Source organism: Oncorhynchus tshawytscha, linkage group LG12, assembly GCF_018296145.1.
Source record: "Oncorhynchus tshawytscha isolate Ot180627B linkage group LG12, Otsh_v2.0, whole genome shotgun sequence".
In the NCBI taxonomy this organism is placed as follows: Eukaryota; Metazoa; Chordata; class Actinopteri; order Salmoniformes; family Salmonidae; genus Oncorhynchus; species Oncorhynchus tshawytscha.
Window position 1 is genome coordinate 18656028 of NC_056440.1, and position 144179 is coordinate 18800206.

The 144179-nt window shown below is 41.6% G+C and overlaps 6 protein-coding genes, 1 long non-coding RNA gene and 1 pseudogene across 17 annotated transcripts; 6 read left to right on the forward strand and 2 right to left on the reverse strand.

Moving 5' to 3' along the window:
• The first annotated feature begins 11811 nt into the window (after positions 1-11811).
• Positions 11812-25292, forward strand: LOC112265331 (rab-like protein 6). Of its 2 annotated transcripts, XM_024442507.2 has the most exons (17): positions 11812-12090; positions 12662-13155; positions 14764-14898; positions 15439-15486; positions 15717-15746; positions 16548-16600; positions 16758-16846; positions 17274-17414; positions 17642-17747; positions 17968-18071; positions 18295-18698; positions 19505-19652; positions 20713-20922; positions 21668-21983; positions 22250-22454; positions 22742-22800; positions 22940-25292. In XM_024442507.2, the coding sequence occupies exons 2-17, from the start codon at positions 13026-13028 to the stop codon at positions 23138-23140; spliced, it is 2379 nt and encodes a 792-aa protein (XP_024298275.1). In that variant the 5' UTR covers positions 11812-12090; positions 12662-13025; the 3' UTR covers positions 23141-25292. The 2 variants fall into 2 exon arrangements, with proteins under 2 accessions (XP_024298275.1, XP_024298277.1); XM_024442509.2 differs by lacking the exon at positions 15717-15746.
• Positions 25293-33471: 8179 nt separating this feature from the next.
• On the forward strand, positions 33472-34900 carry LOC112265952. Its single transcript, XR_002955861.1, has 2 exons — positions 33472-33885; positions 34176-34900. It is a non-coding gene; the product is annotated as an uncharacterized LOC112265952 (long non-coding RNA).
• A 2758-nt stretch (positions 34901-37658) lies between these two features.
• LOC112265334 (U3 small nucleolar ribonucleoprotein protein IMP4-like) lies at positions 37659-40988 on the forward strand. Its single transcript, XM_024442515.2, has 9 exons — positions 37659-37764; positions 38180-38288; positions 38447-38530; positions 38681-38790; positions 39050-39182; positions 39492-39646; positions 39745-39839; positions 39956-40029; positions 40250-40988. Exons 1-9 carry the CDS (start codon positions 37762-37764, stop codon positions 40360-40362), a joined length of 876 nt encoding a protein of 291 aa, XP_024298283.1. The 5' UTR covers positions 37659-37761; the 3' UTR covers positions 40363-40988.
• A 339-nt stretch (positions 40989-41327) lies between these two features.
• LOC112265332 (serine/threonine-protein kinase A-Raf-like) lies at positions 41328-58354 on the forward strand. Of its 5 annotated transcripts, none has more exons than XM_024442510.2 (16): positions 41329-41430; positions 42395-42599; positions 42975-43078; positions 43359-43461; positions 43678-43832; positions 46068-46172; positions 47006-47150; positions 47339-47369; positions 47476-47603; positions 47836-48038; positions 48290-48466; positions 50035-50081; positions 51927-52045; positions 54082-54213; positions 54456-54590; positions 54736-58354. In XM_024442510.2, the coding sequence occupies exons 2-16, from the start codon at positions 42489-42491 to the stop codon at positions 54874-54876; spliced, it is 1836 nt and encodes a 611-aa protein (XP_024298278.1). In that variant the 5' UTR covers positions 41329-41430; positions 42395-42488; the 3' UTR covers positions 54877-58354. The 5 variants fall into 5 exon arrangements, with proteins under 5 accessions (XP_024298282.1, XP_024298278.1, XP_024298280.1 ...); XM_024442512.2 differs by having other exon boundaries at positions 41394-41458; XM_024442511.2 differs by lacking the exon at positions 41329-41430 and adding an exon at positions 41441-41491.
• A 3746-nt stretch (positions 58355-62100) lies between these two features.
• LOC112265335 (leukocyte surface antigen CD53-like) lies at positions 62101-71087 on the reverse strand. Of its 5 annotated transcripts, none has more exons than XR_002955756.2 (8): positions 70960-71086; positions 69040-69123; positions 66135-66323; positions 65522-65596; positions 65171-65284; positions 64801-64940; positions 62865-62948; positions 62101-62528 (listed from the first exon to the last, which is right to left on the reverse strand). XR_002955756.2 is itself a non-coding variant. In XM_024442516.2 (8 exons), exons 2-8 carry the CDS (start codon positions 69100-69102, stop codon positions 62460-62462), a joined length of 687 nt encoding a protein of 228 aa, XP_024298284.1. In that variant the 5' UTR covers positions 69103-69123; positions 70960-71086; the 3' UTR covers positions 62101-62459. The 5 variants fall into 5 exon arrangements, 4 of the variants coding, with proteins under 4 accessions (XP_024298284.1, XP_024298287.1, XP_024298286.1 ...); XM_024442516.2 differs by having other exon boundaries at positions 64848-64940; XM_024442519.2 differs by lacking the exon at positions 70960-71086 and adding an exon at positions 69848-69892 and having other exon boundaries at positions 64848-64940.
• A 16578-nt stretch (positions 71088-87665) lies between these two features.
• LOC112265336 (VIP36-like protein) lies at positions 87666-92664 on the reverse strand. 2 transcript variants are annotated; one of them, XM_024442521.2, is made up of 9 exons: positions 92442-92664; positions 90909-91027; positions 90427-90544; positions 90117-90199; positions 89896-89919; positions 89303-89464; positions 89093-89207; positions 88321-88440; positions 87666-88149 (listed from the first exon to the last, which is right to left on the reverse strand). In XM_024442521.2, the coding sequence occupies exons 1-9, from the start codon at positions 92644-92646 to the stop codon at positions 88007-88009; spliced, it is 1089 nt and encodes a 362-aa protein (XP_024298289.1). In that variant the 5' UTR covers positions 92647-92664; the 3' UTR covers positions 87666-88006. The 2 variants fall into 2 exon arrangements, with proteins under 2 accessions (XP_024298289.1, XP_024298290.1); XM_024442522.2 differs by lacking the exon at positions 89896-89919.
• Positions 92665-110774: 18110 nt separating this feature from the next.
• On the forward strand, positions 110775-117195 carry LOC112266091 (annotated as a pseudogene).
• A 548-nt stretch (positions 117196-117743) lies between these two features.
• Positions 117744-121179, forward strand: LOC112265337 (TM2 domain-containing protein 2-like). Its single transcript, XM_024442523.2, has 4 exons — positions 117744-118328; positions 118552-118639; positions 118827-118942; positions 119527-121179. Exons 1-4 carry the CDS (start codon positions 118063-118065, stop codon positions 119738-119740), a joined length of 684 nt encoding a protein of 227 aa, XP_024298291.1. The 5' UTR covers positions 117744-118062; the 3' UTR covers positions 119741-121179.
• The last annotated feature ends 23000 nt before the right edge of the window (positions 121180-144179 follow it).

Below are 144179 nucleotides of genomic sequence, written 5' to 3' on the forward strand. Positions count from 1 at the left end.
ATGGTTCCAGGATGAATCAATGGTGTCGACACCAGTGCTCTACTGGACTCTGGCAGCAGGTGACCCTGGCCCAACCGCAGTGGCTCACACAAGATAGATAAGACAAACCTGGGGACGAGGAGATCAAATCAAATCAATCAAATCAAATTTTATTTGTCACATACACATGGTTAGCAGATGATAATGCGAGTGTAGCGAAATTCTTGTGCTTCTAGTTCCGACAATGCAGTAATAACCAACAAGTAATCTAACTAACAATTCCAAAACTACTGTCTTATACACACAAGTGTAAGGGGATAAAGAATATGTACATAAAGATATATGAATGAGAGATGGTACAGAGCGGCATAGGCAAGATACAGTAGATGGTATCGAGTACAGTATATACATATGAGATGAGTATGTAAACAAAGTGGCATAGTTAAAGTGGCTAGTGATACATGTATTACATAAAGATGCAGTAGATGATATAGAGTACAGTATATACGTATACATATGAGATGAATAATGTAGGGTATGTAAACATTATATTAGGTAGCATTGTTTAAAGTGGCTAGTGATATATTTTACATTATTTCCCATCAATTCCCATTATTAAAGTGGCTGGAGTTGAGTCAGTGTGTTGGCAGCAGCCACTCAATGTTAGTGGTGGCTGTTTAACAGTCTGATGGCCTTGAGATAGAAGCTGTTTTACAGTCTCTCGGTCCCAGCTTTGATGCACCTGTACTGACCTCGCCTTCTGGATGATAGCGGGGTGAACAGGCAGTGGCTCGGGTGGTTGTTGTCCTTGATGATCTTTATGGCCTTCCTGTAACATCGGGTGGTGTAGGTGTCCTGGAGGGCAGGTAGTTTGCCCCCGGTGATGCGTTTTGCAGACCTCACTACCCTCTGGAGAGCCTTATGGTTGTGGGCGGAGCAGTTGCCGTACCAGGTGGTGATACAGCCCGCCAGGATGCTCTCGATTGTGCATTTGTAGAGGTTTGTGAGTGCTTTTGGTGACAAGCCAAATTTCTTCAGCCTCCTGAGGTTGAAGAGGTGCTGCTGCGCCTTCTTCACGATGCTGTCTGTGTGCGTGGACCAATTCAGTTTGTCTGTGATGAGTATGCCGAGGAACTTAAAACTTGCTACCCTCTCCACTACTGTTCCATTGATGTGGATAGGGGGGTGTTCCCTCTGCTGTTTCCTGAAGTCCACAATCATCTCCTTAGTTTTGTTGACGTTGAGTGTGAGGTTATTTTCCTGACACCACACTGCGAGGGCCCTCACCTCCTCCCTGTAGGCCGTCTCGCCGTTGTTGGTAATCAAGCCTACCAGTGTTGTGTCGTACACAAACTTGATGATTGAGTTGGAGGCGTGCGTGGCCACGCAGTCGTGGGTGAACAGGGAGTACAGGAGAGGGATCAGAACGCACCCTTGTGGGGCCCCAGTGTTGGGGATCAGCGGGGTGGAGATGTTGTTGCCTACCCTCACCACCTGGGGGCGGCCCGTCAGGAAGTCCAGTACCCAGTTGCACAGGGCGGGGTCGAGACCCAGGGTCTCGAGCTTGATGACGAGCTTGGAGGGTACTATGGTGTTAAATGCCGAGCTGTAGTCGATGAACAGCATTCTCACATAGGTATTCCTCGTGTCCAGATGGGTTAGGGCAGTGTGCAGTGTGGTTGAGATTGCATCGTCTGTGGACCTATTTGGGCGGTAAGCAAATTGGAGTGGGTCTAGGGTGTCAGGTATGGTGGAGGTGATATGGTCCTTGACTAGTCTCTCAAAGCACTTCATGATGACGGAAGTGAGTGCTACGGGGCGGTAATCGTTTAGCTCAGTTACCTTAGCTTTCTTGGGAACAGGAACAATGGTGGCCCTCTTGAAGCATGTGGGAACAGCAGACTGGGATAGGGATTGATTGAGTATGTCCGTAAACACACCGGCCAACTGGTCTGCGCATGCTCTGAGGGCGCGGCTGGGGATGCCGTCTGGGCCTGCAGCCTTGCGAGAGTTAACACGTTTAAATGTTTTACTCACCTCGGCTGCAGTGAAGGAGAGGCCGCATGTTTTGGTTGCAGGCCGTGTCAGTGGCACTGTATTGTCCTCAAAGCGGGCAAAAAAGTTATTTAGTCTGCCTGGGAGCAAGACATCCGGGTCCGTGACGGGGCTGGTTTTCTTTTTGTAATCCGTGATTGACTGTAGACCCTGCCACATACCTCTTGTGTCTGAGCCGTTGAATTGAGAATCTACTTTGTCTCTATACTGACGCTTAGCTTGTTTGATTGCCTTGCGGAGGGAATAGCTACACTGTTTGTATTCGGTCATATTTCCGGTCACCTTGCCCTGATTAAAAGCAGTGGTTCGCGCTTTCAGTTTCACGCGAATGCTACCATTAATCCACGGTTTCTGGTTTGGGAATGTTTTAATCGTTGCTATGGGAACGACATCTTCAACGCACGTTCTAATGAACTCGCATTAGATGACGGTGTCCTGTGTACACGGGGACATGAAGAGGTACCCAACCATGCCGGGCGGATAACCACCACGAGGGGGCAGTGCCGGATGCTCATGGGGGCTGTTCTTAACCTGCCCGTGGCCATTCTCCTCGGTAGAGATTGCCCTCTATTCCAGGCACTGTGGAGAAAGGATCTGGGGAGGCGAGCACCCGAGGTAGGAAGGAGAGGAAAAAGGACAGTTGCCTGCACAACCCACGCCCCTCCACGAGAGGTGGCCAGTGGGCCCGAGTCGGACCAGCAGGAGGACCATCGTCTGAGGAGGACCTCAGGCTCCCCTTTATGGAGGAGGAGGCACCAGACGGGCTGCCTGATACGGGAATCCTCATAGGTCAGTTCGGGACCTCAACCTCCAGAACACAAAGGATCAGGTGAACACGGTGGATGGCACACTGCTACCCACGGTGAGTGGCACTACCCACACTTCGCCATTAAGCGTAATTTGTTGTATCAGGTAGTAAATCACAATGAAGAGATACAGGACTTGTTACTCATACCCACCTAGTGTGTATTTTAGCACTGTCTTGCAGCTTGCCCACACCCACCTGCTCGGGGCACACCTGGGAATGGAGAAAACCAGGGTGCGGATCAAGCACGCCATGGAGGACTACTGTCGTACCTTCCCAGATTGCCAGATCACAGCCCCAGGGCACATTATAGAAACCCTTTGGTTCCTCTGCCCATTATAGGGGTGCCATTTGAGCAAGTGACGATGAATCTGGTGGGTCCGTTGGTGAAGACCACGAGGGGACACCAATACATCCTGGTAATCGTCGATTACGCCATCCGATACCCGGAGGCGATCACGTTACGCATGGCAGCAGCGAAAAGGTACCGCACAGGAGCTCTTCCATTTATTCAGCCGGGTGGGTATGCTGTGGGAAATCCTGATGGACCAGTGCACCGCATTCATGTCTCGTGTAATGAAAGATGTCTGCAATCTTTTACGAAAGTAACAGGTGGGGACCAGTGTGTACCATCCACAAACAGATGGGCTAGTCGAACACTTCAATAAAACCCTAAAGCAGATGCTGAAGAAGGTCATTGAGAGAGACGGGAGGAACGGGGACCAGCTGCTGCTCCACCTGATGCTTTTGGTGTGCAAGGTACCCCAAGCATCCACTGGGTTCTCACCCTTTGAGTTCCTGTATGACTGTCGGGCCGCAGACTGCTGGACCTAGCCAAGGAGGTCTGGTAGGACCAACCAACCCCCCTTCGCAGCGTGGTGGAACACATGGAGGAGATGAGGGACAAGCTGAAAGCGATTTGGCCAGTGGTGAGGGAGCACATGGCCCAGGCCCAACTCGCCCAGGAACGCGTCTACAACTGGGGAGCCCAACCAAGGGAGTTCCACCCAGGTGAGGTCTTGGTACTGATCCCCACAACAGAGAGCAAATTCCTGGCTACGTGGCTGTTAGTGGAATTCTAAATTCCTCTGTATTATTTCCCAATCAGAATTAATTACTCTGTCAATGCATTCTATGGGATTGTAAAACCCATATTATTATTATAGGAATGGACAGAGCCCCAGTCTTAAACTCAGGTAACAGCGTTTATTTCAAGAGAGTACTCCCACATACACATTTTTCCACAGGTTATAAACTGAAAATGACGTCAGCGTTTTCTAAATGTTCTTTCTCTTTCATGACACCGGTAGAGAGGCCCTATAGTTCTCGAGCCTTCCCTCCTCGCCTGAAGTCAAGGTCAGTCAGTATAAATCAGCATTCTAGACAGTCTGGAGATAGTCCGTCCCTGCCATCTGGAGATAGTTCATTCATTTGTACAAAGGAACAGAACGTCATTGTTACTAAACTCCTGACTACATTATATACAATTGGGAATGGGAGCAAGAGAGAAAATTCATATATGTACAGTACATAATAGCATTTGGACTAGTCAGTTCTGATTGGAATGTATACATAATTAGTCATTTCAACTATAATTTCCTCCAACAGTGGCATGGGCCCTATGACATCGTCGAGTGGGTAGCCAATGTCAATTAAAAGGTCGCCAACCGGGGTGGAGACAACCCCTCCAGCTTTATCATGTGAACCTACTGAAGAGAAGGCCAGCCTACCCCAGACAGTGCAATGGACAGAGGACACTGAGGCGGCATTCCAGGCCCTGAAGGATGCGCTATGTTTGTACCCAGTTCTCGTCACCCTTGACTTCTCAAAAAGCCTCCTGGTCCAAACAGACGCCTGACACAGGGGTGGGGGCCATCTTGTCCCAAGAGCAGGAAGGCGAGGAGCACCCCATCATGTATGTCAGCAGGAAGCTCCTCCCGAGGGAGAAGAAGTACTTGATTGTCGAGAAGGAGTGCCTCGCAGTGAAGTGGCCGCTGGATGCCCTCAAGTATTACCTCCTCGGGAGGAAGTTCACCCTGATCACCGACCATGCCCCACTTGTGTGGATGGCAAGAGGTAAGGACACAAATGCCTGTGTCACCAGCTGATTCCTGTGCTTACAGCGATTCTCTTTCTCTGTCATCCAGGTTGGGGGCCCAGCACGGCAATGCGGATGCCCTCTCCAGGAGGGATGAAAACCTAGCGCTGAGCACGGCTAAGGGTGTGTGGCATCCCAGGAGGTCTACAAGGGGGGTTGGTGGTGCTATAACGTTGTGATGATTCGACTGCTTTATGCAGAAATAGGGCAGTGATTGGTCAAATATGCAAGCCGTCAAATAGACTGGTTGGTTGTTTAGCAACAAAACTGACTCATGCGCAACTATGGGGCAAACAGACTGGGTTGGCTTAGACTGTTGACAACTTGTAATCTATATTTTGTCTCCAATGTATATTGAAAACATAAATAAATGTGCACAGTGAGCAATTGTCTCTCAAATACATTGTTACAGTTGTTGGTTAGCTAGCTAGCAAATTTGAACCATATTAGCATTGACATGAAATCTGTCAAAACACCTCAAAGCAAGAGATGGTATCAACAACAAGCTGAAACGAGCCTCTTATGATTCCCACATGGCAGCTTCTTGTTATTGTTGGTAGCTATCTTGCAATCCAGAATCACTACAGTTAATGGACTTCTGCCCCATTGAAGCGTGTGCATCGTTTTCATGACGAAGTCAGCTAACCCATCTATAATATGCAGAGAATTGTTGATTTTGCAAAAAAAAATCTGTTATCTCTGAATCCTGTAGGGACAGTACAGCAGTGGAGGCTGGTGGGAGGAGCTATAGGGGGGTGGGCTCATTGTATTACCTGGAATGAAATTAATGGAACAGAGTAAAACATGTGGTTTTCATATTTTGATACCATTCCACATATTCCATGTGTGTGGTGGCTAATCTGGCCATCATTCCCCAGCCCACTGTTCCCCTGGCCGAGACCCTGTACCTGGCCAGCCTGTTGGTGTTGTGTCTGCTGGTTAATCTGTGTCAGTAGGCATTACTCCTCATACAGACTCTGGTTCTTATGCCATGGATGCATATTCGGCCTGGGAGCGAGTCCTCCAGACATGGACATGGACAATACTGTCTTTTGAAAGCTCATCTGAGGATGAAGAGGACAGGCAACAGGATACAACATAGACCAGGTGGGTTATATCTAGCCTGGACCTAGATTTTGTTTGTGCTGTATAGCCAAGAGTTAATGGTAAACAGATCTGCTGTGTGCTCATCTGGAAGGAGAAGGTGAGGTAACAGGTTATTGACAACTAAAGGAATATAGCTGTACTAGTTTTCAGTTAGGCGGGCCATCAATTTACATACATAAGTACCGATAAATAGCCTCCAGATGCTCTGATGAACTGTTCATTGCAGAGATAGTTTTTCATATCTTTAATCTGAGCCTGGAGAAAAGTGTTGGTCCCCAAACCTGGAGGGAAGCTATAGTCATTTCATGTCTATAGGCCTACAGTCTTTGTTTACATTTACTTTGTTACAAACATTGGCGTAAAACAAGCTTATATTTTGGGCTCTGATGGGGTACGACAGTTGAGCTAAGCTCATGAGGAATTTATATGGTATATTCTTCACAAACCAATGGGTATATATCATTCATCTAAGTCCAAAAATGTATGTATCAACTGCAGATTGCCCCTTTAACCACAGATTATAGGCCACATCGCTAGGGAACCAGTATGGAGGCATTTAAAAAAACAAGCAACGCTTATTAAAGGGTTCAGGTTAAAATGTTTGCTTGTTGGATACGTTTATAATAGTATTTTGTATTTATTAAGGTTCCCCATGAGCCAAGGCAGCAGCTATTCTTCCTGGTATCCAGCAACATTAAGGCATTTATACGATTGAAAATATTACATAACATAACATTTCCTAACACATTTCTCAACACATTAAAGTGTGTCACCTCAAGCCACTACACCTATTCCCACATACGGTGCATTCGTAAAGTATTCAGAACCTTTCACTTTTTCCACATTTTGTTACATTACAGTCTTATTCTAAAAGGGATTAAATTGTTTTTTCTCATCAATCTACACACAATACCCCATAATGACAAAGCATTTGTAATTTACATAAGTATTCAGACCCTTTACTCAGGACTTTGTTGAAGCACCTATGGCAGCAATTACAGCCTGAAGTCTTCTTGTGTATGACGCTACAAGCTTGGAACACCTATATTTGGGGAGTTTCTCCCATTCTTCTCTGCAGAACCTCTCAAGCTCTGTCAGGTTGGATGGGGAGTAATGCTGCACAGCTATTTTCAGGTCTCTCCAGAGGTGTTCAGACCTTTATGGTGGCCACTCCACCATAAAGGTCTGACTGGTGGAATGCTGCAGAGATGGTTGTCCTTCTGAAAGGTTCTCCCATCTCCACAGAGGATCTCTGGAGCTCTGTCAAAGTGACCATCAGGTTCTTGCTCAGTTTGCCAGGAAGAGTCTTGGTGGTTCCAAACTTCTTATTTTTAAGAATAATGGAGGCCACTGTGTTCTTGGGGACCTTCAAAGCTGAATACATTTTTTGGTACTGTTCCCCAGATCTGTGCCTTGACACAATCCTGTCTCGGAGCTCTATGGACAATTCCTTCAACCTCATGCCTTGTTTTTTGCTCTGACATGCATTCTCAACTGTGGGACCTTATACAGACAGGTGTCTGCCTTTCCAAATCATGTCAAATCAATGTAATTTACCACAGGTGGACTCCAATCAAGTTGTAGAAACATCTCAAGGATGATCAATGGAAACAAGATGCACCTGAGCTCATAGCAAAGGGTCTGAATACTTATGTAAATCATCTAAAAACCTGTTTTTGCTTTGTCATTATGTGGTAGTGTGTAGATTGATGAGTATTTTATTTATTTAATCCATTTTAGAATAAGGCTGTAACATAACAACATGTGGAAAAGGGAAGGGGTCTGAATTCCTTCCAGTGTATCTAAAATACTAAATCCATCTGTATATGTGTGGAGAGTGTGTGTCTTATCATGCATGTAAGCGTGTTTCTGTGCCTGTGTGTCTCTTCACAGTTGCTGTTGTTCCATAAGGTATATTTGTATCTGTTTTTTAAATCTGAAAAAAATTGTAAGAACATAGAATATGGGATTGATTTTAATGAATTAATTTGATTTATATTATGTTGTTTCTAATCCAAGAAAAATTAAAAACGAAACCCTCCATTAGGAAAATATGGCACTGTTAAATACTGTCAAACTTAAATAGAAACTGCTATAAATAAACCATCATACCTTCTTGACACAGTTGGCCACAGCCCAAACAAATATTTCTCAAAACAGTACATTGCTCTCATCGAAATAAGCTTAAACAGCATTGATTAGGGCCCTTGGGAAACACTGACTGAAACATTGGTTCCTTCCTACCCTGTCACAAGCGTTAATATTGTAGCAACATTAACCCAACACATAGCAACCTTGTCAAGAGGTTTTGACCTCTTGGTGTATCGGTTAATGAGTTGGCTTTAAAGTTGCTGGACCCGGGTTTGAGTCCCGGTCAGGGCTAGATTGGTGTCAAAAGTGGGATGGCAGGTGTGAGGCCATCGGAACTCATGGCTCGGATGTGTGAGGGGGCTTAGGTTAGTTGAAGTGTGGGGATGTGCCTTCCCGTTCGGAGAGGGCAGTGTAGTGATCCTCGCTATATGAGCCACATTACAATTCACCATGTGGGTTAATCCTATTGGCGTGATGAGTAGAGTTTTGCCTTTCATGCTAGAGACCCAAATTCAGTTCCCTGACCCGCCATTTACTACAATATATAGCTCAGTGGTTATATAAGTTATATTTTTTAGATAAAAGTATACTAAATATAATTACGTCATCAAATAACTGATTAAAACATGCTATTTTGCAATGAAGGTCTACAGTAGCCTCAACAGCACTCTGTAAGGTAGCACCATGGTGGAGCCAGAGGACAGCTACCTTCCGTTGACTTCAATACAAAACCTAGGAGGCTCATGGTTCTCACCCCCTTTCCCTAGACTTACACAGTAATTATGACAGCTTCCGGAGGACGTCCTCCAACCTATCAGGGCTCTTGCAGCATGAACTGACATGTTGTCCACCCGATTGGGTTTTTTTCAGAGAATGAATCTAGTACTGAAAGCATAAGCTACTGCTAGCTAGCATGCAGTGTATAAAATGTGGTGAGTAGTTGACTCAAAGAGAGAGAAATACAATAGTTGAACAGTTTTGAACAAATTAATTTATTCCAAAATGAAGGAGATGCAAGAGAGAAATAGAGAAAGATATTGTCATTTTTGTTCACTTTCACTTACTTGGCAAGCAAATGCAGCTAGATAGTTTAGCCTACTGAAACACCCTGCTCAAACAGAGGGATGTTATTTTAGCTAGATGGCTATGACTTTCCAACACAACACTGGAACTCTTCGAAGTCAAGGTAAGCTTTTGGTATTGCTAATTTATTGCCACCAGAGCCCGCTGGTGTAACTGCTTACTGACTGTACACTAACCTTACTGCATGATGGGTTACCAAACGCGTTAGTTCTATTAGCTATGCTGACTATGACGTTACTTTAGCTAATATGGTGACAACGATGTAGGCTGTGTGTAGTGGTTTGGCTTGGAAAGGTTTTTCAGCCTGGTCACACAAAGCTCATGTGTTGTGCATTGAAGTCCACAAATGAAGGGAAGAGAAGGAATACAACATGGCTGCTATGAAATGGAAACTCTGTTTACACATGATCAGGGGTGTACTCATTCTGCAGATTCTATTGAAAAACGTTTCTTAAACGGAAGCAAACAGAACAAAACGTGGATAAAGTTACCTGAATTTGTCCAATATTTGTCTTGTTTGCAACTGTTGGACTAATGATTACACCCTATATCAGCTAGATGCAGGCAAGAGTGTGCAAGGCGGTCAACTTGATTACAAATTTGTCGCTTGACCTGTGTGCACTTAAGTTGTAAACTTTCATTCATAGGCTAGGTTGTAGCAACCTCATGATGCGTATAGGGACATTTTGAGTATCATGTTGTAGCCTAAGCCTATCGCTGTTACATTGAACTAGGTGAATGGAATAGGAATGAGAGTCATCCAATATGCTGTAATAGAAATAAGGCCATGCTCATGAAAAAATGAAATTCTCCCTCATCATAAACGTCACTGACCGTCACTGGATCCCAAATATTCCCACGCATATTAAAGAGACACGTGATCATATACAAATGTAAGCAAGGTTTGAAATTATTATGTTTTAGTCAAATTATATCTGTTTGGAACTCTTTACAGTCTACAAATGATTTGTAATTCTGTTCTGGCCCCCATGCCTTGCCTTGCCAAAAAATTGGCTAAATCTAGTTGATGATCCCGGCGCTGGGGGGGAGTAAAAAAAAAATACAAGCTAGCCTGAGGGAGCAAGTACCCGTGGTACAACCAATATTGTAAACCATTGGGTACAACCAAAGATTATGGATATACTGACCAGATGCATGTCTCTCCCCCCTAACAATGGGAGTTGTCCACAAAGTCCTTTCTTTGGGTTGGTAGATACATCAAATTATTGTAATCCTTTTTTAAAAATTCAATGAGGGTTGTTGATGTCAATCCTGTATTCAATGGAGAAAGAAGCTATGCTACTAGCTTTCATCCCATGACAATGCATAGCCATCTCAAGACAACTCTGATATAAAGAGTTTTTTCTCAAAGTTGCGGGATGTCACGTATCCTACTCATACTGAACCAAAAAATGAACTCAACATGCAACAATTCAAATATTTTACTAAATTACAGATCATATATTGGGGCGGCAGGGTAGCCTATCGTTAGAGCGTTGGACTAGTAACCGGAAGGTTGCAAGTTCAACCCCCGAGCTGACAAGGTACAAATCTGTTGTTCTGCCCCTGAACAGGCAGTTAACCCACTGTTCCTAGGCCGTCATTGAAAATAAGAATTTGTTCTTAACTGACTTGCCTAGTAAAATAAATAAAAATATGAAATCAGTCAATTGAATTAAATTAATCTGGCCCCTAATCTATGGGTTTCACATGACTGGGAATACAGATATGCATCTGTTGGTCACAGATACCTTAAAAGTAGGGCGTGGATCAGAAAACTACTCAGTATCTGGTGTGACCACTATTTGCCTCATGCAGTGCAACACATCTCCTTTGCATAGAGTTGATCAGGCTGTTGATTGTGGCCTGTGGAATGTTATCCCACTCCTCTTCAATGGCTGTGAAAAGTTGCTGGATATTGGTGTGAACTGGAACACGCTGCTGTACACATCTATCCAGTGCATGCCAAACATGCTCTATGGGTGACGTGTCTGGTGAGTATGCAGGCCATGGAAGAACTGGAACATTTTCAGCTTCCAGGAATTGTGTACAGATCTTTGCGCCATGCATTATCATGCTGAAACATGAGGTCATAGCGGTGGATGAATGACTCAACAATGGGCCTCAGGATCTTGTCACGGTATCTCTGTGCATTCAAATTGCCATCGATAAAATGCAATTGTGTTCATTGTCCATAGCTTATGCCTGCCCATACCATAACCCCAACGCCACCATGGGGCACTCTGTTCACAAGGTTGACATCAGCACACTAGCATACACATGGTCTGCTTTGAAATAAATAAGCTTTTTGTGCATATGAAAAATGTTTGGCCTCTTTTATTTTATTTCAGCTCATGAAACATGGGACCAACACTTTACACGTTGCGTTTATATTTTTGTTCACTATATCAGAAGACTCGTACTAAGCATTACGAAAATTCTATTCAATCAAATTAACCTCACGTAAAAATAAGTAATTCATTTTTTTTGTTGACCAATTTCAACACTCTCTCGTTGACCTCATTGCTTGGTGGGTGAAACAACGAAAAACGCCACCTGCTGGAGGAAGATAGATTTCCCACCGAGTTGGGCCTCTCTTCCTCTTCCTCTCTGGTACAACCCACTGAGCAACCACTGGCCGATTCTGTTGCCAAACGTTTCTTAAACAGAAGTAAACGAATTTGTCCAATAGAAAACTCTCTTTTTAGTTACAAAACGAAATTATTTTGACTAATGATTCCACCTCAGGGAGCAAGCTGTTCAGTGCTAAGGAATGTGTAACGTTAGCGTCTTTCACATTTATCAAGAGCTGGATTTCGAAATAACCATGTCACGTTTGCTAACGTTACATTGAAGAATACTTTGATTGCCGGTGGGTATTTTTTAGGACATTAGCACTGCCAATTTACCTTGCTAGCTAGCAGTAACATTAGTTAACGGTACCTTATCGTGATGCTAACTAGCCGTCAATATAAACTAGCCAGCTAGTATTTACTATTAGTAATGGCAGCAGATGTACAGGTGAGCGTGTGACCATATCAGGTGCAATTGCAAAAACGTCGATGAAATAGCGAATATGAACAGAGGAAATATCTGATAGCTAGCTAAGTTACTGTAGATCAGCATCACTAGCTTGCGAGCTAATTTGTTAGCTATCCCCAGACTGTTTGCCGGCTAGCTAGCTAACTGTTACAACGTATCAGCTGACGATGCCCACGAAGAATTGTTAGCAATGCTGGTATTAACGTTACTGACAATCGTTTAGAAATATGCTGGTGTTTATGAACTAGTATTTAGCTCAGTTGAAAAATCATAATTTTCAAGAAGCAGTTTTCCTGGTTCTCCCCAATAAGCTAGTTCACGTTAGCTAGCTAGCTAAGTAGGCTACTGGAGGAAATTATACATAAGTAGTTAAAATTGTTTCTGTGGTTTCTTTCTGGCAGGTGATGGTAACCTAAGACAACATGAGAGAAGAAACGGCTGATCAAGCTAACGTTATTGTCTGCCCTTGAGAGATTTTGCGGGAATCCTTTTAGTAGAACAATCTGGTCCTAACGAACTTGAAATATGCAAGCCTAGCCACCTGGCAATAACGTTACATCTTCCAGATGGGGTGTAGTGCTACTTCTGTGTACCACAGTAATGCAGTGCTACTTTGACAATTTGGATTGATAGCTTAGGCCTACTTGTGTTGATTGGATCATCATCCAATATTACACAATTTCCATCATTTTGGGGGTTCTGTCAAACATTACTGTATTTCACACATTTCTGACTGAGGGTTAGTAAAATCAGCTTCCTGTCGAGATGTTTTCAGCTCTGAAGAAGCTAGTTGGTTCTGAACCAGGCCAGCCGAGGGACAAGAACATCCCCGCTGGTATGCAGTCCATGAATCATAGTTTACAGAGACGCTTTGCCAAAGGAGTACAGTACAACAGTAAGTTGTGTATTTTTTTTTTATGCATATAGCATTATATGATATAGTAAACAGTACCAGTCACAAGTTTGGACACCTACTCATTCAACGTTTTTTCTTTAATTTGACTATTTTCTACATTGTAGAATAATAGTGAATACAACAAAACGTTTAAATAATAGTAACCAAAAAAAGTGTTCAACAAATCCAAATATATTTTAGATTCTAAGTAGCCACCCTTTGTCTTGATGACAGCTTTGCACATTCTTGGCAATTTCTCAACTAGCTTCATGAAGGCTTTTCCAACAGTCTTGAAGGAGTTCCCACATATGCTGAGCACTTGTTCACTGCTTTTCCTTCACTCTGTGGTCCAACTCATCCCAAACTATCTCAATTAGGTTGAGGTCAGGGGATTGTGGAGACCAGGTCATCTGATGCAGCACTTCATCACTCTCCTTGGTCAAATAGCCCTTGAGGTGTGTTTTGGGTCATGGTCTTGTTGATAAACAAATGATAGTCCCACTAAGCACAAACCAGATGGGATGGCATATCGCTGCAGAATGTTGTAGTAGCCATGCTGGTTAAGTCTGCCTTGAATTCTAAATAAATCACAGACCGTGTCACCAGCAAAGCACCATCACACCTCCTCCATGCTTCACGGTGGGAACCACACATGCGGAGATCATCTGTTTACCTACTCTGCGTCTCACAAAGACACGGTGGTTGGGACCAAAAATCTCAAATTTGGACTCATCAGACCAAAGGACAAATTTCCACCTGTCTAATGTCCATTGCTCATGTTTCTTGGCCCAAGCAATGCTCTTCTTCGTTTGCAGAAATTCGACCATGAAGGCCTGAGTCTCCTCTGAACAGTTGATGTTGAGATGTGTCTGTTACTTGAACTCTGTGAAGCATTTATTTGGGCTGCAATTTCTGAGCCTGGTAACTCTAATAAACATATCCTCTGCAGCAGTGGTAACTCTGGGTCTTCCTTTCCTGTGGCGGTCCTCATTAGAGCCAGTTTCATCATAGCGCTTGATGGTTTTTGATACTACACTTGAAGAAACTTTCAAAGTTCATGGCATTTTCCAGATTGACTGACCTTCATGTCTGAAAGTAATGATGGACTGTCATTTCGCTTTGCTTATTTGACCTGTTCTTGCCATAATATGGACTTGGTCTTTTACCAAATAGGGCTATCGGCTGTATACCACTCCTACCTTGTCACAACACAACAAATTGGTTCAAACACATTAAAAAGGAAAGAAATTCCATAAATTAACTTTTGAGAAGGCACCCCTGTTAATTGAAATGCATTCTAGGTGACTACCTCAAGAAGCTGGTTGAGAGAATGCCAAGCGTGTGCAAAGCGGTCATCAAGGAAAATGGTGGCTACTTTGAAGAATCTCATATAAAATATTTTTTTTAACACTGTTTTGGTTGTTACATGATTCCATATGTGTTATGTATTATTTCATAGTTTTGATGTCTTCACTATTATTCTACAATGTAAAAATAAAGAAAAAACGTTGAATGAGTAGGTGTGTCAACTTTTGACTGGTACTGTAGGTTACTGTACATATATTAAGAGGTAGGCTAGTCATTCTTTGTTTTATTATTTCTCACAAGTGAAAATAGTTATCCGTGGAGACAGAAATACTGGAAAGAGCACTCTATGGCATCGACTGCAAGGAAAGAAATTCATGGATGACTACGTCCCCACTCAAGAGATCCAGGCAACCAGCATCCATTGGAACTACAAAAGTAAGAGAACTGGGATTCTACACTTTACTTCACACCTTGATCAACGCTTTTAGTCCTATATTTTTTTTATTCACTCCAGGCTAAAACCGATCTCTAATCCTGCCAACAATATATAATTCTGAAGTTTACTTTTCCTACTTCTGCAACTGTAATTCACAGTTGAACATGGCACATATAAAGGTAAATAATATCCAGTTAGGCCTACTATGTTTGAGAAATAGTATTGCTTAGTTAGCTAGATCAGTAGCTTTGCCTACAAGTGTTTTGTGGCATTAGTGGGTTGTGAAAACAATCTTGTGTACATCCAGACCACAGTAGGCCTATTCCCTCAAACAATTTCCCTCCTCAGACTGTGTGATTAATAAAGAGACCCATGGGTAATGATGCAATTCCACCTGTAGTACAGAAACAACTTTTTCCAACTTGCCTTTCCCAGCTATCATATGTGCGCACAGAGCCTTGGGGTACATAGTAGTTTGTGCTTTAGTATGTGAGGCTTTGTCAGTTGAGGCTTGTGATGACTGTTTCTCTGTATCTCAGCCACTGATGACGTGGTCAAGGTGGAGGTGTGGGATGTGGTGGATAAAGGTGAGTGTGATGACTTTGTTGGGTGAATGTATGTGACTCATGAGTCAATCAGTTGATAGCTACTGTTTCTACTGATGTATTAGTGTCCATGTATTATCCCATTGTCCATCCATACTTTTACTATTTTTTTGTTGAGAAATGTTTATACATAAATCTTGTTTCTGTGTAATTTTTTTCTCCTCAGAATATTAATGTTGTTTTTCTTGCTTCCTCTTTTGCACTTGCCTCAGGCCAAAAATACCCTCTCCCTGAGGGTGTAGGTGAGAGTCGCTGTGTGCACTGATGTAGGATCCTAATCTGATCTCCCTATTGCAGGAGAACTTTCCTGCAATGCAAAAACATGTAGTGTGTTTAAGGATTAAAAATGCTTCTGAAGATTGTAATTTCCACTTTTTTTCCCCCTAACGTAAAATCCATCATTCCCTACAAAAATGTCCATCAATTATAATCCACATACAATTCACATTTGCTGCAGGATTATTTTCCTGCTGTAGCAAACTGGCTCAAATTAAGATCCTACATCTGTTGTTCCTAGAAATTATTTGCTTATGTGCACTGGGTTTGTCCCTCTTGTGAAGGTTGGTCGTTACTTAGTTTGCAGTGTGGCTGAAATAAAAAGATTGCTCATTGCTTGCAAGAAAATGACTGTTTGACTACTTTGTATGCTATAACCTGGAGCTACTGTCTCTTTTTAAAAGAAGAGAATTGAGTATGTGTTTGCCAATAAGAACATAAGAGCTTTTCTGCTTCTGGCAATCCTGTATTTGTTGCACTTGGCAGACGGTAAAGCTAGAAATAAAGGAATTCACATTTTTGTTTTAAAATAATGCCATGTTTAATCATACTGTATGTATATGGTTCATAGAAATAGAATCACTAGAACTGGCATAGCCCCTCTGACTGTATTACAGACTCATTGATTTGAATGAGGATGCCTGTTCGAGGGATTTTATTTCTATGACATGGCTTTTTCGGGTTGTAATGCTTGACAGCAATAGTTCAATGTAATGTCCAGTTTAATGTTCTGAATTGCAGCTTCTTGACATTCTGCTTTCTCACAGGCCGAGGTAAAAAACGAGGGGACACTTTGAAAGTGGAGAATGAACCCCAAGAGGTGACTATCACGTTTAAGATTCCTCTATTTGGCTTATCTAAAGAGTCCCACTGGGGAGCTTTTTGTATAGTAGCTAGTAAGTGGTAAACAAAGGTCACATTCTCATAAGACTCATTTATTTTCAATTATCTAAATAATAACAATTGATTTGTTATAGTCTGACGAGGTGGCCTTGGATGCAGAGTTCCTTGACGTTTACAAGAACTGCAACGGTGTGATCATGATGTTTGACATCACCAAGCAATGGTCAGTCTGTGTTGTGCATTATAGAACAGTCCAGTACATTAGTTACAAGGTTTACATTAAATGGCAGATATTCAAGTAGAATTTAGGAGACCATAGGCCCCTGGTGAAAAGTAGTGCACAACATAGGCAATAGGGGGACATTTGGGATGGAGCCATGGTTCAATTAATAAATCAATGAACTCTAATGGAACATGCATGGGGATTAGGTCTCAGTAAGCCGGTGTGTGGCCATGAACCACTTAGCCCACAGTCGCTGGCAGGCATCTGACTCAGCTTAGCTTCAAAGTCAGAACAGCGTGAAACAGATTACCATTGTATTTACTTTGAACTTGGCCAAGTATGGGGAGACACACATTTGTAATTCTTCACATAGGGAGAAACAATAGCTATAAGTTTGTTTTATTTTTATTTTTTTATGTCGTTGCAGGACGTTCAACTACATCCTGAGAGAACTACCCAAAGTACCCACTCATGTTCCAGTGTGTGTCCTAGGCAACCACAGGGACATGGGTGACCACCGTGTCATCCTACCTGATGACATCCGCCAGGTTATTGCTAATCTCAATAGGTAGTTAACTGAACTCCCTGTTTTAGTCTTATTTGGGTTGCAAAGATTTTTTCCCCCCAAAAAAGTCCTGGTTTTCCTGAAATCGGGAGGGAATAAGAACAAAATCCTGGATCCCCCAACCAAGATTTTTGGAACACTTGGGAAATTGGGGAATGTTGCCTACATTTTGCAACAATTACAAGTAGTCATAAGCTGTGTCTATATACTTGACTGATGGTTTCTTGCAGACCCATGGGTTCCTCCTATATTCACTACGCTGAAGCCTCTATGAAGAATGGATTTGGCTTGAAATATTTACACCGATTTTTCAACATCCCTTTCCTGCAACTGCAGGTTAGTTCTAGCTTTGACTACATTGTATTATGAAATATATACCTATGGTCATAACCATCTTGTGAATTTCATGGAGGTCATGAAATCACATCAGTAATACAGCAGGCACAGACTAAGTACTACCCACTCCCTGTGAAAGGGTTTCTGAGAGTGCTTGTGAAAGGAGTATTAGTGCTCTGGTTCATGGTCAGTCATTCCAAGCCTCTGTTGATCTTTACAGAGGGAGACTCTGTTGCGGCAGCTCGAGACCAACCAGTTAGACATGGACGCCACTCTGGAGGAGCTCTGCGTGCAGCAGGAGACTGAGGATCAAAACTATGAAATGTAATATGATATTTTCACTCTGTATCAGTTTGTTTGGCGTGTTCAGTGATATTTAAACTTTATCAGTTTTTGGCATGTACACTGATTATCACAATGTGTATTTGCTTTGATAGCAGTGTATTTGTGTTGTTCTTTAACACTTATAGCAAATGTTTTAATGTTTCTTTCCTTGATGCAGCACTGATTTGCCAATACTAACAACACAGCACCCATTGTTTTGCAGTTTCTTGGAGAATACGGAGACCCGCAATAAAGGCTATGGTTCACCTTGTCCAGCCAACGGTCAGAGCCCTTGCTCGGGCTCCCAATCCCCCATCGTCCCTCCAAGTGGGGCCTCCACTGGCAGCTCTAGCCCTGGGACCCCTCAGCAGCCACCCATCGCTGCCCAGGTCCCTAACCTCCAGTCTCTCTCGCCTTCTCCCTCTCCTCCACCTCCTGCCTTGCCAGCCGGGATGGTTTCCCCCACCACTGAGCCTCAGTCCCCCACTCTGACGCAGGCTCGGAGTCCTGATCATCTTGGACCGTCACCATCCCCCCCTGCCCAGGCACCGCCTCCTCAGAAACGTGGCCTCATCTCACGTCTCTTTGGCTCCGCCCCTGCCCCAGAAGTCCCTGCAGTCATGCCAGGTAAGTAGTCGCTGCATCAGTATTTGACTATTTCCATAACAAACACACACTGCACTGACGAATGGACAGAAGCACTGAGTGGCCACGGAATGCTAGCGATCACCTGTATGGTGTGGGAATTTAACATGTAGAATCATCTGGAAATGAACAGAAAATGACAGACAATGTTCTGTTCAATGGCAATAGGATGGCCAAACACTGCTTTTAACCGTTTGTTGTCACAGTGTGTTTTGGCCAATATTGTATCCAAAAAGCTTAGGAAAGGACTAAGCTATGCATGTAAAACCTGTGTGTACTAGACCAGGAAGTAGTCACAGGAAATCTTTGAATGAGTGATTGGATTTTTGTGAAGTATTTGTAAGGACCATTGCACTGCTTGGCACTAGAATCTCATCTGAGGGGATTAATAAAAAACTGAATTAAGGAAAACTGCATGCTAGAACCTTCCATGTGGTAACCGCCAGATTCTTTTTGACAGTTTTACAGAACAACACTTTGTATTGAGGGAGGTAACATTGATCTTTTAGCCCAATACAGTTTAGCAGGTTTTAAGCATTCTGTTTGCTCTAGATTCTCCCCTCATTTGTGCTGGGTTGTTTTCATGTATTGCTGGTAAAAACATGGATTCTGAGGTGAGTTATCACAGTACCAATATCAGTGTAAGTCTGTGGTGTTAAAGGATAAAATGATCAATCCCTAATGGCACCCTATTCCCTATATAGGTCAAGAGTAGTGGACTAAATAGGGGATAGGATGCCATTTACGCATCAAGGCTCTTTTGATCACTGTTTTGTCTCTGTCTGCAGAGCCAGAGCCTTCCCCTGTGTGTCCTGCTAAAGTTCAGAGTGTGGATGACTTTGTGCCAGACGAGGGTCTGGATAAAAGCTTCCTGGAGGACAGCCTCCCCTCTAAAGTCAAGGTCTCCCAGCCAGCACCTGCACTGGACAGTGACAGGTAAGCAGTAGCAGAGTTCTTACTTTCACAGATGAGAATGTGTCCCTGGCCATAGAAATAATAATAAATAGAATGGGCTTGGAACTTCTAACCTTGGCAATTTGACTGGTAAACTTGTGGGTACACTCGCAATGTCTTCCCGGTATTGTTATGTAATAATTTCCATGGTAATGTAGAATGTTCATTCAAATGATGCTTCCTGATATGGCTCATGCAATGGAATGTATTTTCTTGTAATGTCATTTTAGTTGATTCATCAAATCACAGCACAGATTGATCGTTACACTTCCTGCTTTTACTTCCTGCTTTGCTCCTAAGGCACACTCGCGATGGCCGCCAGGTCACCCTTTATGCCAACATTGACTTGAATGGACACTACCTTTCTATTTATTCTTATTTATATGTCCCTAGATGCATCTTAAATGGCACCCTATTCCCATAGGGCTCTGGCGAAAATGCGTGCACTATATAGGGAATAAGGTGCCATTTTGTATGTAGGGCCTGTCTATATTTGGATGGGACGTTAAATGGGTGTCCTGACTCTCTGAGGTCATTAAAGATCCCATGGCACTTATCGTAAGAGTAGGGGTGTTAACCCCGGTGTCATGGCTAAATTCCCAATCTGGCCCTCAAACCATCATGGCCACCTAATCATCCCCAGTTTATAGTTGGCTCATTCATCCCCCTCCTCTCCTGTAACTATTCCTCAGGTCGTTGCTGTAAATGACAATGTCAGTCAACTTACCTGGTAAAATAACAGTAAAATAAAAAAATTGCCACTAGTTATTTCCTTCCCTACTGGATGAAAAATGTCTACTGTAAGTTAACAGTACACAGTACCATCTGGGAGAAGCCATCTGTGGTGAGAGTTTTCAGATGGCTCTATTTACTCAACGCTTCCTTTGAAATAGAATGTGGAGGAGGATTTAAGAATCACCAACAATGTTTTAGTTGGAGATGAGAGAACACTGGAATGCCTCTACCATTCTGCTCTGTCTAAAATACATATATTTAAGAAGGCGAAAATAAAAACGTTAGATGCTCTGTTGTGTGTCCCCAGTGAGGGAGAAGACAGAGGGAACCCTATGGTGGCAGGTTATCAGGATGAACTAGACCCAGATGACAAAGAGCTGCCCCAGCCCAGCACCCTGGGCCTTCTCACCAGTAAAGACTTCACCATGTCCAGCGATGAGGAGGAAGCACCCCCACCACCAGCAGCACCCGCTGCCGCGCAGGATGACCGCCTTGACCGTGAATCAGAGCTGAAAAAGTAAGCCCCAAATAAATGTCCAGCATATCCGTTAATGTAGTCTCATTTCTGTTTTACGCCCCTCTTATATCGTTCATATCCGTTAATGTAGTCTCCTTTCTGTTTTACGCCCCTCTTATATCGTTCATATCCGTTAATGTAGTCTCATTTCTGTTTTACGCCCCTCTTATATCGTTCATATCCGTTAATGTAGTCTCATTTCTGTTTTACGCCCCTCTTATATCGTTCATATCCGTTAATGTAGTCTCATTTCTGTTTTACGCCCCTCTTATATCGTTCATATCCGTTAATGTAGTCTCATTTCTGTTTTACGCCCCTCTTATATTGTTCATATCCGTTAATGTAGTCTCATTTCTGTTTTACGCCCCTCTTATATCGTTCATATCCGTTAATGTAGTCTCATTTCTGTTTTACGCCCCTCTTATATCGTTCATATCCGTTAATGTAGTCTCATTTCTGTTTTACGCCCCTCTTATATCCGTTAATATCCGTTAATGTAGTCTCATTTCTTATATCGTTCATATCCGTTAATGTAGTCTCATTTCTGTTTTACGCCCCTCTTATATCGTTCATATCCGTTAATGTAGTCTCATTTCTGTTTTACGCCCCTCTTATATCGTTCATATTTGTTAATGTAGTCTCATTTCTGTTTTACGCCCCTCTTATATCGTTCATATTTGTTAATGTAGTGTAATTTATAGTAATAATCAGTGTTTGTAAGTGATATTTTTGTTTTCCATTTTAGACTGGGCACTGAGTCTATAATGCCCCATGCCATGGAGCCTCATGCTCCGGAGCCTTTGACTCCTGCTTCCCAGCTCCTGGAGAACACTGTCCTCTTGGAGGCAGAGCCAATCTCCCTCACCATGATCCCTGCAGTAGCCCTGGAGCAGCCAGGCGCCCAGCCAGGCCCACCCAGAGCAAAGAAGGGGGGAAGCCCTGGGGTGGAGGGTTCAGACTCTGACCCAGAGGCCCCTGTTGCTGAACAGATGCTTTCCTTCATCATGGATGATCCTGATTTTGAGTCTGAGCAGGAGGTGGTCATCCAGAAGATAACCAAGGTAGCTATGGCAAAAGGATGTTATTTAGGGTTGTAAGTTACAATTCATCATGGTTAGATTGAGTAGTTGTCAACCTATAGAAATGACTTTCCTGGTAAAATATGTAGTGCTGCATTTGTGAAATATTGATTTTATACATTTGGGTGTAATACACATTTTCAATAAATTATTTGATTGTTATTTTATGTTAGGATACATGGTTAAAATCTATATGTGATAGTCTGAACTTGTGGGATATCATTATTTCCCTCTGCATCCATCCACAGGAGGTTTTCCCAGTCAGGGATGAAGTACTGTCTGATCTGGAGCTGTCAGATGATGACATCCTTCCAGCCGTTCTGATCCCTGAACCTCTGAAGGCCAAGCCGGTCCTGAAGCCCTCCTTTAAGAGCAAGAATGAGACAGACCTGTTTGGCTTGGGCTTCACTGAGGAGGCCCCCAGAGCCAAGGACAGCAGTGAGGACCTAGAAGGCAAGTCCACTGCCACAAATATATCGAGAACAGGGTCGTATTCATCAGTGCATACTGTATTAAAATGGTTTGCAACGTAAAAAGAAAAAAAAGTGTCTTATTGGACAAGAGTTAAGGTAGTTCTACCCTGTTTCAGTCCATTTTCTTCCATTTGTTATCTAATGAATATGACCCAGTACCATAGAATAGTACTGTAGCACATGACCGAGAACAGTACCAAAGTGTATCACATTATGAAACAACATTGCTTTGTATTTATTGCTCAAATTATACAACTTGCTTTTCAGAGAAGGAAAGCAAACACTCCTCAAAAGAAAAGAAGAAAAAGAAGAAGAAAAACAAAGAGGTAAGGGAGTGGATGTCTTTTCAGATGGTTATCTTGTCTAGTGAAGTGGCGAGTGTTTACTGTATACAGCATAGTAGGCATACATTTGGAGAAGAAAAAAAATCTGACATTCTGTGAAATTATTCTGCCTTTTTTTTAGGAGGAGGAGAAGAGCAGCAAGAAGAAGCATAGAAAGGACAAGAAAAAAGAGAAAGATGAGACAGGAACAGGAGATGACAAAGAGAAGAAAAAGAAGAAATCTCGGACCAAGAAAACCGGGGATGTGGATGACTTGGAGGATTTCTTGGCCGGAGGGGAGGGGTCAGAAAATCGAGAGGGTGGAGACTATGAAGAACTCTAGAACCCAAGTACTCCTTTTTTGGAACTTGACTCTGAAGAGCTGCAGAACCCAACTTGTCATTTGAAACCTTTTGGTTCCTAGAACCAGATTCATTTGTGCACAAGCAGCATCGCAAGCCATAACCATTGTCATGCTCACCCATTCCCAGGTAAAAACCTAGACTCTGGTGGCTGTGTGTTGCATTGATATTATTTCCCATGAGCACTACTGATGACATCACCCTCTTGACCTTTGGATGAGATGAGAAACAGGAAGGAGACTTACACCCACTATATGATCACTACTGGGTAAGATCAAGGAGCCACTAAGGAAAGATTTTACTTTTTTATTTTCTGAACATTTAACCTAACATTTGTATTTGCTTACGGTTTTTCCTTTTAACTTTTTAAAAGATGCCAACCTAAAGTGAACCACTCCAAAAGGGCTAGGCAGGGCTAACATGTTTTTGTCTGAATGTCCTCTATTTCCTATAAGAATTGCTTGACTGATTGGCAGTGTAGATATTACATCGTGGAGCCTTTTCAAGGTAGATGGTCATATTTCACATATTGAAGATTGCCCTCTTATTTTGATCCACTGGTTGTGTTTCTCTGACTCAGTGATGTAATGGTTGTTGGAAGTTGAACTGCTATCTCTGTTTATATGATAATGCACTCCCCCAAAATGGAACAGGTTCCCCAATGTACCATTTTACAGCTAAACTGACCGTAGTTTTATTTTGTCTACATCCCAAATGACACCATGCACCCTTTTCCCTATATAGGGTGGGATTTTTCACTAGGGCCCATAGGGCTCTGATCAAAAGTAATGCACTATATAGGGAATAGGGTGCCATTTAGGACGCAGACTTTGTGTCACCTTTAGCGCCTCAGTACACATTTTCAGTGTGTTTTCCTTATTTGCCTTAAAAGGAAGTTGCATACAAACACCAACCATGTGTTAAGTGCTCTTACTGTAAGTCAATTGAACTGCATCCGAACTGACAGGAAGTAGCATCAGACAGATGTCTGGTGCCTTCGATAGGTGAGCTGTAACTGTATTTTACTCCAACGTATCATATGTGTACTTTGAATTAGATTCAGTACCACAACCTCGGCAGCCCAACACACAATATATGGAAATGTTTGCTTTTATCATGTTTTATATTGTAAAGACAATAACAATTTATGAATAATTGAAGAAGTAATAAACTGCTTACACAAATAAGGCAAAACAAACAATTAATTGTTACTTCATAAATGTTCTGCATTTCAAAACTCCTATTTTAACTAAGCATTACTGTCTCGTTTTGAAGTTCATTTGAAATATTATTTTTTGCAATGGCTGTTTTTCTTGGAGATATTTCAAAGGCAGCCTACTAACATTGAATGCAGCTTTTTATGGCCTGAAACATGTCGACAACAGTAGTGCTTCATTAATACTACTCTCATCAAAGTTATTTACCTTCACCAATTTTTTATTACGAGGAAATACAAATGGGATTGTTTCATACTAAGATTACAACCAGGTCATATGTATGTCACCTGGTTTGTCTGAAATACAAAGGGTTCTATTGGCTACTCCAAATTTGTAGATCTCCCATGTGTTAGTGTGCTACATCAGGTTGAATAGTTGCATCACAAAAAGTAACGAGTAATTCCAATCGGTTTACCTTGCGAAGACCACCATGCTATTCTGTAATGACAGACACCCATCAATTTAATTAAGAGCAGCATGCATTCATATGCATATCAGACAAGGAAATAAATGCAAGTGTTATTCAGGAATGACATACATTTTATTTCCACAATGTTACAAGGTATGTTTTTTAACTTACAGACTTTTAGATGTTACATTTGTCAGTTTACAGTGCACTCTTACTGGTCTGATATCAAAATGAAATGTAAAATTTATGTTTTAAAATCTGAAACAATGCATTGATCTTGAATACTGTGTGATCTGCTTCCTTGTTTAGTTGTCATTGGGTTGTTCATAGCAAAATGCTAAAAGCACAGTTCCAATTGAAGCATGAGACTTATGTTGTGTAATAACAAAATAATGTATTGAAAGGAACAATTTGTATATTTATTTTCATCCCATGAAATGTTTCCATATTCTCACTGGATGTGAACCTGTGTTTGGTTTGTCTAATAAATGCAAACTTATTTCTTCATCGATGGCGTTTCATTTTTACTGCTTTGAAAATAATGAACGCTCTTGCGAACAACAACAAATATAATCAGCATTTAGCTCTTGGTTACCACCAGGGAGCAGAGTAACTTTTCTTGACATTTAGTTATTCACATGAAAGTGAAGTACAGGATAGGCTATGTGTATATTAAAATTAAATACAATGGCTTTCGAATAAGTTACAAGTTTGTAACTGTAAAAAGCAGTAATGCATGTCTTGTTTGGCAGATTTTGTAGAATTTAAACAACCCCCCCATTCTGGGAAAAATATGATTTGTCACCCCCAATATATCACTTTAAACATAACTATGTAATCACACTAATATTAATCATATGCAATGAAAGACGGGGACAAGCCTTTAGAGGCCACACGGATGACGGTTGGAATTTATACCAGATTTTGAAACTTAGGGCAGAAGAGGATGATCCCATTTTACTGAAGTGGTTTTAACAGCGTACCACAAGGTACACAGGCCCCAAAGCACAGAATGAAATTCTGAACATCATGGCCAATACAGTCATTCGAGGCATTGCAACTGAGATTAGGTCTCCCGATTGTACAATTTTCAGTAATTGTTGATGGTACTCAAGATGTCTGGTGCTAAACAGAAGAGTGTCTGCCTGCATTATGTTTACCATGACCGTGTCCCTCACAATGAGTTTATTGGGAAGAGTTTATTGGGGTCTATTGGGCTATACAGGGAGTCAGAGACAACAGGGGAGGGCATTGCGAAATTGCAACTGATGTGTTGTTGAGGCTCAATTTGCCCATGTCTGGCTTACGTGGGCAGAGTTATGATGGTGCCTCAAACATGGCAGGAAAATAGACAGGTGCCCAGGCAATTGTGAGGAGGCGGCAGCCATTAGCCCTCTATGTGCATTGTGGAGCACACTGTGTAAATCTGATTACACAAGCTGGCTGCTCAGCCTCCCCACTGATCCGGGATTCCCTTTCTTGTGTCCATCAGTTAGGTGTCCTCTATCAATCAAATGTATTCATAAAGCCGTTTTTACATCAGCTGATGTCACAGTCATGAAAGTTTAAGAGCATGTTTGAATCAATTGCCACGTCCAAAGATACACATCTGACTACCCTGAAACCCCTATGTCCAACAAGGTGGACTGTGCGGAATGCTGCTATTAGAGCTGTGCTAGGGCAGTATGAGCGGGTACTAAGCAGCCTAGAGGAGATGGCAAAAACTGCATCCAAGACAGCTTCAACTGCCAGTGGCTTATTTGAGCACTTCAGCAAAGGCAAGACTGTTGGGCCTCACACTTGCCTCTGCTGTTCTTGGAGAGCTTGAATGCCTAAACATTTCACTGCAGAAGGAAACTCTGACTGTCTCTGGTATGCAGGCTGCAGTCGACTGTGTGTGGTCACCTCTTAGGGGCAAGAGAAAAGACGAAAGCTTCCTTGCACTGTATGAGAAAGCAACAACATTGATTGACTCCATTCCACACACTCAAGACGATTTGCTGGCAAAGCAGTGGATCAATTTGGGCAGAATCTTTTTAAGTGTTGGATTGTGTGAAGGTTCAGTTTGGCGACCGTTTTGACAGTCTAAACGTCCTGCAAAAGTTGGAAAGAGCGCTTCTCACGGGGGAGTTGGATGAGCCTCTATATCAGTACCCTGAGCTGAACATAGATTATCTTTCAGTGCAGTTGCTTCTCTTTTGCAACAAATACCCCTGTAGCAGCAGTGGAGAGGCAGCAGAGGATCTCAGGAGGCTTCCAGTGGAGGTGCGGGGGTTGTTTGACCAAGTTGAGGTGTTGATCAGAATTTTGTTTGTAGTGCCATTGTCTTCATGTGAGGCTGAGAGGTGTTTCAGTGCACTCCGCAGGTTGGAGACTTGGCTATGGGCTAGCATGGGCCAAGAGAGACTGAACAGCGTAGTTGTCTGTAATGTACATAAAGACAGGCTGGACAGTCTCAAGAGGGAAAATATCTGCAAGCAATTTGTTGGATCCATTGAAACCCGCAAACATATGTTTGGTTCTTTTGTTCATTAGTTCAGTAGTGGGTATAGCAGTGGATCTCAACCTTTTTTGGGTACAGGAACTCCTTCATATTTTGAGGCAAGGTTTTGAGTGGTCCTCAGGGACCCCCGCCCCTTCTATATTATATGTAAAGTTACTGGAAACGTTCATAACACTTTTTATTTCACGGACCCCTTGCAATTACACCAGGGACCCGTAGGTGTCCACGGACCCCTGTTTGAGAACCCCTGGTGTATAGTAAGATAAATTCAGCAAAAAAAGAAACTTTTTCAGGACCCTGTCTTTCAAAGATAATTCGAAAAAATCCAATTAACTTCAGATCTTCATTGTGAAGGGTTTAAACACTGTTTCCCATGCTTGTTCAATGAACCATAAACAATTAATGAACATGCACCTGTGGAACACTCTTTAAGACACTAACAGCTTACAGACGGTAGGCAATTAAGGTCACAGTTATGAAAATTTAGGACACTAAAGAGGCCTATCTACTGACTCTGAAAAACACTCAAACACTCAAAAAAAAGATGTCCTGGGTCCCTAGTCATCTGCGTGAGGACTACAAGGTTATCAGGATGAACTAGACCACGCTGATATATGTATATATGTATGGCCATCGCTCCACAAAAGCCGCGGCCCTTGCAGAGCAAGGCCAACTACTACTTCAAGGTCTCAGAGCAAGTGACGTCACCGATTGAAACGCTATTTAGCGCGCACCACCGCTAACTAAGCTAGCTGTTTCACATCCGTTACACTCACCTCCTCCTTTTTCCGCAGCAACCAGTGATCCGGGTCAACAGCATCAATGTAACAGTATAACTTTAGACCGTCCCCTCGCCCATTCCTGGGCGCGAACCAGGGACCCTCTGCACACATCAACAACTGACACCCACAAAGCATCGTTACCCATCGCTCCACAAAAGCCGCGGCCCTTGCAGAGCAAGGGGAACTACTACTTCAAGGTCTCAGAGCAAGTGACGTCACCGATTGAAACGCTATTTAGCGCGCACCACCTAAGCTAGCCGTTTCACATCCGTTACATATATACATATATATCTGAAGGGGTCCGTAGCCATGAAGTGCTTTGAAAGGTTGGTAATGGCTCACATTAACACCATTATCCCAGAAACCATAGACCCACTCCAATTTGCATACTACCCAAACAGATCCACAGATGATGCAATCTCTATTGCACACCACACTGCCCTTTCCCACCTGGACAAAAGGAACACTTATGGGAGAATGCTATTCGTTGACTACAGCTCAGCATTCAACACCATAGTACCCTCAAAACTCATCACTAAGCTAAGGATCCTGGAACTAAACACCTCTGCAACTAGATCCTGGACTTCCTGACAGGCCGCCCTCAGGTGGTGAGGGTAGGTAGCAACACATCTGCCATGCTGATCCTCAACACTGGAGCTCCACACGGGGCTGGGTGCGTGCTTCAGTCCCCTCCAAACACACCAAGACCGCCTATTCCCCTCAGGAAAAAGATTTGGCACGGGCACTACAGATGGCAATTGGTAGTGCACTACATAGTGCGACCCAGTACATCACTGGGGCTAAGCTGCCTGCCATCCAAATCAAATCAAATCAAATTTTATTTGTCACATACACATGGTTAGCAGATGTTAATGCGAGTGTAGCGAAATGCTTGTGCTTCTAGTTCCGACAATGCAGTAATAACCAACAAGTAATCTAACTAACAATTCCAAAACTACTGTCTTATACACAGTGTAAGGGGATAAAGAATATGTACATAAGGATATATGAATGAGTGATGGTACAGAGCAGCATAGGCAAGATACAGTAGATGGTATCGAGTACAGTATATACATATGAGATGAGTATGTAAACAAAGTGGCATAGTTAAAGTGGCTAGTGATACATGTATTACATAAGGATGCAGTCGATGATATAGAGTACAGTATATACATATACATATGAGATGAATAGTGTAGGGTAAGTAACATTATATAGGGTAGCATTGTTTAAAGTGGCTAGTGATATATTTACATCATTTCCCATCAATTCCCATTATTAAAGTGGCTGGAGTTGAGTCAGTGTCAGTATGTTGGCAGCAGCCACTCAATGTTAGTGGTGGCTGTTTAACAGTCTGATGGCCTTGAGATAGAAGCTGTTTTTCAGTCTCTCGGTCCCAGCTTTGATGCACCTGTACTGACCTCGCCTTCTGGATGATAGCGGGGTGAACAGGCAGTGGCTCGGGTGGTTGATGTCCTTGATGATCTTTATGGCCTTCCTGTAACATCGGGTGGTGTAGGTGTCCTGGAGGGCAGGTAGTTTGCCCCGGTGATGCGTTGTGCAGACCTCACTACCCTCTGGAGAGCCTTACGGTTGAGGGCGGAGCAGTTGCCGTACCAGGCGGTGATACAGCCCGCCAGGATGCTCTCGATTGTGCATCTGTAGAAGTTTGTGAGTGCTTTTGGTGACAAGCCGAATTTCTTCAGCCTCCTGAGGTTGAAGAGGCGCTGCTGCGCCTTCTTCACGATGCTGTCTGTGTGAGTGGACCAATTCAGTTTGTCTGTGATGTGTATGCCGAGGAACTTAAAACTTGCTACCCTCTCCACTACTGTTCCATCGATGTGGATAGGGGGGTGTTCCCTCTGCTGTTTCCTGAAGTCCACAATCATCTCCTTAGTTTTGTTGACGTTGAGTATGAGGTTATTTTCCTGACACCACACTCCGAGGGCCCTCACCTCCTCCCTGTAGGCCGTCTCGTCGTTGTTGGTAATCAAGCCTACCACTGTTGTGTCGTCCGCAAACTTGATGATTGAGTTGGATGCGTGCGTGGCCACGCAGTCGTGGGTGAACAGGGAGTACAGGAGAGGGCTCAGAACGCACCCTTGTGGGGCCCCAGTGTTGAGGATCAGCGGGGAGGAGATGTTGTTGCCTACCCTCACCACCTGGGGGCGGCCCGTCAGGAAGTCCAGTACCCAGTTGCACAGGGCGGGGTCGAGACCCAGGGTCTCGAGCTTGATGACGAGCTTGGAGGGTACTATGGTGTTAAATGCCGAGCTGTAGTCGATGAACAGCATTCTCACATAGGTATTCCTCTTGTCCAGATGGGTTAGGGCAGTGTGCAGTGTGGTTGAGATTGCATCGTCTGTGGACCTATTTGGGCGGTAAGCAAATTGGAGTGGGTCTAGGGTGTCAGGTAGGGTGGAGGTGATATGGTCCTTGACTAGTCTCTCAAAGCACTTCATGATGACGGATGTGAGTGCTACGGGGCGGTAGTCGTTTAGCTCAGTTACCCTAGCTTTCTTGGGAACAGGAACAATGGTGGCCCTCTTGAAGCATGTGGGAACAGCAGACTGGTATAGGGATTGATTGAATATGTCCGTAAACACACCGGCCAGCTGGTCTGCGCATGCTCTGAGGGCGCGGCTGGGGATGTCGTCTGGGCCTGCAGCCTTGAGAGGGTTAACACGTTTAAATGTCTTACTCACCTCGGCTGCAGTGAAGGAGAGACCGCATGTTTTCATTGCAGGCCGTGTCATTGGCACTGTATTGTCCTCAAAGCGGGCAAAAAAGTTATTTAGTCTGCCTGGGAGCAAGACATCCTGGTCCGTGACTGGGCTGGATTTCTTCCTGTAGTCCGTGATTGACTGTAGACCCTGCCACATGCCTCTTGTGTCTGAGCCATTGAATTGAGATTCTACTTTGTCTCTGTACTGACGCTTAGCTTGTTTAATAGCCTTGCGGAGGGAATAGCTGCACTGTTTGTATTCAGTCATGTCACCAGACACCTTGCCCTGATTAAAAGCAGTGGTTGGCGCTTTCAGTTTCACACGAATGCTGCCATCAATCCACGGTTTCTGGTTAGGGAATGTTTTAATCGTTGCTATGGGAACGACATCTTCAACGCACGTTCTAATGAACTCGCACACCGAATCAGCGTATTCGTCAATGTTGTTGTCTGACGCAATACGAAACATCTCCCAGTCCACGTGATGGAAGCAGTCTTGGAGTGTGGAGTCAGCTTGGTCGGACCAGCGTTGGACAGACCTCAGCGTGGGAGCTTCTTGTTTTAGTTTCTGTCTGTAGGCAGGGATCAACAAAATGGAGTCGTGGTCAGCTTTTCCGAAAGGGGGCGGGGCAGGGCCTTATATGCGTCGCGGAAGTTAGAGTAACAATGATCCAGGGTCTTTCCACCCCTGGTTGCGCAATCGATATGCTGATAAAATTTAGGGAGTCTTGTTTTCAGATTAGCCTTGTTAAAATCCCCAGCTACAATGAATGCAGCCTCCGGATAAATCGTTTCCAGTTTGCAGAGAGTTAAATAAAGTTTGTTCAGAGCCATCGATGTGTCTGCTTGGGGGGGGATATATACGGCTGTGATTATAATCGAAGAGAATTCTCTTGGTAGATAATGCGGTCTACATTTGATTGTGAGGAATTCTAAATCAGGTGAACAGAAGGATTTGAGTTCCTGTATGTTTCTTTCATCACACCATGTCACGTTAGTCATAAGGCATACGCCCCCGCCCCTCTTACCAGAAAGATGTTTTTCTCTGTCTGCGCGATGCGTGGAGAAACCCGTTGGCTGCACCACCTCGGATAGCGTCGTTCCAAGGACCTCTACACCAGGCGGTGTCAGGACAAAAAGGCTTCTCAACAGTTTTTACCCCCAAGCCATAAGACTGCTGAACAGGTAATCAAACGGCTACCCTGACTATTTGCATTGTGTGCCCCCCCCCAACCCTCTTTTTACGCTGCTGCTACTCTCTGTTTATCATATATGCATAGTCACTTATAGTCAACTATACATTGATGTACATACTACCTCAATTGTGCCGACTAACCAGTGCTCCCGCACATTGGCTAACCGGGCTATCTGCATTGTGTCCCAACACCCGCCAATTCCTCTTTTACGCTACTGCTACTCTCTGTTCATCATATATGCATAGTCACTTTAACCATATCTACATGTACATATTACCTCAATCAGCCTGACTAACCGGTGTCTGTATGTGGCCTCGCTACTTTTATAGCCTCGCTACTGTATATAGCCTGTTTTGTACTGTTTTTTTTCTTTACATACCTATTGTTTACCTAACACCTTTTTTGCACTATTGGTTAGAGCCTGTAAGTAAGCATTTCACTGTAAGGTCTACACCTGTTGTATTCAGCGCACGTGACAAATAAACTTTGATTCGATTTGGCCCATTTGAGTGGTCTTATTTTGATGAATTGTATTTCTGAAGAACATAGGAAGATTGCAGTGAGCCTCAATAGAATCCGAACAACAGAAGTTTTGTGTTTTGAACTTCGGAGTAGATCAACCGTCAAAAGAGTCATCTCAGGGGTGACAACTGATGTTCAGGTTGAATACCTGAAGAGAATTCCTGGTGTGGTTGGTGCACAGCGTCTGACCCGATGGGTGAATGGAGAAAAATAAATACAATTCTGTCGGTCCTGTTGTTTTTTGATAAAGGGCAAATACCTATGCATGTGAAGCTTGGTTATATAAGATATGCTGTAAGAGCTTTCGCCCCCAAAGCATTGCAGTGTAAGAATTGTAAAGGATTTGGCCATGTTTCATGTGTGTGCAGACAGACCAAGTATATTGAAGAATGGTGTGTAGAAGGACGACGGTGTTGCAATTGTGATGAGAGTCATGATCCCGAGTTCCTGGAGTGCCCTGTAAAGGTGAAGGAGGTTGATGTGGCAAAAGTTAGATCGTTCAATTGAATATCCTATGCGGAGGCAATTAAAATATTTGAGAAAACAAAAGATGCTAGGGAAGATATGGTAGTGGACGCACCTTAGCCTGTAATAAATGTTTGCTGCCAGTTAAAAGATACCCTGCTTGTTAAAAAGGTGGATTATGTGGCGTTCATTGCCACAGTTATAAACTGTACGACACAAGTCTCAAAGAAGTCTACGAAACTGGACATTATTGTGGCTGCGGCAGAAACGTTTTTGGGTCTTAAAGATTTTGCAATGGGTACTGGCGCCACAAGAACCGCCCTCCCAGATTCCCCTTAGTTTATATTTTATGTATTTTTATTTTTTTGGTAGTTTGGTAGTATTTGTATTTATTTTGTTGGTATTTTGTTGCATTTTGGGGAATCCTGTTTCCATTCCGCACAGTAGGTGGCAGGATGCCCCATTAACTTGTGCGATCGCCAATATACTGAAGAAGAAGAAAGGTCTGCTATTAAGCTTTTTCTTGTGCTTTTATTTTGAGATTTGCTATGTGCAATTATGTCAATGTGCAGTTCTGAGGAGCGTCTGTGCGAGCTGGTGAGAATACGAGAACATTTAAAACCCTTCCATACGGTTGTATTGGGGAAAGTATGCAAAAACAACAGCTGGAGGGAGATAGCACGAAATTTGAACACCGATATTAATATCAAAGAAACATGGAGAAGGATTCCGGACCCATTATTAATATCAAAGAAACATGTAGAAGGATTCCGGACCCGATATTAATATCAAAGAAACATGGAGAAGGATTCCGGACCCGATATTAATATCAAAGAAACATGGAGAAGGATTCCGGACCCGATATTAATATCAAAGAAACATAGAGAAGGATTCAATATGCCAGACGGTATATTCTCGTCATGATATCTTATGTTCAGCCAACCTAGTTAGAACATGAGGAATCAGCTCTTTTCTGGATGGAAGAAATTGTTAGTGGGAAATATTCAGAGCCTGTGTTGTCAAATCATAATGAATAGCAGGGTTAGTTCAAACATCTGAAAACAGACAGTGTGATAATTAGATTTAGATGTTTATTAAATCAGTTATTTTGGGTAAACATTTTATCTCAAAGGAGCCCATGGAGATGTTTTAAGATTGTGTGCATTGTATTCTAATGTATTCACAATCTGCTTGTAGGTTTGGGAGGGGCTGGTGTTTTGGACAAAGCAGAGCCCTGAGGGCCTATCTACAAGTGGTTCATCGCCTCTTGATTCTTCACCTCCCGGCCCCTTTCCCCAATGCCTTTCTCACCAACACCCAACGTACTGTCCAGGTGCACACTTGCTCTCTGCCCTGCAACTCATCAACCTCTGCTCCATCTTCCTGACCCAGCTCCAATGGCCAACTGAGGAAGACAGCTGAGGATCCTTTGGACACTGACATTATGCAGCAGGTGGATGACTTAAAGAAACGGCAACAGGAGTTACAGAAAAGGCAGCAGTGTCCAGCAATGGCCATCTTCGATGTCATGGTACCATGGATGGTATTTATTCCAGCTGATCAATGTCTCCCGTTTGTCAGGGACGTGATGATGTACTTTCACAGGGCCATCAATCAGTACAGTGTCCGCCCCATCCGCTCTCGAGTGATACAGAGCCCTCCGTCTCACTCCAAAAACGTGTGCTGTGTGCTTTTTTTCTTATTCACACGTAAGGGTGGTGGGTAATTTACAGTTTTTTTGCATGATTTTTTATATTTACTGAGGAAATAATTATTGTTACTGGTGTTTACTTTGTTTTTTCTCTTATTTCCCCTTTCACCACACTTTTACCCTGTGTTTTACTTATCACTCTTTTCCTCTTGAGATAGTAAATAAATATCTAAAAGGTCTGCAAATGTATTTGCACTTGTGGCAGAAAATATTACTGTTTTGAATCAATCACTCAGTAAACTTGTACTACTTTGTAGATTAGGTTAATGTCTTGGGGGGGTCTGTCCTTATTGTCTACAGTTGGACACTCAATCTCACCCATGTACTATAGCAGCAAGGTCTCCACTGAAAGGCCACTACACATAACAAGGTCTAGCCTCCAAAGAATATGAAAAGCTAAAACAAGGGTGAAGTGACTGTCATTATTGTAGTCTTTGTTGTGATTTGTAAAGTGTGAATAAGAAGAACAGGAAAACCATTTTGTGTAGCTCAACATGACATACATCAACCAGAATAAGAGAATGTATGTAAACACGTTTTCCAATCCACACTCCCAACATTTACATGTTTTTTGGTCCAGGAAGCTGTCTTCACTCTCCTGGACACAGGTCCATGGAGGTTATGGAGTGGTCAACAAACATGGGGTGGATGTACTGTGTTGATGACTGTGTTGTCAATGTCTAGTGTCTGTGGTGCAGGTAATTGTGGAGGGCCATGCAGGCCTTCACAATGGTCTCAGCTTTCTATAGGATCCTTGCGTCTTGTAGCAAGGATCCCAAAGCAGTTCTCTGAAATTCTTCTGGTTCTTGAGTGGCAGTAACTGTAGATCTTAGTGTCATCAAGGCCAGAAGACCCTTTGAATAAAATAAGCATTTCCATTAGTATTGAACAGGAATATGAAGGCTATCAATGTACTGTAACAACTGTGTAGCATATGCTTTGGACATAGGCCCTTATTCTCTTACTAAGATGCTTGATAACTTTTATGCATATCATTACAATGTCTATATTGGTATAATTTTCCGAAATGTATATATTCACATGTATTTAATGTTTATTACCTGGATATGGTTGCATCAGGTTTACCCTCAGAGGGAATGCCTTGCATCCCACAAAGACATAAGGGCTTGGTGTTTGGGTCCCCAGCCATCACTCTGGAATTGGTAGCAGCAGCTGGCCTGCAATGAGTGGGGAGCCAAAATTGCTAGACTGACATGTAACTAGCTAGCTACTAGTATTTGTAAACAGGCATGTTATCTTTGGCTACAGTAAAAAAGAGTGCCTCGGCCCCTCTAGCTTGTTAAACTATTCTGGCTCCCCAAGCCCCTAGTGGATATACACTACACAAGGCGGACTTCCTCTCTGCGTGGAACGCAACGAAAAGAGTCCGTTGCCCCCAAAAATCCCACTCCACCCATGTGCACGCACGTAGATCAACGGAGTGGAGCTTCGAGCAGCCTTATATATATGCGGATTGAGACGCAGCCCATGCAAAAAAACATCGCTAGCTTACACTAACAGATTTTGATGAGGATTATTGTATTATGTTACTTAGATTGACACACAGGTGCGTCAACAGACTCTTAAGGATTTAAACTGGTACTGGTTACCTTCAGACGAGTCCATGGAGTGGTCATATTAGTTTGTCGGCCAAACCGTTCATAAGCTACATAGCTAATTTTCTAATTGTACTTGTAGGCGTGGACCTATCAAGACATCAGTTCAAGAAAAGTTATTTTGAATTTCCCGTCTTAAATATCACAACCAAATCAAATTTGTCACATGTGACAAATACAACAGGTGTAGGAAGACCTTACCATGAAATGCTTACTTACAAGCCCTTAACCCTTAACCAACAATGCAGTTCAAGAAATAGAGTTAAGAAAATATTTACTAAATGAACTAAAGTAAAAAAAAATGTAAGAAAAAGTAACACAATAAAATAACAATAACGAGGCTATATAAAGGCGGTACCGGTACCGAGTCAATGTGCGGTGGTACAGGTTAGTCGAGGTAAATTTGTACATGTAGGTAGGGGTAAAGTGACTATGCATAGATAATAAACAGGGAGTAGCAGCAGTGTAAAAACAAAGGGAGGGTGGGTGTCAAAGTAAATTGTCCTGTTGGCTATTTGATTAAATGTTCAGCAGTCTTGTGGGCTGGGGGTAGAATCTGTTAGCATGTGAATGGCAGTAGAATTAAACTTGTTACGCACCCCAAATTGTTTCATAAAGTATATTTAATTGTTTATTTGAGTCATCTTTAACTTTTCTATTTTGAAAACAGCTGACAGTGTTTTGTAACATTGTAACAAACACTTAAATAACGTTTTGAATATCAGTTCAGTCAAGACAATATTCACTCTGTAAAACATTTTTTTTTGCTATGCCTTCATTTAGCTTTGGTTATTGAAATATATCCTTGGTCAGATCAAAAACAGCAAATGTTCAAAACAAATACACAAAAAAGTCTCAAGCACTTTTTTAAAGCATATCTGGACCTTACCTCCAAGCCAGAACAACACTGTAGTCAGTAGAATCATTTATGTTGTTGAATGTTGAATGTTCAAAATATGAGGTAAAACTGAGCAGAAGGTAGTTTTGTGAGAGTATGTCAGTGTCTGAGAGGGGCATGTCAGAAAATGGCCAACCAAATATATATCGAGTCTAATAGAGAGAGCGCTTGTTTTCTTCTTCTTGTTTTTGCATAGTTGGGTTGATTTAATCACATTGAATCATATAATTAAAAGTTGTGAATGTTTAATAGGCAAATATAGGATAGCTTAGTACACATTTAGAAATGTGAATGGAAGCTGTCTTGATATCTGTGAAAATAAAAAACAGCTAATGACTCAAATATGCGAACGATAAATGCTAATGAATTTCCAATATTTGGTTCAATCAATGTTTCTTATGGCTTGTACCTGGGACTTTTATTTGTCGATGGCGCGAATGCGTCATCTAGCTAGACAGTTTTGCTCACTGCCATTGGCTGTTGGCATATCCAATGAAAAAGAGTGTTGGTTTCTTCCTTACAGCCTCCCATGCGTGTGAGTGTTAGCAAAGCAACACAATGGTAAATTTACTGAACATTTGTTTAGCTTTTAATAATCTCATATTTGCTTAAAACATCAGAATATTTCTGACTCCAGTGTAGAAATTAAACAAATATTTTGATGTCGGACTCTGTTTAAACGTTGCTGATCCAGGTTACCATGCTGGCTAGCTTCTTAGCGTTGGCTAGCTAGCTAGCTAGTTTGCTAGCCAAACACAGCCAAGTGGACATTTTGGACTATTGTGTATTTAAGATTTTATTAGACTGATCTTGGTTGGTTTTATTTATATTACATGAGTTTAATCGATAGCCACTATGTTGATTTATGCCTCGTGTTTTAATTTAATTTGTTTAACTTTAATCCATAATACTGTTTTATGAATGAATGATATAGCCAGCGTTCAACTGTACATGGTGTGTTTTTGTCTGATTGTAGCTTCGCCGAGAGACGAGACTGAGACGGGAGTATCTGTATAGGAAGGCCCAGGAGGACAGAGTGCGGACGATTGAGGAGAAGAAACAGAAGCTGAAATCTGCTCTTGATGGTGAGGATTGCATGTAATTCAGAAGATTGGGTGAATGATGAACAATCTGAAATGTTTTGATACTTTTTAGGATGGCAATAGGCATGGCCTTGAAAACAAGTGACATTTTGGGTAACTTTAGTTAGTTCTGAGACTTTGACCCTTCTTTTTTTTCGCAGACAATCGTCTCATCCCTACGGAGGTTCGCAGAGAAGCAGTACAGTTACAGAAATTGCTGGAGTATGACGATGAGGGAGCGGAAGGTTTGTTCCATAGAAATAGAATGACATTCTCCATATAATTCTGTTTTTTCCACACATCAGGTTCTGCATCTGCACATACACTGTAAATATTATATCGCTCATGACAACAAGCAAACCAGTATCTGACTGGGACCTTCTCTGTGTGTGCAGGTGTCAGCTCTCACATGGATGATGAGTATAAATGGGCTGGAGTGGAGGATCCAAAGGTCATGGTCACAACGTCAAGAGACCCCAGCTCTCGACTCAAGATGTTTGTCAAAGTCTGTACCCATTATATGTCTCAAGATATTGGCCCTATCTCAATTTGTCTTTCCTTGCATCCTCTTTACTCGCCTCCTTCTAAAAAGGCTTTGGAGAAGATAGGAGGCAAGGAGATAGGATTAAGGAATCGTAGAAAGGTTAATTGAGAGATGCCTTCTTGTTAAATGTCTGTCCTCTGCCAAATCTCTAACACAAAGTATGTTTACAGTAATGACATCTCCTCAATTGTGCCTGATGTGTAACTTTTGCTGTTGACAGGAGGTGAAGCTGATCTTTCCAGGGGCTCAGCGTATGAACAGGGGAGGTCATGAGATCAATGCTCTGGTACAAGCCTGTAAAGCCAACAATGTTACAGACCTGGTCATTGTTCATGAAACCAGAGGACAGCCAGGTAAGCCCATCCATAACCAACACCAAATCCTCTCAATGAAGTGTCATAGCCCTGCACTATTATTTCTCTTGGTTTAATAATATTAGGTGTTTGTTTAATGAGAACAGAGGTTGTAATTATCCAGTCTGTTTGTGCTATATCGTGCTATTTCCTTGTCACTCCTTGACATGTTTGGCTTCACAAGAACAGCAATAGTGTAGGCAAGAGTGCACAAATGGATCTGACTATAGTGACTATTTCCAAGTATAAAAACACTGCATTGAGGTAACCTTAAAATAACTACTTTTATATTGCCTGTGGTATTAATAGATGGCCTGGTGGTGTGCCACCTACCTTTTGGACCAACTGCATACTTCACCCTTTACAATGTGGTAATGAGACATGATGTGCCGGACATTGAAACCATGTCTGAGGCCTACCCCCACCTCATCTTTCACAACTTCTCCTCACGACTTGGCCAGAGGGTGAGGCTTGACACTTAACAATTCTTAATAAATGTTTAGACTTATTATTTGAGTAATGTATGCAAATGTTTGACACTGACTAAGTAAATCTCAATCAGGTTTCCAATATCCTCAAGTATTTGTTCCCAGTGCCTAAAGAGGACAGTAGACGAGTTATCACATTTGCCAACCAGGAGGATTTTATATCTTTCAGGTGAGTAGAGGGATGCTTTGGATGAGCTATTTGGGAAAATGTACCTTGTGTTTTTCTGATTTAATTTTCTAGACTCCGACTTATTCACTTAAAGTAAGGACCTGTTTTCATTGCAGACATCACACTTATAAGAAAACGGACCACAAGAACGTTGAGTTGTCAGAAGTTGGGCCCAGATTTGAAATGAAATGTAAGTACAATGTTTTCCCTTTCTCATCATTAGCAACATCAAAGGAGTTTTTTTTTTTTTACAAGGTGGAATTTTGTATTAATTGTGTTTGACCCTTTCTTGCACTGTAGCCCATAACCCATTTGTGTATCTTCCTCTTGTGTGTGTTGATGATGTACACACATCATTATAATTGTTATATTAAACACTAGTGCTTTAACAACTGGTTTTCCGTCTGTAGTGTACATGATCAAGCTTGGTACCCTGGAGAATGAGGCTACCGCGGACGTTGAATGGCGCCACCACTCGTACACACACACTGCCAAAAAGAGGAAGTTTCTCAGCGTGGAGTAGCCTCAACCAGTATGCCCCTTTCATGGACCGCTCATGGCAAAAGCAGCCCAACCACATAGTTGCATAATGCTGTGTTAAGTTTTACACATCATTCCTCGGATATGTATTTCATGTTAATATGGTGTTAAACTGCATGTTTCTTTGTCATGCCTAGTAGGCATGTCTGTTTGCTTTAGTCAACTTTTCTTAAATGAAAAATAGCCATGGTAAACCTTCCAGAGAATGAAAAAGATAACAGCATTTCAATATTTTTTAAATAGTTGATATTTAATACAATGTGTTTGTCAACAAAATTATTGACAATAATAACCACAAGAAATGTTCACTTGTACACAAGTTTATAGAAAGACACACATTTGGGCTCCTGAGTGGCGCAGCGGTCTAAGGCACTGCATCTCCGCGCAAAAGGGGTCACTGCAGTCTCTGGTTCAAATCCAGGCTGCATCACATCCAGCCATGATTGGGAGTCCCATTGGGCGGTGCACAATTGGCGCAGCATGGTAAATAAGCATTTGTTCTTAACTGACTTCACTAGTTAAATAAAAAATAAATATGTGCTGTATCTGAGCTAGTGACTTGCGAAGAGATGATCAACTTGTGAAAATAAAAGCAGTCCCAGGTTTTAATCTTGTTTTTACTTGCTCATATGATACAAACCACTTTACTGCAAAACAAATCAGGATCATACATACTGTACATTTGCTTTATCACAGAATGAGGCCCAACCACCATTTATTGCATGTAGCTATTTAAAATTAATAGTTATGGATGTGCCATTTAATATGGTAGATTCAGATGTAACAATGTTCCCCCCGGATATTTAATAGGTCAACTGAATCATATCCACGTCGTTTGTAGTTTACTGTAACATAAGTTTGTAGAATGTTAACTTTAAAAAAAATTTTTTTATCATGTTTACTCGTAACACCCGCCCCATTGTTATATTATGTTATCCAATGAGCGAGTGTACATGTGAGAATTGACCAATAGGGAGCGCGCATCACGGAGGTGTTCCGCTTTCCAAGAGATTCTACTTCTGATGAAGAGCATTCAAGATGGCTCCTTCAGGTAAGACTATTCCAAAACCAAATTTGCGGTTAGTTGTTTATGAATGACTCGTTTTGCAATGGTACGGAATTGCCGATTATGAATTAAGCAGTTGCTTATGTTATTACGTAAATTAGAGTGAAAGAAGCTTTTCGTTACTTGATAGTATCAGACAGCAAAAGTAGCAACCTAACGCGCTAGCTAGCTAATCCCTTTCCGCCTCATGAAAGCACTCGAACGTGAAAAAAACACCTGACAGGAATTAAGAAACTATTTATAACAGCCTCGTCGACGCGGTATTGTCATTCCGTCAAAATAATATAAACGAATTGCAAGCCTCAGTGGTAGTTATGCTGAGAGAAATATGGCTTCCAAAATGTGGAAATGTCATTGCTAAACAGTCATATCATTACTATATGCTAAGATAGGATAGCTACGTAATTACCTTGCCAACGACTTTAGCTATAACATTTGTAGCTTTACAAAGCCAACAAGGCTCATACGGTACTTGACAGCAATAATGCAATTTCGCGTGCACATTAACGTTAAATGTCTAGCTGTGAGTCAAAGTGCAGCGAGACATGCTGTAGTAATGAACGTTAACTAGCAATGTCTAGGCTACGTAAAGTTGCCTATGAAGTTAGCTAGCTGGTTAGTAAGTTTAACTAGTTAGTGTCAAAGTAGTAGTCATCCATGATAAATAACATTTGTTCGAGCCATTGACAACCTACACCAACTCAGCTGTTTGGTACAAGCAACCCTTTTTAGACTGTTTTTACTGTGATAAGCTATTTTTGGAGTTGTAAAAATGAGGCCTCTTCTGTTTTATTTAGCAGTTCTTTACCTAGTTTACACAATGTTATATAATCCTTGCAAGTTGCAACATACTTAGTCAATCTATGTTCATAATTGTGGGCACATTTGTCTCACTCGTTTGATTGAATTCAGATGGATCGTAGCTAATTCGTAGCACTGTCTGTTCCAGGTAAGGGCTCACTCCCCCGGATCCCCAGTGCATGAAGTTCGCCTGCGGTTGAAGCATCTCAGTGCTGCCTCCCCTGCTCCTCCTGCCTTTCATCATGTCCTCCAACTCCTCCTCTTGCTCCTCCTCTGGTGAGACCAGTCCAGAGGATGTGCCCCGAGGTGGCGGCACCATCCGTGTCTACCTCCCCAATAAACAGAGGACTGTGGTAAGACTTTCACAATAATCTTTTGGGCATTTATATTACACGAAAAATTGAATTATTTTCAACACTAATGATTCACGACTGCATCAATGACTAACTCCTAGCAGACAGTTGGTGTTGTCCCAGCTGGTGCCTAAGGCCCAGTTCCAATCTATTTCTTATCATGTTTCTCAAACATGAGAGAACGCATGATTTACCATGGAGATCCAAATAATTCACTGTGAATATGTAACTCACACAATTTCATAACTGTAAATGAAGTTGGTGCTGTATTTTATTATGTGAAAGTGGTTCTCTTTCTCTGACACAACAAGCCACTTGGACACCATATTTGAAATTGCTAAACTACATGAAACTCCCTACTGTTTGTGTCTGCAGGTGAATGTTCGCCCTGGCCAGACTGTTTATGACAGTTTGGATAAAGCCCTTAAAGTGAGGGGCCTCAGCCAGGACTGTTGCGCAGTGTTTAGACTCCTAGAGGGGTACGTGTCTGCCCTAGCCCATTTTAATATCTTGTTTTGCACCATTTTTAAGCATCTTTCTTGTCTGATCTGGCAAGGTGTGTGTACAGTTCAATAAGTAAAAGGTTCATAGCAGTGTCTGTTTACAAAATAATCTGTAAGTGGTTCATTGTTGATGCGTCTTAACCCCAAGATACATTTCTGGCCACATTTCTTTCATGGTAATACAGTTTTCTGATTTAGATTTTTTTTTCTTTGATATCATTGGTCTTTTTTAAATCTGACACCCTCTCCCCCACAGTCGCAAGAGACTAACTGATTGGAACACTGACATCACCCCGCTTGTAGGAGAAGAGCTGCTTGTAGATGTGTTGGATGATGTCCCTCTCGCCATGCATAACTTTGTAAGTAGCTCTTGTAAATGTTTCGCCTTTGCATTTGTGTATTGTAAGGCAACACTTATTTTTCCAGAAGTGGTTAACACCACCACCTTCTGCACACATGTACAGACTGTGTGGGTTAGTATTGCAGACTTACCACTACTTTGTCACAACTCTCACCTCACTTTCTCTTCAACTGAAATGTCTGACAAATATACTTTCACATAATTTTTATTGCAGGTACGGAAAACCTTCTTCAAGTTGGCCTATTGTGACTTCTGCCACAAGTTTCTGTTCAACGGCTTCAGATGTCAGACATGTGGCTACAAGTTTCACCAGCACTGCAGCAGCAAAGTTCCTACTGTGTGTGTGGACATGGACACTATGACAAAACGGTGAGTCTGTCGAGGACAGGGTTCTAAATTAGCATTTTTCATTGGTAGCACTAGTTTTCCCACAACAAATCTAGGAGTGCCAGAAGATATATTTTTTTATATTAGCTTTCTATATCATGTAAAAGCACAACCTCGTGAGATGCGTTACATAGACAATTCTACCCTGTCTCTTTAAGCACGTCAAGTTTGTGAGTGACGACATGCGAGAGATCACTCATTCATTCATTGCTATGGTCAGTAGTGGTCTAAAGAAGCTGACCTTTTTCCTTTATTTTTGTGCCCCCAAATGTTTTGATGTACTGGTAAAGTAACCAGGTTGTTAGCTAATGGGGTAACCTGATTGAACAAGGTGTAAACAAATGCCCATGAGTGGTTTGGGAACGACTCGTGGTAGTTTTTAGGCCCTGTTCATAAACCAACTTTTTGGTCCACCAACCACTGTGGCAGTTATGTGAAAATAACTACCAGCCACTCAGAATTCTTACCAGTCAATACATTTATTCGCCATAACAACACGAGAAACAAACGTTTTGGATTTCCTTTTTTTTTTTTTTTTTTTTTCCCCTTCTGGTTTTCATGCTTAAAAATCTCACTCTTTATATCAAACAACATTTGGATAACAATAATTAAACCACATCAGCAGACCACAATAAAATATTTTGGCAGGTATAGTTGCCCTTTAATTTAAATTACGCACCTCAAGAGACTGGTGTTTGGCTGGCGGTATTTCTGTACAGCATGTACAAAGACCACCCGATTGATACAAATCATGATATAATATCATTCCCCAAGTTTTTTGGGGAAGCCTTGAAAAATAAGTTTTGCTGACACAGTGGTAGATGCAGGCATTCACATGCCATGACTTCTTCAGAAAGTTGCAAAAAATACAAATCACTGAAGCGGTCTTTATTATTCTTTACATGTAGGCTTTGGATTAAGCAAATTAATCTGTGCTTGCTTTTTTCTCTAGGGGACTTGGAAACATCTGCACAGTGAACCCTATCATTACAGCAATTCTCTGGATGTTTATTTTTATTACATGTTTTGTCTCACTGGTGCTCCCAAAATAATATGTAATGTCACACAGCAAAATATCTAGGAGCATATCATCATTTATTTATAAAAAGTATTTTTGAACCTTTATTTAAAGCTAGGCAAGTCAGTTAAGAACAAATTCTTATTTTCAATGACGGCCTAGGAACAGTGGGTTAACTGCCTGTTCAGGGGCAGAACGACAGATTTGTACCTTGTCAGCTCGGGGATTTGAACTTGCAACCTTTCAGTTACTAGTCCAACGCTCTACCTACTAGGCTACCCTGCCGCCCCATATGCATCCAAAGGGTTGTACTTTAGAGCCCTGGTCGAAGACATGGAGACGGAACGGGGATACTGTTCTAGATTGTATGAGTCAATAGTGTGGTAACATTTACACGGGTTGCTTCCTTGTGGGGCTATAGAGCATTTCATCCCTTTGGGCTAAACTGTTTAGGATAGATGGCTGTCCCCCTCTGTTTACACTGCTGAATTTATCTCCCAGGGACGACTTGGCCTACAGGTCATGATTAATTATTGTGAAGATCTAGATTAGACTACATTTCTTGCACCTACACCCCCCTGCCCTTTTAAAACATTTTTCTTTTTACATAGAGCACATACATGCTTAATACAAATTGAGGGTACATTATGTTTAGGGGTAATTTAGAGTGGTTCTCATGCGGGGGTACCAGTGTGTGGGTTTCCTTGTGGGTCCAGCCTTTTTTGTTTCACATCCATGGGCTTACTAACATTAAAGATAAAAGGCAATGCTAGCTATTTTGTCTTGGCATTTGAAAGGCCCAAACTGTCCTTTAATAAACGTTCCAGATTTCTTGATATCCTAATAAGAAACCATGTTGATATAGCGATGACCCAAGAAACATACCTGCTCCAAAAGCACTCGCATAAAATAGAGCACCATTTGTACAAAAGGCTGCTTTTTCATTAGCCAAATCAAAATGAGTATATTGTCACAGCTGAATTTCTGTAGTTCCACCCACCCCGCCCTTCAAAATGACCGAACAAAATAAAAAGTTGGTCACAAACTAAAAGAATCAAATCCCATGATGTTCTCCATGCATTTTGTTGTGCAATGTCACCAATATCACTTTATATTTGTTTTACTGTTAGCATTGTGTGACTGGAACAGCTCTTTACCCTCTGCTTACCCTCTGTGTGTGTACTGTACCTTATTTCCAGGTTCACACGTAATCCCTGCACAGATGAGTACCCTCAGATATCCATACTGTTGCCAGACAACTCCATATCCCAGAGCGACATAGCCTTAACCCCAGATTCTTCTGGGTAAGTGGATCTGAACCATAGTCACATGCGTCCCAAAGGACACCCTATTCCCTATATCAGGGATGGGCAACTTTGATGGGGGTGGGGGCCACAAAAAAATCTGAACTCATGAGAGACCGCAGTGACTCATGGGTCTGCATACCCATACCCACACATGCAGTCAGAGCTGCCCCTAGCCTTTTGGGGGCCCTAAGTGACATTCTGTTGGGAGGGTCCCCCCCGGAGGGTCCCCCCCACCTTACAAGCAACACATGTTTTGCAGCCCCCCTCTTGATAGCAGATAATTATTTTTAGAGTTAATTTCCTGCAATTCTACACATTTTGCCATGGGGCGGAGTGAAGATTTAGACATTTTATAACACATTTCATGCATTTCTACTCATTTTGCCCTAGGGTGTAGAGAAATGTTTGCAGTTTTGAATATGTCTGAGTGAGAGGGACTAACAAAATGAAATCATTTGACCATGGTTACTAAAAGTTTAGATGGCTGGTTAAATTACATAGCCTAATTGAGTGACTGACATAACAAGAGAAACTGATGATGAAATGCCACATTTTGAAATTGTACCTTTTTTATTCTAAGTCAGTAAGTTGACACTGACTGAATTTTTATACATTTTTGGTCTTAGGAAAATGCTCTGCGGGCCATGCCTTATATAGTGCACTACTTATCCCATAGGACTCTGGTCAGAAGTAGTGCACTTTAAAGGGAATAGTGTGCCATTTAGGATGCAGTCACAGAAACCATATGGTATTGGTGCCCCCTCAAATGGATAACCGTAACTCTTCAGAAATGAACCGAACCTGTTCTGTTGTGCCCCTTTGTCTTGTAGGCATGGACTTCTGTCCCCGACCTCTGCCTTCCTGTTTCCCCAGCCAGTTGGAGATGGACCATCCCTACAGAGGCATCGGTCCACCTCCACCCCCAACGTCCACATGGTCAGCACTGTGGGCCCTGCCGGAGTCAGCATCATAGAGGTGAGACAGTCACTCCTACAACACAGGGTTTACAAAACAAATTCATTAGTCTATTTGTTACAGTGAACCATGGAAATGTGTCTTCTGCTTATTTCTCAACCCCTACAATAGCGTACATCACACACAATGGCCATCAATGTGTCTGTGAATGTTTCATTAATATTAGACAATGTGTTTGTCCTTTTTAGGAGGCGTTAAAAATACAAAACAATACAATGGGTGAGATTTCAAATCTGATTTCTTTATCCTTACTCATGTCTTTGAGATTATTTTGCACTTGCTCATTTGTTTCATAATCTGCTCATTTGAATACTGTTATTTACAGGTCCTGAACCCTCATCCAAACCCTCCACCAGCCCCCCCTCCCTGGACTCCCCTGGCAGGAGACCCCCTAAATCCCCCTCAGAGCACAAAGAGCGCAAGCCCTCTTCATCTGACGACAAAAAGAAAGTGGTAAGTAAAGTTTAGATTTGCCGGCGCTACTATAACCCTTCTATGGAATCAGGATCTCATCTGGGTGAAAAAAGGTTCTGGCATCATTTGTTGCAGTCTCTTTGGGAGATGCCGTCATTATCTTTTCTTTTTTTAGAAAGTGGTATTTTTCCGAGACTGAACCCTTGGTGCTCCTTGTTAATTAGTGATGGGGATGTTGTTCAAAATGGTGTTAAGTAAAAGTGTGTTTCAGCACCGTGGCGGTTATAGAGACTCAAGTTACTACTGGGAGGTCCACTCTCGAGAAGTCACCATGCAGAAAAGGATAGGTGCAGGGTCCTTTGGGACTGTTTTCAAGGGAAAGTGGCATGGAGATGTGGCCATCAAGATCCTCAAAGTGACAGAGCCAACACCTGAGCAGCTGCAGGCTTTTAAAAATGAAATGCAAGTCCTAAGGTGAGTATTGTACCTGCCCTCTTCTCACATTGACAAATTAATTCATGTTTTTTTTGGGGGGGGGGTCTTGATATAAGGTACATTACTTGATGATGGTGCTGTATTGCAATTTATGTAGCTGTTTTTACTGAAACTGACCTACCATGAGTTAACATGAGTATTGTTGTTAAAACTGTGGAACATGCAGTTTGGGTGAGCTATTGATAGCAGTGTGTGTTGTGACTGATATTGGTGTGTCGCCCCCCCTGCAGAAAGACACGCCACGTCAACATTCTGCTGTTTATGGGCTTTATGACTAAGCCTAACTTTGCCATCATCACACAGTGGTGTGAGGGCAGCAGCCTGTACCGTCATCTGCATGTCTCCGAGACCAAGTTTGAAACCATGCGCCGCATCGACGTTGCCAGGCAGACAGCACAGGGCATGGAGTAAGCTATTTCACTTTAAACACTTATTAAAGTGGCAATCCATTTTTATTTTAAATTCATGATATACAGTTGAAGTTGGAAGTTTACATACACCTTAGCCAAATACATTTCAACTCAGTTTTTCACAATTCCTGATATTTAATCCTAGTAAACATTCCCTGTCTTAGGTCAGTTAGGATCACCAGTTTATTTTAAGAATGTGACATGTCAGAATAATAGTAGAGAATGATTTCTTTCTTTCATCACATTCCCAGTGGGTCAGAAATTTACATACACTCTGTATTTGGTAGCTTTGCCTTAAACAATTTAAACTTGGGTCAAACGTTTCGGGTAGCCTTCCACAAGCTTCCCACAATAAGTTGGGTACATTTTGGCCCATTCCTCCTGACAGAGCTGGTGTAACTGAGTCAGGCTTGTAGGCCTCCTTGCTCACACACTTTTTCAGTTCTGTCACAAATCTTCTAAAGGATTGATGTCAGGGCTTTGTGATGGACACTCCAATACCTTGACTTTGCCCTCCTTAAGCCATTTTGCCACAACTTTGGAAGTATGCTTGGGGTCATTTTCCATTTGGAAGAGCCATTTGCGACCAAGCTTTAACTTCCTGACTGATGTCATGAGATGTTGCTTCAATATATCCACATAATTTTCCTGCCTCATGATGCAATCTATTTTGTGAAGTGCACCAATCCCTCCTGCCACCCATCACAACATCAAAGCACCCTCACAACATGATGCTGCCACCCATGTGCTTCACGGTTGGGATGGTGTTCTTCGGCTTGCAAGCCTCCCCCTTTTCCCTGCAAAAATAACTGGTTATTATGGCCAAACAGTTCTATTCTTGTTTCATCAGACCAGAGGACATTTCTCCAAAAAGTATGATCTTTGTCCCCATGTGCAGTTGCAAACCGTAGTCTGACATTTTTATGGCGGTTTTGGAGCAGTGGCTTTTTCCTTGCTGAGCATCCTTTCAGGTTATGCTGATATTGGACTCATTTTACTGTGGCTATAGATACATTTGTACCTGTTTCCTCCAGCATCTTCACAAGGTCCTTTTGCTGTTGTTCTGGGATTGATTTTCACTTTTCGCACCAAAATACGGTCATCTCTAGGAGACAGAACGAATCTCCTTCCTGAGCGGTATGACGGCTGTGTGGTCCCATGGTGTTTATACTTGCGTACTATTGTTTGTACAGATGAACGTGGTACCTTCAGGCATTTGGAAATTGCTCCCAAGGATGAACCAGACTTGTGGAGGTCTACAATTTTTTTCTTCTGAGGTCTTTGCTGATTTCTTTTGATTTTCTCATGATGTCAAGCAAAGAGGCACTGAGTTTGAAGGTAGGCCTTGAAATACATCCGCAGATACACCTCCAATTGACTCAAATTTTCCAAGCTGTTTAAAGGCACAGTCAACTTAGTGTTTGTAAACTTCTGACCCACTGGAATTGTGATAAAGTGAATAATAAGTTAAATAATCTGTCTGTAAACAATTTTTGGAAAATGTAGTTTTGTATTTACTTTATGTATACATTTAGAAATAACACAGGCTTTTTTCTTTTTTTCAGTTATCTTCATGCCAAGAATATAATTCATCGAGACCTGAAATCAAACAGTATCCTTTCTTGAGCTGGGCTTTTACTTCTGAAGATGAATTTGCACTGAACAAAAATATAAATGCAACATGTAAAGGGTCCCATGTTTCATGAGCTGAAATAAGAGCCCAGAAATGTCCCATATGCACAAAAAGCTTATTTCTCTCAAATTTTGTGCATAAATTTGTTTACATCCCTGTTAGTGAGCATTTTTCCTTTGCCAAGATAATCCATCCACCTAACAGGTGTGGCATATCAAGCTGATTATACAGGTGCACCATGTGCTGGGGACAATTAAAAGGACACTGTAAAATGTGCAGCTTTTGTCACACGTCACAATGACAGAGGTCTCATATTTTGAGGGAGCGTGCAATTGGCATGCTGACTGCAGTAATGTCCACCACCGCTGTTGCCAGAGAATTTACTTTTAATTCCTCTACCACAACATCGTTTTAGAGAATTTGCCGGGACGTCCAACCGACAACTGCAGACCATGTGTGGGAGAACGGTTTGCTGTTGTGAACAGAGTGCCCCATGGTGGGGTTAGGGTTACGAACACAATTGTATTTTATCGATGGAAATTTGAATGCACAGAGATACCGTGACACGATCTTAACACCTATTGTCATGCCATTCATCCGCAGCCATCACCTCATGTTTCAGCATGATAATGCACAGCCCCATGTCACATGGAAGCTGAAAATGTCCCAGTTCTTCCATGGCAAACTCGCCTGACATGTCACACATTGAGCATGTTTGGGATGCTCTGGATCTGTGTGACAGCGTGTTCCAGTTCCTGCAAATATCCAGGAACTTTGCACAGCCATTGAAGGGGAATGGGACAACATTCCAAAGGCCGCAATCAACAGCCTGATCAACTCTATGCAAAGGAGATGTTGCATTAGTCAAATGGTGGTCACACCAGATACTGACTGGTTTTCTGATCCACGCCCCTATTTTTTAAATATTTTTTTATATTTTTTATTTTTTTATAAATCTTAAGGTATTTGTGACCAACAGATGCATATCTGTATTCCCAGTCATGTGAAAACCATAGATTAGGGACTAATGAATTTATTTCATTTGACTGATTTCCTTATTTGATCTGTAACTCATAACAATTTAAAACATTTTACTATGTTGCGTTTTATAATTTGAATCCGTGTAGATTATATGGATAGGGAGGACCTGATCTTAGATCAGCAGTCCTACTCTAAGACTCTTTATGAACACGGGCCATGAGTTTGGATTTGTGGTGTGCTTAACACTGTCTGGTGAGGATCTGTCAGTTCTAGTGTAGGCCTATGTGGTTGGTTAGAAGCCAATGATCAATGACGACAGAAGCATTTTTGAGCACCCTATTTATTTGTGTGTTTTGTCTATGTTCAGTGCTGTGTTCACCACTATTAATATTTTTATGGACTGTCAATATGTGTTCAGTTGTGAAATCTTTGCATCATGAGTTTAGTGCTTATATTGCTTGGTGTGAGACTTCTTTTTTTTAAGCTTCAAACTGTGCCAGTATCTTGTCTTCCTCTTTTTAAATGTGAAGTAGCCTTTCAAAACACATTATTTCTGGCAAATCAAACATTCATGGAGATTAATTAGAACAAATGTATCAACTTATCGTATTTGTCAAAATGAAACAAAATGTATCAAATGTTTGTCAGAGAAAGATGCCCACCACCAGTATCACTTGAGGCCAAAGCTTGTGTCCAAATCTAGATCACTTTTGTAGAATGCTATCAATTTCAAGTCTATTTAGTCATTTTGAAGGTTGTATTAAAATCATCAGTGTGATTTTTCTTTTCCAAATGTATATACCTACCTACCTGCTGCCATGTTCCTGAGCTCTGTTGTCTCAGACATCTTCCTCCATGAGGGCTGGACTGTGAAGATCGGGGACTTTGGGCTGGCCACAGTGAAGTCTCGATGGAGTGGCTCCGAGCAGGTAGAACAGCCTAGTGGTTCCATTCTGTGGATGGTAAGTTCCTTGCACCCCTGGGTTGCATTAATTTACAGCACAGTGTCTCATTGAACAAGTTCAAGCAGTCCGTTTCAGGCCTTTTTCTTCCATTTGGTGTCTAGGAATACATGCTAGATATGACTGGCTGATAGTGGGGGTAGCATCATTTCACATCAGAGAGAGTTTAGAGGGGTTGTATTTTTCATGCGTGATTAATCTTTCAGTATAAGACCGCAGTTGTAACATCTTAAACAGGGTGTCTGCGGGTCCTTAAAGTGTTTGTCTTAATTAAATTAATCTGATTTAAAGGCCTTAAGTCTTACAATGTCTTCAATTCAGTTTTCAAAGGTCTTAAAAAATACAATGCCGATAAGCACACAGTTTCTGTTATATTGTGCAGCTGCTTAATTGTTGCCACCACGGTTATATATATATATATTTGAACAAATAATCATTCTTGAGGCACACTTTCAAGATGTTACAGAGCTTATCTATCTGCATGTGCTCGTTTTGTGCATGTGCAAGTCGAGCTGTTGCAGAGAGAGAAAAGTGGCCTTCACAATTTAAGACAACAGTAACTAGAGCTGGGACAATTAACTGAGAATTAGACACCGACATTGCCCTCTTACCGAAGCAATTTTGATTATGTCTATAATTTCGGTGATTAGGCTGAACATCGTTCCTGCAGATTTTTTGGGGTTCTAAAACAAATTTTGTTCAACCGTAATGTGCATTAACCAGGGTTCCTACGGTCATGAAAATCCTAGAAAAGTCATGACCTCTTGAAATTGTGTTTTCCAGGCCTGAAAAAGGTTTGGAAAATTATAACATCCTAAAAGTTTTGGAAAGGTCATGGAAATTAATTTTAATATATTTAGGCACAGTTTAAAGATTTTGTCAGTCAAATAAAAAAAATCTACATATCCACCAGGATCGGAATGACACTTCAGCTCGTTTGTTTGCTCGCATCGCCTGCATGTGTGCAAGATGAGTGGGCCGTTGTTCAAGGAGTCAGTCAGACGTTTCAGCAGCAGGTGGGACTAGCCTATAAAATATGATGGAAAACAAACTAGTAACCAAAACATATCTTGTACCTTCTAGTTAACTGTTTAGATATTATTAGCATGTATTAATATTTTTGTCGTGACCCAAAAACGTACCACTGACACTTGCGAACAAGGCCATACAAAGTGGATTTACCTTTTTTAACAATTCATTTAACAAGTATTATTATGAATGGGGGAGTGCCTTGCACAACAGCAGGAGATGGTACATGGGATCAAAGAGCAGCCTCCCAGTGTCAATACCATATTATGCATACTTTTTTGGAAATTTGGTTAGAAGTAATGGAAAAGCAATTCCATTCCATCTGTCAATGTGTATGAATCTGGATTAACCTGCTTCCTGCAATGAAAGTCACTGTCCTGTCTCTGTTTCGCTGCCTCTCCCCTTTGCACATGAAGTGAAGGGAGAGATGATTTCTGATAAGTACAAGCATACTGACAGTTGGGCAAAATTTTCAAAATGTATTTGTGGGAAAGACCGTTTTTAAAACTACTGTTAAGAGGACATTCTCAGCTTTATGTTAGTATAACAGTTAGGGTTGTTGCTATAATCGGAGGTATTGTGGCAAGTACACAAAACATGACACAAACTGAATTTCCAGGACTTGTGAATACAATTTGTATTTCTCTGTGTGCAGTTTGAGGAAAGTTGCTAACTAGCGTTGGCGCAATGACTAAGTCTATGGGTATCTAATCGTCTCAAACCAATCAGAGTATCAAAGCCAATGCAAATTTTCAAACTGCCGCTTTACCCACGTGTGTTCCGGCTCTGGCCCAACCCATCGGTTCCAGTCAGACAGCCCGAATGTGTTCACATTCGGTGAAGAGTCAGGGATGTACTCCAATCCAGAATCATTGCAGAGGAGAAACTGGGTAGCCAGGCAAATGGAAAAAGTCTTAGTCTTAAATTAATCTTCATGGAACAGTTCAAATAAAATGTTTGTGCTTGAATCAGCTGTCCAACGATATGTGTGCATTTTCTGTTTTTAGGCTCCTGAGGTGATCCGGATGCAGGACACCAACCCTTATACGTTTCAGTCAGACGTGTATGGCTACGGGGTGGTTCTGTTTGAGCTGATGTCAGGGACTCTGCCTTATTCCCAGATCAACAACAGAGACCAGGTGAAACGATTATAATGGCAATGAAATTGTTATAATTTTATAATAAAACATAAATATAAAATGAGACTACCGAGAGGAGGATGGGAACGGTTTACCTCTTAATACAGATCTGAAGGGTGCAGCTGACATGTATGCTATTTAGGATCATTCACATTCAAACGTCTCGTACATAAGAACTGATACTATTGTATATTCAATTCCCAACAAGAGACATACATTTACCAACCTGTCTTTCCTCTCAGATACTCTTTATGGTTGGGCGAGGCTATTTGTCTCCAGACCTCAGTTTGCTGTCCAGTAGCTCACCCAAATCAATGAAGAGGCTCATCATTGACTGCCTGAAGTTCAAACGTGATGAGAGGCCCCTCTTTCCACAGGTGAGAGAGCACTGCCAAAGCATTTAAAGTCAACAACAGGGTTTTTTCCTCTTTACATACAGTTCTCTTTTTTGTTTTATCCATCTCCTTGGTTCGAATGTGAGTATCTTTCCAATTCTACAATGTTTACTTTGTTTCTCCTCAGATCATGTTAGGCATTGAGCAGGTCCAGGACCTGTTACCAAAAATCGAGCGGAGTGCCTCAGAGCCCTCCCTCCACAGGGCTGTGCATGCAGAGGAACTGAACCCACTCCTGTTCAACACCACTCGGCTGATGCCCATTTGAGCCCTGACCTGCCAGGCCCCCAGTCCCAGAAGCCATCTGTCTGTCCCTCTGTCTGAGCGAGTAAGAAGAAAAGAGACCATCACTGATGCAACCGATGGCTGCATTATTCCCATAAGAGAGAGTGCACTGACAGCTGCCCATCCCAACACCCCAGAGGCTACGTACCAAATGGCACCCTATTCCCTACATGGTGCACTACTTTTTACCCGATCCCTATGGGACACTATAAGACTGCCATTTGGGACACAACCCAGCATTCCCCTTCCTCTGGCACTGGTTGGGGCTCCTCCCACATACACCACCACCAACACATAAATATAACCCCTCGTCACGCAGACACTCGACACTCCCCATCACAACTCCCTGAGCCGTCACTCTCCCTACTCCACTTCAAAACACACAGCTTCCCTCCTTTCCTCCTGCTCACAGGCCTACACAAACTGGAACTGCAGAACACACGCTAGCCTGGCCATGTCAGACCCCTTACATTCCTATACTGTAACTGTACATGCGTGGCTATGGATTTCTCAAGGCTGCTTTTGGGGGGGAAGGGACACCGAACTTCTTCTTTTTTTTTTGTATCATCTTGAAGTCGGCGTTCTGAGATTAAGTGCAAGCGATGGAAGAAGTGCTTGCAAAACAACCATATTTTAAGTTATTGGTCCTTCCGGTCCCGTAACGGTTTTGGTAAATTAGTGTTGTCAATGCGTTGTTAGAATATGAAGATTAATAAGTTGTATTGCTGCTATACAACATGGATCGATATGCCACTAAGACCAGCAGTTTGGAAGCCGTGAACTGCAGTGTCATATGGGTACAGCAACATTTTGGAATGCACAGAAGGGTCGTATTCATTAGTGCACACCATGACATAGTGCTTTGCCATTGGAAATAAAATAAAAAGTCGTTCTTATTGGACAAGGTAAGGTAGTCCCTCCATCTTTCAGTCTGTTTTCTTCTGTTTGGTGCCTAATGAATACGACCCAGACATGTTCAATCCTGTGCATTTTTTTCATTAAATACATGTAGGTTAGTTCAGCCCAGAGAGCTTCTGTATGACCATGAAACCTGTAGTCTTAACAGATGAGTAAAGAGTATTCTCAATGATTTACATGCTTACAGTCTGCTTGACTCTCCAATGCACCATGGGGCAGCACTTGTGCTAGCTTTGACTAATCTAGTTAAAACAAGCTGCCTTACTTGTAAAGATTTCTTGCTCATTGTAACACTACGGTTATGGCTGTGGTTGAAGTGAAAAGTAGTCTCTTCCGTGGATGTTTTTGGTTTAGTTTAAAATGTGCTAGTCATTATCAATCATGTGACCTCTGGTTTGACGTCTGATTCCTACTTTCAATTTAACTTTTGTTTTTGGAACAGTTAAAAACAAATACAAGCCATATTTTTGAGTAGATTAAACACTTTGGAAAATAGTTGCTGTTAAATCAATGATTTATCCTGTTCCTCCTTCCTATTGCTGTTGATTGCGGGCTGCTACTTCAATTGAGCGTTGTAACTAGTGAAAGGTGGTTGGTTGCTTACTTGGTTTGCATTAGCAGTGGTTCGCCTATTAGTTTCCAGCTTCTTCTTTCAGTGAAAGTGCATTGATTGTTATTTTGAGAGGCTTTTCCAATTGATGCTAAGTAGATGGCTCCATGGTGCAATGGGGTGGGGATGGCAGTTATTTTCAGTTATTTGGCTGAATACTGGTTACAAAAGAGGCAGATTTGAATCATCATTGTAAACTTTTTTTATTTTAACTAACCGTAACTGTGATCTTAACCCATAAAGGGGTCTGTTGTTTTTGGTGTTATGTATGCTCGCAATAGACAGTACAGGGGCGTGATTTCTTGATGCTGTATTTGACGTGATCAATTTAAACAAGTGCAGATTCTATCATGGGTCGATGGTTACTCAACAAACATAACTGACAGCTTTTATAAAAAACAGATGATATACAGGTTTTTAACCAAGATTCTTTAGAGGGGCTGGGCACCCTATTTTGTTTCCTCATTCCAATGAGGTTGGTGGTTATGATTGGGTTGTATGAATAGGTTTGGCTTGGGGATTTTGGTAGAAAAGGGTTGGAAAAGATTTCTCATCTTATTTATTGATGTTATTGTCATTACATAAAGCAGTGTGATGGATCTGCTGTCATGGACCTTTTGGTGGATTCAATATTTACTGAGTGATAAGATCACTCTTTACAGCATTTAAATCATGGATGGTTTGGGTTCTCTCTAACTTAACGAAATGTCCTTTCTAGTCATGGTACTGTCTCAAACTATTCTAATTGAGCTTCAGATTTCTGATACTCTGTGTCATGCAGGTGTATTTATTTGACTTTTGATTGCAACATTTTCTTTTGCAACTGTTACTTGGCCGCAGTGAGTAATTTACTGGGGTGGAATGATGTTGTATACACCCACTATACTGCATATACAGTGTCCTCTTGGGCCACTGGGCTACATTGTCATACCCAGAAATCCCGGTTGGCATATTCCCGGAATGAGCAGGAAATCCGGAATCCTCTAACTAGGATTTCTGGAAAACTCAAACTTTTGGTAAATTAGAATTTTGCAACCATACCCTCCTCTGATTAGACCAGTAAACATGGAATGTGTCATTAAAATGGCATGTACTGTTATTATTGCAATATGCAGCAAAAGAAAGAGAGAAAAAAACACGGAACACAGTTTTTAAGGCGTTGTACATCAAACATTACTTTTGTCTTATGATATGTAGGTCATAAGTAATTGAATAGCCCAAAGGCTGAATGAAACATATCTTTCCAAATCCCTTTTTATAGACATTTATTTCTTATTGTCCTGTGTGTTTAGAGATGTCCATAATGCAGGAATAGTCTAGCATCTTACGTTTGGTGGCATTGCTTTACCATAATGTAAGTCGGTCGGTTTCTGCTGAATTAATTAGTAAACATGTTTGTCACTGAGGGACTCTGGCGAGCTCTTTTTTTCCCCTTCTGACTTCCCCATTAGTTTATTCTGTTTTATGTTTGCAGAAAGGAGGACAAAAGTGCCACATTTACTGGAATCTTGTACAAACTAAATAAATTGACCTCCCCTGAAATGGACTGTTCTAAAGGCATGACGTAACATTGAAGATACCATTTACTGTGCTTCAGACACATGGTAATTACAGGGGCGCATGGCAGAGAAACTGGACTGTCATATTTGACCAGAAAATATCATTAACGCACTCGGTAGTTTTTCATATCTCTAGGTGAATTTAAATAATTGTGTGTATAGTTTGAGGTATCAGGGGTGTTCAGTTTGCAATAAATGGTATATTCTGCTGTGTACAGTAAAACATTTTAAATTACAAAATTGTACTTGTTTCTTTTTTGTGATGGTTTCAAAAAAGAACAATTATTTTAAAATTTAAAGGAGATCTTAGGTTTGTCTTAAAATATTGATGCAGGATTTTATTCTTTAAATAAAACTGTGGAATACTTATTGAATTCTTAAATGTCTGTTTTTATTCTTTACTTAAAAGGCCCAGTGCTTGCCAAACATCTCATTCCAAAATTATAGGCATTAATATGGAGTTGGTCCCCTTTGCTGCAAAAACACCCTCCTCTCTTCTGGAAAGGCTTTCCACTAGATGTTGGAACATTGCTGCGAGGACTTACTTCCATTCAGCCAAAGATTTCCTTAAGGGGCCTAGCCAGAACCATGAAAAACAGTCTCAGACCATTTTTCCTTCTCCACCAAACTTTACAGTTGGCACTATGCATTGGGGCAGGTGGCGTTCTCCTGGCATTCGCCAAAACTAGATTTGTCCGTCGGACTGCCAAATGAAGTGTGATTCATCACTCCAGAGTCCAATGTTGGCGAGCTTTACACCACTCCAGCTGACGCTTCGCAGTGCACATGATGAGCTTAGGCTTGTGTCTGGCTGCTATGCCATGGAAACCTATTTCATCAAGCTCCCGACTAACATTTATTATGCTGATGTTGCTTCCAGAGGCAGTTTGGAACTCGTAATGAGTGTCTAGACCCATTCTGTACACTTGTGTGGCTTACCGCTTCCTGGCCATTGTTGCTCTTAAATGTTTCCACACAATAACAGCACTTACAGTTGACCGAGGCAGCTCGAGTAGGGCAGACATTTGACGAACTGACTTGTTGGAAGGGTGGCATCCTATGACAGTGCCACGTTGAAAGTCACGGCTCTTCAGTAAGGCCATTCTACTGCCAATGTTTGGCTACAGAGATTGCATGGCTGTGTGCTTGATTTTATACACCTGCCAGCAATGGGTGTGGCTGAAATGGCCAAATCCACAAATTAAGGGGTGTCAACATTTTCTATAAACAGTTTATTTGGAAAGTATTCAGACCCTTTCACTTTTTCCAAATTTTGTTTACGTTACAGCCTTATTCTAAAATTAAGTACATGTTTTTCCTCGTCAATCTACACACAATATCCCATAATGACAAAGCAAGAACAGGTTTTTAGAATGTTTGCAAATGTATTAAAATAAAAAATAGACCATACACAAGTATTCAGACCCATTGCTATGAGACTCAAAATTGAGCTCAGGTACGTCCTGTTTCCATTGATCATCCTTGAGATGTTTCTAGAAGTTGGAGCCCACATGTGGTAATTTCAATTGATTGGACATGATTTGGAAAGGCACACACCTGTCTATATAAGGTCCCACAGTTGACAGTGCATGTCAGAGCAAAAAAAGTAAACCATGAGGTAGGAGTTGTCTGTAGAGCGCCGTGACAGAATTGGGTCAAGGCACAGGTCTGGGGAAGGGTACCAAAACATTTCTGCAGCATTGAAGGTCCCCCATGAACACAGTGGCCTCCATCATTCTTAAATGGAAGAAGTTTGGAACCACAAAGACTCTTCCTAGAACTGGCCACCCAGCCAAACTGAGAAATTGGGGGAGAAAGATCTAGGTCAGGGAGGTGACCAAGAACCCAATGGTTACTCTGACAGAGCTCCAGAGTTGCTTTGTGGAGATGGGAGAATCTTCCAGAAGGACAACCATCTCTTCAGCACTCCACCAATGAAATCAGGCTTTTATGGTAGAGTGGCCAGATGGCCACTCCTTTGTAAAACGCACATGACAGCCCTCTTGGAGTTTGCCAAAAGGCACCTAAAGGATTCTCCGACCATTTGAAACAAGGTTCTCTGTTCTGATGAAACCAAGATTGAACTATTTGGCCTGAATGCCAAGCATCACGTCTGGAGGACACCTGGCACCATCCTTATGGTGAAGCATGTTGGTGGCAGCAGCATGCTGTGGGGATGTTTTTCAGCAGCAGGGACTGGCAGACGAGTCAGGATCGAGGGAAGATGAACGGTGCAAAGTACATAGAGATCCTTGATATTAACCTGCTCCAGAGCGCTCAGGACCTCCGACTGGGGCGAAGGTTCACCTTCCAACAGGACAACGACTCTAAGTACACAGCAAAGACGCAGGAGTGGCTTCGGGACAAGTCTCTGAATGTCCTTGAGTGGCCCAGCCAGAGAGTCTGCTCCCCATCTAACCTAACAGAGCTTGAGAGGATCTGCAGAGAAGAATGGGAGAAACTCCCCAAATACAGGTGTGCCAAGATTGTAGCGTCATACCCAAGAAGACTCAAAGCGGTAATTTTTTGCCAAAGGTGCTTGAACTAAGTACTGAGTAAGGGTCTGAATACCTATGTAAATGGTTTATTTCAGTTTTTTTTATTTTGCTATTTTATCATTCTAGAATAAGTCTGTGGAAAAAGTCAAGGGGTCTGAATACTTTCTGAATATAGTGAATTTCTGTATCGTGTATTTCCACAATGGGTTTGGAATAATATTGTGAAAATTATGATACTGCTCTTTTAGTGTAAGAACTGTTTGAAAATAATGCCTGATATTTCCGCATGTTGGTGGGATGGAGTTTTATGCCTGCCTGTTGACCGGTCTCTTAATTAATTACATTAGTTAATAAACCAATAAGAAAGAGTTCCAAACCTCTCTGCCAATAACAGGTAGTTAATTTTTTTTCTCAAATTCTTGATTGAGATATTGCTATGTGCTAAGAAGCTTGTTTTTTATGAAAAAAATATGGTTGGTTGTGATATTTTACACAGAAATGATTTGATATTGAGATAAAAACATCTGCATTGGACCTTTAATGCATAGGCTACCTTCAAGTTTATTTGCAAATGTACCTGCAAGATGTTGCGTATGGTTCTCTTACCTCAAGTTAAATATATCCCACCCCAGGATTGAGAAAAAAATGTAAAGTGTTGGTCCCATGTTAATGTGATGAAATAAAAAATCCCTGAAACGTTCCATGCGCACAAAAGCTTATTTTGCTAAAATGTGCACACATTTGTTTACATTCATGTTAGTGAGTATTTGTCCTTTGCCAAGATAATCCATCCACCTAACAGGTGTGGCATATCAAGAAGCTGATAAAACAGCACAGTCATTACACAGGTACACCTTGTGCTCGGGACAATAAAAGGCCACTCTGAAATGTGCAGTTTTGTCACACAACACAATGCCACAGATGTTTCAAGTTTTGAGGGAGCATGTAACTGTCATGCTGACTGCAGGAATGTCCACCAGACTTGTTGCCTGATAATTGAATGTTCATTTCTCTACCATAAGCTGCATCCACAGAAGAGTATTTCTGTATGTAATAAGGCCCTTTTGAGTGGAAAAAAATAATTCTGATTGGCTGGGCCTGGCTCCCCAGTGGGTGGGCCTATATGCTCTCCAAGGCCCACCCATGGCTGCACCCCTGCCCGTCATGTGAAATCCATAGATTAGAGACTAATGAATTTCTTTCAATTGACTTATTTCCTAATATAAACTGTAACTCAGTAAAAACTTAATTGTTACATTTATATTTTTGTTCTGTATATTAAGGTGGTGTGAAAAACTTTACCATCCTTTATTTCCTTGTTACAAACACAAACAACCCAGCCTCAAAAAATGTGGTTGCGTTTTCACTCAGAGAGGACTTTTAACAAAGGCTCCTTTTATCCGACTTCATCGCCCTCGTTGTTATATTGTGAAACCACCAGCTACATCAGATAAGCTAAAAATAGTGGTTATATGAACACTCACAAAGCAGGTTGAAAGTTAGTGACAGGAAACCATGTGATGTTGAGAAGCAGCTGTCACAAATAACATAAGTAACTACACAGTCAGTCACTGCGTAGTTACAAAGATCGAAAAGTAATTTCAGTCAGGTTCATTGTGGGGTTAAAATTAAATAACAGCTCAATGTTTATTGAATTATTTGGGTTGTTTACAAAATGTGTCAGTAAAGTCACAGTATCAATAGTATTATATAGCATTCAAAAGTGCAGGTAGGTAGCCTAGCTGTTAAGAAGACAAAAAGGACAATGGTTCGAACCCACAAACTGACTAGGTGAAAACTCTGTCGATGTGCTCTTGAGCAAATTGCTCCTGTAAGTCACTCTGGATAAGAGTGTCTGCTAAATGACTAAAATGTAAAACGTGCCTGCCTTTTAGCATGTAATGAAATGAAACATCATAGAGAGCATGAACCGAGAGGGGATTATTTTACAAAAAACAAACATAAAAATAAACACTTTTTATCATTTGTAGCTGAGTCCAGACTGGCTTATGTGGCAGAACAGAGTCACGGAAAAACACATGCCCAGGACCTACCAACATAGAAAAAAATGGATGTGTTAGCCTACATGGTGTTCTGGTGGAGTTTTCATTTACATCTAATACATGTTTAAAAACTCATGCAACAGCCTCCCAAATGGCCATATATAGTGCATGGGCTTATCTGGTCAAAATGAGTGCACACTGCATTATATAGGGAATCGGGTACCATTTGGGACACAATACATATATCTTAGAAGCTATACATGATGATTGATACATATAGTTGACAGTTTATCGTGGTCAGGAATAAGACATGTTTGTCATGTGAATGTGGATAAACCCATCACTGACCCCCTGTATTAACAAGTATGGGAAGATGACCATACCTCAATAATGCAGAGCACAATCACAGCAACGCCAGTGGCTAGGAAGTTCCCCTCAAACCAGGCCTTCAATTTATTGTAACAACCCTGAGATGAAGAAGAGAAAACATTGCTGAGTGACAGCTATATTTTTTTTACGTACAGTACCAGTCAAAAGTTTGGACACACCTACTCATTACAGGGTTTTTCTTTATTTTTACTATTTTCTACATTGTAGAATAATAGTGAAGACATCAGAACTATTAAATAACACATATGGAATCATGTAGCCACCCTTTGCCTTGAGGACAGCTTTGCACACGCTTGGCATTCCCTCAACTAGCTTCATGAGTTAGTCACCTGGTATGCTTTTCCAACAGGAGTTCCCACATATGCTAAGCATTTGTTGGGTGCTTTTCCTTCACTCTGCGGTCCAATTCATCCCAAACCACCTCAATTGAGTTGAGGTCGGGTGATTGTGGAGGCAAGGTCATCTGATGCAGCACTCCATCACTCCTTCTGACAGCTGATGCTTAAAGTTAGAGAGGGAGATATAAGACTCCACCTTCAGAGATTTTTGCAATTCGTTCCAGTCATTGGCAGCAGAGAACTGGAAGGAAAGACGGCCAAAGGAAGTGTTGGCTTTGGGGATGACCAGTGAGATATACCTGCTGGAGCGCGTGCTACGGGTGGGTGTTGCTATGGTGACCAGTGAGCTGAGATAAGGTGGGGCTTTACCTAGCAAAGTCTTATAGATGACCTGGAGCCAGTGGGATTTGCGACGGATATGTAGTGAGGGCCAGCCAATGAGAGCATAGAGGTCGCAGTGGTGGGTAGTATATGGGGCTTTGGTGATAAAATGAATGACACTGTGATAGACTCATCCAATTTTCTGAGTAGAGAGTTGGGGGCTATTTTGTAAATGACATTGCCGAAGTCAAGGATCTGTTGGATAGTCCGTTTTACGAGGGTATGTTTGGCAGCATGAGTGAAGGAGGCTTTGTTGCGAAATAGGAAGCCGATTCTAGATTTCATTTTGGATTGGAGATGCTTAATGTGAGTCTGGAAGGAGAGTTTACAGTCTAACCAGACACCTAGGTATTTGTAGTCGTCCACATATTCTAGGTCAGAACCGTCCAGAGTAGTGATGCTAGTCGGGCGGGAGCGTGTGGGCAGCAATCAGTTGAAGAGCATGCATTTAGTTTTACTAGCATTTAAAAGCAGGAACGGAAGGAGTGTTGTATGGCATTGAAGCTTGTTTGGAGGTTTGTTAGCACAGTGTCCAAAGAAGGGCCAGATGTATACAGAATGGTGTTGTCTGTGTAGAGGTGGATCAGAGAATCACCAGCAGCAAGAGCAACATCATTGAAATATACAGAGAAAATAGTCAGCCCGAGAATTGAGCTCTGTGACACCCCCATAGAGACTGCCAGAGGTCCGGACAACAGGCCCTCCGATTTGACACACTGAACTCTATCTGAGAAGTAGTTGGTGAACCAGGCGAGGCAGTCATTTGAGAAGCTAAGGCTATTGAGTATGCCGATAAGAATGCAGTAATTGACAGAGTCGAAAGCCTTGGCCAGGTCAATGAAGACGGCTGCACAGTACTGTCTTTTATCGATGGCGGTTATGATATCGTTTAGGACCTTGAGCATGACTGAGGTGCACCCGTGACCAGCTCGGAAACCATATTGCATAGTGGAGAAGGTACGGTGGGATTCGAAATGGTCGTTAATTAACTTGGCTTTCAAAGATTTTAGATAGGCAGGGTAGGATGGATATAGGTCTATAACAGTTTAGGTCTAAGGTGTCTCCCCCTTTGAAGAGGGGAAGACCATTATGTGGTACCATTCCATTTCAATTCCAGTAAACTCAGAAAGTAAACCAAATTCTAATTCCAATTCAAAATGTTCACCATTGAAAAGCATTGAAGGGAATTGTAAATGGAATTTCAGTGTACTTCCTGAATTGACCCCAAGCCTGGCAGCATATCTCTTTCCAGTATACCGGCTGATTGATGTCACATTGGGTCTTGGAGCAGCAGGACGCAGGCACTTTATCCTTCCAGTCACTTGAGTTATGGACCCCACAGCAATGGAACTACATGTATGTAATAGAATTAAACATGACAAAGCAGTGTTATCAACACATGAAACAACATCACATTTCCACTCACTTTTGTTCACATGCCTGGGAGGGCTAAAGAGGGAGTATACATGTTTCATTGTAAAGTCTCAGTGTCTCCGTATAAGACCTGGTCATATAGTACATAGGGTACCATTTGGGACGCACACTAAATGTTTCTTATATATTTCACAGCACATGCTCACCATGGTCTGAATGATGTCCCAGTCGCCCTTGCTCATTGTTGAATTCCCACCTTTAGCTGATTCCCTGGACTTCTCCAGACTGTCTGTGAGATCCCTCTGTAGGAAGCTGTCAATCTAAGCACACACATTAATTACTTGGCAGTATAAACATCTCATAAAACACTACCTGATTATCTCCTGTCATCTTTGAGCTTTCCTCACAACAATGGCCATCTATCAATCCCTGACGTTCCTCATGTAAATTAGTAATGTATTAAAGTTCTCTTCTTCACTTCAATTTCTGTCACCCCTCTCAAACCTCCTCCCAACATCCCAGTGCCCACATCCCAGTGCCCTTCTGCTATATCTTACCTTGCTCTCATATAAAAGCAGTAGAAAGGCTGCAGTCAGCTCCACCAACATCAGAATGAACAGTAGGATGAAAAACTGAAAATCAGGAAAGTACAAGTGTTTGTAAGTTATTTTAATTTAAGCAAAGACAGTGAATGATCCCAAAAACAGGTTGAATCAATGTTATTTCCACTTCATTTCAACCCAAAAATTCAATGTGATGACATTGAATCAATGTGGAAAACTGATTGGATTTGAAAAAATTAATCAACATCAGGGAATTTTGTCTTTTTTTTCACCCAACTTTGAACTTAAATCCAACGACAGGGTGACATTGTTGGATGATTTCATGTTGAATTCATGTTAGACAACTCAACCAAATGTAAATCAAAATGTCATTTTTCAGTTGTACATTTTTCATTCCCCATGTTTGGGGCCGTTATTATTGTGAGCACCCTGTGGTGCGTTGGTGCAATTAAAGAGCACAGCATAGCACTCTCTGTCTCCTGCGTTTGACTCCACACCCACGACACCCGGAGCATTACACAAAACTAGATGTTGAACTGATGTCTGCCCAGTGGGATGAGACCAATGTCTCTAAAAAATATGAAATTATGTAAAATGTGAGACCTACAGTGACAAGGAGGCAGCGGTTCTCTTTCAGGGCCCCCAGGAACCCCAGGAAGGACACACAGGTCATGATGATGCCGGTGATGAAGAGCATGTTGGCAATGTTCAGGGAGGACAGGGATGGGATGAGAGATGACACCTTCGAGTTCATCATCATGAACACTCCAAAACCAAACCCTGCAGTTCCACAGATCTGACAAGAACCAAACACAACATCATGTGTTCAACATACAGTACCAGTCAAAAGTTTGGACAAACCTACTCATTCAAGGGTTTTCCTTTACTTTATGATTTTCTACATTTTAGAATAGTAGTGAAGACATCCAAACTATGAAATAACACATATGGAATCATGTAGTAACAAAAAACTGTTAAACAAATCCAAATATATTTTATATTTGAGATTCCTCAAAGTAGCCACCCTTTGCCTTGATGTCAGCTTTGCACACTCTTGGCATTCTCTCAACCAGCTTCATGAGGTAGTCACCTGGAATGCATTTCAATTAACAGGTGTATCTTCTTTTCTTCTCAATGCGTTTGAGCCAATCAGTTGTGTTGTGACAAGGTAGGGGTGGTGTACAGAAGTCAGGCCTATTTGGTAAAAGACCAAGTCCATATTATGGCAAGAACAGCTCAAATAAGCAAAGAGAAACAACAGTCCATCATTGCTTAAGACATGAAGGTCAGTCAATATGGAACATTTCAAGAACTTTGAAAGTTTCTTCAAGTGCAGTCACAAAAACCATCAAGCGCTATGATGAAACTGAATCTCATGAGGATCACCACAGGAAAGGAAGACCCAGAGTTACCTCTGATGCAGAGGATAAGTTCATTAAGAGTTACCAGCCTTAGAAATTGCAGCCCAAATAAATGCTTCACAAGAGGTCAAGTAACAGACACATCTCAAGATCAGCTGTTCAGAGGAGACTGCGTGAATCAGGCCTTCATGGTCGAAATGCTGAAAAGAAACCACTATTAAAGGACATCAATAAGAAGAGACTTGCATGGGCCAAGAAACACGAGCAATGAACATTAGACCGGTGGAAATCTGTCCTTTGGTTTGATGAGTCCAAATGTCTGATTTTTGGTTTCAACTGCCATGTCTTTGTGAGATGCAGAGTAGGTGAACGGATAATCTCTGGATGTGTGGTTCCCACTGTGCAGCATGGAGGAGGAGGTGTGATGGTGGTGTGGGTGTGCTATTTAGAATTCAAGGCACACTTAAACAGTATGGCTACCACAGCATTCTTCCAGCGATACACCATCCCATCTGATTTGCACTTAGTGGGAATATCATTTGTTTTTCAACAGGACAATGACCCAACAGACCTTCAGCTTGTGTAAAGGCTATTGACCAAGAAGGAGAGTGATGGAGCGCTGTATCAGATGACCTGGCCTCCACAATCACCCGACCTCAACCCTATTGAAATGGTTTCGGATGGGTTGGACCACAGAGTGAAGGAAAAGCAGCCAACAATGGCTCAGCATATGTGGGAACTCCTTCAAGACCGTTGCAAAAGCATTCCAGATGAAGCTGGTTGAGAAAATGTCAAGAGCTAATTGAAGTGCAAAGCTCAAGGCAAAGTTATTTTGATGAATTTATTCATACTATTTCATCCTTACACAAGATATAGTCCTGACACAAATCTAGGGTTGCTACCCAATTTATTTACCTAGGCAAGTCAGTTAAGAACAAATTCTTATTTTCAATGACGGCCTAGGAACAGTGGGTTAACTGCCTGTTCAGGGGCAGAATGACAGATTTGTACCTTGTCAGCTCGGGGGTTTGAACTTGCAACCTTCCGGTTACTAGTCCAACGCTCTAACCACTAGGCTATCCTGCCTCCCAAGCCGGCTGGTCGTTTGTTCTATCGTTTCGGGTGGCTAGAGACGCGACCCAGCCATCCAGTCATTTTGTTTTGTATCTATGGACGCAACCCAGTCGTTCAGTCTTTTTGTTCTGTATCTATGGACGCAACCCAGTCGTTCAGTCTTTTTGTTCTGTATCTATGGACACGACCCAGTCGTTCAGTCTTTTTGTTCTGTATCTATGGACGCGACCCAGTCGTTCAGTCTTTTTGTTCTGTATCTATGGACGCAACCCAGTCGTTTGTTGTAAATGTTCCATTGCCATACTGGCTGGCAACGTTCTTATCCCTTGCTTACTAGCTAGCCAACTACAGCTAACAATCACATCAAAAAGTGCATCCAGAATAACAGCAAAGAAACCGTATTTGCATTTGTTTAAGCTGTTTTCTAGTGACATTTATTTAAATACACAATAACAATGATCTAATGAGGCGCCATTTCACCTGGCATAGAAAATGTGCTCTCTAGTCAGGGCACTATTGTTCAAAGGAACTAGCCAACAACACAGCTAACACAATCACTTCAAACAGAAGCTGGAAAGACTGCAAGCTAGCTGCATTTCGTTTCGTTTGACCTTTTTTCAATTGACGTTTCTGTGTATATATCCATTAAATAAATACCGGCTGATTCATGATTTCAACTGGTTGAGAAACGCTGTCCGCCTGCCTGTCTCGTCACGACACGTTCATTACTATGGGACAGCTGGAGATCGAATTTGAATATTGAAGCAACGTTGCAAATGTCGGAGAGACAGACAGCAAGTTGTATGCAAATCTCCACTTTTGAAAACCAAATGTTAGTCTAAAAAAAGTGGAATAGAGTAAATAGGCATTTTAAAGTCATAGATTTAGCCGGTGGTAAAGTGTGGAATAGACACCTGCTGGAATGCGGTTTTAACCAATCAGCATTCAGGATTAGACCCACTTGTTGTACAAATTGTGATAAATGGACACTGAAATATTGAACATGTTTTTTTTTTTTTTTATCTCATTGAGGGAAGGAAGGGTAGAAGGTAACAGATGGATGTTTGGGATACGTACAAAGCACAAGAAGTTAACCACACACATGGTGTATTTCAAGCACTTGAGGCAATTTTGTGCCATTTCCCAGAAGTGCGTTCAGACCTGAAAAAACAAAACAAGAGACAGATAAACACACAGTGTGCCAACAGATCAATGAAAAGCGTGTCTTTAACACAGAAAACATCAGTGAAAACAGCAACATACAATACCACACAAATGCTCAGCAAAGATTGTTTAAAAACTGTGAGGACACCTCTGAGTCAGATTTGTATTTTGATCATCCAAAGAAATTAGAAGGAGCATGGTACCATTGTCTGAGACTGAGTAGTGAGACCATCAAGTGTCACACAGTATGAGGAAATGAGCCTGCTTTATCTGGTTTCCTGTGTATAATAATTCCTTTAAATTTACCCAGGGGACCAGGCTGGTTTTCATCATAGTTTTTACACTGTTGTTAATTAAGACCAAGACAGCTTGATATCGATTTAGTCTTTGAGGAAATATCTGTGTAAGTAAACCTACATCATAACAATATTTCATTCATCTGCGGGATGAATGTGGGTAGATTTGGACACCTTCTTCAGGTTAATATACTGAACAAAAAAATAAATGCAACATGGAACAATTTCAACGATTATACTGAGTTCCAGTCCACATGAGGAAATCAGTCAACTGAAATAAATTCATTTGGCCCTAATCTATGGATTTCACATGACTTGAAGGGGCACAGCCATGGGTGGTCATAGGCCCACCCACTAGAGAGCCAGGCCCAGCCAATCAGAATATGTTTTTCCCCACTAAAGGGCTTTATTACAGACAGAAATACTTCTCAGTTTCATCAGTTGCCTGGGTGGCTGGTCTCAGATGAACCCGCAGGTGAAGAAGCCGGATGTGGAGGTCCTGGGCTGGCGTGGATACACGTGGTTGGCGGTTGTGAGGCCGGTTGAAAGTACTGCCAAATTCTCTAAAATGACATTGGAGGTGGCTTATGGTAGAGAAATTAACATTCAATTCTCTGGCAACAGCTCTGGTGCACATTCATGTAGTCAGCATGCCAGTTGCACGCTCCCTCAAAACTTGAGACATATGTGGCAAGGTTTTGTGTGACAAAACAACACATTTTAGATTGGCCTTTTTTTGTGTTCCCCCAGCACAAGGTGCACCTGTGTGTAACGATCATGCTGTTTAATCAGCTTCTTGATATGCCATACCTGTCCGGTGGATGTATTATCTTGGCGAAGGAGAAATGCTCACTAACAGGGATGTAAACAAATTTGTGCACAAATCTTGAGAAAAATAAGCTTTTTGTGCGTGTGGAAAATTTCTGGGATCTTTTATTTAATCTAATGAAACATGGGACCAACACTACATGTTGCGTTGATATTTTTGTTCAGTAATGTATCCAACCCAATATCACCCTCATCCTCTGAAACCATGCTGTGTCTGTAATTGATAAACATATTGAAATGAAACTGTTTCAATGTCAAATTTAAAATGTACTTCATTTCCTCCTTGACATTCAAGCTAATTTCAATTACTGCCAAATGACCTCTAAGAGCCTAAGAAACCCCAAACTACCCTACCTTTCTTGTTATACCACATTTATAAAATGTCTTCAAATAGATGTTTTCAATCATACTGACAACATTACATTTTAGATTGTTCTCAGACAAGGTTTAATAATTTATAGTTACTCTCTCTTTATAAACCCATGACCAATGTTTCTTATCCCTTGGTTAGCTATGTCTATTAGATCAATAGACTCATGCAGTAAGTCACTCATAACAATCAAAAAACAATCAAATGTCCTCCCTGTTTTATAACCAACAAAATATAACTTTCAATTAAAGATGATGACATTGAGACGTCATTAAATTCCTGTGAGAATGGTATCGATTGAGCTTTAGTGAATTAAGAAAATGTCAACCTTGTGCTTACCTTGTCAGTTGAAATAGTGATACAAGCGTGTAACTCAAGCACAATACCCCCTACAATACATTGTTTAGAGGATGCACTGTTCCTTTCACTTTCCAGTACTGGTACTTTCCATTCTTATTAGACTCTGAAGGCAAGGGGGTTGTCAGTTAATTCTACTTCCTTATTCTGGGGCACACTGGGACAAATCTATACTGAGAACTTGTGCCGTGCATTTTAAACTAGCAAAATGAAACACACAAGGTCAAAAGCTGTGGTAACCATTTTCTACCAGTGGAGGGGAATTTGGCACCTATGTTTTCAACTATAAATAACCAATGATCAAAAAATATTTTCTGAAGTAAAAACTGACTCATTGTTGTTTCAGTCATGCCTACACTGTAAGACTGAAAATGTGCTATGAACATCCACATTTTGAGAGGTAATCAATGGTTTAATACACAGGTAGGAGCAGTCAAAAATGTAGATTATTATTGTTTACATACATTTTTTTCTGTAAGTTTGAAACAACCCCTATAACATACATATATATTAGTATCTCAGGTGAGATTCATCCAGAATGAAATCAAAACATGAAAATACAGAATGATACCTGAAAATGGCTAAGTCTCAATGGCAACTGTTCTTGTCAGATGCTTGGTCATTATGTTAATTACTCATAACATAACTTCTCTCAAAAAAGGTACCCGATTGCTTTGTGTTCTATTTACAGACAGTGAATGAGATCCTGTATTGCGTAATAAGCCAGTTGAAAGTCATGGGTTCTTCTTTTACTTGTAACCATATCCATTTCAACTGAAGTGTTAGAAGATGGGGACGGTGAACCACAGGCAAATCAACAGCAAACAATAACAGAAACATGTTTTGGATGCATAGTCAGGACATTTGAACTAAGACCACAGTCTTATAGACTAAGGAAGAGGAAACAGGCTAAGTAGAATGAAGAAGATGGTGAGAATCACATTGGCATCCGATTCCCTATATATAGTGCACTACTTTTGACTAGGGTCAATAGGGCTTTAGTCAAAAGTAGTGTACTATATTGGGAATAGGGTGCCGTTTGGGACACACACATTGATCCAAATAAGTAAAAGTGTAGAAAGTATACTGTACCTGCAGCAGAATAAACAGGGGGACGACACCTGCTCCAGTGCTGAGAAAGTTCCTCCCCAGTTCCTGAGCTTCATATGACAGCCCAGAAAGAGACAGAGGTTACGCTGCACCCAAAGATACGAGCCGGCCGAAGGAGAGAGCGGCGACGACCCATCGCCTGTGCGGTGGTTGACCAACCTTTATCTACGGGTCCGGAGTCGGAGGGGGTGCCGGAACCCAACCCCCTGGGGAACCACTGGAGGAGGATCCCAGCCTCCCCCTCCTCAATTTCGAGGGTCCAGTCGAGACACCTGCTGGGGGCCAACTGAGGGGACAATTCGGGACGTCCCAGTGGTAGGATACGAACTTGAAAGCCGTCACAATCCAAGTGATAGTGGTGGATGGACAGCTACTTCCATGGGTGAGTGACTGGCAATACCCTAATTTCCAAATCAAGAATAACTTTTTGTATCAGGTGTCACGCCAACAGGTGGAACTTCGAGAAGTATTGTTGCTGCCCAGACGGTACGTGGGAAGCGTTCTTCAGCTGGCCCACACCCACCTGTTGGGGGCACACCTGGGAATGGAGAAAACCCGGGAATGAATCGCAGCCCGGGATGAGGAGGGCCGTGGAAGACTACTGTCGCAGCTGCCCGGAGTGTCAACTCACTGCCCCAAAAGCACACATCCAAAACCCTCTGGTCCCCCTACCTATCATTGGGGTGCCCTTTGAACGCATCGCCATGGACATAGTGGGACCCCTGGTAAAAACAGCATGAGGACACGGTACATCCTGGTGATAGTAGATTTTGCCACCCGGTATCCCGAGGCCATTCCCCTACGGGCTGCGGTATCCAAAGGAATCGCCTGGGAGCTGTTCCCAGGCATGTTCCCAGGCATCCCGAACGAGATGCTGACAGACCAAGGTTCTGAGTTTATGTCCCGCCTAATGAAATAGTTGTGTGCTCTCCTGCAGATCAAGCAGATCCGGACCTTCGTTTTTCACACGCAGACGGATGGGCTCGTTGAGCACTTCAAGAAAACTCTCAAACAAATGCTGCAGAAGGTCATCGAGCAGGACGGGAAGAACTGGGATCAGTTACTACCCAACCTAATGTTCTCAATCCGAGAAGTACCCCAGTCCTCCACTGGGTTTTCCCCTTTCGACCTCCTCTACGGGAGGAGGCCACGCGGCCTACTGGACCTCGCCAAGGAGGTGTGGGAAGCCCAACAGACCACCTTAACTTGTTATGGCTGGGGGCAGTATTGAGTAGCTTGGATGAATAAGGTGCCCAGAGTAAACTGTCTGCTACTCAGGCCCAGTTGCTAATATATGCATATTATAAGTAGATTTGGGTTTAGATTTATTATTAGTAGATTTGGATAGAAGACAGTCTGAAGTTTCTAAAACATTGAATGATGTCTGTGAGTATAACAGAACTCACGTGGCAGGCAAAGACCTGAGACAAAATTCAACCAGGAAGTGGGAAATCTGAGGTTTGAGGTTAGTTTTTCAACTCATTCCCTAACAAATGCACAGTGTCTATGGGGTCAAACTGCACTTCCCAAGGCTTCCAGAAGATGTCAACAGTCTTTAGAACCTTGTTTGATGCATCTACTGTGAAGTGGGGGTGAATGAGAGGGGAATGAGTCAGAGGTCTGCCAGAGAGCCACGAGCTGGCCACGCGCATTCACGTGAGAGTTAGCTTGAGTTCCTTTGCATTTCTGAAGACAAAGGAATTCTCCGGTTGGAACATTATTGAAGATTTATGTTAACTTCTTGGATATAGGGGGCACTCTTTTAATTTATGGATAAAAAAACGTGCCCGTTTTAAGCGCAATATTTTGTCACAAAAAGATGCTCGACTATGCATATAATTGACAGCTTTGGAAAGAAAACACTCTGACGTTTCCAAAACTGCAAAGATATTATCTGTGAGTGCCACAGAACTCATGCTACAGGCGAAACCAAGATGAAACTTCAAACAGGAAATGAGCAGAATTTTTGAGGCTCTGTTTTCCATTGTCTCCTTATATGGCTGTGGATGCGCCAGGAATGAGCCTGCCCTTTCTGTCGTTTCTCCAAGGTGTCTGCAGCATTGTGACGTATTTGTAGGCATATCATTGGAAGATTGGCCATAAGAGACTACACCGCCCGGTGTCCTTTGTCTACATTGGTGCGTAATCTACAAGCTGCACGCAGTCATCCAGGGATTGAGAGGAGAGAGGAGGCTTCCACGAACGATATATCATGAAGAGATATGTGAAAAACACCTTGAGGATTGATTCTAAACAACGTTTACCATGTTTCAGTCGATATTATGGAGTTAATTTGGAAAAAAGTTCAGCGTTTTGATGACTGAATTTTCGTTTTTTTTTGGTAGCCAAACGTGACGCACCAAACGGAGCGATTTCTCCTAAACAAATAATCTTTCAGGAAAAACTGAGCATTTGCTATCTAACTGAGAGTCTCCTCATTGAAAACATCCAAAGTTCTTCAAAGGTAAATGATTTATTTGAATGCTTTTCTGGTTTTTGTGAAAATGTTGCCTGCTGATGCTAACGCTAAATGCTACGCTAGCTACGCTAGCTGTTACACAAATGCTTGTTTTGCTATGGTTGAGAAGCATATTTTGAAAATCTGAGATGACAGTGTTGTTAACAAAAGGCTAAGCTTGAGAGCTAGCATATTAATTTCATTTCATTTGCGATTTTCATGAATAGTTAACGTTGTGTTATGCTAATGAGCTGCGGGGATAATTACACTCCTGGATACAGGTTTTTTTTCGTAGCTAAACGTGATGAACAAAACAGAGCGATTTGTCCTAAACAAATAATCTTTTTGGAAAAACTGAACATTTGCTATCTAACTGAGAGTCTCCTCATTGAAAACATCTGAAGTTCTTCAAAGGTAAATGATTTTATTTGAATGCTTTTCTTGTTTTTGTGAAAATGTTGCCTGCTGATGCTAACGCTAAATGCTACGCTAGCTACGCTAGCTGTTACACAAATGCTTGTTTTGCTATGGTTGAGAAGCATATTTTGAAAATCTGAGATGACAGTGTTGTTAACAAAAGGCTAAGCTTGAGAGCTAGCATATTAATTTCATTTCATTTGCGATTTTCATGAATAGTTAACGTTGCGTTATGGTAATGAGCTTGAGGCTGTATTCACGATCCCAGATCCGGGATGGCTAGAATCAAGAGGTTAAAAACATCCTAAAGATTGATTCTATACATCGTTTGACATGTTTTTACGGACTGTAACGTAACTATTTGACTTTTTGTCTGCTCCTAGTGACCGCGTGTCATGATTTTGGATTACTGGGTTAAATGAGCGAACAAAAAGGAGGTATTTGGATATAAATTATGGACATTATCGAACAAAACAAACATTTATTGTGGACTGGGATTCATGGGAGTGCATTCTGATGAAGATCATCAAAGGTAAGTGAATATTTATAATGCTATTTCTGACTTCTGTTGACTACACAACATGGCGGATATCTGTTTGGGTTGTTTTGGTCTCTGAGTGCCGTACTCAGAGTATTGCATGGTGTGCTTTTTTGGTAAAGCTTTTTTGAAATCTGACACAGCGGTTGCATTAAGCAGCGTGGTAGAGCATGTGGAGATGATGAGGGAGCAGATGACAGCCATATGGCCAGTTGTGAGGGAACATATGGAGAAGGCCCAACGCGCCCAAGCCCAGGTCTACAATCGGGGAGCCCAGCCCCGAGAATTGTAGGTGGGAGACAGGGTGTTGGTCTTAATCCCCACGGACTAAAGTAAGTTCCTGGCAACAATTACCGCGTACGACAACCAGGGAGACGGAAACCCCAACAGATATACCATGTGAACCTGTTGAAGAAGTGGCACAAGAGGACAGCCTTGTCCGTGTTATGGTCGGGACCCAGGACGCCTACTGTACCAGTGGTGGTCCCGAGCAATAAGGACCTCGACCCGGCCCAGAAGCAAGAGCTCAGGGAGCTCGTTGATCGGAACACGGTGGTGTTCTCCGAGAAGGGGAAACGGTACGAAAGAGGCCATATCGGATTCCGAAGGCCTGAAGGTAGGCAGTGAAACAAGATGTGGAGGCTATGCTGAGGATAGGGGTCATTGATGAGTCCATGGTGCAGCCCCATCGTGTTGGTTCCCCATACCGGACGGTAGCCTCTGCTTCTGTAATGATTTCCGAGGTGTGAACGACATAAGCTTATTCGACACCAACCCCATGCCGAGGGTGGACGAACTCATCGACCGATTGGGAAAGGCCCGGGTACATCAGCACTCTTGACCTGACCAAAGGATATTGGCAGGTACCGTTGGCAGCCTCCTCCTGGGAGTAGACAGTGTTCTTGACACCAGGCGGTTTGTATCAGTACCAGGTGCTCCCGTTCGGTCTCCACGGAGCCCGCCCACATTCCAGCGACTGATGAACAGAGTGCTTCGACCCCACCAGCAGTACGCAGCAGCCTATCTGGATAATATCATCATCCACAGCCAAGGTTGGGAAGAGCACCTGACGGGCCTCCAGGCAGTGCTGGATGTGCTCAGACAAGCCGTATTGACCGCAAACCCCAAGAAATGCAAATTAGGGTTCGAGGAGGTGGAGTACCTGAGGTATTTGATCGGACGGGGGAACGTCAAGCCCCAGGAGAGGAAGGTTCACGCTGTACGTGACTGGCCCGTTCCACGCACCAAGACACAGGTCAATGCCTTCCTGGGACTGGCAGGATACTATAGCCGGTTTATCCCCAACTTTGCAGCTATAGCTTCCCCCCTCACCGATCTAACCTGGGCCCGCCTCCCGAAAACTGTGAATTGGACAGACGAGACAGGAGTGCCGTTCAGCCGTCTGAAGGTAGCGCTGTGCTCCCATCCGATTCTTGTAACACCCGATTTCCAGATGCCGATGGTGGTCCAGACGGATGCATGTGATATGGGACTATGGGCCGTTCTGTCCCAGATACACAATGGGTAGGAGCACCCCATCATGTACATCAGCCGAAAGCTGATACCTAGAGGAAAAAAGTACTCTATTGTTGAGAAAGAGTGTCTAGCGATGAAGTGGGCGCTAGACACTCTCAAGTATTACCTGTTAGGTACCCACTTCACCCTGGTCACAGACCATGCTCCCCTGGTCTGGATGGCCAGGGGAAAGGACATAAACGATTGGGTCACCAGGTGGTTCTTGTCCCTTCAATGCTTGTCTTTTTCTGTTGAGCATAGGTCAGGGGCGATGCATGGAAACGCGGATGCCCTTTCGAGAAGGGAGACATGCGTAGCACTGAAGACAGTCCCCTCTCTGACAGAGCTAAGGGGGGAGGGGTGGCCTACAGCAGGTCAGCCACCAGGAGGAGACTTGTCGAGGCCTGGTGACAGGCTGAGTATACATCATGAGGCGATGGCTCCATCTGCTGGACGTGCCAGATCTCAACGGGCTCTCCGGCCAGAACTAATTGGGGCTGTTTGGGAGTTTGTGAGTAATCAAGGGCTGATTGCTTACCAGTTGTGCAAGTCCCATAAAGTTGCCAGAAGGGCAGCAAACAGGGGAGAGAGTGTGGGAAGAAAGGACTCCCGTATAGTTGGGGACGGTTGCAGAGGTAACAGGAGTGAGTTCAGTTTTTGATCCCCACAGGATACAGCAAGACCCGGAGCCAAGAAGACGGTATCCCGGAGAGGGTCTCATGGGGGAGACCTATTCTTTTCTTTTTGAACTATAATTTTTATAAACCCCTTTGAAACTGAGCTAAACCTACTCTGTCTGTGTCTGAACTGTGTAAACGTTTTGACCCAACTCCCTGGTCTGACACACTATGCATAGTCACTTTACCCATACCTACATGAACAGTGCCTTCGGAAAGAATTCAGACACCTTGACTTTTTCTACATTTTGTGATGTTACAGCCTTATTCTAAAATGTATTAAATAAATAAAAAATCCCCAGTAATCTACACACAATACTTCATAATGACAAAGTGAAAACAGGTTTTTAGATTTTTTTGCTGATTTATTAAAAACTAAAAACAGAAATACCTTATTTACTTAAGTATTCAAACCCTTTGCTATGAGACTCAAAATGCATTTGATATTATAGATTTATGTCACCAATCATTTCACATTTTAGAGATGATAAAGACTTCATAATAATGTCTAATCCAGCTTTACAGTAGGAAAGCAGCTGCTTCAAGTTACCATGACTACTCCTTAGGTATAATGGTTGAAGTGTTGACAAGACAGCACTGTTCCGTATGGCAACCCAGCATGGTGCCTGACCCAAGCATATTTTTCATTTCATACACAATTTAAACTGAATCCAATTTATTGCATGATTTACCATTACAGAGCCATGACTGACAGTATGCCACTAATTGTCAGAGCCTGTTGCAGTTTACTTTTTAAGTCTAGATTTACTTTACATAATCAGATCTTTTGTATTTCACTGAAACTTAAATGGTTCTGGTGATTTTAAGTGATATAACTTTCAAACATCTCATCAACAATCTATAATGAAAAATATAAATTGTCCTCATTATTATTTATTGTACAGTCGTGGCCAAAAGTTTTGAGAATGACAAAAATATTAATTTCCACAAAGTTTGCTGCTTCAGTGTCTTTAGATATTTTTGTCAGATGTTACTATGGAATACTGAAGTATAATTACAAACATTTCATAAGTGTCAAAGGCATTTATTGACAATTACATGAAGAGAGTCAATATTTGCAGTGTTAACCCTTCTTTTTCAAGACCTCTGCAATCCACCCTGGCATGCTGTCAATTAACTTCTGGGCCACATCCTGACTGATGGCAGCCCATTCTTGAATAATCAATGCTTTGAGTTTGTCAGAATTTGTTGGTTTTTGTTTGTCCACCTGCCTCTTGAGGATTGACCACAAGTTCTCAATGGGATTAAGGTCTGGGGAGTTTCCTGGCCATGGACCCAAAATATCGATGTTTTGTTCCCCGAGCCACTCAGTTATCACTTTTGCCTTATGGCAAGGTGCTCCATTATGCTGGAAAAGACATTGTTCATCACCAAACTGTTCCTGGATGGCTGAGAGAAGTTGCTCTTGGAGGATGTGTCGGTACCATTCTTTATTCATGGCTGTGCTCTTAGGCAAAATTGTGAGTGAGCCCACTCCCTTGGCTGAGTATCAACCCCACACATGAATGGTCTCAGGATGCTTTACTGTTGGCATGACACAGGACTGATGGTAGCGCTCACATTGTCTTCTCCGGACAAGCTTTTTTCCGGATGCCCCAAACAATCGGAAAGGGGATTCATCAGAGAAAATGACTTTACCCCAGTCCTCAGCAGTCCAATCCCTGTACCTTTTGCAGAATATCAGTCTGACCCTGATGTTATTCCTAGAGAGAAGTGGCTTCTTTGGTGCCCTTCTTGACACCAGGCCATCCTCCAAAAGTCTTTGCCTCACTGTGCGTGCAGATGCACTCGCACCTGCCTGCTGCCATTCCTGAGCAAGCTCTGTACTGGTGGTGCCCCAATCCCACAACTGAATCAACTTTAGGAGACAGTCCTGGCGCTTGCTGGACTTTCTTGGGCGCCCAGAAGCCTTCTTCACAGCAATTGAACCGCTCTTCTTGAAGTTCTTGATGATCTGAGAAATGGTTGATTTAGGTGCAATCTTACTGGCAGCAATATCCTTGCCTGTAAAGCCCTTTTTGTGCAAAGCAATGATGATGGCGCATGTTTCCTTGCAGGTAACCATAGTTGACAGAGGAAGAACAATGATTCCAAGCACCACCCTACTTTTGAAGCTTCCAGTCTGTTATTTGAACTCAATCAGCATGACGGAGTGATCTCCAGCCTTGTCCTCATCAACACTCACACCTGTGTTCATGAGAGAATCACTGACATGATGTCAGCTGGTCCTTGTGACAAGGCTGAGATGCATTGGAAAAGTTTATGGGGGATTCAGTTCATTTGCATGGCAAAGAGGGACTTTGCAATTAATTGCAATTCATCTGATCACTCTTCATAACATTCTGGAGTAAATGCAAATTGCCATCATACAAACTGAGGCAGCAGCCTTTGTGAAAATTAATATTTTTGTCATTCTCAAAACTTTTGGCCACGACTGTACTACTGTTGTTTCAGCTGTGTCTGAAACAAAACAAAAATCTAATAAAAATAATAATATAAATTATAATATCTCAGTAAAATCTACTGTAAAAACTAAAAATCACTGAAGAGGACTCGGTACCGTACAAACAAATCGATACAAATTAGTCCACAACGTTCCCTCAGTTAAAACAGCAGATATAATACCTGGGTACCACTATACTTTTGGGTGTTGACTGTTGACAGGTAAGGGCTGGAGGTGACATAAGACAGAAAGAAGAGAGAAAGAAGAATCAAAGGGAACTCTGCAGGACAATATTTGTTGTCAGACACCTAAGTGAAATATATAATTCATAGTATAGTCGCCCCTCTATACACAGAATCACAATGTTTGAAGTTACAAGTAAATGCCAGAGCAATGAATAGAGGGCAAAGCCAATCATATGCAAGGACCTTTTCATACATTCACAGAGTGGGTGGAGTGCCTTTCACCTGATCCTCTACTATTAACATTTTAGTTTTTTAGCATACACTCTAATACAGAGGAATTAGGGTTAAGCGCCTTGCTAAAGGGTACATCAAAAGATATTTCACTGGGATTTGAACCAGTGAGCTTTCCGTTACTGGCCCAAAGCTCTTAACCACTAAGCTATCTGCCGCTCAAACATAAACACCAGTCATCTTCACCTCCTGGCCTTGGCTAAACAGGTAATTACTTTGTTTACAGTATTGAGTAATTACCAATGTAAAACAGTCCAATGTTTATCTATCAGGCTTGGGGACAATTCCATTTAAATTCCAGTCAATTCAGGAAGTACACTAGCGTTCCAATTTCAAACCTCTTCAATAGCTAGGTTTCCATCCAGTTGCGACAGATTTTCATGAAAATATTCTAAAATCCGCATAAAGAAAATATGCGCATTTTCCCTCCAGTTGTATTTTCCACCAAACTTACTTGTCGCAGATAAAAATCAGTGTGTGATGACTAGTGCACAACAAAAAAAAATTGCTTAAATTTTCATGTTCTGAATAAAAATCGAATGTTCACTGTGTTTCCCCTTTTCAACTCTATGGATAGTTTTGTTACAAAAACTGTCGCATTAAATAGCAAATGTGCCTACTCTGGCACATCGGCTCTAGCCAACAGCTCGGAGACAGTGCGGGAAGGCTAGTCTACATGATGAGATTATAGAAAAGAGCGAGAATGTTTTAAATGTATTTGTCAAAACAGAAGTCAAGCATTGGGATCACCATGTCACCAGAATAAGACCCTTGACATTTATTGGAAAGGAGCATCAAGCTCATACCATGCACTTTCACCACCTTGTGAACTTCATCATCTGTAGCCTAATTTAACCGGCATGGTTTCCCAATTCGCAGTGGGAGGACCAAATCAAATCTCATTGGTCACATACGTATGGTTAGATGTTAATGTGAGTGTAGCGAAATGCTTGTGCTTCTAGTTCCGACAGTGCAGTAATATATACCAAGTAATCTAGCAAATTCACAACAACTACCTTATACACACAATGTAAGGGGATGGAATAAGAATATGTACATATCAATATATGGATGAGATATGGCCATGCGGCATAGGCAAGGTGGTTTAAACTACAGTATATACATATGAGATGAGTAATATAGGATAAGTAAACATTATTAAAGTGGCTTTATTTAAAGTGACTAGTGATACCTTTATTAAATCCATTTATTAAAGTGGCCAGTGATTTGGGTCTGTATGTTGGCAGCAGCCTCTCTATGTTAGTGATGTCTGTTTAACAGTCTGATGGCTTTGAGATAGAAGCTGTTTTTCAGTCTCTCGGTCCCAGCTTTGATGCAGCTGTACTTACCTCGCCTTCTGGATGATAGCCGGGTGAACAGGCAGTGGCTCGGGTGGTTCTTGTCCTTGATGATCTTTTTGACTTCCTATGACATCGGGGGCTGTAGGTGTCCTGGAGGGCAGGTAGTTTGCCCCCGGTGATGCGTTGTGCAGACCACACTACCTTCTGGAGAGCCTTGTGGTTGAGGGCGGTGCAGTTGCCGTACCAGGTGGTGATACAGCCCAACAGGATGCTCTCGATTGCACATCTTTAACATTTTGTGAGAGTTTTCGGTAACAAGCCAAATTTCTTCAGTCTGTTGCGCCTTCTTCACCACGCTGTCTGTGTGGGTGGACCATTTCAGTTTATCCGTGATGTGTACGCTGATGAACTTAAAACTTTCCACCTTCTCCACTGCTGTCCCATTGATGTGGATGGGGGGGTGCTCCCTCTGCTGTTTCCTGAAGTTCACGATCATCTCCTTTGTTTTGTTGACGTTGAGAGGTTATTTTCCTGACACCACACTCTGAGGGCCCTCACCTCCTCCCTGTAGGCTGTCTCATTGTTGTTGGTAATCAAGCCCACCACTGTAGTGTCGTCTGCAAACTTGATGATTATGTTGGAGGTGTGCATGGCCAGCCACGCAGTCATGGGTGAACAGGGAGAACAGGGGAGGGCTGAGAAAGCACCCTTGTGGGGCCCCAGTGTTAAGGATCAGCGGGGTGGAGATATTATTTCCTACCTTCACCACCTGGGGGCGGCCTGTCAGAAAGTCCAGGAACCAGTTGCACAGGGCGGGGTTGAGACGCAGGGTCTCAAGCTTAATGATGAGTTTGGAGGGTACTTTGGTGTTGAATGCTGAGCTGTAGTCAATGAACAGCATTCTTACGTAGGTATTCCTCTTGTCCAGATGGGATAGGGCAGTGTGCAGCGTGGTGACGATTGCATGCTACGGGGAGATGGTCATATAGTTCAGTTACCTAAGCTTTCTTGGGAACAGGACCAATGGTGGTCATCTTGAATGTGGGGACAGCAGACTGGGATAGGGATTGATTGAATATATCCATAAACACACCAGCCAACTGGTCTGCGCATGCTCTGAGGATGCGGCTAGGGATGCCATCTGGGCCGGCAGTCTTGAGAGGGTTAACAAGTTTAAATGTTTTACTCACATCGGCCACGGAGAAGGAGAGCCCACAGTCTTTGGTAACGGGCCATGTCGGTGGCACTGTATTATCCTCAAAGCACGCAAAGAAGTTGCTTAATTTGTCTGGGAGCAAGACGTCGATGTCCGCGACGGGTCTGGTTTTCTTTTTGTAATCCGTGATTGTCTGTAGACCGTGCCGCATACGTCTCGTATTTGAGCCATTGAATTGTGACTCTACGTTGTCTCTATATTACCACTTTGCTTGTTTGATAGCCTTGCGGAGGGAATAACTACACAGTTTGAATTCAGTCATGTTTCCAGTCGCTTTGCCATGATTAAATGCGGTGGTTCGCGCTTTCAGTTTTGCATGAATGCTGCCATCGATCCATGGTTTCTGGTTAGGGAAGGTCTTAATAGTCACAGAGGGTACAACATCTCCTATGCACTTCCTAATAAACTCACTCACCGAGTCAGCGTATATGTCGATGTTATTGTCTGAGGCTACCTGGAACATATCCCAGTCCACGTGATCGAAGAAATCTTGAAGCATAGAATCCGATTGGTCAACCAGCATTGGATAGAGATAAGCCCAGGCACTTCCTGTTTTAGTTTCCGCCTATAGGAGAGGAGCAACAAGATGAAGTCATGGTCAGATTTGCCGAAGGGAGGGTGGGGGAGGGCCTTGTATGCATCGTGGAAATTAGAGAAGCAGTGATCCAGTGTTTTGCTCGAGCAGGTACATCAATCAATGTGCTGGTAGAATTTAGGTAGCCGTGTTCTCAAATTAGCTTTGTTAAAATCCCCAGATACAACAAATGCAGCCACGGGATATATGGTTTCCAGTTTACATAGAGTCCTGTGAAATTCTTTCAGGGCCGTCTTTCAGGGCCACTAGGAGCGCCGCTACTAGGTGAGCATTTTCTTGTTTGCGTATGGCCTTATACAGCTGGTTCAGTGCGGTCTTCGTGCCAGCATCGGTTTGTGGTGGTAAATAGACGGCTACGAATAATATATCTTGTTAGATAGTGTGGTCTACAGCTTATCATAAGGTACTCTACCTCAGGCAAGCAATATCTCGAGACTTCTTTAATATTAGACATCGCACACCAGCTGTTATTGACAAATTGACACACACCCCCACCCCTCGTCATACCAGACATAGCTTCTCTGTCCTGCCGATGCATGGAAAATCACGCCAGTTCTATATCATCTGTCATCGTTCAGCCACGACTTGGTGAAACATAAGATATTAGATTTTAATGCCCCGTTGGTAGGATAGTCTTGATTGTATATTATACATTTTGTTTTCCAATGATTGCATGTTGGTGCGCGCTAAAGAGCGTTTCAATCGGTTACGTCACTTGCTCTGAGACCTTGAAGTAGTAGTTCCCCTTGCTCTGCAAGGGCCGCGGCTTTTGTGGAGCGATGGGTAACGATGCTTCGTGGGTGACTTTTGTTGATGTGTGCAGAGGGTCCCTGGTTCGCGCCCGGGTATGGGCGAGGGGACAGTCTAAAGTTATACTGTTACATTGATGCTGTTGACCCGGATCACTGGTTGCTGCGGAAAAAAAGGAGGTCGTCAAAAGGGGGGTGAGTGTAACGGATGTGAAACAGCTAGCTTAGTTAGCGGTGGTGCGCGTTAAATAGCGTTTCAATCGGTTACGTCACATGCTCTGAGACCTTGAAGTAGTAGTTCCCCTTGCTCTGCAAGGGCCGCGGCTTTTGTGGAGCGATGGGTAACGATGCTTCGTGGGTGACTGTTGTTGATGTGTGCAGAGGGTCCCTGGTTTGCGCCCAGGTATGGGCGAGGGGACGGTCTAAAGTTATACTGTTACATTGGCCAATAGAATGGATGGTAGTGGAGGTTTACTCACTCGCCTACGAATTCTCAGAAGGCAGCCTGACCTCGGCCCCCCTTTTCTCCATCTTTTCTTCAAGCAAATGACGGGGATTGGGCTCATTCCCGAGAATGCAGTAAATCCTTCACGTTAGACGCGTTAAAGATAAAATCTTTGTCCAGTTCGAGGTGAGTAATCGCTGTTCTGATGTCCAGAAGTTATTTTTGGTCATAAGAGACCGTAGCAGCAACATTGTGTACAAAATTAGTTACAAACAATGTGAAAAAACAAAGACTGTAATTTGGCATATCTTGTTGCTTGCTAACTTCTCTGTTGACAGTTGACAAGAACACGTGGTAGCTAACTAGCTTGTTAATTGTTTACAAACAAATTAGTGAATGTGCTAGAAAACTAAACAGCCACCTAGCTAGCTAGTTGACTCTGTGGCCAGACAAAAATTACTTGTTTTGAAAGTTGGATCATCTTATCCTTTGAGGTTTTAAAAGTGTTCTTACACTATGATTTTGAACATTCAAAACAACTGTGAAACGTCCATTGTTGTCACCTTAGCTTGCTACATAACTTCTGAGTGTTAGGAAGCACCACCACCAAATCGGCCTACAACACTGCGCACACACCCGTCATTACTATGACAACTATTGTAGCCATGTCAGCAAATTACTGCTGTCTGAACACACACAAATCCAATTTGGTCATTTGTAACTTGCTGTTTGGACTGTCAGTATTCCAAAACAGATTTGAAAAACAAAACTGATTGAGCATTAAGCCCTGCAATGTGAACAAGGCTTAATTAAGAGAGGTAAAAATACAGGGCAAAATATGTTTCCAAATGGGCAAGATTAGAAATGTTTTAGATTAGAAACGTTTATTCAAAAGGATTTGACACAAAAGCACTACAGTGCACATTCTCTTCATGTACACAATCAAGAGAATATTTTAGTGGTAATTTTCAAAACTTCACATTTTCATTCCACTGAAATAATTATTTAAATAGTAAAGTTTGAGTGTGTCGCTTCAAGATATCTTATGATGACAATAAATTACTGTCATATCACACACCCCCAAACATAATTAACTAGAGACGTCAACATTTAATTAAGTAAACATTTTGTGTGAAAACAGCACATCGAGCCCCATCCATTCGGGCTTCATTATGAACAAACAGAAATACACCGCTGGAGGGTCTCACATACGACTTTTGACCTCCTAGAAACTGACATATCCTGGGTCGTATTCATTAGTGAAAACCATAGCAAAACTTTTTGCAATGTTAACAGTTTACCTAAACCGTTTTACTCAGTGGCATAGTGCAGTTCCTCAAGGTCCAAATTAGCAGTATTATAGCTAATCTCATGCTATTTTACACATTTCGCCATGAGGCCGAGATAAAATATGCTACGCCAGTGGTTTTACTACAGTTTGCACTAATGAATAGAATACAACCGCAGTGGAGGCTGCTGAGAGGAGGACGGCTCATAATATTGTCTGGAATGGAATGGCATCAAACACCTGGAAACCATGCATTTGATACCATTACACTCCAGCAATTACTACTAGCCCGCCCTCCCCAATTAAGGTGCCACCAACATCCTGCGAACCCAGGTAAGGCACCAGGAAATAAGTGGCTGGAGAGGATCGGTAATGTAGCTTTGTAAATTGGATTACAAACTAAGGCTACTTATTTAGGGGTTACAGTTCAGCCATACCCAACAGAACCACCATTCCTACACAACCACTTCAGGTAACTCAGTTCACATTTGAGGCTCAATGTGGATGGTCAATGTGTAGTTTTTCATTACAGGGTAAAAACATGTCAACATAGAAAACAACAAAATCTCTCACAGGTCAACAACACACAATTGATCAATCATAAAGGTCAAATAAAAGGTTGACATTTGTTGGTGTACTAGACAAACAGTGACTTCAAATCGGGTTAACACAAACACTTAATTCATTACAATAAATATATTCGCCACAGGTGAGATGATCTGTTTCAATGAAGTGCTTGAGATAGTTGTGTGCTTGACACGATGGCTGGTAAACAACGGTTAGTTAACTTAAAACCTACAAAGGAGGGTTGAGAGTCTCAGAGAAAACAGAGTGTGTAACATTGATCAAACAAAAGGGAGTAGCATCCAATGACCTGCACAGTACGATATATCGATGGTAGTTACAGCACAGCAATACAGAATTGTCAAGGGCTAGAGGCTAGAATTGTCAACTAGAGGTTGTGTGTGTACATAGTGATACATGGGCCTGTATTCAAAAAGTTACTGCATTGATCTAGGATCAGCTCCCCCCGTCCATATAATCTTATTCATTACCATCTAGAAGGCCACACCTACTCGGAGATGCTTTGTGGATATGGGCCCTGATCTTAAACTGGCCCTAGCTAGGCACTTAAGTTCAGAACAATTATATTTCTCATTACACAATTATTGTGGCAGCTCAATATAATACTTCTTGTGTGCGTTTCATGTCAGTGCAAACAATTCTGTGTCTCAACGGCAGAACATGACAGCAAGGCTATAGTGCAATACCAACTACAGAGCACTATTCTCACAGCCATCATGCACATCACACATAGGTGAGTGCAGTGTGCTGATGACAGTGTCAGCAATTCACAGGTCATGGTCTCCTTTCCTACGATAGCTAGCTTCAGCATGTGTTCAACACGGAGGTGAAATAAAGGGCAACAAAGACGAATCTCACAGTATTAAAAATGAAAAGGGTCACATTTGATTTATTTTGGCTGAGATAGGTTCATTTCTCTCAGTTGAGGTATTATTGAAGTAAGGGGATTGTTATGTAGTAAAGCTATGTATGGCAGACAGCATGTTGGTTGTATGTTGTTTAAAAATCTATGTGCTCCTTCACAGGCTCTTGCGCTCCTTCACAGATTATCCCCCTCTCTCAGACAGCATCCCAAATGCCACCCTATTCCTTATGGAGTGCACTACTTTTGACTAGAGCTCTATAGGCCCTGGTCAAAAGTAGTGCACTATATAGGGAGCCATTTGGGATGCTGACGGACTATCCCTCTCTCCTCTCAGTAGAAACGTTTGCGGCTGTTTTCCTTCCAGCGCCCGTACATGACCACCGCCACCACCCCCAGTACGAAGATACCGATGATGGAGAAGACTATGGTGAAGAAGAGCTGGACTCCACTCATCCCCTCCTCTTGCACCTCCACTGTAATGAAAGACAGACACAATCATGAAATGAAGACATTAAAATCAAATGCATTAATTTAAATAGACAGGCAAAAACAAGTATCACACATTTTCTGAAACAAACCATTTCTGCAAAAACGATTAAATGATGCATGCAAGATGTGAAAACCTTGCCATTGTATAATCTTACCTTTATGCAATTCCTCAAAGTTATCAACACTGGGGACAGTGAGCTCTTCCTCCTCCTCTTCCTCCTGAGGACGCTCCACGGTCAGCTGATACAGCTTCATAGAGATCAGATCATGGTTGTCTTGGAAACGACAGGAAGGGAGAAATGAATACAATTCAACATTCAGAATATTTCCTAATTTTTTACATTTCACACTTTATTCAGACAACTGGAAAAGAGAGGGACACAGGAACAGAGATCACATTAGGAAGGGTGGAGGTGGGGATCGAACCCAGGACTTCAGCATTACCGCTACACCACAGGCTTTCCACCATTCTCCATTCAGAATTGACATAGATCTGATTAGTATGAACTTTTCAGATTATAAAAATATTTGAGAATAATGCAGATAGTGAAACACAAAGACAGTAAGTATTGTTCTGAGATGTTCAGACAGAAGACCAGACCAGTCCCTGACAGGTCTCCAGTAACAGAGACAGTGCTGTTCTGAGATTTTGGACTCCCTAGTGCCGCAGCGGTCTAAGGCACTGATTCTCAGTGCTTGAAACATCAATACAGACACACTGGTTCAAATCCAGGCTGTATCACAACCGGCCATGATTGGTAGTCCCATAGGGCGGCGCACAATTGGCTCAGCATTGTCCGGGTTTGGCCAGTGTAGGCCATCATTGTAAATAAGAATTTGTTCTTAACGGACTTGCCTAGTTAAATAAAGGTTAAATAAAAAATAGAACAAATAAAAAGATGTTCAGACAGTGGACCAGATCAGTACCTGATAGGTCTCCAGTAACAGAGGAGGCTCCAAAGAAGTAGCCCTGAGGCAGCCGCACCCCTGGTAGGTCCAGACAGTCCCGCCACTGCTGTTTGCCATCAACATCAATCTGTATCTGTAGGACATGAGGTCAAACATAGGTCAATATGTTACTAAATGCTAACAGCCACCTTTTACTTTATTAAATGTGGTGCTGTGTGTTTCTCTCACAGTCAGTCTGTTTTTGGTGTATCTGATGAGGAGGAAGGTGTCATGGGGAATGTTGCGCAGTAGGGCCGTGCACCCGCCAAGCTCCGTAGACTGGCCATCACGATCGTGCTCATATGCCAGAGTCCCGTTTCCCACCATACCTGACACGTATGGAAACACCCTCTGCAGAGACAAACAGAAGTAGTTGTGATATGCCAGGTGTTTGTCATTCAGTGACCTGAGACACACGTGTTACATCTAAAAAGGCACCCTATCCCCTAATAGGGCTCTGGTCAAAAGTAGTGCACTATATAGGGAATAGGGTGCCATTTCGGACACAACCATTGACTAAATGCATGAAGTTCTGCCAGAGTTATATTCTCAGGGAAACAGGAACAACTTCTGATACTCGTCTTTCGACGTACCACATATTGCACAAAATGGATGAGAGTTGAGACATGTCACCCATCAAACAAGTCAGAGACACGTAAATGATGTGTGATGGCCGACATGGATGGGACAGGTTGTGGTGTGATGAGGTTATAAATAAACAAAACATGCAATTCAATTCAGGGGAAAATGACTGGGCTTGGCTGATAGTTTACTGTAGCTACCTGAGTTGAAGGGCTGTACTTCTTCTGTGTGTCCAAGAGGGAAGCAAGGAAACACAGGTCGTAGCATAAACACAACACTGTACACCCAAACCAATTACACACAATCAGTGTTTGGGAATAGACAGATCCCCATAATAAATACATGTTGGGCTGTCCAGCTGAGTGAGTGTAGGCTATTTGATCTGAGTAGGGGGAATGGGCAGAGGGGGGGATTGGAGTACCTCATGGTTATTATTTTCATTGGGGTAGGTGTCCAAAAATACTCCAAGGCCGGTGAAGAGGTTCATGTTTCCAAACACAGGACCTGCAAGTGTTAAACCCCAGCAGTCAACACTTTAGGGAGGCAATTCTGACAGCGTTGTAATATTAACAACACTAGAGACTTGAATCTTTTAACATTGGTGTGCATCCAAAATGGCACCCTATATTACCTATATGGGGCACTACTTTTGAACAGTAGAGCACTATATAGGGGACAGGGTGCCCTTTGGGAAACCCTGGTTTGTGTGTTAGACAGTGCAAGCGCAGTACCTGTCTGCATGCGTTCTTTGGTGTACCACAGAGCCATTCCATCTCCATTCAGGTTCTTCTTCCCCTGGCCATGGATCTTAAAGTGCACCTGCATTTCCCAGTCCCTCAGGTAACAGGGCTGTGGTAGGAGACCATACAGGCAGACATAGACAGTACAGTGAATGAGGAAAAGCAGGTTGTGGCACGGCATGTTACCTGAGTGCTCTCTGTCATAATATGTTCAAATGCTATGTCCTATATAGAGTAGTACATGTAGTCAGAAAGAATAGGCCTAATTTATGCTCGTGTTACTACAAATGAGGGGAAGTGATTGCCGTAATTTGTGGCGTGTCTGCTAAGCCTATAGGTTGCACAGACTACAGACTATGATGTTAGAGTTCTTAACAATACAGCGATGTAGGAGTCTTGGGTTGTTCAAGGATAAGCAGTAGTGTGCTGGTGGGTGCTGGTATCTACTTGGGGATGGAGAGAGCTTAACTCACAATGCGGCTCCAAACTGCTCCTTGTCTGCTCTGCAAGTCAGGGGTCAGTCGCACATGCTCAGTGGTGATTATGGCGTTGCCCATCAGGTCCCAATGGGAGGAACTGGAGGAGCCCACCCCTACCCAAACAAACACAATCAATCCCTATGCATAACTTGATATAGGCATCTTTGTCCAGTGGTCTCACCATTCTATCACAGCAATGTGAGAATATTGTAGCCCACCATTGAGAACAAATCACGATCTTTGTCCTTTATATATACAGTACCAGTCAAAAGTTTGGACACACCTACTCATTCAAGGGTTTTTCTTTATTTTTACTATTTTCTACATTGTGGAATAATAATGAATACATCAAAACTATAAAATAACACATTTGGAATATTGTAGAAACCTAAAAAAAGTGTTAAATCAAAATATATTTTATATTTGAGATTCTTCAAAGTAGCCACCCTTTGCACATTCTTGTAATTTTTGGCATATATTTGTCTTTATTATTTTCCCCTAACCCTACCCACCCCTCTTAATTGGAGTAAACTAATGGACAACAACACTTAGGTTCCTACTTCAAGCTTAAACATACTATTTACATTTTACCGACCCAATGCACTTTACAACAGTTAACGTTCGTTTGTTTTTAATCCCACCCTTCAGCTACCATCAACCCCTCCCATCCAGCTTGATTTCTACATTGCCATATATTTTTAACTGTGCTGTTTCACAAAAATTCAAAATATAAATTTCTCAGACACAGCATATTTTACATTTGTCATCTTGTTGTTTTAAATCTCACCCTTCAGAGCCACTCAAACCTTCCCATCTATCCCCCAACACCATCAATTTATATATATTTGCCAACACTGCTGTGATGTTTCACAAAAGTTCTGAACCTTTCTATTCTAAATGTTTCTACAGATTGTAATTTAAAGAGGAATATAATAATACTTTCAGCAAAACTGTTTTTGATCGACTGAGTGACTTTTTAAATCACCGTGTAGTACTATCTGCAAAGTTAGCTCCAGGTAAATGTTGCTCTTCAACCGAACTTTGTCCTTTTTAGAGGGATCAATGCAGAAGCTACATTTGAAAAATACCTAGTTTGCTATCCATAATGTCATCAGTAAATGGTTGTTTATTGTGGTGATCCACCTTGGATAACACAATTCTCTACAGATTTACATAACTACACCGTATTATTTTACTATCAATAAATCTACCACCTTCCCGTATTGGGAATCATTGCGCAATAAATGCAATCCAATGAAGGTGGCACTTGTTAGCTAGGTGGGTTAACACTATACTTCCAATACCCATATCGCAACATTAGAGACAATAGCGAATGCTAGCTATACAGTAAGTACTTTCTGATTAACTCAATACTGGTTTTGTAGAAGACAAATGTCAATATTTGTATACGTTGTCTGGAAATCAAAAGATAAAATCATTCTGAAACCAAAACAGGTCGCAGCAATGAAGAACGCGAAGGGGGAGAGATTTTCGACACAACACCGGCAAAAGACAGCCCAACGTTACCTTGGTATGGTTTGGTAAGCGAGTGCTCCCTTTTTAAAAAGTCATCAATTTCGTAGCCATCGTCTGCCAGACACTGACACGTTAAAATAAGGACAATAGTAAACAGACATGTTAATTTACGATTGTTTCGCTGATTAAACATTAAATCAAATATCTGAAAACTGCTCAACCGAAACCAATTAGACTTGCTCATGGTGGCGGCCATTCTTCTTCTTCGGTGGTGTTTATCTGCGGTTGCCATCCAATGTTATGGTGCATTACCGCCACATACTGTACTGGAGTGTGGGCCAGAGACATGAAGAAACGAAATCCTACATATTTTTTATTTAACCTTTATTTAACTAGGCAAGTCAGTTAAGAACAAATTCCTATTTACAATGATGGCCAAACCCGGGCGACGCTGGGCCAATTGTGTGCCACCCAATCACAGCCGGTGATGCAGCCTGGATCCTGCCAGCGGTTTCTCTTTAAAAAATATATGTGAGACTGTATCTAATGACGTTTTACTCAGCATGCTCTTTAAACTAATTTCCTGTAATCCCCTTCTCCCTCATACAGGATCTCAGCCTCTCTCTTTCCCTCTCATACTGCCCACACTGTATCAGTACATGCTCTACTGTCTCTATTTCCTGGCAATAACCACATTTTCCTGTTGGATGCTTTCCAATCACATTTAAAGTCTTATTCATCCGGCTGTGTCCCACCCTTAGTCTTGTGAAAATAGCCTCCTCTCTTCTGTCTCTTCCTGCCGTCCCCTCCTACCCAACTTGACGTACCAGCAACTAGAACCATTCAACGCTGGTTTGACCAACTGAAATCTAAGCTTTAAGATTGTTTTTATCACACGGATTGGGATATGTTCCGGTCAGCCTCAGAGTATAACATTGACCTATACACTGACTCGGTGAGTGAATTTATAAGGAAGTGCACTGGAGAAGTCGTACCCACTGTGACTATTAAAACCTACCCTAACCAGAAACCGTGGATGGATCGTGGCATTCGCGCAAAACTGAAAGCGCGAAACACCGCATTTAACCATGGAAAGAGGTTTGGGAATATGTCTGAAGGCAACCAAACAAGGCAAGGCAATCAAAGAAGCGAAATGCCTGTACAGGGACAAAGTGGAGTGCCAGGGTCTACAGGAAATCACGGACTACAAACAGAAAACAAGCCACGTCACCAACAACGACGTCACGCTTCCAGACTAACTAAATTGAGGATAATAAAGTGCCACCATTGCGGCCCGCTAACAAGAACTGCGCACTCCCTCCTTCTCCGTGGCCGACATGAGTAAAACATTTAAACTTGTTAACCCTCGCAAGGCTGCTGTCCCAGACGGCATCTCTAGCTGCGTTCTCAGAGCATGCGCAGACCAGCTGACTGGTGTGTTTACGGACATATTCAATCGCTCCCTATCCCAGTCTGCTGTCCCCACATGCTTCAAGATGACCACCATTGTTCCTGTACCCAAGAAAGCAAAAATAACTGACCTAAATGACTACCGCCCCATAGCACTCACTTCTGTCATCATGAAGTGCTTTGAGAGATTAGTCAAAGATCATAGCACCTCCACCTTACCGACCACCCTAGACCCACTTCAGTTTGCGTACCGCCCTAACAGGTCCACAGACAATGCAATTGTCATCACGCTGCACACTGCCCTATCCCATCGGGACAAGAGGAATACCTATGTGAGAATGCTGTTCATTGTCTACAGCTCAGCATTCAAAACCATAGTACCCTCCAAGCTCATCATCAGCTGGAGGCCATGGGCCTCAACCCCGCCCTGTGTAATTGGGTCCTGGACTTTCTGACGGGCCACCCACAAGGGTGCATGTTCAGCCCTCTCCTGGCTCTCCAGAAGGTGGTGCGGTCTGCACAACGAATCACCGGAGGCAAACTACCATGACACCTATAGCACCCGATGTCACAGGAAGGCAAAAAATATCATCAAAGACAACAACCACCTGAGCCACTGCCTGTTCACACCGCTATCATCCAGAAGGCGAGGTCAGTACAGGTGCATCAAAGCTGAGACCGACCGACAGACAGAAGAACAGCGGCACCACCACTTTTTACCTCTGCCTTGCTCATTGAAACATCCACATCCCCACTACTAAGTGCTTGTTTAGTCAGTACATCAGCTGCCTCGTTCCCCTATCTGTGTAAATGGCCACAAAATCCTGATATACAATATCCAGATGTCTATTAAATGAATCAGATGGATCAACCCCCTCCCTGTCTTTCCGTAGTCTCTCCAACACTTCGAGATCATCTACTGGAGGAGGGGGTAGCCATGGTGGGTTCACAGGAATAACTACCGTGGGGCTAAACTCCCTTCCGTAGCGTCCCATCTCCCTCGCCTGGGTATTACCCACCCACCCAAAGCTCGTGTTCTGTCCTCTCTCATGTTCCCAGCATATGTGTAGAATCCCTTTCGCAGGATGAGACACCCATGTCCCTGTAGGTTGACCCAACCAAGCCACCCACTTCTTCCCTGTCAAACAGAGCATAACATTTAGCACCTTCTTACACTTTCCCACCACTCTCTAAATGTGTTCTGCCCAGGTCAGCCTAGAGTCAAAGTACACCCCAAGGAACCTGAAGGCCCCCACTGGTGGCAGCCATCTTGCTCCTCCTACTTCAAAAACAAGCCTGTACACATTTCCCATTGGATTTTTTGTTTTAAGCCCGTCAACCATTGGTTAAATCAACTGCCCAGTATTGAATTTTTTTTTTTTTAAATATAATCTTTATGAATCCCAAAAGTCTACTGTAGAGGGCGCAATTTGAACATTCAATCTAGTCAATTGAGGACAACAGTATAGCTCAGGTGGCAAATCTTGATATACATTTTTTGCATGTAAGTAGCCTACGATTCTCCATAAATTATGCCCATCTCTGGGAATTTCATATAACTATTTTATGAATGCATCATTGATTATCTGTTTCAGGGATAGCAGTCAGGGCATCAGGTTTGAACATTGTAATTTACAGAAAGCAGCTCATGTCATGGCCTAGCACAGCAGGGAGTCTGAACTTTTGAGTGTGGCATTGAAGTTTATCACAGGCTCCTCAGGGCTCTGATGTCTGACCTCCTTGCTGTCACCCTCTCACTTGCACTATCAGTGCATTTGATTCACAGAAAGTACCATTATTTATATAATCTAGGTTGCTATTTTATTTATTTATTTATCCGTTATTTTACCAGGTAAGTTGACTGAGAACATGTTCTCATTTGCAGCAACGACCTGGGGAATAGTTACAGGGGAGAGGAGGGGGATTAATGAGCCAATTGTAAACTATACCAAAGTAAAGTTGTAGAGATGCATTTTATCTCAAAATTACTTACATTTGACCATTATTGTTGAAAAAAGTGCTGGATTTATTAGGAATGATGGAAGGAGTAAGGAATGTATAGGTAAAGTTCCCCAAATGCAGGTCAACCACTATGAGTTAGCACATTCTGATCCATGCGTACAGTACATCTACTCATCCACGTCTCATCTCACAAACGGGGATAGTGGGTGTGATTAATGACCTTGACTATTGACAACCAATTGGCGCCAGACGTCTTTTTTGGCAACATCCTAGGAGGAATTAAACTAATGCAGTTTACTGTGGGAGATGTTATTGCTCCCCAGAGAGAGGCTGGTCATTGAGTAACAAATTGAGGCGGAAATGAGAGCGCCGATATGTAGGTGTTAAGACTTCCACAGATCATAAGGATGCAGCAAGTGACTATAAATCATCAGTATTTCCCCTATATGTCCCTAGGGAAGATATTGCTTACATTGGAAAAGCTGCTGCTGAACGTCAGCTTATAGCTGAAACCTGAAACACCCCAGTCAGCCAGTCAGTCTGCCACATCCACTTTCCAACACCCACACAACACCATTTGTGCTTTCCATAATCCTAATTCCATAGAAATCCATTCGGTATAGGTCTGAGTGTCATAAACCACTGATATACTGTATCGTGTGTGTCCTTTACTCAGCTTTGTGAGTGTGGAGGGAATTCAGAGCACCAGACCATGTTATTTACTGTCTTCTCCTGCTGTGTTGGTCTACTGCTTTATTCATACCAGGTTGCACCTGTTCCCATGGCCGTGGAGGGAGATGGGGGGGATATCGTCATGTGTTGCTGCCTATGAGATAGGAAGGTATTATTTTTAGAAGATCAAGCTCTTATCTTGTCATGTTTTTCAGAGTCCCCTGTCACCAGGTTATCTGGTATAGCATACCTTCAGTGGCAGAAATCACCAATATATAGCCTACCACCGTAGGTCTAACAAATCCAGGTTGCGAGTATACGTAGACAAGCTATAATGACATACAATACATTTATTTGGGACAGATTGTCTATTTCTTGTTGTCCCTACAGACTGAATGTAAGTGGTTGGACTAGGCGTAATCAAATGTTCTTGGCTCGTGACAACAGTGATGGATGGACCAGCCTGGAGACATGGGAAACAGTACAGGTCCATGCACACCATCAGCACCTCGTATTACTGCGTCTGATCATTCTTAGTGCATTGCGTTTCCTTTTGACTTCAACCAGCCCATAGAATGGATGCACAGAATCAGTGAATGTGAATGTTCTGAAGAATTTTAAAAACCTGTTCTGTCTGTCTGTCTGTCCCATCCATCCTCCATATCTTTACCAGTTGTTCACATATTCTACCATTACTGCCATGTCTCATTGTTGCATGTAGTTAGCTGTAAAGCAGTCTATTTTACAGTGTAAAGGATGAATTCTATACACAGTTGGAACTCTCTTTCACTTCAAATCATGCATTGATTTGCGTAACAATTAGAATTTGGCATGTATTGACTTACACGATAGATGATAGGTTCACAGGAGGTTGGTGGCACCTTAATTGGGGCTCGTGGTAATGACTGGAGGGGAATCAGTGGAATGGTATCAAATACATCAAACATGGTTTCCAGGTGTTTGATGCCATTCCTTTTGTGCCGCTCTGGCCATTATTATGAGCCGTTCTCCCCTCAGCAACCTCCAATGATAGGTAAAGCTATTTAGATAATCACAATGTAATTATTTGGTATCAGTTCAGTGTTTTCATTTAAAAAATATATTTTCTATGTAAATGTTTTATTTTTTTAATCTGATAAAGTGTATTTACAATGATGTTGGATTACTCTGATTATATGGATTGTATTTTTTACAAAGGTGTTAACCAGGACAGAGTTAATCCGGAGCATATTCATTGTGCCTTTTCTTCTTCACATCCATTGTGTACCTGATAATGATGAGATAATGAAGTGCCCTTAATGCTTCCTTTGGCAGGACAAGCGTCCTATAATCAATAGCCATTTATCCTGGCAATAACTGTCCTCTTTATCTTCCTGCAGACTGCACACATTAGGAACAGCCAAACACCTATTGAACAGAAATATTCACACTATTCAAATCAAAGGGCCTAAGGGAATATTGTCAAGCCCGTTGCTAGGACAACAGATAGTGTGCATCCCAAATGGCTCTGAAGTCTCTATAGTGCACTACTTAGTCAAAAGTACGGCTCTATATAAGGAAAATTTTGCCATTTTGGACGCATCCATAGTGTCGGATGTCCTTTCATGTGTTTCTTCTTCCTTATAGCTGTTTGTGCTGACAATAAGCAAAGCACATCGTCTTAATTGAAACTATAATTTCCAAACTATCCTCTATTAGGGATTTGTTATCCAGGCACATAAAGTCAATGTTTCACAGTCACAGTGACCTCATAAACTGTTGGGAAACACTAAATCCGTCATAGTATACTCATTGGTCTGCATGGCGTTTACCGGTAACAACTTAGTATACAATATGGTATATTGAAACAACCATAGGCAATCATCTGCCACGAGAGACAGCTGGAATGAGATGTTTTCCTTATTTACAAAGACAGAATACACACAGTGTTACATGTTATGATTTATCTCTTTATAAAAATGTTACAGTTGTATACAGTTCCTCAAATTTCTGAAATCAATTCAAATGAGATGCCCTTCATTCAGTTAGCTATTCAACAAAGCAGACATGCTGAACCATGAACATAGCATTCAGTATATTGATGGTCCTTCCATAATTTGTAGCCTGAAATGGTAATGGATGGGAAATTATCCATCAGGTTTAGACAGTAAGGTGTTATGTTCTTTACATCTGTGTCATTGAATTTTCAAGACACTCTCTGGAACCAAAGCAAGACCAAGGTCACTTGAATATCAGCATTATCATAGCCAAGAAAAAAAATGTAATTGTCAAACGAAAGGACAACAATACAAGAAAGAGTTAGTTATCCTTGGTTTAAAACCGGCGTGACACTCAGGATTTTGTGTGGGCACTGTATTGATTAGTTGTGTGTGCGGAGCAGGGGATTGATATACTTTCATTTTGCTAAAGACCATCTGAGAGAGCACTGTGCCATCACACTCAAATACATCTCCCATTGTCCCAGGACCAAAATAAGAAGCATGGGAGGGCCAATTGACTAACAACAAGTGACACTTTGGATTTAGAGACAATGATCAACGGAATCCTCACATTTATGACATTCTAAAAGGGTGTGATTAGCTAATAATTTTATTTATTAAACTGATAACAGTTTGTCACTGGAGAGAATTCTCAAGGTCCTTGTATATCTTAGCAATCAGTGATTTTCAAAAATGGTATCACCAATGACATAAAACTGAGGGATACACATACTAGTAAAAAAAAGGTATTTTAATAGCCTTCTTTGTTTTTATTGATCTATACAATATATGGCATATTTCTGTTCACTGTCTGGCTTTCAAAATAATAGATAGTTATCTGTAAGTCTCTACACATCACCAGTGGGAAAACCAATTTTATAGTCCACAATGCATACAAATAGATTTTCTGCAGCATAAAGGACTTATATATGTTTTCTTATTAAATAACAGGTCAATTAAATGGAAAATGTATTATTTGTCATGTTTTTGGCATTTGAAAGTGTTTTTACATGGTGCCAACGTCAAGGGACAGCATTTACCACTGCAATTCAATAATTACTCTTTTACTTCCTGCTACATTGATGAAACGCAGTACCTTGAGGGTCTTCTTTTTCAGAGAAGGATCAACATTATATATCCCAAGAGAATGTCAAACTCTGAGAATGTTAGGGAAGAGGGACTAAGGTGTGGAGAGAGTGGCCTCTTTCATTCAGAGGTAATGCAAAAAAGGATTGTGCTTGACATTTTTAATGTCGGTGCTTTTCTAATAACTCATTTCTGTGTTCTATTCATGTGCTTTTCTAATAACCGTTTTCTGTGTTCATGCAAGTGACTGACTGAACAAATCCTTACTATCAGTAGCTGCAATTTGGCAGTACGCCCAGACCTTTGTTTTGAGAACAAAATATATCTTAGTTTCAAGGTCTCAGCTTAGCGAGAACAAGCATCGTATTGGTCTGTCACATGTTATGAACCAGTATTGGTCGGTCACATGAATGAAACAAAGCGCTATTTATGAATTAATTACGCTTAATCATGCAAATATAACTTGTCTGTGTATAACCATAAATAAGACAACTGCTGGGACTGCCCCAGGAGAGCTCCTGATTGACATGTGTACTATGGTGCATTGAGTTGGTTGGAACCTCTCCAGCACGCTGATAATAAAGGATGTTTCATTTAAGATTGTCTAAGTCTCCCTGGTGGTATTTTCCATGACATGGTGGTGAATTGTCACGACAGGATATGTCAGTAACAAGAACAAAGCACGTATCTATTCTGCCTACTTACCTACCCCTAATTAAAAGGGCTGATGGAGGGATTTAGAGATTTTATTTTATTTTAGAGTGGCCAATGTCCTCAAGAGAATGTTGGGAGGATAAATGCTGAGGGCAGCCTTTGAGGATTGTGTGTGTGAGTGTATATATATATATATATATATATATATACACAGTGGGACAAAAAAGTATTTAGTCAGCCACCAATTGTACAAGTTCTCCCACTTAAAAAGATGAGAGAGGCCTGTAATTTTCATCATAGGTACACTTCAACTATGACAGACAAAATGAGAAAAAAACATCCAGAAAATCACATTGTAGGAATTTCAATGACACCGGGGATAACACCGGGGATAATAAGCAACACCTGGAGGGGGTGGAGAGAATCACAAGGACAGGTGAACCAGATCAGGGTGTGACACAGCAATCATCACTCCTGTGTTGCAATGGCACGTTGTGTTAGCTAATCCAAGTTTATAATTTTAAAAGGCTAATTGATCATTAGAAAACCCTTTTGCAATTACGTTAGCACAGGTGTTATGCTGATTTAAAGAAGCAATAAAACAGCAATAAAGCCTTCTTTAGACGAGTTGAGTATCTGGAGCATCAGCATCTCTTCACTGTCGACGTTGAGACGGGTGTTTTGCGGGTACTATTTAATAAAGCTGCCAGTTGAGGACTTGTGAGGCGTCTGTTTCTCAAACTAGATACTCTAATGTACGTGTCCTCTTGCTCAGTTGTGCACCAGGGCCTCCCACTCCTCTTTCTATTCTGGTTAAAGCCAGCTTGTACTGTTCTGTGAAGGGAGTAATACACAGCGTTGGATGAGATCTTCACTTTCTTGGCAATTTCTCGCATGAAATACCCTTCATTTCTCAGAGAAAGATTAAACTGATGAGTTTCAGAAGAAAGGTATTTGTTTCTGGCCATTTTGAGCCTGTAATCGAACCCACAAATGCTGATGCTCCAGATACTCAACAAGTCGAAAGAAGGACAGCCCTATTGCTTCTTTAATCAGGACAACAGTCTTCAGCTGTGCTAACCTAATTGCAAAAGGGTTTTCTAATGATCAGTTAGCCATTTAAAATTAAAAACTTGGATTAGCTAACACAACGTGACATTGCAACACAGGAGTGATGGTTGCTTATAATGGGCCTCTGTACGCCTATGTAGATATTCCATTTAAAAAAATAGTCAGTTTCCAGCTGCAATAGTCATTTAAAACATTAACAATGTCTACACTGTATTTCTGATCAACTTGATGTTATTTTAATGGACAATTTTTTTGTTGCTTTTCTTTAAAAACAAGGACATTTCTAAGTGACCCCAAACCTTTGAACGGTAGTGTGTGGGCTGATGGAGGGATTTGGAGATTTTATTTTATTTTAGAGTGGCCAATCTCCTCAAGAGAATGTTGGGAGGATAAATGCTGAGGGCAGCCTTTGAGGATTGTGTGTGTGAGTGTGAGTGTATATATATATATATATAATTTTTTGCCTTTGTCCATTTCATATTTTAAAATATTTGCATCCACTCCCCCCCCACACAGGAAGGAAAAGAGTCATCAATAAACCGACTAAGCCTCATTGTACAGTTTTCCTTTTGTGCTAAAGGATAAGGTAACAACTTACTGGCTGAGTTTTGGGTTAAATCCACAGGGGTTGTCAACAGCAACCACTTACATCTTGTCATAGCTGCTCATTCCTCTGTTATTCATTAAGTAGATAAAGTGGTTTCCATTTACCGGGAGTTTACTATCCAACAAAATCTTATTTTTGCTTTATAGCACAACAGAATTTACTCGGGATATGATGGCTGCCAGTGTGCAGTACTCTTAAGACTCTTTGGCTGATCACCAAAGCAGTGTTAATTAAGGCTAAGCTTCAATTCTTAAGACAAATGATGAGCCTCTTGTGCTGAGAGTAGCCCTGTCTACTGAACTCAAAGGCTGCACAGTATATCTTTATATCCACCTTTCACATCTCAAATGTATGCGCCAAGGCTTGTCAATGAAAATCACTATTCAGCAAATACACTTGGACCACAAACTTTACACAAACCAAAGGTTTTATTATTGGGAAGAATCCATTTCTGCTTATCAATAACAACAAGGCTATAAATCCTTTGAAGCTGAGTGGAAGAGGAAAGTGAATGAACAAGGGTTGAAGAAGGAGGAGGTAGCAGGTCGGGGGGGGTGGAGGCGCCTTTCTCATATTCTCCCAGACAGGACAGGACAACACCATACTCTTCGTGGTAATAGCTCCAGCTAAACACAACGCCATATTGACGTAGATAATTCATAGGGGGAAAAACATCAAACTATGATTTGATGAAGTTATTTCAAACTGTTAAAAACTTTGCTAATGCTGTAAGTTGAGAGAGCTGGAGTCTTAAATAAATGAAAGTGTTTACTTCAGATGTTTCAGTCTTATGTGCAATGTGCAAGCACCTCTCTGTCACTGACATCATTTATTACAGCAGATACCTCCATATCATCTCCAAGGTACAGACCTGTGGCAGCGCCATCCGTTACAAAAAAAGAAAGGCAAGAGGGATACAGCGCAAAGGAAGATAGATGCATAACGTAGCCTATTCTTAATTTTATTCTTCTTCATTTACCTTTCTCTACATCCATTATCTGGATTGATGTTCAATTCTATAAAAGGTGCTGAAACTGCAGGACTTCCAATCACAGTTTACTGAGTCTGGCAGTCCTTTGCTAATCTTGAAGAGTAGCCCCATTTTCTGCACAGAAATGTCAATACATTACTTTGAATGTGCTGTTGTGTGTGTTACTTTTACAATATACACAATCCCAGGAGGCCAGCTATCCATCTCAAAAGCCAGGACAGTATGACAGAAACTCATATGCCCCAAAATGGGTCAGGATAGTCTAATGATACTAAACAAAAATATAAACATGTAAAGTGTTGGTCCCATGTTTCATGAGCTGAAATAAAAGATCCCAGAAATGTTCCATTCACACAAAAAGCACATTTCTCTCAAATTGTATGCACAAATTTGTTTACATCATTGTTAGTGAGCATTTCTCCTTTGCCAAGATAATCCATCCACCTGACAGGTATGGCATATAAAGAAGCTGATTAAACAGTATGATCATTACACAGTTGCACCTTGTGCTGGGGACAATAAAAGGCCACTCTAAAATGTGCAGTTTTGTCACACAACACAATGCCACAGATGTCTCAAATTTTGAAGGAGCTGCAGGAATGTCTACCAGAGCTGTTGCCAGAGAATTGAATGTTTATTTCTCTACCATAAGCTGCCTCCAGGCCACACAGGCCATACAACCCACAGACTGAAATTGAAATTGTTGCATGTTGCTTTTATATTTGTTCAGTCTAATAGGAGTCTAATAGGAGGCTCATTGAGTCTCAGAACTATGATGACATATTAATTTAATGTACAAAACTATTTCCCCCAGTGTATCAGGGAACCAGTAAGATCCTATATCAGCTCTGAATTTCAAACTACATCTTCAGACGAATAAACATGAATAAATAACCAAATGGTCAAGCCCTATAAATAACCAGAAGTGGGACTCAAGCCCTATAGAGGTTTGCCTTGATGTTTATGAGACCTATTGATCCTAGAGAAACTGTGAACATCAACAGTCCAAATAGGGTGTGACTAGGACCCTATGGGCCCTAGTCAAAAGTAGTGCACTACATAGGGAATAGGGTGGGACACCACCCCCATTTGGGACACCACCCCAGTCTATCTGTGCCAGTTGTCCACAGGGAATGGTGACAGGCAGCCACGCTAAAAGTTCAATTTCCAATGCTTTGTTGAAACATAATGTTTCACTTTAGTTAGTAATGTTTTAGTGATAATAGCTTTTTAGCTTTTGATGTTGATTTTTGTCGAAAACAGATAATAGTGGTATCTCCTGTTCAAGGCTATAGCTACTTACAGTGAGCTCCAAAGGTATTGGGACAGTGACAATTGTGTTGTTGCTTTGGCTCTATACTCCAGCACGTTGTATTTGAAATAATACATTAACTATGTATTGCAACTTTGTGCTAGTTAGGAGTCAAGCGCAGGAGAGCAGAGATGTCAAATTAGCGTCTTTAATAGGCAAGTCCAAAAACAGTTCAGGTACAATATCAATAAACGCCCAAGACATAGGAACACACAGTCACTCACGGAAGGAGAAAAACAACACTCCTTACTTATCCTATAACATGACACACACGTGCATAAACAACCTCAACGAGCAACATGAAAATAATCCCACACCAACCTAAGCGGGAAACAGGTGTAAATATACACACAGAAATGAAAGCAAATGAAAACCAGGTGTGAATGAACCAAAGACAAAACAAATGGAAAAGGAAACATGGATTGGTGATGGCTAGTAGGCCGGCAACGCCGACCACCGAGCACCCCCCGAACAAGGAGAGGAACCAACTTCGGTGCAAGTCGTGACACTATGAGGTTAAAGTGCAGACTATCAGCTATAATTTGAGGGTATTTTTATCCATGTCGCGTGAACCGTTTAGAAATTACATAACTTTTTGTACTTAGTCCCCCATTTAAGGGGAACAAAAGTATTGGCACAAATTAATGTGTATTAAAGTAGTCAAACATTTAGTATTTGGTCCAATAATTCTAGCACGCAATGACTACATCAAGCTTGTGACTCTGCAAACTTGTTGGATGCATTTGCTGTTTGTTTTGGTTGTGTTTCAGATTATTTTGTTTCCAATAAAAATGTAAAAGGTCAATAATGTATTGTGTCATTTTGGAGTCCCTTTTATTGTAAATAAGAATATAATATGTTTCTAAACACTTCTACTTTCATGTGGATGCTACCAGGGTTACAGATATGCCTGAATGAATCGTGATTAATGATGAGTGAGAAAGTTACAGGCATACAAATATCATACCCCCAAGACATGCTAACTTCACACCATTACAATGACATGGGAGGTTAGCATTTTGAGGGGGTATGATATTTGTGCGTCCCAGGCCAGATTGTCTCTGTGTAGGCACACACACAAAGCACTCGAAGCAAAACAGTTTAAGCACCACCTTAGTCCCAAACCTGATACATCCAAATAACCAGTGACAAAAAAAAATCTAGAATTGAACTAATGCTGCTCAGACCTCACGCATCCCTTCAGTCCTGGCAGATTCTCTCGGTTTACACGCAGAATCTGCCCATGAGATTATCTGACCGTGAGGCCATGAATAATGTACAAAATAAGAAAGGTCTGATCACCAGACCCTTATATAACCACTCCCTTCACATTAGTCTCCATACAGTCTCCCCATCACCTCGCCACTCGGCTGCTGTGCATTTGATACCTATGTACCCCAGGGCATCATCCCAAATGGCACCCTATTCTCTACATAATAATAACATTTGAGTTGATGCACTACTTTTGACCAGGGCCCATAGGGAATAGGGTGCCATTTGGTACGTAACTCAGGACTCTCTCCTTTAGCACCTCTTCTCCTCTGTTTAACTACATTTCTTATACCTCCAAAGTCCAAATATGTTCAGTCACACTGACCTGCTACTGTTAGACCATTCATCAACATTGAACTGTCCAAAAATCAGAGGTGTTAGGGAGACAGGATGGCCACAGTGGTTTGAAGAGCTTCCAATGACCCTGGCCCAGGCTGTGACCTGTAATTCCATGGCCGGGTTAGGCTAGAGGACATGATATATTAGTGCTACAGAAGACATTGATCAGAGTTGTTTATAATTATAAATTGTTAAAGGCCCAGTGCAGTCGAAAATGTAATTTTCACTCGTGGCCAGTTTATTAGGTACACCCATCTAGTACCAGGTCGGACCCCCCTTTGCCTCCAGAACAGCCTGAATTATTTGGGGCATGGAAACATTGTTCAATTGGTATCAAGGGACTTAACGTGTGGCAGAAAAACATTCCCCACACCATTACACCACCGCCACCAGCCTGTACCGTTGATACCAGTCAGGATCGTGCCATGGACTCATGCTGCTTAATCCAAATCCTGACTCTGCCATCTGCATGACGCAACAGGAACCGGAATTCGTCGGACCAGGCAATGTTTATCCACTCCTCAATTGTCCAGTGTTGTTGATTGCATGCCCACTGGAGCCACTTCTTCTTGTTTTTAGTTGATAGGAGTGGAACCCAGTGTGGTCGTCTGCTGCAATAGCCCATCAGTGACAAGGGTGGACGAGTTGTGTGTTCCGAGATGCCATTCTGCACACCACTGTTGTACTGCACCGTTATTTGCCTGTCTGTGGCCCTCCTGTTCGCTTGCACAATTCTTGCCAATTACCTTCGACTTCTCTCATCAACGAGCATTTTCACCCACAGAACTGCCACTGACTGGATGTTTTTTGTTTGTTGCACCATTCTCTGTACACCCTATGTTGTGGGTGAAAAGCCCAGGAGGGCGGTCATTTCTGAGATACTAGATCTGGCACACCTGTCACCAACGATCATACCACGCTCAAAGTCGCTTACATCACTTGTTTTGCCCATTCTAACATTCAATCTAACAGTAACTGAAGGCATCGATGCCTGTCATCCTGCTTTATATAGCAAGCCATGGCCACGTGACTCACTGTCTTTAGGATCGAGACATTTTTGTGAACGGATAGTGTACCTAATAAACTGACCACACTATGAGGTTGGAATAATACTGTGAAATTGTGAAAATTACGATAAGTAATGACCTTTTAGTGTAAGAGCTGATTAAAAAGACAGCCTGTAATTTCAGCCTGTTTTTGGTGGGATGTAGTTTTGGCCAGCCTGGTAACATCACCAGGTGGTAAATTAGTTATTAGACCAATAAGAAAGAGATTTCCAAACCGCTCTGTCAATAACAGCTAGTTTTCAGTTTTGCCCTCCACACTCAGACAACTCTCTGACAGTCCTATCAACAATTTTACTTGAGAAGTTGCTCTTTACTAGAAGTGATTTTTGTTTATTTTTGACAATTTTTTAATCACAGTAATGTACTTAATTGTTACCCAGAAATTATTTGAGAAAAAACGGCTGCATTGGACCTTTAATATTTGCCAAGGAAATGTATTCCTGCCTGAACAATAAATTAATAAAATAATTTGGCAAGATGATTGATTTGCATTGTACAGAATGTAATTCTGAATCCGCAGACCATCAATTCCAGTGTAGACTGTGGTACTACTTGTTCAGACTTTGAGTGTGCTGTGGTGTGTCACCTAATAACCAACCCACTCCTCTGACAAGCTCACTCTATAAGACTAAGATATCAGATGAATGTTGAAGTCACTTTGGTGCATAGGAGAGGGACGATGCCTGTCACCATAACATCTTTGCTTCCTGTTATTTGAACAGCGATAAGGATGCTCTTCATGCTCCCAGAGCCCAAGAGGTCAGGGGACCTCCAGTAGAGGGTGGTACATTGGGCCCTTATCTCAGTTAATCCACAACTAATGTATCATGTAATTGGTCAGATGCTGGATTAAATTATTGTGCCCATACATGAGAATACCTAAAGAGATGATAGAACTAGTAGTGGAACCAGAATGAGGAGCTCCACCCTACCTCTTTGAAAGTTACGGGCCGAACGGGCCGAAATTTGAAAAGGGAGGGGACATTTGACACCTGTGAAATCATGATTTGTCCAAATAACCAGTGACGAGAAACCCAAACACCGGAACTACTGCTGCTCGTTATCCCAACTGTAAGTCGTTCTGGATAAGAGCATCTGCTAAATGACTCAAGAGTAAATCACACGCATCCCATTCCTTCCCGACAGATTCTACAATACCAGTTATATTTACGTAGATCTGTCCATGAGAGATGAATTGGGCCCTGACGACAAAAAACTGGCACGGTTTGAACCAGGGGTGGGGGTGTCTCCATTTTGGATACTCCCTGAGACTGTACAGCATGTGTACACTGTTTCCACTAAACAGTGATACCAGTGCAGTCTGTGTTGATGATAGTTAGTGTTGGGTGACAACAAGGCTAAAATCTACTTCTGGGCAAGTGCTTCCCCAAGCTCCCCTCAGCAAGTGGTGTCCCAGAGTCTGGACCCCTTATGTCCCTCATGTCCTAACAGGGGCATAATGTAGACGTTTTGCAGGGAGAGGATGTCGCTGGGCAGTGACCCAATAGAACTCTGCGGTTTATCCCGTGACAGGTTTCAGCTTGTGGCCAAGCCTACAAATAACAGCCAGGCGTCTTGTTTGCTCTCATTCTCTGTGGCCTGTTTCAGATTACTCACTGAGCCTTTGAAGTTTGCTGATGGACAGGCAGGGTTTTCCCCTTCCTCTCCTGCCAGAAAAAGATTGGGTCATCATCAGTTCCGGCGCTGATACATATCTAGTGTAACCCCAGAATTAGACGCATGTCTAGCTCAGGATTTTATCATAGGTCACATGTTGTTGTATCTCCTGAATTCACAGCAAGTCCCTGGGTATCAGAAGGGTCAAACATCAGTTGGTTTGTCATAGTGATCCCTTAGTTTTGTTCACTGGATCACTGTGTCAGCTCTACAGCACTGTGCTGTATACAGTGTCTGCCTTACTTGCATTTTAAATATGAAAGAAATCTATAGTGTAGTAGCATAAGTAGTAGCATAAACCTTGTATCAATTCACACAAAATTGCAGAAAGGAAATTGACATAGCCAGCCTTGGTGAAAGCAAACTAATGACACTGGAGGTTTAACGCGTGTCTGAGACTTTGTGTCACGAACCTGCCGCTCTCACTCACTGAAGGCTTTCACTGGTACGTTCCTAGCCTGCCATGGACCATTGAGCAATAAAAAGGTCTGTAACTAAATCCAGAGACTAATCCAGCCTGGACAATCGCTGGCAGACCTTCTAGCTGTGCAGAGCAGAGGCCCTGGCTGCAGACTGTCCCCATGCAGCATGGTTCTCATGTCACAAGGCTGTCACAGTGTGGGTCCAGGAAACCATGGGGCACAGGAATGGTGTGGGAAGATTGAAGCACAAGGGAATGTGTTTTAATAGGAATGCCAGCATATAGGATGGTCACTGGTATTTTCTTGATTGTGCAGCAGTTAAATGTGGTCTTGGTCTATAAAATGAAAAATGTCTATTGAAACACTTTAAAAAAGTGACAGCAGAGGACAAGGTAGACAGAGTTATTGACTTTGAAATAAGAGTTGTCTGGCAGTCAGACATATTTGTTAAAATGATCACTGTCTGAACATTTGATTTGAGAAATAGGCTACTTGATGATGAGACTGGTTTTGAATTGTAGCCAAGCATTTTGATCAATTGCCAATTGTGTAAAATTAATTCTTAAAAATTAGCCTATAGTGGATAATAGTTGTCAAGTATGCCCTAAACTGTCATAATGAAATATCTTTATGATTCTAATCATTCAAAACGAAAGACATGCTTATAGTTAATGGATTAGCCTAAATACCTAAACACGTTAATAATCAGACATTCTCCAGCATTTTAGCTGATAATCTGGATAACCACACTGATTTAGGATACATTTGTATTTATTGATTGTGATGTGAAACATACTGTATGCTACTGTCTACTATGTTTGCATACCACATTTACCTATTATTATAATAATGTTTATTTATTTAGCAGACGCACCTAACCAGAGTGATTACAGGAGAAATTCGGGGTAGGTGCCTTGCTCAAGGGCACATCGACAGATGTTTCCCCTAGTCGGCTCGTGGAATCAATCCAGCGACATATCGGTTATTTGGCCCAACGCTCTTAACCACCTAGCTTCCTGCCGCCCCAATCACTGATTTTCTTAGATGAGGCCTATGTTGTTTTTCATCTCAGCAAGGCAATGTGGATCAGACCATAAGCCTACTCAGTCAAATTATTGTTGAGATGTGGATTTCAGCACCACACACACGTGGACAGCTCCTTGCTGCAATTATACGCACTAAATCCTTGATTGCTCACTAACACTCCGTCCGACTATATGGCTCTTGAAAGTTGTCTTTTGATCACCAGTGAGGTGGCATAGACATCATCGCCTGTCGACCCAACACCCCAGGTTACAATATTTCTTACTGAACTCGCCACCTGACCCGTAAAAACACACCCATAATGGAATATACGACTGGTCCAAGGTGTCAAAGAGCCAATCAACTCTTGCTCGGACGGTGCAACATATTAGCATAGTTCGGAAGGAAGACCATGAGCCAGGCGCACGCGGGTCTTTGATGGGATATTGCCTCTATCACAGTTTTTTTCTGGAACTCGTGAATAAGAATAGAAGAGAATTGATTGCAATGGCAGATTATGGAATGCAATCAACCGGTAACATTTCTCTGGATTTAATTTCTACACAAACGTGACAAATAAAATTGGCTGCACTGAAATTTGAAATAGTTGGGTATAGGGCTAGACCCATGCTACTTTTTTGTTCTGATAATAGTCACTTTTAAATTTCATTACTATGAAATGGCAACGAAATACCAGCTTGAAATAAACTTGAGAAAATTTTCACAGACTAGATATAGCCTCGCCCAAATATTCAACGTGTGTATTTAAGAAACGAAGGAAGACATCGGTTGTCCTATACCTTGAAACAACTTGAAATAAAGAGGCTGAATTATTTTTGAATGAGAGATCCAGTTGTACAGGGGGTATGGCATTCCAACCGTTTTTACCAAACACTGCTTCGGATATCACCATCGACACAATGCTGGCCCGACAACCTCCGTTTTTCCCTGTCATTGCACTAACTTCCCACAGGTCTCTTCCCTTGCCTGTTGCGCAAAGGCACCCCACGCTGGATCTAGGCAATGCCGAAACGATCCTCCGCTTATCCTCGCTGGAACACCATGCTGCCACCCAGTCTGCCAAACTCAGGCCTCCTAAAACGGGGGGGACAGAGGATGCCACCGAGGATGATCCAAAGGTTAACTTGGAGGCGAGGGAACTTTGGACACAATTCCAAAAATTCGGCACTGAAATGGTCATAACAAAATCAGGAAGGTAAATGTTATGACATATCATCAATAACCATGTAGACTATAACGTTGATCGTTTTTAATTTAGAGGACTGTAGGATGATTTGAAATCGATGTGTGTTCCCTTTACTCCAGGCGCATGTTTCCAGCGTTCAAAGCCAGATGTACTGGCTTGAACAAAATGGCAAAATATATTTTGCTGATGGATATTGTGGCGGCCGACGAGTGCAGGTACAAGTTTCACAACTCACATTGGATGGTAGCAGGAAAGGCAGATCCTGAAATGCCAAAGAGGATGTACATACACCCAGACAGTCCCGCTTCTGGCGAGCAATGGATGTCAAAAGTGGTCAATTTTCACAAACTAAAATTGACAAACAACATTTTGGACAAGCATGGGTTTGTACGTTCCAAATACGCGTTATGTGTTAATAATGTAGTATTTGAATGTGTAGTTTGACTCATTTAATGTATTGTTACATTAGCTACAATATAACTGAAATATACTATTTTGTATTGAACTGCGTAAAGTTCCAGTTGATGACTAGGCCTAATGTATTCTTAAAAATGTATTTTGTCTCCAATTGCAGACGATTCTTAACTCAATGCACAAATACCAGGTTAGGTTTCACGTTGTGATGGCCAACGATATCCTACAACTGCCATATAGCACGTTCATGACCTATGTCTTTTCTGAGACAGAATTCATCGCTGTAACTGCATATCAAAACGATAAGGTAGGCCCTTCGTAATTTTATAAAGCAAGTTTCAGAATATCATTATATTTTTCGTATTGGTAGACCTCTGGAAAATGGGAATTAAACGCATGACATAAATTACCCATAAAGAGTTTGTAAAGAGTTTATGTTGTGGCCTAAATTAATTACTGACTTATTGCTAAATAGCCTACTCTATTGCAGATTAGTTACCCAAGGCTCAATATCTGGCAAGCAATGAAATGTAGATTTTATGTTGTCAAATGTATCATTCTAAATGTGCAATATTTTAACAAGGTTAACTAACTGCTTATAAAACCTTTACGAACTTCTTGTGGAAAAAATATTTTGTTTGAAACTATTCCTGAGCTATCCCTGTAATTAGCCTAAGAGACTCTGATTATTAGTATTAAATTGTGATAAATTACTGGTCTAATCTTTATAAACATTACAGTCATTACAGTGATTTCTATATTTTCAGATTACACAACTGAAAATTGATAACAATCCTTTCGCCAAAGGATTCCGTGACACTGGCAATGGGAGAAGAGAAAAAAGGTGAGACAATAAAAACGACAAACGTAAATTAATATAATAAATAATTTTAGAAACTCTTAATTGTCAAAACGGAAATATGTTATTTTTTGAGTAGGAAACAACTGAGGATTAATTCACAAAAATCCAATGAGACGCGAATGCAAGAAGACAATGAAATCTCTTGTGACTCTTTGGATGAGGCTCCACTGAAAAGCGCAGGAAACTCAAAATCATCCGGTTTGTATGATAACGAAATGATAACGAAATGAATAGCTAAAAATGTTGCTTTAATTCTTACTATAAGAATTGTTTAGCCTCAACTTGTTCTCAGTTTACAAACAACAGTGGCTTTTTATAATCATGTTAGATGTCTGCGAAAGTCCAAGCGAAAGCAGTCAAGAAAGCAAGGATGGGCATTACGTTGGACAAGACTTGCGAAAAATCTCAACTGTCACAGAGAAACTGAAACCTGGTCCAAATATTATCACAGCGCACTGCAAAACGGACAGGGCTTTAGTGGACTCATTCGGCGCCGAAACAGACCCAAATAATCCAAAACAGGACCATATAAATGCCATAATTGGCGGTAGGACACGTTGCTTTAGAGCAGAGGAGCCGAATGCAATGGAGTCATTCCAGCCTCTAACGGTGGAAACGGACCAAAGAGCTCACATCACAGGCCTAGAATGCAGTAATTTTCTTCACTGCTATTCTTACCCACCGGATTTAACAAGATATATCATCAACCCCTTGGGTGTCGCACACCGTCTCCTACACCCCGCTGCCCAAGTCAACATGCAGGGGAAAACTTTCTCCAGTGTAGCAGCCATGGGTCACAGGCTGGCAGCTGTGTCATCTGGCGGAGTGTGCGCCATGGGCACGGCTGGTATCCTGGCATCTTCTTTACAAAGAGTGTCAGGAACGTCAGGATTACCCGTGAACTTTCAGCAGCATGCTATCGCATCACAGGTATGCCAGTCATTTATTAATTTAGTAACGATACTCAATAGGCTGCCTTTATATGTGTGCCCATGACGCACGTAAATTAAGTAGGCTAATTTAAGTCTTTATTATGAAAGTAACAGTAAACTTTGCTAGCTCTAACCGCTCTTTCTTTATTTCCCATGCAGGGCCTCACCGTTTCTCCAATTGGTGGTATTTTTCCCTACCCCTACTCCTATTTGGCAGCAGCGGCTCCTCAGTCCACCACAGCATCGACCCCAGTGCGCCCTCGAACCCGGTTCAGACCCTACTCCATTCCCAATAGCGTACCAGACAACTGTTCGACACCACTGAAATCTATTCATTTTATGACTGATAGAGACGTGAATTGTTACATTTTTGGAAATAGTCCGATTGTTGCCAGATTGGACTGTAGGAGGCCTACATCAGAGGTCAACATCAATTCCTTGCCACTTGGTTATTGTGCGCCACCGGCAAAAAGCGTATCCAGCAAGGGTGGCATGGATCAGCTTCAATGTATGTAACAGTTGGTCAGCGGCTTAGACTCCTAGACGGAGATGTATCTTCCTAGGAAATACATCTAACAAACTGATCAAAATTATGAGATTTTTCTTTATTGCATATGAATGAAGATTGAAGTGTTTGATATCAAACCAAAAGGCATTTAAAAAAGTATCATAATGCAGAATGTATAACATTGTTTACGTCTGTGGAATATGGTTGCGCTTGTGTGTTGTTACTGTAATGTGTTTGTTGGTGGCACTGAAGTTTATCTGCTATAAATCTCCAATGTTTTCACTCAGCCAATTACTTCTATAGAAACAGTTTTGAACCTCTATATTTTCCAACCAAAGAACGAGTGTAGATTCAAATGTAAATATTATTTATTTCGGTTTAGAAGTCTTTGAGAAATTGGAGAAATTCGTTTTCTATTCATTCACATTTTTATGGAGGAATGTTTTTGCTGACTTGTTAAACATTGAAAAGTCAATGGTGTGTCAATTACCAATATAATTTGCAGTTTCAATATTTTATGAAGACAATATTGTCAAAATAGATCCAAAACAATTGATCCAAAACAATTGTCACAATATTTTTGGGGAGAATCTTGTATACCTATAAATTATTACAACCAATTATTGGTTTAACAGACATAGGCCTATAGCTCTTTGCATGATTGTTAATTTGAATAACTGCACTTAAATGTGTTTTATGAACTCCACAAAATAATGTTCAACGAAATAAAAGTATTCTGTTTAATGGTCTATTTATGTTTTAATGATTGAGGAAGTTTTTGAATGGATGTTCATATCTATGCACTTTATGTTTTAAAAGTTTCATATTATTTAAAACGAAAAAAGTTATACATTAATTGGCTACATCCGTACTTTGTTTTGAACACTTCAAAATGATACCTACTTTGCTAAATTATTTAATTTGTTTATCCCAATGTTGGCTACTTTCATTTGAATACCTATAAAAAATATTGTTCCAAAGATATGTATTTTTAAGTTATTGTTCTTCATTAGATGATAAATTATATTGTTGGATATATCGTTCCGTTATCTCTTTAAACAAATGGTCATATATAGTGCCAAATAAGGGTCATTTGGCCTGTAACCATAGCGGAACCCTTTTGCTGCTATATGGAACCTAAAGTTCTATATACTACCAACAAAAGGTTACAACCCGTTTTGGGACTATGACACTTTTTAATGGGTCTTTATAGAACATTTATGGAAAAGGGCTTCATAAATAACCTTTCTCAATCTCAAAAGGTTCTTTAAAGAACCATACAGGATTTTTTAAAATTCTGGTTTAATAGCTACATTGTATTGTTAATATCCCCCCCTGGGTGCCAGTGGTGTAAAGTACTTAAGTAAGAATACTTTAAAGTACTACTTAAGTAGTTTTTTAGCTCCTGGCTATGCGTACATTTTAAAATAAGAACATGGTGCCGCTTAATATAAGGACTTTGAAATGATTTATACTTTTACTTTTGATACTTAAGTATATTTTAGCAATTAAATGTGGTCAGGATCGAGATTGGGAAACTCTGCTATAAAAAACCCTTTCCTAAAGATCTATATACTACCAACAAAAGGTTACAACCCTTTTTGGGACTATGACACTTTTTTTATGGTTCTTTATAGAACCTGGAGAATGGCTCTCTAAATAACTTTTAATTAAAGAGCAGCAGTAAAATAACAAGCGGGGGCACCGGAGAGTCGAGGTAATTGAGGTAATATGTACATGTAGGTAGAGTTATTAAAGTGACTATGCATAGATAATAACAGAGAGTAGCAGCAGCATAGAAGGGGGGAGGGGCCAATGTGAATAGTCTGGGTAGCCATTTGATTAGGTGTTCAGGAGTCTTGGGGGTAGAAGCTGTTTAGAAGCCTCTTGGACCTAGACTTGGCGCTCCAGTACCGCTTGCCATGCAGTAGCAGAGAGAACAGTCTATGACTAGGGTGGCTGGAGTCTTTGACAATTTTTAGGGCCTTCCTCTGACCGTCTGGTATGGAGGTCCTGGATGGCAGGAAGCTTGGCCCCGGTGATGCACTGGGCCGTACAAACTATCCTCTGTAGTGCCTTGTGGTTGGAGGTCGAGCAGTTGCCATACCAGGCAGTGATGCAACCAGTCAGGATGCTCTCGATGGTGCAGCTGTAGAACCTTTTGAGGATCTGAGGACCCATGCCAAATCTTTTCAGTCTCCTGAGGGGGAATATGTTTTGTCTTGCCCTCTTCACGACTGTCTTGGTGTGCTTGGACCATGTTAGTTTGTTGGTGATGTGGACGCCAAGGAACTTGAAGCTCTCAACCTGCTCCACTAGAGCCCCGTCAATGAGAATGGGGGCTTGCTCGGTCCTCCTTTTCCTGTCGTCCACAATCATCTCCTTTGTCTTGATCACGTTGAGGGAGAGGTTGTTGTCCTTGTACCTCACGGTCAGGTTTCTAACCTCCTCCCTATAGGCTGTCTCATTGTTGTCAGTGATCAGGCCTACCACTGTTGTGTCATTGGCAAACTTAATGATGGTGTTGGAGTCGTGCCTGGCCGTGCAGTCATGAGTGAACAGGGAGTAGAGGGGGGGACTGAAAACGCACCCCTGAGGGGCCCCCGTGTTGAGGATCAGCGTGGTGGATGTGTTGTTACCTACCCTTACCACCTGGGGGCAGCCCGTCAGGATGTCCAGGATCCAGTTGCAGAGGGAGGTGTTTAGTCCCAGGGTCCTTAGCTTAGTGATGAGCTTTGAGGGCACTATGGTGTTGAACGCTGAGCTGTGGTCAATGAATAGCATTCTCACATAGGTGTTCCTTTTGTCCGGGTGTGAAAGGGCAGTGTGGCGTGCAATCGAGATTGCATGATCTGTGGATCTGTTGGGGCGGTATGCAAATTGGAGTGGGTCTAGAGATTCTGGGATAATGGTGTTGATGGAGCCATGACCAGCCTTTCAAAGCATTTCATGGCTTCAGACGTGAGTGCTACGGGTCAATAGTCATTTAGGCAGGTTACCTTAGTGTTCTTGGGCACAGGGACTATGGTGGGCTGCTTGATACATGTTGGTATTATAGACTCAGACAGGGAGAGGTTGAAAATGTCAGTGAAGACACTTGCCAGTTGGTCAGCGCATACTTGGAGTACACGTCCTGGTAATCCATCTGGCCCTGCGGCCTTGTGAATGTTGACCTGTTTAAAGGTCATCGGCTGCAAGAGCTGGTGATCACACAGTAATAGCTACATTGTATTGTTAAAATCCCATAGGTTTCATTATTATGTTTATTAATAAGTTGAATCAGATGGCTATCTCTGGAACAGCTGGGGATCCGTGAGGAGAGAATTGAGAACTACTGATTTAGTCAACCATCCTCAACAAGGCCATACATAAGTCTTTCACAAAACACCATCACTGGCCATAATCATATGTAACATGAAAAAGCATAACACAACAGATTAGAGAAACAGGAATGGCACTCACTGATGGCTGCACAAAAAGAGCTGTGCACAATCCACACTGCCCCTACATTTGAATTATCACTAAGTTAGGAAATAACCCTTTTTTTGAACTGTGAATAACCATTAAAGGGCTCAAAGGGACAGTATGGTTCCACATAGAACCACCACCCTTCCCAAAGAACCCTTGAGGAACCCACATGTTTTAGTGTGTAGAGGTTGTTCTGATATAGGCATATACACATATAGATATATTTGATTTCTAAAATGTTTATTTGTCTAATTTGGAACGTCTTACTACAGGAAATATTTTAAAGGTACAAAGGTAGGCTTCTTGCATTTTGGAGCGCACACGCTCATGCATGTCTCACTCCACCACAATAGATGGCGGCATTGGCATTGAGTTGCGTTAGAGTTCACTGCCGTAAAAAAAAGTAGAAAAATGATAAGATTCGGGTCACATCCTGTTTCACCCCAGCTGGAGGAAATAACAAAACAACGAGACTTTTCATTGTTCTCATCTTTGAAATACGCTACTCATATATCGGTATGATGTGAAACACTAATAAATTGAATCTGTATTAGCCAACCTATTCGACAGGAAACTGTTAGATTGCGATCAGATGTTATATTCGTTCTGTTAGCTTGTTAGCTAGCCAGCAAGCTAGTCATTGCTTTCTAACGGACGATTTTTCCAATCTAATGTAGCCAACAATCTAGCACGCTAGCTAGCTATAACATAGCCGCAGTTCAACCAAAGTTGAGAAGATGGCTAGGATTTCACTTAATTACATACTGATGTGCGGGCAAGTTCTCTTGCTACTGTCAGTGTTGCTTTTGCAATGTTTGGAAGGAATATACTCCCAGAATTCATCAGACTCACCCGGACAGAGGGCAACAACAGCTGCATTCAGTGCCAGTGAGCAGCCACAAGATAACGTGACTACGTATCACATCATACCAGTTGAACGCGTGAATTATACTGAACTGTATGAATACAGACCTCCGTCACCAGTTGTCCTCTGCAGCTATCTGTAAGTATTTTATTTGTGTTTCAATAACAACAGTGCAACATCAATTTGCTTTCAGACTGCCCTCTCAAAATTGATGTGTGTCACCCCCTTGCTTTTATTTTTAGGAGGGGCTCAGGGCCCTGTCCATCCTGCCTGTTTTCTAAACGCCCATATACAGTTCTTCACGTGCTACACAAAATACATTGAATAAAACGTAATTTCAACTTTTTCTGTGCATGTGAAGACCAGAGGAGTTCATCCACTGTCAAGATCCAGTGGACCATGCACAGAACTCCACTGCCATTCTGGAAATGGGACACGGTTGTTGGAAGGTATGTCAAACCGTAGTGGATAGGCCCCCCACCCTGCTCTGTGGCCTTACATTATCATAATTTGATAACTAGTCATAAACAGATTACGGGCGTAGTTGAACATTCATGTCAGATTCTTGCTATTTCATGTGTATACTTTATTGTGTCATCTCATCTGTCGTTTTACTAAATCACCACCTTTATTTAGTTTGGGGGGCAGGTACACAAAGACGTGAATCACACACCAGTCATCTGCACGGCACTGGATGACATTGAATGTGCTGGACCCAGGGAGTTCCTGAGAGGGAATGAGCCCTGCATCAAGTAAGGGAGAATCTAGCTACTGTACTTGACTCTGCAGTTTCTGACAAGCTCATGCATCATTGATTGTTGTTATATGATGATAATAGTCATTCTCAGTTTACGGTACAGATAGACACCATGCCTGACTTCACTAGCATTCAACAGGTTTGAAATACCTGCTTGGAGGTCAATACTATATATATATACTTACCTGTCCTTGGACTTGGAAATGTAAATGGTTTTGGAAGCTAACATGGATTTACCACTAGAGAGCAGTATTTACAAACCAATAGGACACATTCCTTTACATCATGTTACGTTACTTTTAATGGCCCATGGCTGGATGGGATACCGCTTATGTCAAATTGACAGTTGTTTTTTGGGGGGCATTTTAGCTAACCCTAACCCCTTTCCTAACCTTATTAAATTATCATAACCCACTATATTAATTATCCTTACCTGCTGCGTACTTTTTCCTAACCTGATACGTAAAGTCAATTCTGACATAAGCTGTATCCCATCTAATCAGAATTATTTTAATTGGCTCCCCTGGTCTTTTCTTCCAGTTATTGACACCTCTCCTCTCTGCCTTGTTGTAATTTCAGGTACACTGGCCACTATTTCATCACCACCCTGCTGTACTCGTTCTTCCTGGGTTGCTTTGGAGTGGACAGGTTCTGCCTGGGGCATACAGGCACAGCCGTGGGCAAGCTACTGACCCTAGGAGGCCTTGGCATCTGGTGGTTCGTGGACCTCATCCTCCTCATCACCGGAGGCCTCATGCCCAGTGACAACAGCAACTGGTGTACCTTCTACTGAGACCAGAGAGCATGGGTTGGAAACCTTTCAAAGGCTTACTTCGAGATTTTGGCAATGAGGCCCTTTATCCACTTCCTCAGAGTCAGATGAACTCGAGGATACCATTTTTATGTCTCTGTGTCCAGTATGGAGGAAGTCAGAGGTAGTTCTTCGAGCCAGTGCTAACTAGCATTAGCGCAATGACTGGAAGTCTATGGTTATCTACTAGCATGTTAGCATTGGCTCGCGAAACTACCTCTGACTTCCTCCATACTGGACACAGACATAAAAATGGTATCCACAAGTATATCTGACTCTGCGGAAGTAGATAAAGGGCCTCATTGCAAAATCACAAAGTATCCCTTTAAGGTGGGTTTGCGTTGCGGAGATGCGGGACAACTAAATATCATCGCTTATATGTGAATTACAGGTCAGAGCATTCTGACCACGTGTCAGAGGCCTTTATCTCTGATTCTCCTAGAGAATCATGTCACCTGACGGGGTATCACTTTCTGCTTGTGCACGCCATAGATAGCAATTATTCGCTTGTCTGCTGTTTCCGCAATTTAAATCCAGCTTTAGTCTTTCATCAGTCTTTCGTCTCTCATCGTGGGATAACTAGAGGAGTAGTTGTGAAAGATGTGTGATGTGGACCAGGGGCGTGGTTGGCATGTGGCTGGTGTAGGTTTTATTTTGTTGTACAGGTTAGAGCACTGAACTGTTGAAGCAAAGGAAATGGGTTGTTGCTATGTTATCTATATGAAAGCTTAAATCTAGGCTATAAGTTTCATTATGTGATTTATACGTGCACAAACTGCACAACATCTGAGGCTTTACCATGTCTGACCATCTGATGAGGAGTCTAAAAAGATTTGTGTTCTATCCAATCACTGAAGCTTTGTAGTGGCGTATAAGTCAACCATTTGAGCTATTCAGTATTTGTCTCACAAGTTTTCATACTGTGGTCTTTTCCAAGTCTCATCAAACCATTGTTGTGTTATAGGTTTGAATTTCACTCTTGATTCCTAATAATTTACTCCACTTAACTAAAGCCCAAATTTCACATTTGACATTATATGTACATAGTACCTGTATACATATTGTTATTTTGGCCTCAACTTTTAGCTTTTGTACCTGTACTGGTTGCAGGGTTATAGAGATTACTCCAAATTTAGTTCTGATTTATTGTTCCAAATGAAAACAATTAGATGAAAATACATTTAGACGGAGTAATGCTGTATGTACCCTCAATTCTGTGATTGTTTTTTATTATTTTGTTATGATTGAAATGTTTAACTTTATTTCCCCTATGTCTGTCTTCTGTAAATATGGTCAAAAGTCTACCGGTGAATTTTATGGTATGTGTCTTGTAAAATGATGGGTTGAGAAAAACAGAAGAAGGAATACAAACTGTGTGTGTGCTAAGTATTTGTGGTTCAATAAAATGTTTCTCAAGGTTGGTTAAATGTATTTCTACTTGAATCTGATTTGTTGCATCTGACATGCTAAGTGGAAAGATGGAAGCATGCACAGAAAAAAAGAACCATGTTTTTCCAGATTGATTGTGTTTTTTTTCTGTACACTTGATGACAAGAGTGCTACCATTAAAAATTCCAGTACACAGTAAATAAAAAAGGTTTCAAAGCAAAACACTATAAAGATTTTAGTGTAAGTGCCCACAAATGTCATTCACCACTTCGAGGTAAGGATGTTATTGTACATGATTAAAAACACAATTGGTACTTGCCTCTAACTGCCTATACAAACTGTAGAGCTGAATATATTCTCTAAACACATTGATTTCAATAGTTTTGGTAGAAAAATAGGGGCAGCACAGTTTAATTTGTATTTTTTTAAACTTAATTTAGCAGACGCTCGTATCCAGAGTGACTTACAGTAGTGATTGCATACATTTTAGTACTTGCTCTACCAACTGAGCCACAACTATGGACTCCCATTACAATGTTGCATATTGTAACTATATTTTTAGGGCAGTACATCATTACTAACATACAGTGTATTTGGAATGTATTCCAAACCCTGGACTTTCTCCACATTGTTACGTTACAGCCTTCTAAAATTGATGAAATAGCCCCCCCCCCCTATACACAATACCACAATGTCAAAGCAAAAACAGGTTTTTAGAAATTCTTGCATATTTAAAAAAAAAAAGGATATATCACATTTAAATAAGTATCCAGACCCTTTATTCAGTACTTTGTTGAAGCACCTTTGGCAGCGATTACAGCCTCAAGTCTTGGGTATGACGCTACAAGCTTGGCACACCTGTAATTGGGGAGTTTCTCCCATTCTTCTCTGCAGATCCTCTCAAGCTGTCAGGATGGATGGGGAACGTCGCTGCACAGCTATTTTCAGGTCTCTCCAGAGATGTTCGATCTGGTTCTAGTACCGGCTCTGGCTGGGCCACTCAAGGACATTCAGAGACTTGTCCCAAAGCCAGTCCTGCATTGTCTTGGCTGTGTGCTTAGGATCATTGTCCTGTTGGAAGGTGAACCTTCGCTCCAGTCTGAGGTCCTGAGCACTCTGGAGCAGGTTTTCATCAAGGATCTCTGTACTTTGCTCCGTTCATCTTTCCCTCAATCCTGAATATCCTCACAGCGTGATGCTGTCACCAGCATGCTTCACCATAGGGATGGTGTCATGTTTCCACCAGACGTGACGCTTGGCATTCAGGCAAAAGAGTTCAATCTTGGTTTCATCAGATTAGAGAATCTTGTTTCACATGGCCTGAGAGTCTTTAGGTGCCTTTTGACAAACTCCAAGTGGGCTGGCGTGCCTTTTACTGAGGAGTGGCTTCCGTCTGGCCACTCTACCATAAAGGCCTGATTGGTGGAGTGCTGCAGAGATGGTTGTCCTGCTGGAAGGTTTTCCCATCTTCACAGAGGATCTCTGGAGCTTTGTCAGTGACCATCAGGTTCTTGGTCACCTCCCTGACCAAGGTCCTTCTCCCCTGATTACTCAGTTTGGCTGGGTTTCCAGCTCTTGGAAGAGTCTTGGTGTTTCCAAACTTCTTCCATTTAAGAATGATGGAGGCCACTGTGTTCTTTGGGACCTTCAATGCTGCAGTCATTTTTTGGTAGCCTTCCCCAGATCTGTGCCTCAATACAATCCTGTCTCGGAGCTCTACGGACAATTCCTTTGACCTCATGGCTTGGTTTATGCTCTGACATACACCATCAACTGTGGGACCTTATATAGACAGGTGTGTGTATTTCCACATCATGTCCAATCAAATTAATTTATCACAGGTGGACTCCAATCAAGTTGTAGGAACATCTGAAGGATGATCAATGGAAACATGATGCACCTGAGCTCAATTTAGAATCTCATAGCTAAGGGTCTCAAATACTTATGTAAATAAGGAATTAAAATTTAAAATTTTTAATAAATTAGCTAATAAATAATTTATTTAAAACATTTAAAGCCTGTTTTCACTTTGTCATTATTGGGTATTGTGTGTAGATTGATGAGGGAAAAAATTATTTAATCCATTTTAGAATAACGCTGTAATGTAACAAAATGTGGAAAAGGTCAAGGAGTGTGAATACTTTCCTTATGCACTGTATGTGCATTTATGGCATGAAAAACATTTATTTGCATTCACCAGCAACATACAGAGTGTAGAGGCACAGCTACTTAGGGCCGGCTCTAGAGGGGTGCAGGGTAGGGCATTGCTAACCCAAAAGTGATGTGAGTCAATGTTAAACTAAGATTGCAGGATATTACCTTAGAAACAACCAAAAGTGTTCTGTCTGGCCATCCATAAATATCATCCTAGAACCGGCCCTGCAGCCACTCAGTACATTTTCTCAGGGACGACCGTTAGCATGACGTCTTCGTTAGCATGCCGCACCACCATGGACAGCCGACTGCCTGACTGGACAGCATCACTCACCTCCTCTGTGGCCTGGATGTGCTGCCCGCTGATGCTCATTATAACATCATGGTTAATCATGCCAGCACTGTATGTGAAACATACAATGGCGACAACAATTAACAATTAACACACTACACACCACCTAACCTGGTCCCAGACCTGTTTGTGCTCTTGCCAACTCCATGAATAGCTGTCATTAAGAAGTTGGCATGATTGCACAAACAGACTGGTACCTAGGCTAGCACTCATAAACTCTATTATACAAAACTCAACCTCAAAACCATTCTCTGACTTCTCATCTCATGCCCTGGAGAAACAAGCATTGACCTTTAGACTAAGCTGTACATGCTGTGCCATTTTCAAGAGAAAGAGCGACAAAGAGAGAAAGAGTGAGAGAAGTTGGTGGCTTCAAATCCAACAGATCATAGTTAAATCAGCACCATTCTCTAGTTTTGTAGCGTTAGCCAGGCTGGCTTATTATTGGACCACTGAAACAAAATCTATTAGCCTTTGTTTGAAAGGGCTGCAGCATGCAGGTTTCTGTTCCATAGCTGTGGGGGCTACTTAATGTTATTACCAACAACAACAACAACACAGCACACAGCCATTGAGACAGATGTAAGCTCCTGGCTGGCCTTGTTGAATGGGGTAAGAGGGGCTGCGTCCCAAGTGGCACTCTATTCCCTATATAGTGGCAGGTTAACATTTATTGTGAGCAATTTCTGCTAGAAAGGACAGCTGCAAAGTCAAAATTGACTTTATTGTAACAATTCATTAATTCTTCCTTAGCTTTTTGGTCTTAATTTAAGGTCAGGGTTAGGCATTAGGGTTAGCATTGTGGTTAAGGTTAGAGTGACCACTCTGCAGAGCTGCCTCCAGGACAAAAAACGCAAACCTGCGCCATTTTGGGTGAAGCCAGAAAGAGGAATTAATCAGAAACCTGCTTGTGGGTGGCTGCTGGCTGGAGGGTAGAAGAGATCTGGACCAGAGTTTAGAAGAATAGCCTTGATATTTTCCTTTGAAAATATCCTGATGCCTCCAAACCCCTTTGTGCACAGCACAGCTGATAATTAATTTGACCAAGACTCAATGGGTCAACAGACAAGTATCCAACTGCGCAGCAGATATCATACAGATTTGTTTCAGGTTTAGTCTAAAACCTTTTAATAGTGAGTATTGCTACTGTATTCTTATTATGCTAATACTTACTATTTACCCCATTTAAATTGCTTTGTTAATCTGAATTTAATAACTTTACAATTTCAAAAAGGGCAATGTAACCGGTAACTGTCAGATTCAGGTCAGTAGGCCACTCAAATTGGCTATTTATTAACATAATACACAAAACTATTATCATCTGTGAATAACATAGTTATGATGATATAATCCTTTAATTAGGCCTACTAGGGATATGGGTCTTCGCACTATATGCCAATAATGAGAAATTGTCTAAACTTGACTCAGCTTGTGTCCTAAATAGCACCCTATTCCCTAAACAGTGCACACGTTTTGACCAGGGTCCCTAGAGATCTGGTCAAAAGTAGTGCCCATTATAAGGAAGGGGGTGCCATTTGCTACACACCGTCAGTCTTGCCTGGAGGTAGCTGTTCCTGGGATCACTTCATAAAACGTACACTCCTGAGCTCACGTCTGGGAAGTCACTCTGCCGCTCCCTCAGATCTGGGATCAAACTGGGAGAAGGACAGAGAGGATATTACATTCACACAGTACGACAAGACTTGGAAATGGTCACACAGAATATTTTTCTTTAGCCAGCAGAATTCAGAGAAAGGCAACAGTAATCTTAATATAGATTGTGGTTTAATCTGACTCAGCATTTATAGAGCATAGTAGACATGCCAGTAATGATGACAAGGCCACACCAATGGCACCCTATTCCCTATATAGTCCACTACTTTGCCCAGGGCCCATTGGGTTCTGTTCAAATTAGTGCACTATATTGTGGAATATGGTGCCAATTGGGACTCACCCCTGGAAAGGTGATACCTTCTGACCAAAAGCAGGTGTTTACTCACAGAGCTGAGAGTTAAAGCATCCAATCAATACATTTTTTATAGAATACCAAATTATTGTGTAGAAATGTGCCAAATCATCAGAAATCTGAACGAGAAAAGCTATCACTAAATGCACATTAGGTGGTATATTAGTGAAATAGGTAGTGAAGAATTAAGTCATACAAACCCTTGATTGTTCTGTCGCATGAATCGGTAAGGAACTGACGTACTCTGTCTGCAGGAATTGCAAAGGATATTCCTGCTCTGACCAGAGTATTTATTCCGATGACATCCCCATCCTTGAAACACAAGTACAAATTGAAAATAACAAGGTTTGAATATAAACAGAACTGTAGCATTAAAATATTTAATTTTCATTAAAAAGTTACTTTTAAAATGACAAAAATGTTCTGTTGTTCTGTTCTGTCATTTCCTGCTGTTCCAATAATTTGATGTTTTCATGTGTGATGCTAAGCATAGTAATTCTTATTGAGTGAATAAACCGAATGGGACATTTGTATCCTTTGGTGAATTTGAAAGGAAAGCAGTATTTTTACAACATAAAGCTTGAGCCCACCACCTTGATATAGCCTATGTGAGTATTTGTGAACAATTGTGTTTTATATAAATGCACTGCACCATTGCAATGTTGTGCATTAGTCTTCTTTTTACATTCCACAAGGACTGGAAACATAATAATAAAGGGGGCAAAAAAGCCCTTAAGCTTCGTCAAGGGCGACTGTAGGAGTATTTTTCTGCTTCGAGATCAATAGTCAGACATAAGTCTGCAAAAATCTAAGAATGATTTCCGTGGCAGATTTGAAAACAACAGAGATGTCGCAGCAAAACATAGAATAATGACCTTGAGCATAAGCCCTATATAGAAAACAGAATTATGACCTTGCAAATCTCTTTCCTAAATGAAAACAGAAAAATACACAGCATATGCTGATTGCATATTACATACCTCACAAATACAATCTAAAGCAGTAAATCCCCCAACAAGTGGTCACCCTGAGTTGCCATAGTGTAAAAGAACAGAGCAATAAACAAAAGTTAATGGCCATTGTATTGCACTGCAATGTTGAATTCAAAACAGAGACAAGAAGAGACAATGGAGACATACACTCTTAGAAAAAAGGTTCCAAAAGGGCTCTTTGCCTGTCCCCATAGGAGCACCCTTTTAGGGGCACCCTTTTTCTACCAGGAACCAAAAGGTGCTTCAAAGGGTTCTCCTATGGGGACAGCCGAAGAACCCTTTTAGGTTCAGTATGTATAGTATGTACAGTATGTAATGGTATGTAAAGAGATGCACATGTGGTAATGCTCCAAATACTGCTGCTTGACTGCCATATTTCACATGTGCATCCTAAATTGCACCTTATTTCCTATATATTGCACTACTTTTGAACAAGGCTCTGGTCAAAAGTAGTGCACTATTCATGGAATAGGGTGCCATTTGAGTCGCAAGCCTACGACCTACATTAATGATGACGTCCGTCTGGATGTACTCCATGTGAGTCTTTGAATCCCAGTTCCAGGCCGTTCCAATGGGCCCTGCTGATGCCTGTCGTGACAGTGTTTTGCAGGGAGAATAACATTTAAACAAAGCTTCAATTTCAACTTATATCCACTGCTGGCCTCTTTCATGTTTTTGTGATGTATTTGTGGTTCCAATCCTTCTTTTATTTGTTCACGCAAGAGGATAAGATTTGAGCATGTTCTCTCCCTTTACCTTCAGACGAGTGGCCCAGCAGGACTGGCAGTGGACTCTACAGAACAAGATAAACATAGAGATCATATAACTTCTAGAATGAATGTTTTTACTGACCAAGATGGCTGAGTTTTTAGTCATGCCAGGATATACATTCTAGTGTTATTTTTAATTCTGTGAAGATTCACACAATGGGAAAGGCTTTTAGACCGCTCTGTTAATACATTGGCCCTTTAACAGAAGACAGTTCCTTCAGCACTGAATCATCAGTAAGGCCAACAAGGCATCCGGTCTCTGCCTACCTTCTCTTGTCATGGGTTGAAGTATTTTTATTGCTGGAATATGACACGTAGTGTTTATTGCCATTGCCAGCCCTTCTAGGGTGTAAAGCCTTGTTCCATCCCAGCCTCGCTTTGAAGGCAACTTTTAGACTCTGCTACTCCCTATAAAGGCTTAACGTCTACCATCACAAGTCCATTCTATCTAATCCTCTGTGTTTGTATTCCACACACACGTTTATAGTCTTCTATAGTATAGTGTGCAGAGTGATGGGCTGAATCAAAATGGTTGTCTTCCCTGCATGTTTTGGCCCTGGCCTGGAGTGGGTTTTAGTTGACTGTGTTTTGGCCAGGGATCCCATAATGCCACACAGAGGAGCTGTTTACACAAGCGGCTGTCATCGCGGTGACAAATGTTTTAGTTACAGCAACATTTGCGAATAATGGAAGAAGAAAAAAGGCTGAAGCTTTGAATTTATAAGACCAGAACCAATAGCCCCTACAGGAAAACCTGACGACAAATTGATCATGTCAAGGAGTGGAATCTGATTTTAGTCAGGCGAAAGGCCCTCGCTCGCTGACTTTCCCCCTGTAGAACATCTGCCAGACTGTTTCTGTAGGATTAATGAACTCTCTGCCTTTTCGATGTTACTCACTGATTTCAAGCCAGCAGGCCAGTGGAAAATACCAAGCAGAATTTAGCATGAGGACCTGTGGGATGAGAGAGAGGGCCATTGGAACAACCTCATTTTAGGAATGAGGAGGAGGAGAGAGAGGAGGACTCACATTCGACTCAATTTTGATTCCATTTCCTTGTTGGAGGCATCTTATTGAAAACAGCTCTTCAGCTCCACTTTGATTCTCTGCTTGTAGGATAGGACATGGGCTTTGGTGACTATCCAGCAGTCCACTGACACAATGAACTCTGAACCACTTGACACAGGGACCTCCTGGTATGAAAATGGGAACCTGAGTGATAAAGACACCAATCATGTTGCTGTCTAAAGTTACAACAACCATGTGTCATCATATTTTGCTCTCATGATTCCAAAACACAGAGGAATCAGTTCCAACGAAGGGTTTAAGAAAATTTAAAAAATCCATTATTGACCATAACTGTGTTAAAAGAGTCACTTCAATATGTTGCTGCCGAACGCATTGAAGATTACATGAATGACAGAAAGAGTAAAGGACTCCAATACCAAGCTGCTTGTACCTTTTGAAAAGCTTTAGGTGTACAACAGCTGGGGCTATCTTATCCACCCCATCAGCAATCAAGTTGAATTTGTTCAGGGCACCTGAGGGGGAAAAATACAGAAAGACAGAAAGATTTATTCATGTGAAACAAAATTCCGGCGTAGACATTCACCTTGGAGGTAGAAATTACATACATTTCATACATGAGTATGTTAAAGCTGTAAACATTTCATATTTTTGGAGATAATACTACTATATGGCATTTTTAAAATACAAAAACGCATAAAATCGGTCTGACTTTTTCAAGTTATAAAGTAATGGCCGGGCAGGGCCTGACATATGGGTATGCACATTCTGAGCTAAAGTTTTTATTACAGCTTCTTAAACACTTAAATCTTTGGTAAAATAAATGGCGTGTTCACCCCAAAAGTGCATAGCGTAAACTTACATGCCAGGGTAAGTCACTATTCTTCTACCTGTTTTCTGGTATGGCTTGTCAGGTTGGTTATCAGGCTCCAAATCAGCAAGCTTGGCTGGCGGCAGACCACATGTGAAGCTACCTTTATAGACCACCTAGCCTTCCTCTTCTACTTAAAGGTTCATTATGACTCTCTGTTACATCAGGGGAATTGTAAATCCTTGCCCCCCATTGCTATTCCCCTGCAGTATCTTCTCCTCCTGTTATAGGGCATGTGTTCTCACATGAAGGCTACAACACACTGCTCTCACACGCACATTCACATGTAGGCTACTTTTCCTAAAGCTTCTGTGCACTCCACAGTTTTCTTTAATACATTCAGACACATGATTTTGAGATTGATATTTGCCTTGCAGAATAATGAAATAATCTCTGTGGAAATGCTAATTTGGACAGGTAACGTTACACCTTTTGACGTAGAACTGGATTGGCAGGACATTGAAAAAATGTCACTCCACAAAACAATATCATCAAAGTTGACACTATACACTCTCTAATCTCTATGCCATTTTACTACCAGACCAAAATGTTGAACACATTCTCCATAATATGACTATCAAAAGTTGGAGAACCTGTCCCTTCCACTGGTGCTGTCAGAGACCTAGGCCCGTTGGGTACTGAGGCTGCGTCCAAAATGGTGCCCTATTCCATGCCCTCCTGCTTGAGGATCTATCTATTTCAGCCATCTATTTTCCACTTATAGAGGGTCTGGTGGGAGGAGCTATAGGAGGACAGGTTCATTGTAATGGCTGGAATGGAATAAATAGAACGGTGTCAAACATGTGGTTTCCATATGTTGGATACGGTTCCATTAATACCATTCCAGCCATTACAATGAACCTGTCCTCCTATAGCTCCGCCCACCAGCCTCCACTGACCACTTGTCACTTAAATCTCGTTGGATTGATTGCTTTCATTTTACTCCTGCTACTCTTTCATACTCTTGTTTTTGCCTGTTGTTTTTCCTCGTTAACATTCAATGAACCGTCAAACACACCTCGGGAATGGCTGAAAAGGGCTCAATGGAATACATTGTCTTTCCGTTGCATCTATAAGAACACTTCAGCTTTGTCGGGGATTAAACACATCCTCTCGACGCTTACATCACAAGAAATAGAAGAAAGATAATTTTATTTTGATAGGTGTTCATTTTTTGTGGAATTGAAAAAGTAATAATTTTATAGAGTGAATTCAGACAACATCTATAAAACATATTAGCCTAACACTCAATACATTTCTGAAATCCTCAAAACCTTATCACACACAAAAAAACAAATGTTGATATTGTATTCACAGGAGACATGACACACACATTTGTGTACAATGAGTCAAAACTATATTTTCAGTTTGCATTTGGAGACTGGGACAGCATTATTATAGTCCTAATGGTAGCCCATTGACAATTAATTTAGGTTTTGTGTGACTAGGAAACATCGGAGGGTTTCAGAAATGTATCAAGTGTTGGGCTAATATGTTGCATAGATGTCTGAAGAGGATACAGAAGACGGAAATGCAAAAGGTGTCCCATGTTTTCTGAATTCACTCAAACAGTACTAATAACAGTACTACAAGAAAACAACTAACAGTATATAATACAACAAGAACCAGAGCCCTGCCTAACCTAACTACCCGGGGTCCCCAATATAAACTGGATCTCTATCCTCTGTTGGAAAAGCCTATAAGACTGTTCCACTTTAGTTACTCCATGCTGTCCTACTTTAGCTAGCTATGGTTGGTAAAGCAAGACACCTAAAAACTGACTGGATTACAAAATGTGAACATAAAATTGGCAACGATTTTAAAACAGTTGTATAACCTTAACATCAAAACAGAAAATAAACTATGTCACTGATCTTACCTTGTGCTTTGCAGGGTCACACCAATGAAGTGATTTGATTTTGATCATGTTGGTTCTCTACAAGGGGTTAGTAACAATAGTTTTGGTTTTCTCTTGTCACACCAATAAATAAACGTGTCAGAATTACAATGTCCCCCCCCCAAAATATATAATAAAATAAAACAAGTTTAGATTTGATTTCTTACCGGTCCGCCAGCGTCTAAGACACTCATCTCTGCCTTGACAAAATGTAAGTGTTCTCCTCAAACCACAATGCAATTTGGACCGTATACCACCCGGTTTCCAGTCAATTCACAAATTCACAAATGGTTTTTGTGGCTGACATGCAGTAATGTTTAATAATGGTGTAGTAGCCTACAGTTTTTTGGGCATGCTGTAATAATTGTGATATACTCACATTTTACTGGTCCGGCGTACCCCCACTATTTATTTTCCTGGGACGCCTTACCGGACCGTACCGTCTTACTTTCACCCCTGTGTCCTACTCCTTCCGAATTCACCCAACAGTTGAAATGTTTACAAATTAGACGCTCTGATTTGAAAGCAACTTCTGAAAATAAACACTGATTATAGTGATATTATGTATGATCTCGCAAACCATGTAAAATATGTATAGATATGTGTAATCTAGAGCGAAACTTTTAGATTTTTAATCCGAGGGTATCCTGCTATTGCCACACTTGTTGAATTATGCAGCAGAACATGACAACAACAGTAATTAATGAGGCAGTCTAGACATCACAGGTGAGTTAGGCCTAGACAGAGCACGTTTTTGGTGGTTACAGCCCTGTCCCACCCCTAAATTATTCATACATGCAAATACATGCATACTGTCTCCCTAGGGTCCACTGCCAAACCCTGATAGATGACCAGAGCTTGGAATGCCTTGTAAAATACAAAATGCTGGGTCCACTGCACACATCACAAACAGAGCATTTCAGATGACATGCACTTTGAATGGATTCCTCTAGATATTATTTGGAAAAGGTTCTCAGCTAGTTTATTTGCCCATTTTGAAATATAATTACATTCAAAGTTGTTATTTAACTCTGGTGAAAGTGCCATCCATTACTGTGATATGTCAGGCCATATTAAATAGTTATACTCCTGTTTGTTAGGCTAATACTAAACTATAACCTCTGTAACAACCCACAGAGACATAAGCGTAACAAAAACAGCTTTTGTACAATGAGCACAAAACAGCACAAAAACAGTCAATAGATTCAGTGTGGCTACTTTTTTATGCTGGCGCTATTACTTAGAAATGCTCAGGAAAGGTGATGAAATAATGTGTTAACACCTTCCTTGCCTGTAGTGTACATCTGAGGCTGTGTGTACTGTATCAAGCATCTTTGAGTAGGTATGTTGATCTAGGATCAGGTCCCACCTGTCCATTCTTATTCTTTGTGATGTAAAAGGAACATCTGATCCTAGATCAGCATTCATACTCTAAGACACTATGAATACAGGCTCTGTTTTTGAACTGTGTAAAGTGTTGAATGTTGCTGCAAAGGTACACAGCTCTGTTTTGTATGCACCTCTGGCTTTCATGTGGAGGAATCCTGTCATGCAGTGAAGTCTTTATCTTAACCCCTCCACAAAAAAGTACAATAACGCAACCATCTGCAATAGGATTGTGAGTTTGCTCAACAACATTTTCAAACCTTTTTGTTTTACAGTGCATAGGCTGCTTCTCATTTTGGTGATTACTCAGTCCAATCACCTCATTGTTGTCCCAGTCCGTTAAACATGATCTGATACCCTTCAAAGCGTACAGTAATTGGAAGCCATGTGGTTTGCACACCTGCTTTTCTCAGAAGCCATGTGGTTTGCACACCTGCTTTTCTCAGAAGCCATGTGGTTTGCACACCTGCTTTTCTCAGAAGCCATGTGGTTTGCACACCTGCTTTTCTCAGAAGCCATGTGGTTTGCACACCTGCTTTTCTCAGAAGCCATGTGGTTTGCACACCTGCTTTTCTCAGAAGCTATGTGGTTTGCACACCTGCTTTTCTCAGAAGCCATGTGGTTTGCACACCTGCTTTTCTCAGAAGCCATGTGGTTTGCACACCTGCTTTTCTCAGAAGCCATGTGGTTTGCACACCTGCTTTTCTCAGAAGCCATGTGGTTTGCACACCTGCTTTTCTCAGAAGCCATGTGGTTTGCACACCTGCTTTTCTCAGAAGCCATGTGGTTTGCACACCTGCTTTTCTCAGAAGCCATGTGGTTTGCACACCTGCTTTTCTCAGAAGCTATGTGGTTTGCACACCTGCTTTTCTCAGAAACCCGGAGGGGATCTAATGCATGATGCATTTCTTTATTTCTCCATCCACATTCCACTGTGGCTATAGCAACAATAAGTAACCACTTGTTATTAGTAAAAGGCATAGATTGTGTTGCAATGGAGACATTTCCATATAGGCTTTCTTTCTTCCAATAGGCATAACAACAGTTTTGTTGAAAATAATGAAACCATCACAATGTTTAGCACTTTTGTTACTTGGCTGGCACAGAATGAAACAGCAAACTTTCATTTGATATCCTCTCAGATGCATTAAGTTAACTTTCATTTGATATCCTCTCAGATGCATTAAGTTAACTTTCATTTGATATCCTCTCAGATGCATTAAGTTAACTTTCATTTGGTATCCTCTCAGATGCATTAAGATATCAAAAGCTTGATCACTGGAAAAGTACTGATGCTCCAATCCATACCAGATCATTCACTTCTGCTCTCTTTGACTACTATGACTGTGTCCAATTCACCCCAAACAGTGCTAGTAAGTAATAGTGTTCACCCCAAAATACCACCCTATTCCCTATCAAGTGCACTACTTTGACCATGGCCCATGTAGGCCTGTAACAATGACCAAATATCAATTTAATATGCTCTGGATTCATGCTAGATGAGGAAAGAAAGAAACAGGGATTGTCTGATCATACTGTAAAGAAGACGCTAATCTGCCCCTACACGCTTTGTATTTCCTTATCATACGGTATGTTAACACAATCAACCTTAATCAAATATAGTTAAGACCTCCGTTATTCAATGAAATAACATTTTATTGGTGCCCACTTGGCACAGGACGTCAGTTCAATGTCTATTCCACGTTGTTACAAAAGAGCTGATTCAGTCCATGTGTGCCCAGTGGGTGGGCTTGGTTGTCAGTTATGTAATGTTGTAAAGTTCTGCCAAGGGTCTGGCAGAGGTGTTTTTTCTCCATTGGAGAATAAAAACGGAATCAAGTTTTTCCTCACAAAATTGGATCACAGAGCGAATGAAATGTGAAGTATTCCTCAGTAGACAGTAAGATAAGATGATGGCTTGACCTTAGAGAGAAGCAGCAGTTGCAGTTTAGCCTTCATACTTTAGTCTGAAATAGGCTAATTACAATCTCTGACAGACAGGGCATAGGCTACATGCAGCATGGCTTACACATGGCAGCAGAGCATAAATACCCATGTTGGGCCATCTTGACAGGCAATTAGGGCTGTAAATTCCAGTTATTCAACAAGATATTAAGCAGCATAGCAACTAAATGTCTGTATATAATTTGACATACTTCTTAGAGCCTGCAAGAGTATTATTCAGGAATAATATTTTATTTTTCTCCCTCATCCTATCAGTGCAAGGTGTAAATCTGAAAAAGGAACACTATCTGTCTCCTATAAACAACCAAATGAGTTGTGCACCCATTTAGATAGCAGTACTTGCTTTGGTTGTTAGGCCTATAACGAAATAACAAAACCATTCCAATAGCCTAATAATTCAAATGATTTGAAGTGGTTTATAATTTAAGTTGCTCTGCCATTTCCTAGTTGCAAAAATTGTAATAGTTTGCCTAATTTCAGTTTATGTGACAAAATAAGATTGTATAGTGCAGAGAATCATTGGACCATCTAAACCGCTGTGAAATATATTTTATGTAAACAAAAATATTGTATTTTAAACTGTTGGAAGCTGGTGTACAAAACCGAAAGTAGAAGATGCAAAAATGAAATTTAAGAACGGGAAGCATAGTGTCACGCCCTAACCTTAGAGCTTTTCATGTCTCTATTTTGGTTTGATCAGGGTGTAGGGCATTCTATGTTCCTTTTTCTATGTTTTTGTATTTCTTTGTTTTGGCCCGGGTATGGTTCTCAATCAGGGACAGCTGTCTATTGTTGTCTCTGATTGGGAACCATACTTAGGTAGCTTTTCCCACAGGGTTTTTGTGGGTAGTTCATTTCTGTTTAGTGTTTCGCACATTACAGGACTGTTTCGGTTTAATTTATTCTCTTGTTATTTTGTTTAGTGTTCAGTGTAAATAAAGTAAGCATGAACACTTACCACGCTGCGCTTTGGTCCGATGATTCCTCATCTTCCGACGACAAATACCGTTACACATAGAAATAGCGCACATAGAACAGATCTACAGCTTCAATGAGAATGACAGATGTATAACTCACATTTCTATGTGAATATGGTCAACAAAAAGTTACATATTGCCACTGAAACACACATGAGAAAATACAGAAACACATAAACAAATGTTTTTAGGCTACTTTGTATGATTGACTGGAAAATAAGAAATGTAGCCCTGGGCTATGAAACATTTCTTCCTTTGGCCCTAACCCACATCACTGTGACCTTTCTGAATCAATATGACGGAGGGCTTTTTACTGAGTTCTGCTAGTTTGTTTTTAGTTCTCAAGCAGCACATACTGGGGTAAATCCTTCCATCACTCCCGCACACAGGCTCTGCAAGGGTGCAAACACATGAACCGCGAACTCTGCGCTTTCCCTCTGGATATTCGCCTGTCATCCCTTCGTCACAAATGTAAATTCCACGCTCCCCGCCCATATTTGTTAATAAAAAAACAATATGCAAAAACCTATCATACAAAATAGTATACCAAATAACACATACAAACTTTATACACAGGGGTACATACATTTAAACAAAATCCAAAAGGCTTCACAGGCATTTAGGGGAGAGGTCGACCGATTATGATTTTTCAACACTGATACCGATACCGATTACTGGAGGACCAAAAAAAGCCAACACCAATTAATCTGACGATTTTTATATATATATATTTGTAATAATGACAATTACAACCATACTGAATGAACAATGAACACTTTTATTTTAACTTAATATAATACATAAATGAAATCTATTTAGTCTCAAATAAATAATGAAACGTGTTCAATTTGGTTTAAATAATGCAAAAACACAGTGTTAGAGAAGAAAGTAGAAGTGCAATATGTGCCATGTAAAAAAGCTAACGTTGAAGTTCCTTGCTCAGAACATGAGAACATATGGAAGCTGGTCGTTCAATATTCTCAGTTAAGAAGTTTTAGGTTGTAGTTATTATAGGAATTATGACGCGTCAACTATTTCTCTCTATACCATTTGTATTTCATATACCTTTAACTATTGGATGTTCCTATAGGCACTTTAATATTGCCAGCCTAATCTCGGGAGTTGATAGGCTTGAAGTCATAAACAGCGCTGTGCTTCAAGCATTGCTAAGAGCTGCTGGCAAATGCAGTAAAGTGCTGTTTGAATGAATGCTTACGAGTCTGCTGCTGCCTACCACCGCTCAGTCAGACTGCTCTATCAAATATCAAATCATAGACTTAATTACAATATAATAAACACAGAAATACGAGCCTTTGGTCATTAATATGGTCAAATCCGGAAAACTATAATTTCGAAAACAAAATGTTTATTCTTTCAGTGGAATACAGAACCGTTCCATATTTTATCGAACAGGTGGCAACCTTAAGTCTAAATATTGCTGTTACATTGCACAACCTTCAATGTTATGTCATAATTATGTAACATTCTGGCAAATTAGTTCACAGTTCTCAATGAGCCAGACGGCGCAAACTGTTGCATATACCCTGACTTTGCTTGCACTGAACGCAAGAGAAGTGACACAATTTCCCTAGTTAATATTGCCTGCTAACATGAATTTCTAATTATGCAGGTTTAAAAATATATATCTCTATGTATTGATTTTAACAAAAGCATTGATATTTATGGTTAGGTACATTCGTGCAAAGATTGCGCTTTTTTCGGCAATGCACTTTTGCTAAATCATCATTGGCGAAGTTGAAGTAGGCTGTGATTCGATGATAAATTAACAGGCACCGCATTGATTATATGCAACGCAGGACAAACTAGTTAACCTAATAATATCGTCAACTATGCGTAGTTAACTAGTGATTATGTGAAGATTGATTGTTTTTTATAAGATAAGTTTAATGCTAGCTAGCAACTTAACTTGGCTCCCTGCAGCCACAAGGTCCTTTTGACGCTGCACTCTGCAATGTAATTGGCCATAATCTGCGTCCAAAAAGGCAGATTACCGATTGTTATGAAAACTTGAAATCGGCCCTAATTAATCGGCCATGCTGTCGGCCTCTAATTTAGGGTTTGCTTTGCTTGACCGTTTTTCAGACTATGCAGGACAAGGAGATTGTCTCTTTCGAAGTAAACGCGCATTAAGTGCAGAGGCTAAGAGAATCCAAACCGCAAACTTTGTCATGGTCCAAAAAAGTTGATAGCCCCTGTACATTCGTAACAATTAATGAAAATGTTCAAGCAGTCCTTCTGTTCTTGTTTCTATATCACCTATGTCCTGTCTTATTTAAATTGAACAATTCTGCCTTCTTTGGAAAGAACTCACTAGACACAGACGTCAATTCAACATCTATTCCACTGTGGTCCATGGAAACATTGTTGATTCAACCAGTGTGTGCCGTTGGGAAAATGTCAAGGTGCCTTAAAAATCTCCAGCTTCCAGTTGGTCTATTTTGCAGTTTAAGTGTCATTGTAATTATGTTTCCAGTGGCAGCTTGGTGATGTTGAGCTCCCTCTGTGTTGTTCTGTCCTCTGGTCGGTCCCCTCAGGTAAGCTCCCTAGAATGCAACTGCGTGAGTATATGTAGAGCATTTGGAGAAGAGATCCACAAGAAATAACCCTCTTTCACCACAGCAGTACTGTAACTCACATGATGATATATGACAACCTAGGCCTACTTTATTTGGATTGATGATTGATGATTTCAGTGGGTTTACTTAAACCTTTCTGCATGAGTTATTGACCTGCATATCAGTATTAGATTATGTTTGATTGATCAGGACAAGGTATGAGCTGCATGATATCTGGACTTAAAAAAAGCAAACAAATACAAAAAGCTTAAATAAAGTAAATGAATAATGCCAGTAACTTTACGTCATAATTTTCCACATAAAGCTCTCACTTTACTACTTCACCACTTTACCACTAATGGCTTAGCCATCTATCAAATGTCACCAACCAACCAACATCATCAATCCATCATACACATCCACATGCATATTCTAACATGAGCAAGGACGATGTATTTATCCTAGCCTGAGGTACCTGCAGTGTCATTCAGCACAGGGATGGGTTTTATCTACTAGGCAGCTGAAGATGGGTGTGGGTAGTCTTCATCCTGTGTATGGTAGGAGACCCTTTACTCTGCAATACAAATACACAGTCCTGGGTTTGATGAAAAGGAGCGAAGCCCACCTGGTGTATTCTAAGCATGTAATCCTTGGAGCAGATGCATAATTAGGAGACAAAACAATGCTGTTTAGAGAGATCAGCTCAGTCTATGATTTTTACAAATATAGCCTGTTTCAGTTGTCATTGACAAATGGACAACACATTTGACATTTTTAGTGTTAATATTTTTCACATTATTACATTTTAAAGAGGAAGTGTATGATGGCGAAAGAAGTGCCTCTGCGCATCATACTCGAGCTCAAGTTCAAGCCTTGCTCTACCTTGCAAACTCTTGAGTAGCCTAAATTGTAATTGCAATATGCCTATTTGTGTAGGCCAATAGCACGTGTCAAACTCATTCCACAGAGGGTTCGAGTGTCTGCGGGTTTTGCTCCCCCCGTACTTGATTGATGAACACGTATTGTGGTTCCTGTACAGGAACCAAAATCAGCGGAAATGTCAGAGCGCCACCTGTAGTACTCGATAAAACTCAAACTTTCATTAAAACACACATGCAAGGTACTCAATTAAAGCTACACTCGTTGTGAATCTAGCCAACATGCCAGATTTGTAAAATGCTTTTCGGCGAAAGCATGAGAAGCTATTATCTGATGGCATGCACCCCCCGAAATACCTGAATGAGACCTAAACAAAAGATTTAGCGGTAGCCGGCGCTACACAAAACGCAGAAATAAAATATAAAACATTCATTACCTTTGACGAGCTTCTTTGTTGGCACTCCTATATGTCCCATAAACATCACAATTGGGTCTTTTTCCCGATTAAATCCGTCATTGTATACCTAAAATGTCAATTTATGAAGGCCGGTCTGATCCAGGAAAATTCACCTTTACAAGACGCAGCGTCACTTTTTAAAATTAAAAGTGCCTATAAACTTTTACAAATCACTTCAAACTACTTTTGTAAACCATCTTTAGGTATTAATAAACATTAATAATCGATCAAATTGATCACGGGGCGTTCTGTATTCGATAGCAGCAAGTCTTGAAATCTTCGTCCATTTTTTCACTTCCATAACTTCCTCCGGTGCACCCCAAGACAGGAAGTGCCTATACGTCATCTAACCAAGGATAAACCAGCAATGAAATGCCAGTACTGGCGACATCGTGCGGAAGCTGTTGGCATTGTAAACGGAACCTCATCTATTTTCTATCGCCTTAGACAATACATTGACTGGCTGATGAATATTTTTTTTGTGTTTTTGGTGAACAGTTTTCCCAGGGGTTTTTACTCCTGAACACGTTCTGTTATAGCCACATACATGACTTAACCAGTTTTAGAGACTTCAGAGTGTTTTCTATACACACATACTTATCATATGCATATACTATATTCCTGGCATGAGTAGCAGGACGTTGAAAAGTTGCGCGATTTTTAACAAAAAGTTGCGAAAAGCTGTGAAAATTCGCATCATCCTTAACAGGTTGGTCACTGATTGGTAAGGAACTCCCCTCACCTGGTCGTCTAGGTCTTAATTGAAAGGTAAAACCAAAAACCAAAAACCAGCAGACACTAGGCCCTCCATGGAATGAGTTTGACACCTTTGGCATATAGAATACAAGGTCCCATGTTGCTCAGTAGGTAACCTAGCTTACCCGTAGCCTGTTTCCTTAGACCAAATACTGATTTCCTGATGCCTAGTCATCTTACCCCTACACATATTTACCTCCATCACTCGTGTCCCTGCACATTGTAATATGCTATTGGAACTGACCCTGTATATACAGTAGTATGCTTACTTACTTATTGTGTTCTTCATATTTCTTCTAATTTCTCTTTTTTATAGTATTACATTGTTATTGATTATTGCATTGTTGGGTTTTGAGTTTACAAGAAATGCATTTCACTGTATTTGTGCATGTGACTTTAAAACTTGAAACTTGATTAAGTTCAGTTTGATTAAATTCTTCTTTCTATTTTTTTAAAGTCTTTTGACGACATCGTCAGAGAAAGGGGTGATGTGAGTCGTCTGATGTGTTTGCTGTGCCTGACTTCATCATACTAATACAGATCTGCAATTTGCTGGAAATCCTGCTGACCCAAATGGCACCGCAGGGAAACTGCCAGCTTGGTCCAGGATGTTTACCAGAGATATTACGCTTTTTCCATGTACATAAACCCATGAAGACAGATTTAGGATTAAGACAAGTCAGAGCTGACCTGGATTCATGGCCCCCAAATACACACACCATGTAGGCTACTGTACTTTTCTGCACCTACAACTAAATGTATACATTTTTATTGAAAATGTATACATGAATGTTGGATTATCTTGGTGATCTACAACATAACATTCTGTATAAAATGTGTGTGTGCACTGACAGATAATGTGTAATTTTGACAGAGTGAAGCTTACTTTGCATAGAAACACATCACAGAATTTTTCGTCTTTACAATTTGGCTTATAGATGAGCAGATGTTGCACTTATATTTTCACATGGTAACCAATGGCCATATAGTTGTGTGTGTGTGTGATATGAGGCCCCAGACAAAGGTGAATTTGGCTCCTATTACTGTCGACAGTGACTGGAGATAATTGGCTTAGTCATGGCACTGGCATGGTGGGTCATGTTCAAGGCTGAGTGCTCACATCGGGGACAGTTGAATTCAATTGTTTCAGTGTCAAAATACAGTACCGTGACAAAACAAATCGCAATTTATACTTTCTGAAGGCACTGTACTGTAGCAGGGCCTGCTTTGTCAACAGATGAAGTCAAAACAGACAGTTAACACCAGCCAGTGATCTAGTCAAGTCACTAAACCTCAAGACCGACTCGTGTCCAGTCTGAGTCCTTTATGCTTGAGCCACGAGTCGAGTCACAAGTCCCTTGGTAGTGCTAAAAGCTGTGGTCCAACAATTGTTGAAGCTACATTTCGTTACATTCGTGTTGAACATTTGTAAAGCATGACTCAGGCACATACTCCACACAGACCGGTGGGCATAACCAATCAGAGCTGCAGTAGGCCTATAATAGACTATTGCCATATATAGATTTGTCCCATTCACTTTGAACTGGACTCTTTACAGTATGAGCGGTTGTGAGTAGATGGGCTTGTTTTGAGATCAAAGCAAGAGCTGCATCTAGCCAAGTGTGCAAATTGGTTCATATTCTTTGCAATTTAGTGAGTGATTAGCCCAGTGTCAACAATGGGGGAGTGATTGCTTCCTACAAGAGCACAAAATGTGTACATTTCTAGACATCTTTGAAGTAAAAATAGCTTATTTTTTATCTTAAAGGGGAAGTGTTGTATTTTGAGACAAGCTTGAATAAGCTAAGTAGCCAATAGGCAGAGGGGAGCATCACTTGTCTGATTCGCTGTAATAATGGTATAGGAATGATAATGAATTTTATTTTGTAAAGGTCTTGCATCAATCAACACAACATCATTTTAAGTCACCTTGTCTGAAGAACAAGTGGACAAACAGGTTATGTCAAGCCCTGCATGTTTTTTATTTTATTCTCATGGAATGTACGCCTACATTGAACACCACACATTGTCCAGTTACTGTAGGCTGAATGGTAGAACAGCTATTTCCATGTTAAAATGTTATGGGATGCATTTTCTCCATTGTTTTTGATGGTGGGCTACTCTGGTAGGCCTACATTATGATCAAATAGCCACAGTAGCCCACTTGGCCACTTAAAACCCACTTGGCCACTTAAAACTGTAACTTAAAGTGGGTAAAGGCTCAGAATCTTCACTTCTTCAAGTTAGCGCTCAGCAGACCTGAAAATATGCTCAGTGCCGAAAACAATTAGAGGGAATATTGCTAGTATGTAAAATTGTTCAACAAAGAGAGATTTCCTGACAATAAAGTCACTACCAGTCGAGTCCAAGTCCGAGTCCCCACTGGTCGAGTCCGAGTCGAGTCACGAGTCATGAAAATCCTCCTGGACTTGAGTACTATGACACTGACATCAGCTATGTATAGCTGAAAAAGTGATGTTGTACATAAAATACTGTAGGCTTGCTAACTTAGTTAATTTCATCAGCAATAATTTCCCCTGATTCGTCTTATACCGAGGCTCAAACTCAGGACCTCTGTCTCGCAAACACACATGACCGCCCTCCTGAAGTATCTCTACCCGTCGCACAAAAAGGCCTTCTTCATTTGCGCAAGGTGCAACTCTTCAGGCTGAGAAACTTGAGTTTTACAGATCCCCATCTTCTACACTATTGGTTAGTCTATTGCTGGATCATCATACGGTCAGACACAATATTATCCACACAACTGTCTGGTTGTGTTGGAATTAGGAGAATGACCCAATTTAGATTGGTCAGAAGACATTATGTCGTTGCTTATTACTTTTATTATTCCGTGTTATTACTTTCCTATTATATCTACATTTTCTTTCTCTCTGCATTGTTGGGAAGTCAGCATTTCACTGTTAGTCTACACCTGTTGTTTTACGAAGCATGTGACGAATACAATTTGATTCGATTTTTTTTCATCGTTTGATGTAATTGAATCTTTTTTGAAGTAAGTAAACACTAATATAGACAGACACATGATCTTCGAGGAGCTCCACTTTAAAGGCCCATACTCAATCGAATGACTTTGATCATGTCCAGACATGGTTAAAAGGGGGAGACATGAAAAGCTAGATACTTGAAAAGGTTCTATTGAGACATGGGGGGGCAACAAAACCTGTCACAATGCCCTTCAATTTCACTTTGCCACAACGATAGTTTAGAAGTTCCTCTAACTTGTGTCTACAACACTAAGCAGGGGATGAATTATGTAAGAAATACATTACAATGGGGTGTAGAGTTCTGTACAGTACAGTTATTCTTTGTTTATCATGTTTATTGTGTGAATTTCTCAATTCGCCATACAATTGCGTGCGTTGAGTCTTAAGTTCATAACTATTTGAACTTGATTTGAACTTCTCTGGCTAGCAAGATGTCCAACATAATCAATATGATCTTCAAACCTTAGATAAATCAATGACAACTAGGATCAAATAAGTCCTTTTAACATGAATGATTCAGTATGCGGTGAGAAACATCTTTGATATTGTGGACAATCATTATGACACGCTGTACTTCAGCTGTACACCTTTGAAGTACAGAAACTTTCAACACTTTCATTTCCCCTAAACTTTTTAAGTAGGCTAAGCATATGATATGTGTGATGACAGGCTTGTGATTCAACAATAGAAACTGATCACGCAACAGCGAAACTGAGCAATCGGGGGATAAGGGCCTTGTTCAGGGAGGTGACCAAGAACGATGGTCACTCTGACAGAGCTCTAAAGTTCCTCTGTGGAGATGGAAGAACCTTCCAGAAGGACAACCATCTCTGCAGCACTCCACCAATTAGGCGTTTATGGTAGAGTGGCCAGACAGAAGCCACTCCTCAGTAAAAGGTACCCCTTGGAGTTTGCCAAAAGGCACCTAACAACTCTCAGACCATAAAAAACAAGATTCTCTGGTCTGATGAAACCAACTGTACTCTTTGGCCTGAATGCCGAG

Coding starts and splice junctions, on each gene's coding strand:
- LOC112265331 (XM_024442507.2), top strand. CDS start 13,026: ATGTTTTCAGCTCTGAAGAAGCTAGTTGGTTCTGAACCAGGCCAGCCG. Junction 16,847..17,273: donor TTTGACATCACCAAGCAATG/GTCAGTCTGTGT, acceptor ATGTCGTTGCAG/GACGTTCAACTACATCCTGA. Junction 17,748..17,967: donor TCCCTTTCCTGCAACTGCAG/GTTAGTTCTAGC, acceptor TGATCTTTACAG/AGGGAGACTCTGTTGCGGCA.
- LOC112265334 (XM_024442515.2), top strand. Junction 38,791..39,049: donor GACTCAAGATGTTTGTCAAA/GTCTGTACCCAT, acceptor TGCTGTTGACAG/GAGGTGAAGCTGATCTTTCC. Junction 39,183..39,491: donor TGAAACCAGAGGACAGCCAG/GTAAGCCCATCC, acceptor TGGTATTAATAG/ATGGCCTGGTGGTGTGCCAC.
- LOC112265332 (XM_024442510.2), top strand. CDS start 42,489: ATGTCCTCCAACTCCTCCTCTTGCTCCTCCTCTGGTGAGACCAGTCCA. Junction 47,370..47,475: donor AATACAAAACAATACAATGG/GTGAGATTTCAA, acceptor TGTTATTTACAG/GTCCTGAACCCTCATCCAAA. Junction 47,604..47,835: donor CTGACGACAAAAAGAAAGTG/GTAAGTAAAGTT, acceptor AGTGTGTTTCAG/CACCGTGGCGGTTATAGAGA.
- LOC112265335 (XM_024442516.2), bottom strand. CDS start 69,102: ATGGCACAAAATTGCCTCAAGTGCTTGAAATACACCATGTGTGTGGTT. Junction 65,597..66,134: donor ACCGCTGCCTCCTTGTCACT/GTAGGTCTCACA, acceptor CCTGATTTTCAG/TTTTTCATCCTACTGTTCAT. Junction 64,941..65,170: donor GGGACATCATTCAGACCATG/GTGAGCATGTGC, acceptor ACATACATGTAG/TTCCATTGCTGTGGGGTCCA.
- LOC112265336 (XM_024442521.2), bottom strand. CDS start 92,646: ATGGCCGCCACCATGAGCAAGTCTAATTGGTTTCGGTTGAGCAGTTTT. Junction 90,545..90,908: donor GAGCAGTTTGGAGCCGCATT/GTGAGTTAAGCT, acceptor CTCCTACCACAG/CCCTGTTACCTGAGGGACTG. Junction 89,208..89,302: donor ACACCAAAAACAGACTGACT/GTGAGAGAAACA, acceptor CATGTCCTACAG/ATACAGATTGATGTTGATGG.
- LOC112265337 (XM_024442523.2), top strand. CDS start 118,063: ATGGCTAGGATTTCACTTAATTACATACTGATGTGCGGGCAAGTTCTC. Junction 118,640..118,826: donor TGGGACACGGTTGTTGGAAG/GTATGTCAAACC, acceptor ACCTTTATTTAG/TTTGGGGGGCAGGTACACAA. Junction 118,943..119,526: donor GGGAATGAGCCCTGCATCAA/GTAAGGGAGAAT, acceptor TTGTAATTTCAG/GTACACTGGCCACTATTTCA.